The 144,179-nt window shown below is 37.1% G+C and overlaps 3 protein-coding genes and 1 pseudogene across 15 annotated transcripts in view; 1 reads left to right on the forward strand and 3 right to left on the reverse strand.

Moving 5' to 3' along the window:
• Window positions 1-37,998: 37,998 nt before the first annotated feature.
• On the reverse strand, window positions 37,999-48,377 carry LOC117402440 (2-aminomuconic semialdehyde dehydrogenase-like). The gene is made up of 7 exons (XM_034003575.2): window positions 48,086-48,377; window positions 46,792-46,939; window positions 45,473-45,628; window positions 44,524-44,673; window positions 43,609-43,865; window positions 42,301-42,462; window positions 37,999-40,655 (listed from the first exon to the last, which is right to left on the reverse strand). Exons 1-7 carry the CDS (start codon window positions 48,230-48,232, stop codon window positions 40,203-40,205), a joined length of 1,473 nt encoding a protein of 490 aa, XP_033859466.1. The 5' UTR covers window positions 48,233-48,377; the 3' UTR covers window positions 37,999-40,202.
• Window positions 48,378-58,331: 9,954 nt separating this feature from the next.
• On the reverse strand, window positions 58,332-67,165 carry LOC117403169 (HBS1-like protein; annotated as a pseudogene).
• A 583-nt stretch (window positions 67,166-67,748) lies between these two features.
• On the reverse strand, window positions 67,749-115,591 carry LOC117971083 (HBS1-like protein). 8 transcript variants are annotated; one of them, XR_009328702.1, is made up of 6 exons: window positions 115,338-115,582; window positions 114,652-114,717; window positions 112,472-112,621; window positions 110,631-110,825; window positions 88,821-88,926; window positions 67,749-67,833 (listed from the first exon to the last, which is right to left on the reverse strand). XR_009328702.1 is itself a non-coding variant. In XM_059024177.1 (6 exons), the coding sequence occupies exons 1-5, from the start codon at window positions 115,378-115,380 to the stop codon at window positions 88,840-88,842; spliced, it is 537 nt and encodes a 178-aa protein (XP_058880160.1). In that variant the 5' UTR covers window positions 115,381-115,583; the 3' UTR covers window positions 67,749-67,833; window positions 88,821-88,839. The 8 variants fall into 8 exon arrangements, 7 of the variants coding, with proteins under 7 accessions (XP_058880160.1, XP_034774959.1, XP_058880161.1 ...); XM_059024177.1 differs by having other exon boundaries at window positions 88,821-88,922; window positions 115,338-115,583; XM_034919068.2 differs by lacking the exons at window positions 67,749-67,833; window positions 88,821-88,926 and adding an exon at window positions 100,926-101,013 and having other exon boundaries at window positions 115,338-115,581.
• A 17,333-nt stretch (window positions 115,592-132,924) lies between these two features.
• Window positions 132,925-144,179, forward strand: part of LOC117971082 (transcriptional activator Myb-like) — a 12,873-nt gene continuing 1,618 nt past the window's right edge. Inside the window, exons 1-15 of one of the 6 annotated variants that reach the window (XM_034919058.2) lie at window positions 132,925-133,076; window positions 135,234-135,351; window positions 136,049-136,120; window positions 137,014-137,106; window positions 137,349-137,569; window positions 138,004-138,223; window positions 138,648-138,728; window positions 139,068-139,172; window positions 140,519-140,764; window positions 141,196-141,561; window positions 142,171-142,313; window positions 142,829-142,943; window positions 143,132-143,254; window positions 143,340-143,435; window positions 144,036-144,143. In XM_034919058.2, coding sequence (XP_034774949.1) covers window positions 133,054-133,076; window positions 135,234-135,351; window positions 136,049-136,120; window positions 137,014-137,106; window positions 137,349-137,569; window positions 138,004-138,223; window positions 138,648-138,728; window positions 139,068-139,172; window positions 140,519-140,764; window positions 141,196-141,561; window positions 142,171-142,313; window positions 142,829-142,943; window positions 143,132-143,254; window positions 143,340-143,435; window positions 144,036-144,143 — 2,130 coding nt within the window. In that variant the 5' untranslated portion in view covers window positions 132,925-133,053. Of the gene's footprint in view, window positions 133,077-134,996; window positions 135,153-135,233; window positions 135,352-136,048; window positions 136,121-137,013; window positions 137,107-137,348; window positions 137,570-138,003; window positions 138,224-138,647; window positions 138,729-139,067; window positions 139,173-140,518; window positions 140,765-141,195; window positions 141,562-142,170; window positions 142,314-142,828; window positions 142,944-143,131; window positions 143,255-143,339; window positions 143,436-144,035; window positions 144,144-144,179 lie in introns of those variants that run through there. The other 5 variants (XM_034919061.2, XM_034919057.2, XM_034919059.2 and 2 more) reach the window with 5 other exon arrangements.

The raw sequence follows: 144,179 nt of genomic DNA on the forward strand, positions 1-144,179 counted from the left end.
CCAGAGTCTCAACCAGCTCCACATAGTTTTCGGCCTTGTAATTGCCCAGGAAGCCCCGAACCACTGCGACAAAGCTGTTCCAAGCCGCTTTCTCCTTACTAGTGAGCTTCTTGGGGAATTCATTGCACTCCAGGATCTTCTTTATCTGTGGTCCGACGAAGACACCGGCTTTGACCTTTGCCTCAGACAGCTTAGGGAAGAAGTCTTGAAGGTACTTGAAGGCTGCCGACTCCTTATCTAGAGCTCTGACAAATTGTTTCATAAGGCCCAATTTGATGTGCAGTGGTGGCATCAGCACCTTCCGGGGGTCCACTAGTGGCTCCCACTTGACGTTGTTCCTCCCCACAGAGAACTCGGTCCGCTGTGGCCAGTCCCGCCTGTGGTAGTGCGCCTTGGTGTCCCTGCTGTCCCAAAGGCAAAGATAGCAGGGAAACTTGGTAAAACCGCCTTGGAGACCCATCAGGAATGCCACCATTGCAGCCTCTTGATGCCATCTCAGAAAAATGCAGATATGTATCCACTTAGGCAGCTGGAACTAAACTGAACTGGTGGGCTTAAGGCCCCTGTATTTATACTACTATTTATATTACTGGAAAGTTCTAGAAAGTTCTAGAAGTTACTCCAAGTTTACTCAGCACTGAATCTATCTGGAATGTTCTGGAAAATAGGTAAATTTCAAAATATCACTGTCCTGGTCACAAAAGTTTGTGGGGAATAATAGCCATTTTCTATACTTTTGAGGCATAAGCAATTAGGAAATAACACTTACTACCCAGGAACTAAAAAAAATAAATAAATTGTTACACGGTGTAATAATTGTTGAATAACTTTTTCATATTCATTGTTGTGGAATGAATATTTGTTTAATGGATCTCATTTTGGAATCTATGTTGCATTCATTCAAGCCCAACGACAGAATGACCTGCCTAACACTGTTCCCAGTGACAGAATGACCTGGCTAACACTGTTCCCAATGACAGAATGACCTGGCTAACACTTCCCAATGACAGAATGACTTGGCTAACACTGTTCCCAGTGACAGAATGACCTGGCTAACACTGTTCCCAATGACAGAATGACTTGGCTAACACTGTTCCCAGTGACAGAATGACCTGGCTAATACTGTTCCCAGTGACAGAATGACCTGTCTAACACTGTTCCCATTGACAGAATGACCTGGCTAACACTGTTCCCAATAATGCTGTGTTGCTAAGCAGATTGCTAAGCATTGCAGAGCTTCATCTAAGGAAATCAATTTTCTGAATTCAACTGTTCATACGCACCACGAATGTTGATTGAATGATGTGTTTATTTTACTCATGAAGGTGGCTATAAACTACACACTTGCCCCCTTTAGAAGCTCCTCATTTGTTATTGGGTCACCCTCATTCATGAAATAACTACAGTATTCACTGTGCTCTATGACATTTTGAGTTCTACTCTTTTTTTATATACATATTTTTAACCACTTTAAAATGCTTTGAATTGTTTGATCATTCCTTCCTGAAACTGGATTGTTTTTGTTCATTTTCATTCCTGAAGTAGGATGTAAAATGAGGTCAGGAAAAGTTCAATGGAAAGCAAACCTGATACATATGCATTAGGACCAGTTAAGTACAGCAATTGCAAAGGTAACTCTAGGACAGACTAGTATTAACTCGAGACATTTACACGAGGAAAATGTCTCGAGTAAAATGCTTTTTGGGTTTCCATTCGCGCCGATTATTTTACTTGAGTAAACCGGGCTTTTCACCCAACGTCATGCAAATGAATGGGAAAGGTGGGGGGTGATATGTAAATTAGCTATGCGTAAAGTACTCGTGCTGTTTTTGAAGATTACTAGCGACATTTTGTGAAAATGTGTGTGCAGAGAACTGGTACATGAGTGAGTCTATGCTGCTGTAATAAAGCAAAATACCCTGTGCCTCCTTGGTTAATAATGTGTTTTACTGCTCTTGACCAAATTGTTTTTCAAATGTCAGGTGGGTTGGCTTCTCGTTAGTAATGAATCCGGTTTCAATTAATTTATCTGACGGCTCATTAATTAAAATTTAGCTCAGAGGTATAAAATGAATCTGACCAACACAGGTATTGCAGATATACCATGGCTGAAGACCTATACTGTATATTTCTTTCATTCAGGCAATACAGCAGATAGGGGATCAGGTGATGCTGTGTATACTACCCTGGCTTAGAAACCCTACCCGTCCAGACGGCTGACAGTTGCTGAGGAAGTGTAGTGGGCACTTGAAAGGGAGGTGGCAGATACTGATGAAACAGACTGAAGTGCATTAATTCATTCCCAAAATTGCCACTGCCTGCTGCCTGCACAAACTTGGAAACAACAAATTAGGTGTTCAGGAATCAGTGGCTACCTGTGAGACAGACGGGGAAGGTTACAGTCTCACGAGAAAAAAAAAGCGGCACTGCCTTTCACAACAAGCCCAAAACAAGCGCAACCCATGTTAGAGAATGGGTGTTTATGCAAATTACAACCCGCGACTCTAAAAATTTATTATAAGCAGACTTGGCAACTGTGAAGGTTACCTCTGCCTCCAGTTTCAATTGGACAGCAGCGATTTGAGGAAGCTCGTGCTGTCAAAGATGCTCTTCTTTCTTTTAAGTTGTGTTGGATTTACTGCTGTATTAAATGTTAATGATGCAAACAAATAAAACACAATCAATACATTCATTTGCAATTTTATTTGGTCAGTTCTGAGAGGACATCAACAACTTGGATGTTGTTGCGCTGTTTTGGGCAATCGAGCTGGCTTATGACATCCAGTATATTTATTAACGTGGAGGGCAGACGCGCGTTGTCTTTGGACATAGCTGGGATCAAAAAAAGGACGGGAATTAATTCAGTTAAGCAGCTCACTTGCTCTTCGTGTTTAACTTTAGTGTAGTTTTTACAGCAAGGTTATTCTCAAACAGCTGCTTTAATACTATAACAAATGCATAACACAGTTTGTGGTAAGTGGTTTTATACAAAACTGTAAACCCACAAGATATATACAACATGACAGACCAGACACAGCAAAAAACAATAATAAAAAAGGCCGCCCGCATTAGCATTAAGGTGAACTACTCCACTGCTAACCATAAAATCGCCCATCAGCCACTACTTTCTGCCGTCTTGGAATCCACAGTAACAACTGACCTGCTCCCTTGCAATATTTATAGTTAAGGATAAACACGCTCATTAACATTTACACGTGAAATGCGGGTTTCCATGCGAAACTGGGCGTGGTTTTCCCGTGTGTTTCATAGTAACACGAGTAAATGAGATTTACCCTATCCCTCTCTTTGGCCGTTTTTTTCGGCACAAACCTGATTTACCCGAGTAATTCTCCTAAATGTCCCTGCGCATCGCCATTTCACATGTAAATTGACCCACATGGAAACCCATGAATGTTGTATGTCCTTAAAAAACACCCAACACACAATCAGTTTGAAAAACATTAAAATCCATGCTACCTGTTAGACAAGGTACACCTTTCAGGCAAGATGAATCGCCTTATGTGACACATCAAATAGAATAAAGTGTTGATTAGCATGGGAGTTCCTTTCCAAAACTGGCTAGAGCAGGTGGTACTCTTTAAAGCAGCTCTGTTAGCCTGCTTTAAAGTGTTTGTCTTTTTTACTGACTTATCACATACTATTTGTACAAAACACACAGCTATTGAAATAACTATTTTAGCCAGGTCAGACACTATAAAGCCCAGATGTTCAGACCTGTGCTACATGATTTGTACATCACTGCAATTGTAACTGGAACTGCACATTTTTTAAATCTATTAACAGTGTAAACTTCTATGTAAACATGTCTTCTGAAATCCACACAACAAACACAGACAATCAAACTAAATTGTGACTTGCAAATATCTCTTAATCCTTGTTTGAATTAGTAGAATCCCTGACCCTTGCATTCCTTGCGTAGATGTTATTTGCCAGTAATGATTATTTCTCCTCTTTCTTAGATGTCCTGCAAACATAAAATAATCTCTTAATATATGTTTGTAATAGGGGAGGTCTGTACTGACTGTCTGGTGTATCCATGGTTCTGCAGGAAGGGGGCAGCAGTCTTGCAAGATCCGCCTGTCAGTCATGGCGATGACACAGAGAGGTGGGGAAGAGGGTGTGTGGGCTTTCCCTCTCTCTGAGTGGCTGAGAGGCGGGCCTTGGGGGATTGCTCAGCCCATAAGAACTGCGCTTGGTTGTGCATTGGGGTTGCCGTGATTGGGAATACACCGAGAAGTTTAAAGTGCAGATTGTTTCTGTACAGCGGAGCGTGGAAACTGGATACGTTCCGAGCAACCAAAACAGGCAAGCACAGCTGAGGAAGACAGCCAGCCTTATATAAAATATTTATTAAAATCTCTGGTTACGTACCCGAGGGGACGTGTGTAGTGATAGGGCGACCCTAGTGTATAGTGCACAGCGAAGGGTAGGACGGAGACCCAAGCTGACCGGCATAGCGGCAGTGGGGGCATTGCGTAAGCAGCACTTTTGTTTTGTAGTTTTATTACTGTGTTTTATTTTCCTTTCTCATTTCGCCTTTGGTTTTCATTATTATTTTTTGAGCACCTGTGAGTGCGCCTGCGTATACCTGTGTTGGTAACCTGTGGTCCTGATTACTGTTGCCGGTATACAGGCCACAGACAACAGCGCCCTCTGCGGGAAAATAAATACAAAAGAAAAGAAATAAAACTGGGCATCTGTGCGGTGTCTGCAACTACAATCTTCTGTCTCCCATGTCAGTGAATACCCCCACCCTTCCACAATGTTCTAGAAATTAATATGCTTTATTTTAAGATTCTTTTTGAGCTCCAATTAGATTATGGGACACACGTCATATCGTTAGAAATGTTATAAATAGATTTAAATAACATATAAAGACTTTAACAGTATGGATTCACAACTAAATTATTCAATTAGTGTTTTGGAAGATAAACAGCATCCCCTATCCCAAGTACTGTAGATACCCTCTAATCTAACAGCACTTTATTATCTCCAGCGGAGGTGGGATGGGAAGTTAATCATTTAGTGAAAAACAATCCTTCTCCTTGTTTCATTACTTTGCCTTGAGTTGTAAAATGTTAATGTGCAGATAAAGGAGGTGTTCTGAAAAGCCAGTCAGACAGGTTCAGACAAATACAGGGAGTTCCATGTTTACAAGAAACTACAAGAGAACCAAACCAATCCAATAGCTCTGGCGGTTTTGGTCTGGTCTTGCCTGACAGGTTACAAATCACAGCTGTAAACAATCTTGACAGTTTAACTGAACCAAAAATTAGACCAGCTGGATGTGGCACCAACTGGAAATAAATGCACTATGTTAGACTGCAGGAACAGATTGGAAGCTCTACACCTCCTTCTTCATCTTAGTAAACATTGCAAACACTTTAACCTGAAATGTTAATCCTGAGAGCCCACTACATCTGCCACACCAAGGTTTGAGGTAGATAGATTCAATCTTGAATTCTTTAGTAGTAAGTGACCTAAATATATACACTAATTATCTCTTTTAATATCACAATAACAATTGCAGTAACATGTTGTTATATGTCATATAAACTAAAATAATAATCATATAATACAGTATTTTACATAATTTATGTAACCATTTCTGACAGAGAAAGAATTAATCTTGGTTATAAATCTCCCTCCCGACCTGTGAGGGCGCTGTGTAAAGGGAACTTTGTGCCCCGGACTGGATGGTCTGACAATTCATTCCAGGGAAAAGTGGAAGTTGGCCATCTAGAAAGGGGGCGGGGCCATGGTACACCAAGTCATCGCCCCAGAAGGGAAGCGATGTGGCAAATGCTGATTGGAGGAAAAACGTTTGCACTCGCTAACCAAGGAGGCGTGACTGATGGTACAAAAGGGGACGTGGCTAAGCGATCTGTTCCTTTGTTATGGTTGCGAGCGACCGCTAAAGGAGAACCAAAAGCGTACCGTGAGTGTTTAGTGTTTGTTTGTTTTGTCATGTCTAATTATACTTGTTTGTTGTTATTAGACGGCTAACACGTACCGGAAGCTGTCGCTTAAGGCCAGCACCAACCCGGACAACACTTCACCACTGTACACTAATAAATTGTATTGCACCACTTGCACGTTAGCTCTCAATCTGGACTTGTGATCATCTGTGCGTCTTTGTGTGTGTTTATACTATGTTTATTATTTCGGGACTGTAACCCGTTGTTTAAAACAGTGCAATACACATTGCTGCGTGTTGCCTGGGATTATTATTTACAGTCGCAATGACCCGGATTACAAACAAAATAAAGATCTGTTTGGACCGTGAACTTTGTTGTCTGTCTTCTGTCATGTATCACATCACCTCTACATCTGCGCACTGCAATGTGCCACACCATTATATTAACAATGTTCTAGTTACTTCATCATTACATGTAAATAGTGTGGATGTGTAGATACTCTCAATTACAAGTAACTCTCTTGAGCATGGTTTAAGTCAGAACGTAATCATTTAAATGAAAATAAACATGAGAGAAATCATGACAGAATCAATTTTCCTTTTTATTTATTTATTTGTAGATGACACATTATTGAGTACTGATCAATATTGGTATAGTGTGATTTGATACAAACATTCTAATAGCCTGTCATGACGAAGGCCCAGATATTCCAAATGATGTGCAATCCCCTTGAAAAAAAAAGTTGGAAAATAGCAGTTTTTTGCTCAATTCGTAAATGTGTTGGGCCTCTCAAAACCACCTGAACATTCAATACCAATATAGCAGAAATGCACAACAGCTACGCATGAATGCGCAGAATTGGAATACTACATGACAATGGACTGTTAACAATACTTGCCAAGCAGCTATCATAGGTGTACAGTACATACCAATATTCCTCAGACGAGTCTACACTCAGATGTAACCTGCACATGGAATGCAGAATCAAAGCTCAACACACATCGGTAGCATTGGCACCCCAGAAGTTGCATGCCCACCCCCACAAATGATTTCCATTACACGAGAGTAGATGTTAAAACTTCATGCTGATTTGAACTCGGCTCTCGCCAAGATAAACACCAACTAAGACGTAACTTTACAGTAAACTAATGTGATCCATATGTGTCTCCATCCATTTGCGCTTCCTTCCATATGATGTAGATATCCTTCTGTCTGGTGTTGATGGCTGAAGTGTAATGCTGGCTCCAGGGATCAGCTTATTGCCTCCCTAGCGCATCAGCACACACAACGGCTGCGATGCTGGCTCCGGGGTTCAGCCACAGTGCGGTCTCCCCAGCGCATCAGCATGACAACCGTCTGGATTGAGCTAAGTAGGGTACATCTCTGGGGTCTTCAAGTGGGCACCTTCCATCCTCGGTGTTTCGTCGACTATCCCACAACACCTCAAGAGGGCTCGACTGTGTTTCTGGCATCCCAGCATCACCCCCCTCCATCCCCCACTCAACTCAGCCCAGCTTACTTACCTGTACATCAGCTTTCCTTTCTATTGTGCTTGAGATCCCCAGTCAGAATCTTTCCGTCTCAACCACAGCCAGTTGCTGCTCCTCTCTGCTGCTTCAGATAAGTTCTTCACTGTACGACACAACTCTTGGCCACTGAATCCGACGTCTCTGAGAAACCGGGTTGTAGAGTGTGCCACAAATCCTCGACAACCCACCTCCACTGGGTAAACCCGGACTCTCCATCCTCGCTGTTCCGCTTCAGTAGCTAGTTGAGCATACCACAGTTTCTTCCTCTCATACGCATCATCTACAGCATCCTCCCATGGCACTGTTAACTCTACCAGGTGAACAAGGCGTGCTGATCCAGACCACAAGACAATATCTGGTCGAAGGTTAGTGGTGGCAATCTCAGGTGGAAAAATAAGCCGTTGACCAACATCTGCCAGCATTTTCCAGTCTCTAGCAGCTTCAAGTTGTCCTGGGCGAGGATTGGTTTTAACACCTTTTCTTGGTGGTTGCTCTCCTCGGCGGAGGAATATTGTCTTTTGTGTGTAATGTTTTGATGGAACAGGTGGCAACTTATTGGTCATGCTACGCTTGTCTTCCAATGCTAAAGCCAGGCAGAATAACACATCTCCAATCTGATTGGTTTACTATGGAAAGAAGGCAGGGTTTTGTTTCAATGACATTTCTCCAATTGATTGGTTTGCGCATTTAATATTAATTAATATGAGGGAAGCTTAAATAAATGTTTTATTAAATAAAGGTAAAGCTCTGAAAGCTCTTAAAAAATAAAGCTTAAAAATAAGATTACTTAATTAATACTGTAAAAGTATGCATGTGCGTTTTGTTAAAATAGCAAGTCAAACTTTGCAAGTTTAATCAAATGAGCACAAAATATCCCTCATTTTCTACTGATGTTCATTTATAATATAAATGAACAACTCCCTCCAAATCAGTGGCTTCTTTCAACAGTCAAAAGTAAAAAAAAATAACCCTGCCTCCAAATGTAAACCAATCAATTGGAGAAATGTCATTGAAACAAAACCACGCCTTCTTTCCATAGTAAACCAATCAGATTGGAGATGTGTTATTCCCTCTGCGGGGCAGATATGCTCCAAGAACAAAATTAATTGCAAATAACTGAACTGAGCGTTCATTATCTGCCGGCTTGGTCTATGTTACATACCGACGGCATGTACTATGATACCGGGCTGTACTCTTGATTCTGTATTGGGATTCATTCTTTCAGCACCAAGAAAGCATGCCTGGGAAAGTGAGCAGTGTTTTTTATTGGTCTGAAAGAATGATCATGATTGCAGCTTCCCTGTTTATTTTATAAACATGTATTAAAACTAGTAATGCTGCTATCACAATCATTCTTTTGTTTTGTTTTGTTTTTAATTTAGTCGTCGTCAATGGTTTTTACCCCGGTTTTCTCCCCAATTTTGGAATGCCCAATTATTATTTTTACCTCGGTTCACCGCTGCAACCCCCGGTGACTCAGGGAACAAAGGCTGAAACATGCATCCTCGGAAATGTGTTCTTGTCAATCCGTCATTTTTCGCACTGCGGATCCACAGCGAAGCCACCAGACCTATAGTGCCGGAGGACAACACAGGTCTGAATGGTTCCACTGCAGACCCACAAGCGCCCTATCAGCCACAGGGGTCACTGGTGCGCGGTCAACCGTGGATTGCCCTGCCGACCTAAGCCCTCCCTACCCGGGCGGCGCTCAGCCAATTGTTTGCCGCCCCCTAGGAACCCCCGGTCATGGTCAGCAATGACATAGCCGATATTCAAACCTGCGATCTCCAGGCTATAGGGCGCATCCTGCACTCCACGCAGAGCGCCTTTACTGGATGCACCACTCGGGAGCCCCGCCATCACAATTATTCTTTGAATATAATCATTATATAGATGTGGGTGGAACCTTGTATGATCGCTGGGTGTTTTTCATTGCTGTAGTACCTCGGAAAGCACCTGCATTTCACTTTAGTGATTGGATGAGTGAGTGCTGGAGTGATGTGCGCAGAGTTAAGGCTCGCAAAACTGGTTTCACAACCATTTGCGACGAGCATAGCCCTCTGTGTGGTGAGCAAACCTTTCAAATATCAAGAAATATTCAATTTCTCAAAGATCATATATTTAGGATCACTGATTTTTGATAAACACTTTCTATGAAGAAATCCAAAAAAGGTCAGCACTCAAAAATTAGAAATGATGTCCTTTATTTCAAATTAAAAAGGTAATGTAGTCTATTAATTTGTCCATGTGGCCGTGGATATGTTGGCAAAACCCTTAGACCTCTCAAAACCAGATTAAGTTAACATAAACGTGCAGTGAGACGCAATGACCCCACATCCCCGGTAGCCAGGCATTTCAGTGAGTTTGCGCATAATATAAATTCATGGAAATGCATAGGAATAGAATCCGTTTCTGTAAGTAGAAGAGGAGGTGATGGAGGTGATATATTCTCTGGGTTATTAGTATAACTCTTTTTAACCTTTGTTAGCCTAAGTATAATATAGACATATTGTTTGATAAATAGACATTGTATAATATGCCATTAATTTTTTTGTTCATGTAACGAATGACAAGGATTATTTAAATGTAAAACATGTCATGTTATATTGGATATAATATGTTATTTATTGATTGTAAAATGATTAACATCTCTGCTAATTCAGTAATTATACATACTTAAAAGGTCCCAGTATCACAGGCACCTGACAAACTAAGAACTGCTTTTTTTTGATAAACTCTTTTTCAAATCTATGAACCGTCTCTTGTGTGGGGGGTCCAGTAATTCAGAATTCAGTGATTAAAAAGCCAGCCTCTTGAAACACTGCTATAATTCAGTTTGAGTAGTTTTTATTGTGTAGTACTGGTTTAAACTCCATTCCACTGCCACTCTTCCACACTTTCAAATATTATACAGAATTCACTATACTCGCATTCTTCCTATTTTACCTTTTCCCTACCTACAATAAAAATAAACCTCCCCACCCATTTACAATCACATGTGAACAGCTCTTTGTGCAAATCAATTGGCTCTTGCTGGTTTTGTTATTGCTGTCGTTTGTCTGTCATTATACAGAAAAACCTTATGTTATTATTATTTTAACAAACATTATACTTATATTATTTTTCTGTTTTTCAGGTCTATATACAGAAGGAATTGTCTGAGAATAGAGTCGTAGTGTCAAAGCCAGCTGACTGGTACATAACATCCCAATAGCTGTGGACACAGACAATAGAGCCTGGCATCAAGGCTGGAAAAATGTGGACAAAGCATGCTATGTTAATTTTATTGCTTAGAGAAACTGAATACCTGAATTAAATAGCAACTGGGACACTTTTATATATATATTAGTTGTTCCAAAAAGTCATCTTAAATCAACTGAAGCCAAGCTTTTTGCTGTTGTGTGCCTTGGTAATGGAACTCTATTCCGGTATCAATAAGCAGGTTGAAACACTGGATTATTTTCAGTCTGAACTGAAAACATAATGTTTGTAATTGGTTGTACCTGGTGTATTATATATTGAGCTGTTTTGTTGTGTTTTTAACTTTGTACAGCACTCTGTAGCAAGTAGACATGTTGATTTAGATGAACAATTAGATGAACTGGAAGATAGCAACAAAAAAAAAATATCACAAATACCACAAAAAAAGTGCTGTCTATAATTTTAAGTCAGTCGCCCCGACTTAAAATAATGTATTTTTAATGGTTTGTAAACGCCACAGAAAAACCCCTCTCAGACATACCTTGAAAAATTACTGAAATCCGAGACATCATTGTATTTATTTTTATTCCTCCCATCTGTTCTGCTCAAACAGTGTGTCTGCACTGTCAGTGACAGGAAAAAAATAAAAACAAACTCAGTGCCGTCTCAACTCCATTCCCTGGTGTATCTTTTCAATGCCAATGTCCACAATATCAAAAATACAGATGTACTTTCTTTTGCATGTTCCAATAAAATTAATTTACTCAGCTTAACTTGTGTAGTGCAAATTTATAAATGGGACTACTTTATTGGCGTAAGGATATTTAATAAAAAAAAATATATATAATATTTTTTGGTCCTAAACATGATTTATGTTTGACCTGGATTATAAATGCAATAAGGCCTTCAGGGTGTCAGTATACGTCTAAATATACAGACTTCTCAGGGGTTGGAGGCACTGAACTTCATGCCGTACAACGCGCCAAGGAGTCTGTATATTCAACGTATAGAGACAATTTGGGCCTTATTACATACATACATACACACACACACACACACACACACACACACACACACACACACACACACACACACATATATATATTGATGCACAAAAGAAATGCAAAACTCAGGTCTAATGAATTTAATCAATTTTTTTAAACATAGATATTAAACAAAATCACAGAAAATGTAAACAAAAATACAGATCAAAGAATCATAAGTTTTCAGTATGAAATGTGACTGTGACGGGGTACTCCCCAAGCCTGTGCATAATATGTATTATTATGATTAGTTATGTATTTAAAATATGACGGTGAAAAGCCCTTTTGTTTAAATGTATGCGGGCGGACGAAAGTCGTCCGCTATTTAATATTGTGTTGATTCAGCAGGGAAAGGGTTAACTTCCTCTCCCTACCTTGACGTGTGGAGTACAGGTGGTCAGGAGATAAATAATTGCCAATTGTCTCATTAGCTCCTGACCACCTGCTATATAAGATCTCACTCTCAGTGAGTTGGAAAGAGACATGTTGCATGTAAACTGTAAAGGAACAAAACTAATGCTACTCACTTTGAACCATCCTGAAGGTACTCGTATCGTTTGTTTGTTTGTATTTGTTTATTTTGGCCATTGAGCCGTTTGGTTTTGTTATTTAAAAGTATTTTGTTAATTTAGGCCTATCAAATAAATAGACTACTCAGCCACACAGTTTTGCCACGCATTCCTGTGTTTGAGTATTGCTTCCTGGCCTGACGTCATCCACCACTAGCTAACCTGTCCACAGTGACACACTGTCAAAATGAAAACATTACAAAGTTAGTATCGAGTATGAGCATTAACACAATCCTGGCAGACCTCTGCCTTCCAGGACGTGGCCTGTCCCTCACAGAGCTGGTTTCCTGGTTTCTCTGGATTAGTCTGCTGATTGTTGAAGCATAACATCTTCTTTGGGCAATTTCTCTCTGACAGGTCGCTTTCAGTCATGCTGATAGCAACCAGGTGATCTTCATTACTCAAGAGGGGCATGGTCATATCTTTCTCTGTTCTTGTGTTAATTAAAATCATGTCTTTTCGAATGGCTGTTTATAAAGATTCTTAATCAACTCATTTTGGCAATTTTATGCAACTCCAATACCAAACACTGAGCACCTGGCGTTTTTATGAAATCATGACTTGAGCTCAGCATTTTGTTATCCCAAGGAACAATACTACTCAAACAATCAACAAACCTATCTGCTCACTATTTAAAAAGTAGATAACATTATGTATATGCCCAATGAGCTACTGATGGAAAATTTGCGTTTTCATTGTGCATCAGTATATATAAAAAGTATGTGCACCAGGACAAGAAAAGCCTCAAAACTCTGTTGTGTTTATTTTATGAAGAAATTAATTATCACCTTTTTCATTTTATGTGTATGTGTATATTTGTATACTGTGGATAAAGTTTGTTCAGGGGATCTAAATTAATTTTCTGATCATTAAGTTGAAATAATTATTGAATTAGGATTGAAGAAGGACCTGAAGTCACCCTTAATTATTATTATTATTATTATTTATTTCTTAGCAGACGCCCTTATCCAGGGCGACTTACAATTGTTACAAGATATCACATTATACAGATATCACATTAATTTTACATACAATTACCCATTTATACAGTTGGGTTTTTACTGGAGCAATCTAGGTAAAGTACCTTGCTCAAGGGTACAACAGCAGTGTCCCCCACTGGGGATTGAACCCACAACCCTCCGGTCAAGAGTCCAGAGCCCTAACCACTACTCCACACTGCCCACATGTTCCAGATTTTTGTATGTACCAAAGCAACATTTTTTGGTAAATTGACAAGGACCAAGGGATCATTCTGGCTGACTGTGATATAAATGATTATGCTTAATGACAGCAATTGCCAGCGGGCAGGACAAGTGGCACTCTGGGCCACGTTCCCCCACCCCATGTACTGGCTGACTGGATGTAATGTTTATTGAATAATGACAGTTAGCCAGCGGCAGGATCAGTGGCACTCTGGGCCACCTCTCCCTCCCCCCCTCCCATGGGTGGCTGACTGTGATAGAATGATTATGACAGCTATAGCCAGCGGCAGGGCAAGTGGCACTGGGTAACGTTACACCTCCCCCCCCCCTCCTCGTGAACTGGCTGAACTGTGATGTAGTGATTATGACTATAGCCTGCGGACAATGAGAGACACCCTGGACAAAGCATGCTGCAAGGTGAAGACGGGGGAGAGGAGGACCAAACAAAGAAACGACAATGCAGCATAGTCAGAGGGCTCTTTATAGGAACAATTAGATTATGTGTGTGATTAGAGGTGGATCTTCCTTTCAGAAACATAACATAGTTCCCAGAGATATACCAGACTGAACCCATCAGTGGCATTAGTGCATTAATCCATAAATTGAGTTAAAATGCTTGGGTTATCAAATTTACAAAGACATCACATATTGCCCTAGAATACAGTGAAAATACATACCTTGTTGTTTGTGCAAGGCATCGGGTTGTACAAATGCTGTATCATGTTCATTTACGTCTGATTTTAATATGTACACCGTCTGCAGGGCAGTCTAGGTTGTGAACTTTATAAAAACGCTGCTTTCCAATGGTGACTGCTAAATGAGAGTCATTATGTTTGTGTTGGCTGGCAAGCCAGTTTTAATAACGAAATATTAAGGCTGTATAATTTAGCTTGAAGGCATTAAAGAACATAACAGTGTGAGATGACATCATAATTTGCAAAAGTGACAATAGTTTTGTTATTATAAAATAATATGATTTTAATCGCAGTATGCCAGTTATTAGGAACATATGCTAAATAATTAGTTTTTAAAATTAATTCCAGTCTGAGAAGAGACAGTCTGCTCTAAAAACAGGGGCCGATAAACTGAACTCAGCGAAGTAGAAATGAGATGGCGTCCATGGCTGTGGTGTGTATATCTGGGTCTGCGCAAAATCCCAACCTCACTAAGGATATAGTACACATTTAGCGAGAAAAAAGCTGTGTGTGATTTTTTTTTTTTAAATAGATGCTCAGTAATCGGATCCCGCTAAGCAGTGAATGGCAAAATAATGCAGAATACATTTCAGTGTAGTTCTCAAATTTAACGGACCGATAATAAAAAATAAAAAATAAACGTTTGCACAGTGGACTGGTTCAGCGTGAATGGAAATACCCAAATGGCAATGAACAGTGAGTAAGCAAGATTCGCAAGAACCGGACTTTAGCTGTCCGGTCAGTGGTTCTGACCGTACGCGGTAGAAATTCCCTTAAAACTGGATGTCTGGTCCAAAACCAGACAGTTGGCAACCCTAGACCACAGACAGGCAACAACTGAGACTAATAGCAGTCAAATAGGTAAACAATAGGTAAAACTGAATAAAATAATAAAACAAAAATAAATATAATTGCTATTTAAAATACTATAATTTTAAAAGACAGACAATATTAAAAGTTGTAAATCAAACAGCTTACAAACAGGCCAGTGTACTCTCACATCCGGTTCCAATGGGCCTGCAGAGGCCGCTACATAATTATGAAGGAACACCATTCAAAGAGGGGAAAGTGTGAGCTGCATTTCTCTATTTAGTTTGGGCAAATTGAGAGTAAGTAGTGTTGCACTTCCTTATCTGAAAGTAAGCTTTGTGCTCCATTCACGCCTCCCATTAGCTTGTAAGCAGGGATTTGAAGATAAGCACTGCCAAATGAATCAGTTTATAGGTCTCTGTACTTATGTTTACTGACTGTGGGAAAGTGAAGACTGGGAAGGTCTGATTAGGTCAGGTGACATGAGAGCACAAGTGCAACAGAAGCTATTATTTCTCTGTTTGCAGCGAGTTATGGTGGACTTCCACATACCCCCACACCCCCCAAATAAAAGTCAGTTAGTGTTGTGCCTGTTTAGCATGCCCGCCCTTTTTTTCAACACAGCTGTATTCAGAGCAATACAGATAATAAAGCTTTTGTTACAGATCTGGAATTCTCTGGTTCTGCGTTTTAAAAGAAAACATTAACTGTAGAAAACAATCATCACATTGAGGGCTACTGATATTGATTTATTGTTGCAAAACAGCTGCCCCTCGTTCTTTAAACTTTAACAAAAACGTCCTGTTACTACTGATATATCAGTAGTATAATATGTAATGGATATTTACATTCATGTATCATTAATAACTGCATGTGAATCGAAAACCACTGACAAAGAGTAACATAATGCACAGTCAGTTACAGTTTTAAAGAAAAGCATTTACAAGAAAGAAGCAAATGGACATGAATAATCCATTATTAGCGTTCCATTTGTCAAAACCATTTTTGTGAACAGTGCATTTTAGCTACAGTACCATGTATCTCTGTGCAGTGATGTGTTCTCCCTTGATAATTTTAAGGCAAATATATGGCTCTATATCAGTAACTGAATTATGGGTTGTTCAGGCTTAAACTTAATGTAATGTTTGTAAAGTACAATTAGTGAGTTAAAGTTTGTAAAAGTGCTTCAAAATCAGTTAAACTAATATTTTAGTTTTGTAATAATTATGCCAAGTGTTGTGTAGTGATGGCTTTCTGCATGAGGTATTAATTATGTTATTAATTATAAGTTTTACATTATGTGTATATGTGTGTCTTTTATAGTTAAGTTGTTTTTAATCATTATAATTAAATTGTATGTGAATGTGTTTTTATAGTAATTTTAATGTGATATGCTTTTATGTTAAGTTTCTATACAGTATTGTGTAAGTTTCGAGTTCTTTCATTTCCCATCGGCAAAACCAGCTACGTGCAGTTTTGCATAGCCTAACACGACTGGAAGTCACAGATAAGTGTCGGAGCTAAACGCCAAAAGGCAGGAGATTAGCAGAGATAGTGTGAGATAGGGGGAGGGGAACTGAAAGACAAGATGGATGCGCCCTGCTAGGTACAACGTGGTATGCAACCCCCCCCCCCTGCAGCGGGAATGTGCAATGATAGGGTGGAAACCCCTATCATTGGACAGAAGTAAGACAAATGGGAGTGGAGTCAGCAATTGTTTACAAAGGTATAAATTTAAAACATTGTAAAATATATTTATAAGACTTTTCATCTCTTTCAAACTGACTCCATGGATATCCGTGCTTTCTAATACAAACATATGCACTGAGCTGTTCTGAGGCCTTGTGCAAAGTTAGTTTTTTTACTACAGTTGTTGATGGTTGTGGTTTTTTTAATCAAATTTTTCAAGGTTATTTTTATTAGAAAAATTGTTATTTTCTATGAGTTTAAAATACAATTAGAAATTTAAAAAGGCATTACATTTTAAACAAATATGCCAGTTTAAAATGTAATTCCACAACCGGACAGAATGGACTATTATTTTACAGAAAAACTAACTTTATTGATAGGGTTTTATGCTTAGATACTGTATACAGTGTTATATCTGGATATTGCAAGTTAAAGAAACATGTTTTTGCATGTTATTTATTTGCCTTCAACCTCTATGGGACCTTCAAGGCAGAATTACACTGCTGGAAAACATCAAGAAAAGGTAATACGCTGCATACAAAAACAAATCAAGATTGCCAATAAATACATGCCTTTAGGGAAGTAGTAGTGTACTTGACTTTCATGAAACAACTGATGATCCCAGTCTTATATAAGACCTAGCAGTAGAAATATCAGACTATATTAAGTCATCCATAACCATACTTAATTTTCATTTCAAAACTTACAGTCACAGTTCATAGATATTCACCCCACATTCAACTGAGATTCTGATCTATAAAGTTTACAGTCTTAATATGAAATTTTATTGAACCTGTTTCTGTTTGCACAGGAAGGACATCTAAAAACACATCCCCAAGGCAGATGTTAATTGAGACAGTGCTGCTGCAGCTATTGTGCTAGTGCCAGCTAGTGTCCTTATAATGTCTGTCCCTCATCCGGTGTGACTCAAAAGGAGCTGGTTTGAAGTGTAATGGAAATCAACTGTAGTTCCATGGAAAGGCTGAGCACAGTTCTATTTTTGTATGCATAATAGCTCTCAGCTATTAAAGCTGATTGTGTGTATTGTGTGTCTTTCCCATTTGGTTTCTTCCAGCTAATCACTGATAACATACCGTTGTGCTACGGTTGTTCCAAACCATTGCATTTTCATTGCCATCAACGGCATTTGGTAAAGGCCTGTACCTGTTTATACTTGGTCTGAGGAATGAGTGGAAAATACCGTATTACTTCAATTTGGCACCGCGGCGTTTATTTTAAATTGATCAAATGACTGCGGCCCTTAAACGAGGGCGGCCTTTATTAATAATACTGTTAATAATACAAACGCTGCAATATTTTATTAAATGATTTAAGGCATTTTAGAAGCGGCGCCATGAGAGGCTCCAATCTGCAGCAATATACTCTTGTGTGTTTTTGGGGCTTGAATACAGTACATTTACTGACAGTTAACAAGAGCCTATTAGGTGGGAGTTGGGAGGTCAGGGGAGTACTCTACCAGCGAATCAGGAGTGTGTATTGGTTGCTATGGGGCAGTACAAGAAGAGGAGAGAGAACGGTAGTTGAGTGTGATGCAGTTGTTTTTCTTAACGAAAAATATTACATCTGAATATTGGTTTTATATCTGTTAAAACTAAAATATATCCTACTCTATTTTTTTTCTCACTGTAATTTACCTGCTTGTTTGTAATTTCTCTAAGAGAAACCAAAACTAAATCTTCTCATAGATACTAGGCATATATATATATATATATATATATATATATATATATATATAATTGTACAGGACTGAGTAAAATTCCAATTGTATAAAAAACAAAACTAAACCCCCTACAAGAAGATATCTTGAGCCAGCTTTCGGATAGTGCTTAGAGTGACCGGCAAAGCTCTAAGTTCCTCTGAGTTTATGTTTTCCCCATCCAAGCTGACAACGTGGTAAACAGACAGCCCTTGTTTTATCCCCTGCTGTGTTGGCACTGAACTCTGCTGGAAAAAAAGGGACGTGAAGGACTGCTGTGCTGTAAGTAGTTCATCTTGGGTTGTCTGTCGGGACTGTACTATAAAATAACATTTGCTTACTAAGGTGGGTGTACATTAGTTTGTATTACATGCTGGATTGAGGTTGCAGTCTCTTCGGGGGTGTCATGTACATAGGCAGAGTTGTGCGTTTCTTTCTTTATTTTTTGAGCAGGGGTAAAAGAAATACCTTTACGTTTCTTTATTGAGAGCGGCGTTTATTTGAGGGCAGCCTCTATTAAAAAGCTGATATCTGAGTGAGGCATTAATTCGAGGGCAGTGTTAATTTGAAGTAATACGGTAATATAGGTTTAGAGGATGGTGAATGCCCATGTATGTGGGTAATATTGGTAGGAGTAAAAACTGTACAAGTAGAACTCTTTTAATTGCTGTTTTATTATTAATATACAAGTTAAAAATGCATGTTACCTTTTTTAATTGACTTTGCAGTTGAATGGAATTAAAGGAGGTGCTTCAGGTATGTTTTAAAGTAAACCTTCAAACAATTTTTATGAAAAAAATAAATTTAGAGAGACAGTTACCAAAAATGTAGTATGTCATAATAACAAATCAATGGGTAATTTCTACTCCTATGTTAACCCAAGCAAGGGCCGTCAACCTTTCATCACATTACCTTGAAGCAGTTTTTTGTAAATAATATTGTTTACTGTATTGATTCAAACCATAGTGTCATAATCGTAGCTACAAAGGCCTTGCGTGCTAGAGTGACCTCGTAGACAAGCAAGGCAGTGTTTGAGTTGAAAAGGCCTGTTGTGTTGTATTTTTCCACTTGGGCCCACAGAAAAGCTTAAAAAAAAGACTCTGTGGTAACACTCAGACGTTGTGCAAAAATTTCTATTTTGTCCTTTGTTGTTTATTTTTTGTCATCTTTTTATTTTTTTTAATACAATTACCAATAACAATATTTAAGTTTCCAAGGTAAGTTTCCATACGGATATGTGTTGTTTTACAAACTATACCAATATCAGGATCATTACTTACTGTATTTAGAAACATTGCTTTTTTAAAACCTTTAACAATGGTTGTTTGTAGATATACTGTGTTTTTGTTGAACTGCAGATTCATAGTTTGAGTGTAGTATTATTTTGGGGATATTTCAGGAACTACCAAAGGTTTCCATGGATCACAAAGCTGGCAAACTCTGAGGAATAACATTTAGCAAACAATTAAAAGTACTGATATGAGAAATAAACAACTGTATTTATCATTTAAAAGATCTTACATTTCACTATATAAAAGACAAACACTGCGGTAAACATGTATTAGATTTTTTATGACATTTTTTATGCACTATGAATGAAGTTGTGGGAGGGTAGTGGGTGGAGCTTTAGGGAAGGACCAGAAATGACAGAACACAGGAGCTGGAAGTGTCGTTTAGTCCTTGGAGCCCTGTACCATCAATGGTAACAGGCAGGATTTTATTTTAACAAACAAAAATAGAACAGTCCAGCATTGCAGAAAATAAACATGAAAACCACCTGGAATACCAGCAATGGTAAACTCAGGTTTCAAATAAAAAGAATAAACAAAAATGTCTCGTTACAAAACAACAATAAAGGAAGCACTGGGTTTCTCCGTGCTACTGCAGTGGGTTTCCTCTCACCGCCTCTTGGCTCCCTTCCACAGATTACTGGCTTGTCCTGGGCTTTCTTCACTGCGGCAATCCACCAAAGTTTCAAGCTTCTGTGAATTACAGCAGTTTGATAAAAACAAAACAACAAAGCACAACGCGTGTTTTCAGTTCAGGACAGAGAGCCAAATGGCAAAACCATACTGCTTAAATACTGCCAAGTCCCACCCCTGCAATCAGCATGCTGCCTCACGTCAGCCAATCAACGAGAACAGCACAGCTGATTGCAATGATGGGACCTGACGGCCGCATGGTTCCACCTTGGTCCAAGATGGCCGTCTGACCCGGAACTTCCTGTATGGTCAGAGTTCAGCCTCCTAACCCAATCACGGTCAACCCTACACAGCGCTGCCGGTGGTCGGGAGGGCGAATTACGACAGGGACTCCTTTCAATCCTGTCACAGAAGTACATTTACAGATTGTTCCCTCAAGATATTTCAATGCTGTACCCGCTTTATACTTCAAGAGGTTACGTGAAGGAATGGAGAGAGATTAAAAACCTGTTATTAGAAAAGCTAATGAGGAGCTAGATTGCTTCTGGAACTTTTACAATAACTCAAACTCCCAGAGCTCTCATACTTTGGCTCTCGTTCTCAGTGCACTCCTTTTACAATGACGCGCGCGTTTTAAATCTCTCTGTGATCCTCATGTGACCTCTTCAAGTAGAATGCAGAGATGAGGCAGAAGTGAAGCATTGAAACATCTGAAAGGAGCGTTCTGTAAGTTGAGTTACCATTACTTGATAAATGGCTAAACAAACATATTTTCATATGGGCCTCGTCGCAGCAAGTACTATTAAATATTTTTGTAACCCCTTATTCAAGCCTAGTCCCAGCCCTGACTCTTAAACCACCAGCCTTAAAGTGGTAAAGGATTAAATGTACTGCTTTAAAAGTGTAAGTTATTCTTGGTAACTAAAAATAAACTTCCGGGTAAATACAATGGAATTTTGCAAAGTTAATTTTCGTTTAGATATACTTAATATAGGCCTATGGGTCGTGGTTAGCTGGTGCTGTCGTTGTTATTATATGGACATTTCAAAACAATTGTTTTGGTGAATGGACATGTTTTATAGGAGGTACTGCATGTTTGATAGGCAGATGACCATGAGGACGCCTTCAGGTTTTTGTAACAGGAAATCTCATTCAGGCAGTGTGGTTAGCTGCAAAACTGGGAGTAACAGGTAGTGTGTCAGCCAGTAGACAATCCAAAAATAGGACAGGACTATCCCCCTGTAAAGCATAAAAGAGGACTGTATTTGCCAAGAGCTTGGCAGCACTGTACTGTCACGTATCCGAAAAACTAGACTGTGAAAAAAGAAAAAAACAGTTTGTAGACTTCTCATATAAAAGTATTAAAGATTGTAAATAAATAATAATAAAATCTAATATCAGCTATAGCTGTCATTAATATAACACTCTTCTTGGATTCTGTACATGAAAAAGTGAAATAGCTCAGCGCTAGGTCACATTGGATTGCATCCCCACCTTCTCTTCTCAGAACCATCCGTAGCACTCTAATTTCATGCTCCACAACCCTCGGCTCATTTTAACAAACCACATGACCAATTGTACAGCATATTCCTTAGCTGTACAATGTAATCTTCAGATCTACAAATTATCGATCGCCCCAGAGTTTTGTGTTCAGCTAAACAAACCCTGCTTTGCCCTGAATCCTTTCTACTAAATTAAAAGTTAACTTCTGGGATAGGCATTTATCTTGTGAGTGCATTCCTACACTGCAAAGTAGCTGAAAGTGTTCAGAGTCAGAAAATAAAAGGTTTTCGTTTCTACAGCTTTCTCCTTCCGATGAGTCATATAAAGTAGGAGAGGACCACAAAATATTCAGATTGGAGATCTCTATGAGGAAACTGGAAATGTTTTCTGGTATGCTTTTGGTTGTCGTACAAGAAGCATTCCACTGTAGACCGGCATATTAAATTCACAAAAGGGAAGACCCATATTAAGCCCTTTCAAATGTAGTTTGCCTGTGTTACTTTACATCCTGGCATCCACTGGACCCAAGAGTTAAAAAATGAACACTTCCCTAACATCTTCCCATCTCTCTTGTTTATGTGGCATACCTTGAGTTTCAACATCCCCTCCATCCCTCCCCTGAGACCACTTGTTATGTCTTTGGTCTCAAGTAAAGTCTTTTCAAGTGGCTTCTGGATAAAAAAAAAAAATCCTTTAACAGTCTCCTAATGTGACCCAAGAGTGCAGTACAGTGTGAAAACAGCAGCAGTCTCCTGGCTGGATTTAGACCAGATCACAGAGGTGAAGGCCAGTGACATTTACACTGACCCTCCATGCACTTACAAATGTTCACAGACCCTCGATTGTGTCTGAATTACTTTTTTTTTGGCTCTGCTGTGTTGTGATTGGTTACGAGTGACGTCTTTATTTGTCTTGATCTTCCTTAAAGTTTAATTTTAACATCATTTTTGCTGTGGCAGTATGCGTCCGAAGATTGCAAACAAAATGTCTACAATTTGTTTGAGGGCTAGTCAGATTAATGTAGTTATTACTAATGTTAGATACTATTTTAACTGTATTTACTGATGGTATTGTAATTAATGTCTACATACTCCCACTTCTTTTTAAAAGTGCATCTAGTTAGGTTTGAGACATCTTATAGCCATCTCGGGGTACATGATCAGTTGAGCCCACCCTTGAGGTCTATAATATAACTTGCCTTTTTTGCAAATCAATATCAATAATCTGCTAGTCAACAGACTTGGTCTTACATGCTCATAGTCTAAGCCTATCCTTGTTTTAAACCATATGATCAGTCTCTATTGTTTTCAATGCGTTACCTTTCTTGAACATGACATGTGCCTTTTTTATATAGTAGGAATTGTTTTAACCACAAGGAGCTCTTGTGTAAAGCAGGGCAGTTATTACATTCCTGAATTGCTGTGCATGAGCCGTAAAATAGATGCACTGTATTTCAGTTTGCCATTGTCACCCATGGCACATACAGATGATGCAGAGGCATTTTGAAACACTGTATTGTAGAAAAATAAACGCTATCTGTGGGCTTCCTTTGTCACTGTCACCCTTGACCAGGCTCTCACAAAGCTGTTTCCAGTTTGTGGTATGGACCTTTTGTCATTCCAAATGTAGTTTAGTGGCACTGCATCAAATTTTTTCCATTTAACATAACCAACTAACTCGTTAATCTGGAACGCATAACAGACAGAACTATTTACAAAGCTTTATGTCAGTTTTTTTTAAAGTCTGCTTTTACAAAAAAAAAAAAAACTAACAACAGAAGTAATCAAGATCTGTTCTTCCTAAGAAATCATTGGTTTCTGTTGTATTCTGAATATGTATTGTATTTCTGTTAGCATACCATAATAGTCTTACTGACACTATCTAAAGCCCCTTTCACAATGGCATGATCTACCCGGGTCAGAACCTACCCAGGCAGGACCCGGTGTCATGCGGGTCGGGTACGCAATTTCATACTGCTTTGCAGCTTGTAACTGACGCTTCCATCCAAGCTTCTCTGGATTGAACCGTCGTCCACATTTTTAATTAGAGCAAATGTTTCTGCATCCCTGCTGCAATCTGGCTCAATAAACAGAAACATTCCTTGAGGTCCGACCCAGGTACGTGGTTTCACACTACGCGGGACTGTGACCGGGTTAGCCAGGACCCGGGTCTGGACCCGAGTAGGACTGCCAGTGTGAAAGGGGCTTAAGTTACTGTATTTACTAATTTTGTAGTTTATAGTTTGTAGTACTATGCTGGTAAGTTCATAAGAAAATCCTTAAAACAAAGGTGGCCCCAATTTTGGCATAGAGACTTCCTTTTACACACTAGGGTTGAAAGTGCTGTAAGTCCTAAATACAATACTTTTACAACCATCTACTTCCTCCTATTCATGAGGGGGTTCTCTTTTTACATCAGCAAGTCATTTATTAAGCACTATAATGTCAATGTTTGAACAGATGATAGTCTGCAACTGGAAGATCTATTTTGGCAGTAAATGTGCCCCTGCCAGAAATGTTATTGTGGAGAACATGGTGCAAAGTTCAGTAAATCCGTCCCTTGGCATATTAGGCTACGGGAGAGGGTAGTGGGTGAACAGTTGGTTATTAAGTACTGGGTTACAGGAATATTGGCAGATCAAAAGTGGTTACAGTGTAACAGTTCAGGCTGCTGTAACTCAAACTGCAACCTCACTGCTTATAATGAGTCCGTGAGACGTCTAACTACTGCAGCCAGGGTAACAATCCGTGTGATTGGCCCCAGCTAATGTATTGCGTTTCCAATGCCTCAGGCAACTCGTGAGTTGCTCTTTCTCAAAGAACCCGTTACTTTATACATGTTTAATTCGAATACACTAAATTGTAGCACAGTTAGGTTCTGATACTTCTGAAGAGATAGCTGCGGATAAATGTGTCTAATGGGACCACATACTGTACTATACAGCGACACAGTACGTACATAAGAAGATTTAAGTGAAATCTAAATATACAGAAAATTACTCTGTATAGAGTATCCCCAAATTCTGATAATAAACAAGCTGATAATGTCTTTGCCAATTTTCATCAAAATTGGATAAGTGGCTTTCTTTATGTGACAAACTACAAGAGTGACTTACATCTGCACCAAGTAAAAAAGGGGATTTTTCTGCTTTCTTCACTCCCTAATTGTTTATACAACTCTCTAGAATGCCCAAGACATTAGCTTGTGTTCTCTTTCACTCTCTGTCCTTCTGAATTCTCTGAGCTTGTGCTGACACAAATGCTCAGAAAATGAGCAGACAACACCACTTACGTTTTGTAGGCATCAAACACAAAATGAACATATGGGGTTTTCGTATTTCCAAAGAGGAAAAGTTGACCTTGTTCATATACATATACAATGGGTGACACAGTTGACCACTCAGCAGGTGTTAGGTGGAACAGAACTTAACCAAATCCCCACATGTGGGTACTGTGCTTCAGACCTGTATCCTTTGCAGCTAAAGGACAAAATCTTTTTTTTAATTGAGCCACTCATTTTTTTTTTCTGCTACTGTTCCAGCTATCACTGCCAAATAAAAAGCAGTGCTATATTGCAATAATTGACATTAGGTAAAACCCAGCAACAAAAGGAACATATTCAATATTAAAGATACCTGTTCTGTCCTGCCTGCCCATGATAGCTCTACACCCACCAAACCCTACACCCACTGTGTTATGCCTCTACACTGCACCTCTCAATTAATTCTCTCCATTGTACCCACCACAGAGACAAGTCAGACACTAATAAGGTGTGGCATTCTCGACTAAATGCTGCTGTGGAACACGACAGCAGAGCAGAGCAGAGCGTTGGTGAAGAAATGCTTAGAACATTAGCATGTGTACAGGACAGCAATTAAACATGTTGCCTTCAGCTAAGCTTCTTTTAATTATACTTAATGAGACTTGTTATTGCAGTCACACGGCACGCACAAAAGCAATTCAGAAATTTTTAGTAATTAACCTCTCTTCATGCAGATGCAGAAGCTTTAACATGATTTTAGAACACAACCTCACTTTATGGAGTGAACCAATACTCAGAGCCGTACCGATCACTGAGGACGCCCTGTGTGAAATACCGCCCCGGAACATGCAGTCAGTGAATAAAAAATAAATTAATTAATAAAGGGTTCAAAATCTTTGTAAAATGTCCAGTGGAATGCATCAATGGAAATGAAACCTACAGCCTACAAATGTACTTTTCTTGCCTTCAGTGATGCAAAGTCACATGGTCCTAGTTCAGAGAGTTGGCCAGTGCAAATTCAATGGATATAATGGCTAGATTGGACAAGCGTGCTTGGACCATGGAGGTTCAGAGATCATTTTTAATCAATTTCAGCTTTCTGAAAGTACGTTGGATTGTAGGGAACTTGCAAATAAATGACCTACCTGAATGAAAACGTTATTTGGATGGGAAAATGTTTATTTGCTTGTAAAGAATTATATTATGTGAAGATTGATTATGGGAAGTTTTAGATTACCAGTAATCTGCATAATAATCAGAATTAATAGTAGAAGATACTGAACTTGAAAATTCTATCAATCTCTCTCTCTTTCTCTAGATGGTTCCCAGCCCAGAATAAAGAAAAGCAGACTCTCACTCTCTAAACTAGGAGGCCTATCCTTGCCTGTTCTTGAGAAATATTTGGCTGCAAGTCTATATTCGGTGCAATACTGGATTTTCAAAAATGTTAATGCCGGATGTACCCACATGAAACCATTTGGAAAACAATCTGACTATTCACTCCTAACTGCCCCCCCCCCCTCCCCCCAAAAAAGCTATCTTACATAAACTAAATGTCTGTTTTAAAAATGTTTAGGATTAGACCATGGTTATTTAAAAGTGGAGGATATTCAACCCACAAAATACTAAAAGCTTGGTATCAACACAGCAGAACCACTTTTTTTTATTTGGCCTTATTATTCATCAGCCAATCTGCGCCCTCCTCATGTAATAATAAAATAATAAAGCGCTTTCATTTCGTAATTTTTGTTTTGAGTCGTTATTGCACACATTTGTTTTACTTATTATTCATCAGCCAATCAATCTGCGCCCCCTCAGGTCGGTGTCCTGTGCAGCCGCACTGCTCGCACCCACCTTGGTACGGCCCTGCAAATACTGTATATTAGATTACTACAACTACAGACAATTAGAACAAAGCATAAAAAAAAGCAAAGAAAAGTAATACTAGAGTCTAGTGTTAAAAATTGTTGTTGTTTTTTCATCAGTGAACCCCACTACAATTGAATTGTGTTATAGGTCAACAGGAAGCTTTAGTTTAAATATTATGTAAATTACAGATTCAATTACTCTATTTCTAAATGATCAGTTTTCAAATGTTCATTAAAATAACTATTGCTTTCTACATAATTAAGAATTGAGGACTGCAGAGTTACATGTTTCAAAACAATAAAATACAAATAAATAAATAAACAAAGAAATGGCACCAATTGTTTTGCATACAGATGGCATTTTGAAGCACTTGAACAGTGGTTACTGTTTCTTTGAGTAGCATGTGTTTCAGTAGAGCCCTGTGTCATTGTGTGTCTGTCAGTGGAAATGTTTTATTTTTTACTGGGGCCATGGTGCTATTGAAAAACTGTAGCACAACCAGAGAAAACTGGTTCAAAGTGGTGTTCCCTGAAAACAACTGCTTCAGGAAAACACATCCATTTTCCTATATATCTTTTCCACCCACCAGCAGTTTGTATAGGCCTCTGAAATCACATTCTAGTTGAAAAGTGTTCAATTCTTCTTAAATGTCTTTTTGTAAAGCCAATGTGGCAATGAAAGGTCTTATATAACAACTACAACAGACTACATTGATATGGCATGGAAAAACTCTGCTTGGTCAGGAAAAGTCATAAGAGAAACTTGATTCTTGTGCACAAACTCTCTGTGCTTGATTTCCTGTGGAGTGTGTATTTAATTCAATCAGAGTCTTAAAGCAATGTCATTTATAGATGTATTTGTCCCATATAAGGTTGCTTTAACCCATAATGATCTGATACATAAGTATGTATGTTCCCAGGAATTAATAAAAGTAATTGCACAAGAGACACAGAACAGCGGTACTTGTACTGCTCACTCACTATAATAGGGAGTATCTGGTCACTAATTTCTGCAGCATAGTAAAAGCATGGTAAAGAATAGGTAAGCATTGTAAAGAAAAATTAGGTATAAAAAATACCATGCAAAAATACAGTGGTCATTGTTTATAATGTTCTATTTAAAAAAAACTGTGCACATTGTAAAAGCAACAGGCATAGTTATCACTAACTGGCTCCTTAACTAATTAATTGTTGATTCCACACTTGTTCATAAACAGCCCTGCTTGTGTAACTGTATGTTGGAATGTAAGGCTGGCAGGGATGGGGTTAATTCTGTCCCTGCCAACAATCACAAGTGTGGCCATTCCCCAATTAGGTAATTGAGTGCTAATAGGAGAATGGCCACCTGTATAAAATGGCGTAAATAGCCTTTGTCTGGGGAGAGGGTTAGGTACCTGTACCTGGGATTGAAAACAGTATAGTGAAAGTGAATGCCCAGCCTGTTTTGTTTGTTGTGAAACATTTCTTTTGGCCCCTGTGTCAGTTGATTGATTCCTGTGTTTGTTTTGCTTATTTTGTTAATAAACGTGCACAACAGTGCTTATTGCAGCTTCTGTCTCTGAGTCTCTAATTCCTGCCAGGAACATCTTGGACCACAGCACTATCCTGTGACAGTTTAGTTTGTGAAGTGGGTTATTTTCAAGAGATAGGACATAAATCAATGAGAGTGAGGTCAATCATGGAATCAGTTGTTGACTTCTAAAGCCAAAAACTGTGTAAGCTTATGATTACTTGTTAGGTATTACAGGGATGTTTTTACAAAACATCCAACTGAACACATTAGACAATATGTGGCTGATGTCTTTTTTTGTCAAATATTAAAAGGACCTACTATAACCTTTTGTAAATAGTACCAGAAAAGATACTTGCAAAGAACAGATGGAGAAATAAATAAAACAAAAAACAAAACAAAACAATAATATATGCACAATTCACTGCAATATCCTAAACTAAAGAGAACCTGGTTACAATTGCCTAGCTTTATCAACAATATACTATTTTTGTATCCCAACATGGTTCTTTATTCATAAATGTTAAATAAAAAAAAAAAAAATGTCGAAGACATTATTTTATCTAAATCCTAAGTTTATTGTTTCATTCCATGGTCGGCACTCAGGAAGCACAGTACCCACATGTGGGGATTTGGTTAAGTTCTGTTTCATCTTGCACCTGCTGAGTGGTGCATTATGTCACCCATTGCATATGTATATGAACAAGGCCAACTTTACAGTAATTTGAAAGTAACACAATTGTAGTTTAGAAGCCAACGTTGTCATCAGTCCCTCTCTGCTTCACAGAGTTTGCTGACAGTGCTGGGTACTGCTGACACAAATGGTCTCGTATTACAAACACATGACCAGGCTAAAGAGTCAGAAATTTCCTGTTACATAGAGAAGCTGTCTGCCAATGTTATACTTTGCCTTTAGATATTTTTGTCTGTTTAACCCTTCAAGTGAATAATAATAATTCACACACCACTAATAACACTTCAGTAATTTTGAACGTAGGACAACTGCAAAAAAAGTAGTATTTACTCAAACAGTTACGTAAGAACCTTCCTTGTGTTACAATTATAGACGCAAATAGGTCTTTACATCACCTACCAGATGACCCATCTATCTTTATAAAAGAGCAACAGCATAAATGTAATGAACAGGCTCAACTTAAGCTATCACAGTAGCTTCAGGTTTCCAGTCTTTTGCATATGTGGGAGAAGGAGTGTGGTCTTCGTTTGTACTAGTTGGAGTACTAGACTGATGGAGTACTAGACTGCTTATGTAAGTGCTAGACCTTGTGGTTATTTCAGCAGACTTCTCAACAGGGTTTGATAGTTGCACTAGTCTTAAGAGGTCATTGAAGGCCTATTTGTAACTTAAAACCCAGACAGCATCTGGGGTTATTCTATTTCCTGCTTTTTGACAGCTTATATTAATTACTTTATAGGTTATTTTAGAGTCTGTAATGTAAGAGATTGCAATATACTTTAAAGAAGTGCTAACCAATGTTTTGAAATACATTCTCTTTACTCTTGTTAGCTATATTTACTCTTACTGGTCACTCTTTTATTGAACTAAGAATATTATCAGGTAGTAATGCATCCTGGTACCTTTGCTGTAGGTTGCATGGTTTAGGTGGAGTGAGTTTTAACAACAACACAAGATGTGATTAGGTACTAGGAAGCAGCAGCAATCTTTCAGTTGTATTTTAAAAATCTGCATATCCCTAATTAAAGATATATAAAAAAACAAAAGAATCAAAATATAAAGGTGGATTTTAAAGCTGTAATTATGACTTCTTTAATTGTTATTAATCCATGTTAATGTGTTTTAAACCTGGTTGGGATATGGGGGAATTAGAGGCAAGGTAACCACCAAACTTTTAATCATTTATTATTATTGTTTTTTGTAATTAGACCTTTTATCTCCACAGAATCTTATCAGCTTTCTCGAAAAACAGAGTTACCTGTCTCTACTTACAATCTGTCCAATAAGTGTACTGTCTTGTCTTGATTTACAGTAGCTGTCTATAGTCTAATATTGTATATAGTTTTCATTGTATAGAATCTGTGCCTATAAAAAGTATTGAGGCCAGTACGAGACTGCCCCCTGTAGTGTAAAAGAGGTAAAGGTAAAACTCTAAGATGCTTTAGAATTCCGAATGAGCATTTGGAAATTATGGAAGAGATAAAGGAGGCAAAGCACTTAAGGAAACATTATCAGCATCTGTAAGTGCCTGCACATGCATGGCTAGGAAAGCAGTTTGTGGACGACGTTTCACAAATATGTGCACCCTCTTCTGATTATCTCTCAAACTCCAGTTATGTTTAGATTAATGATCACGCCCTGCAATAAATGCTAATTGTGTTAGTTTTTTCATAAAAGACCTGGAGACAGTCATGCCTACATAATGTAGTTACTGGCTGGACTGAAATTAAACTACATTAACTGAAATGTAAATGGCACCATTTTTCGCTGCCACTGCCCTGAGCCACCCTGTATGGAGCTTTACTGAATTAAACTTAGCAGACAGGTCTGTAATAAGTGATGCATGTGATGATAAGTTTGGTGTTACAATAGCACCCCCTTGTGTTTTTGTCATTGCCTTTGTTGCCATTAATAACTTGCTTTAGTATGCATACACCTATAGCCAAAGCTTTTGCATCACCCTATAGAATGAACTAATTTTGCTTCACAAAGTTGAATGAAACCTGCTGAATAATGTTACGTTAACATATTGAATTACATATTGTTTTGTAGTTTTCCATATAAATGCAAAACTGACAGAAATTGAAAAACGTGACATTTTGAAATCCAATATGAAATGCTGTACTACTATTATGGCTTCCGGTAGACCATTTTGCACTTCTATTAACTACATACTGTACAGCAAACATGTATTTTAATTTTAAACAGACATCTGGTACTACACTAGGTTAAAGAACATTCTCAGTGGTCTTACCTTGCTTTCCAAAAAGTCTGTCATTTCACCCCAGCACTGGGTCATAGCATGTTACTGGCTAAAAGGAGCGCAAGAGTCTAAAAGCATGACAGAGATGTATTTAACTTAAATATGTACCACATAACATATTTTAAAATGAAAATACATGTTTGCTAAAATAAGTGAGACTTGCATGGCAGAGGACAAGCATGGAACTAGTTTGCTAGCTACTAGTACTTTAATTTGTCAAGCAGTTATATAGCAATTAAACAAATGGTGGTTTTCCGATGTAACACTCTTGTTTACTGTAGTTTAACAGCAGATTTTCAAGCTCATTAGAATAATAATGAAAACAAAATCTCAATTTAGGATCCCAGGCATATATTGGCAAGGTCAAGTCTCATATGTCGAAGCAGGAAGGAAAGTGGAACAGCAATCGACAATAATAAGAGACTTCTGTTCTAGCGTGGGCGTATCATGCTCATGCCAAAATGAGATTGCTCAAGGCCCTGGCACACTGAATAAGTGCAGTACAGATACGTGGTTTACTCATTACAGGAACTATCAGCTGAATCTAACACTAACCCTAACGCTAATAAAGCCCTGTGTATGAGTAAAAATCTGTTCAACATCCGCTCGGTAGCAGGCACTTTAATATCAGGGGGCACTGGCACTGCATGCTACAGTGGGTGACATGCTCAAGGAAGTACGGGTTAGGGTTGAGAGAAAGGGACACATTACTATTATTAAAGCTTTTGCTTCTTTGAAAAGTTGGAACTTTATTGGAATTAAACAGAAAACATTTACCGTAATGGTTCGGAAGTAGAAAACTTTAGGGACCCCAAAGGTTGCCTTTAATAGTTTGTTTGATCCCTTTTAAAAAAGGATCTTACCCCAAAAATCATATTCTTTTGTAATTTTGTAGCCAAAACAAGAAAGAATTGATGTCAATAAGGCTTGGATGTTTTATAAAACCTTACAATTCTGCTCAAAAAGGTCACAAGGGTAGAAAATACACCTTAAACTTCACTCTGCTAACTAAGTATAGTTATGACTTCTGCTTTCCAGTTTTTATTTTTCCCATTTCTTAAAGTTTATTTTTAGACATTGTCAGGCTTTTGTACAGTTTTGTGTTTCGATTTTTTTTTTTTTTTATGCAGCCCAAAATCTCAATTTACTGGTCCATTCTGGTATTGCCCAAAATACTCTGCTGGGATTTCGATGTGTGAGGCATCCTGAGAACTGCTCAAATCTAATAGCAGGACACATGGGAATCACAGTGAGCTCTCTACCTCTTGCAGCAAATACAGTAAACAGCACCATGAACATGGTTCTTTCACTGGTTTTTATTCATGGTTGTTTTACCTGTGTTTTATTAGTTATAACCTATAGTCAAAAGCCCTACTGACAGTTCATCTAATTGAAATATTTAGACTTTTCAATAGGTTAAGGGTAACCACCAGGCTTGATTGAACTCAAATCCAGAAAGAATTTACTTCGAAGAGAAGTCCGCTCTTCTGCTCCAATAGCTTAAAAGCGACATTACAATAGCTTTTTCAATCTTGATCTCTCTTCCTCTGCCCCTCCGCCTCTTTTCTGTTTCCGTTTCCATGAGGAGGGTGGTTCTTTTTGATGAGGGCCGCTCCTTTCGAGGCTAAGTGAAAGGTGAAAGGCTGCTAGGCCACAGCTGTTCTATTAATGATTTAGATTTATTTCACAAATAATGCTGTTGTCATGTATCTTACATTTTCTGGATAATAATAGTGTTGTGTTCTTACTCATAAAAGCATTCTGACTTTGTGTATCATGGTTTTTATCTCCACAAGCTGAGTAGGCAGATAGTTTGCAACTATTTATCATCAAGAGGAAGATGACTGGATCAGTCTGACAATACAGTGATAGTGGTTCAAGGATATACGGGAAGATGCTCCTGTAAAACATGATTAGAAGTCATTAGTTATCTTTTGCCAAGAGTTCAATTTAGCTTGAACTACAATGAAAGTTTAGTTAAGAAAAGAATAGCAAGCCTGCTATCAAACAGGAAGGGCCTGTAAAGATAATAGACATATCTTGTAGGCTTTTTTTGTATTGATTTCAACTAGTCAAAGTCCTTTGCAAGTGGTTAATGATGGTTACCTCTGAAATCGGCACAGAATAAACCACCATACAGATAGAACTACAGCACTTATAAAAAAGTTTCACTTTTTGACATAATTACAGGCTCTTTTAACACTCCTTACAAAAAACACACCACCAATAATACTTCAGTAATTTTGCACGTACGACAACTGCAAAATACCCATAATAATACTGTAATGCAGTAAGTTACTCTATCATAAATTATACCTTATCCTGCAATAAACCTCTTGCAGTATATTTTGTAAGGGTATAACTTAAGAACAAAAAATGTACTGAAAGCAGTTTGGTATCATTGTTTATTTATTGCAGTATATCACAGTATATATTACCATTCCTGTCAATTTTGGAAAATACAAAAATCAGTATTTTTTTTTTTGGAAGGTGGTGGGGGTGGGGGGGTGATGACTTGATCCTTTGACATATAAAAGAGCTTTCTTCGTGTAGATTTCCACTACAAAGGTTTCAAAACGTGTAATTAAAATGAAATAAATATGTAAATGAAAATAAAGGGTAGCTAGTTTTTGCGTAAGAGTTTTTTGCAGGACAAGTCTGCATCTTATTCGCACTGTAAAGAGGCTACAACCATAACGTACGTTTTCGCAGTGTCATGCGCGGGTCGAAACGGCTACAAGGGGGCTGCGGTGGAGGGGTGTTAGGATCTCATGAAGTGAGCCCCAAAAAGTAAGACAGATTCTTTTTAGGCTGATCCTCCTGGCACCAAGACACCAAAGCAATGTTCCAGACCATGTCTTGGGTGGATCACGCTAATAGGAGCTACGTGACACCCAGGCTTATCTTCCAGGCCAGACTAACAAAACAATCATTTCCACTAGGAATTCCCGTACACGTACAGAATAACAGAATATGATTTTATCATGGCTATAACTCAGTTCTGACGCTTAAACCAGCATGCCTGAATTCTGACCTTTTTGGCAGTTCAAGATTTATGAAAGCACTCAGGTCTTGCAAGTCAACACAAAATTGTACAATCCACATGCCCGGACATAACCTTTTTCTGAGCATATTAAAAATTAACTAAATATGGAACTGGATTTCAATGACAGTTCATGTCAATTCAACAACGCATGTACAAAAAAAACAGCCACAGCCTCAAAATTAGAATATATTAGTTTATTTTACAGTCTCAAATGAAGGTATTGGCACCCTACACTTAAGATAAGATAATTCAAGAAAAGACCAAAATACACTATTTCTGGTAGTTTAACAATCTTTATATAAAAAAAAATAATAATAATATTTGTTTGTAACTAAGCTGCATTATAAAGTCAATAGTCAGAAAAAGAAGTTAGCGTTTCCAACTGTTGAAGAAGAATGTTTTGGCAACACAGCAGATGATGGTCAAGACAGAAAAGTTGGATTCACCTTTTTAGAAAATCACTCATGGCAAACTACAACAAAGGAAATGGCTACAGAACAGTATCAAAGAAATTTGAATACCAAAATACACAATCAGAGCAATAATCAAGAAGTACCACAGAACAAATTCAACTGAAACGCTTGGGCGTCCACAGAAAATTACAGGTAATGTAGCCAAGCATTGTTTATCAAATCTGTCTGAGGTGAAGGAAATATGCAAGACAGAACAGGCTCAAATTGCACCAACAAGATGTAACACACTGGTTAAGAATTATCATAAACATCATGATAAAAACAAAAGGAGGACACTCAAAATACGAAAGCAGGGGTGCCAATACTTTTGTCATGAATGAATACTTTAAATTAAATATGTTTGTTTGTTGTTTGATAAAGATTATTTGTAAAATTACTATAAGCTGTGTATTTTGTGTTTTTTTTTTTTTTTTTTTAAATGGTTAAAGTTTACTAAATGCGTGTCCTTAATCTGTTACCTTGAATTATGGTATAATAAACGTAGGGTGCCAATACTTTTGTCTGCAACCATATATTCTTGCTTCTGAGGAATTAGTAAGTCAATTAGCTAAACTCTGTGAACAAAGTTTTTGTTTGTAAATTGTAAAGAAAAGGCTGTTTAGTCACGTCATAGCCTTTTTATTATAGACAAAAAGCTTGTATAATAACAGTAGTTTACTTTCTTGGCTTTTTTTGTGGATAGTTTTAAAAGCTTTTCCTAGGTGTACACAGATCAGCAAACATGTTGATGTATATACTATATCCTGTGTTATCACAACACAGATATGACATTTTCAGCAGTATTACAGTAGTCTGGTATAAGACAACACTCCTTGGGAAGCAAGCAAAGTGTACTCTTAGCCAAAGTGTTCTATAAGACAGAGTTGACCACCAGATACAATATGCCAAGGCCAATCATGATATAAATCAACAAATAAAAATCTATTTATTACTTATGTCATGACGCACGAGCATCAACATATGAAATAAACAAAATAAGAGAAAAGCAATAGGCAAGCGTATGTTAATAAACTATGATAATAAACTAACTTTAATAAACAAACTGACAAACTAAATGAAGAATGCTCCCTACATACTGTAAAAATGCAGCAGATGCTCTAACAGGTTTATGAATACAAGAGAACTACTCAAAACAAGCATGAATTTTAACACAATGGTTATTAACACAGCCCACATGTTAAGAAAATACAGCAGCTGCTCTAGATTACTCTCGCGATGACAAGTCAGTTTTGAACAGATTGAATAAACCATTTGAATTTGAGTTTGATGATGAGTTATCAGGTTGCAATACAGTTCTGTATCAGTTTTGAATCGGTTAGCAACTAATTGCTATCTGTGCCAAAAAGGTGTTCTTTTAAGAGAAGTTCCTTGAGGCAGAGCATTGTTCCCTAAGCCGAAGTGTTATTTTAGGAGATGTTCCTATACACGGAGACTACTGTATTCACGTTGGTGGCACAGACGTGATGCCACAGATTGTTTGATTAGGTGAGAGAAAGTGGTATGCACAAGTGGAGGCCAATCCATGCTTAAATGAAACTCACAACAACCTTACGCCCACCACAAGTGCCAAGGTTTGGCCAACATGGTTTACAGAAAAACACACAGTAACAACAAGGTTATTGTCCAGGTTGGAAGACTGTTTTGAGAACAATGTCGGAAGCATTACAAGAATAGGAACAGCACATCCTAGAACATGATATGCTACAAAGCAATGGATCTGTACAGTATAACTAACAATAAGCAGGGAATTAACTGTTCTGAGTGTCATTGGCATGGAAAACTGCAGATTATTTCGACACTTTGACCCTGGTTAGCACTACTGTTTGAGCTACCTAATGTTACCTTTAGTGCTAATCGGGGTCTGTGAAACCATTTGTTCAGATGATACTAATTCAAAGCGTTATCAAACAGTTTCTTCTGTGAGCTTTATTTTATTTGTATGTTGCATTTGCTTTTATGGAAAGGGATTAACAAGTAAATGATCATTTAAGGGGAATTTCATCTCACATCTCTAATATAATCATAGTTTTCAGATGTGTCAGTTCTAAGTTTTAATATTAATGAGGCACACTCTTATAACATGCTTTTAAAGGATGTTATAAAAAATATTCAACATTTATTAATAACAAATTGCAACATAAGCAGAGCTAAGCATTGTATAAAAAAAAGTTAAAGTAAAATCCCATAGCTTTTGTCATGTTAAACAATGGTTAACTATGCTAAATACATAGTATAGCCCCTGGAACAGCATGGGAAAAGTGCAAAATTACTGTGCAAATGTATTGTGGTGAACTCTTAAAAGAGACACACTTATAGGTGTTTTATTTATTTTATTTGTTTTTTAATCTTAAAAGGAGTTGACCAAAGTTAACCCCAATCAAAGCTTTACGCGCAGGAGAGAAATTAGGGACAGGTAAGAGGACAGCTGGAGATGTACCAGAATTAGGACAGAGGGTAGGAGACACTCCTTTGCAGTGCTGAGGGTATGGAATGGGTTACTAGTTGTTAATGCTGAATCACTGGGACCCGACTTGACAAAGTTTTGAACCAGAGAAGCACAGATGGGCTGACTGGCTTTCTCTCGTTTGCAAAATGTTTTACGTTGTTATAAATGGATCCTTAAACTAATGAGTGACCCAATTCTCTTGTGGTAAGCCAGTGATTTGTTTTAAGTAAAGATTTGGTTTGAATTGGTCTTTCTTGACTGTTATAAACACTGCACCTTACTTAGAACACCGGCTTCATCACATTCACACCTCTGTAAAAACTGGGAAATTGTATGCTATGGGTTCGTGGACTGTTGTTTCTTTGTGTCTAGTTTTCAGTTCACTTGGATAACTAATAAATCATAGATATATATTTTTAATACTGTATTTCCAATGAGAATCATGGGATTTGTGGTGAATGGTAATTATAATTCTGGTGTCATTTGCTGCATTGTATCTCCCCGCTGTTAAAAGTTTACTTCACTATATCATTGTAAAAGCATACATGATTTTTTTTTTTTTTTAGTGGTCCCTTAGTTTTACATAATAAAAACACATGTTTCATAGATAGAGAAATGTTATGACTTTTGAATATTCTTTATTGGTATTCAGTATTTCATACAGATTTGAACCATAGACATGCTTTAATTTGGTAAAGGTGTAATATTAACCTGATTTGAGATTTAGTCTCATACCCACATTTCATTCATGTTAATTGTTTTCTGATTTGGATCAAAAGTTCATTAAGAAGCCTTAGTTCATTCATGTCTCAAGGCCTTTTTGTGTCATCAATGTGAGACTAAGTGTGAGACAGGGAGACTCATTTGATTATTAGCCTCACATTCATCACCTGTTATAACTTTCTAACTTTTATCCTCACAATGATGCAAAAATCACTTGTGGGTCTTTACTCTCTAGGCTTAATGTTTGAGGATGCTTAATGTTTGACTATGCTTTCCTAAATTCGTTTTCCATACTGTGGTGTGTTTGTAAAGGATCAGGCTTTTTTTTTTTTTTTCATGTTTGCTCATGGGGATCATCAGTGCAATGAAACTGTACTACGACTAGTGGAAAGCGCAGAGGCAGAGTGCACCACGCAGGCGTAAATTACGCCGTCGTTACTACTTTCAACTTAAACCCGACTTAAAAATTAATTCCACGCCAAGTGCAGCAAAGCAAAATCACCCCTGGTGTATAATGACGGAAATAGCCAATTAATTAATTCTATTAAAACGACAGTAATATTTAGTCAGAAGGCGGCAGCATTACTTTGGTTCATATACTGAAGGTCATCCCGTATTTAATCTATAAAACGAAGGCGGTTTTATTTTGGTAATCGATAGCGCCGATAGAGCTCAAGATCAAACATATCCAATGGATTAAATCTGTCCCATATGATTCTTTCTCGAAGCATGCACATCGGTACTGTAAATCAGTGGTTTTAAACCTTCTTTTTGAAACTGTACCCTTTCTGTCAGGAGGTTTCAGCTAAAGTACCCTTTACAATTTTCGATCACTGAATGGTACCACAGTTGCAATACAAGGCAGAATAATCTGGTTAACACATTTCTTTTTTCTCCCGTCTGCACTGTAAATGTTTATCACGTCACTATTTACTTCCCACCTCAGCATAATTGTGTGCCGTTTAAAATGTTTACAGTATCAAAAACATTAACCTCAAGATAAAACTATAGTTACTAAATAAAAATGATCCAAATGGACTCTGTATAACTTTATGTCGCTTTGCACTTTCTGACGTTTGTGTTTTCCTTCGTTTTTCTATTGCAAGTAAGAAATGTATCAAACACCGAACACATATTCAACCAGCCGCTATTGCTGTTAATAAAATCCAGCCGCGGTAATAAACAAAAACCGCCAAAGTATGAGTATTGTGATGACTATTTATGTTTACCGGAGCATTTATACTTCTAAACAATGCAGAAACACTGCTTCACTGATACAAATTGAAAACAGCAAACATCACGAGCAACACAGAGCACTCTCCAGGCACACTCGCCAGACGCCTGCTTCACCTATCAGAGTGGAAATCCACGCAATCGAAATCGCGCATGTGTACAAGTGGAAAATGTGGACGCGATAGATCCTGTTTTTATTATTATTATTATTATTATTAGGAGGTTAACTTTGAGCTGCTAAACAAATATTAAATAAGTATACATCGTGGTTTACAGACCATAATAACGTTAAAAAAAATCAAGATCATTATTTTCTCTTACTTTCATTTTTATTTGTGCATGTCGTCCTGCGTAACCCCTATGACCCTTAGAAGTACACGTACCCCCTGTTGAAAACCCCTGTTCTAAATCATCCAACCAATGTACTATTCCACCCATCTTTGGCTTTTGCTAAACTAAATGTTATTTTACAATATTCAAAGCTGATTTGCTTTTATATTTAACTGTCTGCCGCTATCCCCTATGTTATTTGACTGTCTACGCCAGCCTTCACCTACCCCCTAGCAGGCGTACAGTTACGACCCCTTTATGACCTGAAAAAGTCTTACGCCTGCTTGGTGCACTCCACCCCAGGAGAATAGTAAATAAAAGTAGCTTTCGAGTTAAGGTGAGTCAGGGGTGCAGGAATAATGGGCAAGTATTCAATGTTCTTCTAGTGGAAGAAACCAGTATCACTTGACCACGCCTTTAAAAACTGCTACAACAAACAGAAGCCTCTTTACAGCAGACCCCATTAATAGTCATTGCTCTCTATCCAGCTAAATCAACATAATTACAGGGGATTCATATTTTCTTCATTATGAATGTCAGTGTTTAATTGTGATGGTCTTGACCTCAGTAAAGAACTCAAAGGAATCCTTGCCTCCTTCCCGGCCCACCCCAGAAAACTTCATGCCACCGAACGGCAGACTGAGGTCTCGGATTAGCCAGCAGTTGGTCCACACCATCCCAGCCTGCAGTTTCTTGGCCACGCGGTGGACTCGGCCCACGTCTCTCGACCACACTGTGGCTCCCAGACCATACTTGACGTTATTGGCCCTCTGGATGACCTCCTCCTCATTCTCAAATGGGACCACACAAGTCACAGGGCCAAAGATCTCCTCCTGCATGCAGCGCGACTCATCCGCCACCCCTGTAATCACCGTGGGCAACATGAAGTAGCCAGTCTGGTTCTTGACTGGGAGGTCCAGGGAACTCACTCCTTCACCACACAGCACTTTGCCTCCCTCTGTCTGAGCTATCGTCACATAACCCTTTACCTGGGGAAATACAATTGAGCCAGACTGAGATAAGAGCTTTGTATATTCAGGGTGGTCATGAGCACATTGCAGAGGGTACTCCATTAAATGTAGGCAAGTTTGTTCAGCATATTTGCCCAGAAACCTCTTTACAGCAGATCAGCGATGGAACATGATAACTTCAACATCTACTCAGTGGAAAACACTTAAAGTTGCCAATAAGTGGAGCTAGGAAATTTAAAATTAGGAGTATATTAAATCACCATATTACACTACAAAAGGTATACATATTTTTTTATGTCAACCCCTCAAAATGAAGAGAAAGCTGACTATAACGTCGTTATCATACTACTGTAACATTTAATTTTTGCAATTTAATGAGATACTTGGAAGTTCAGAGCAGCCATTTATTTGGTTTAATTTACACAGGGCTCTATTCACAAAATGTGAATGTAGGTTATTTAAAAAAAAAAAAAATGATATCATAAAAAAAATGGATAATCAAGAATGTTTTCTTGACTAATGCTGCACTCACACCGGGTTTGTTTAGTTTGAAATAATGTATCGGTGTGCTTGCTGTTCACACTTATCTGCGAGCAAAGGGACCGAGTTTGTTTGGATGCGAGCTAAGGGTTTTTTTTGTTGTTGTCTTTTTTAATTTTTTTCAGGACCAGTTCATTTGTGTTCACAATGCAGTTTGCAAGTGCACTCGCCTCTTATATATATATATGGTATGTGAACCAGATGTTTACAATATCCTGAAAGTATCTTGAAAGATGGCAGCTATTGAAGTATTGCTCCAGTTTTTAATAGCATATGTTAGATTCTTACATATTGCTGTGGATGAAAGCAGGGGAACAGGGCCGCACTTCACTAATTGAATTCATGCATGTGTTGATTGCCTGCTGTTCTCCTACTGTAGGCACTAAACAAAGTAATTTGAGAAAAAAACAGAATATATTTAACTATTTTTGTGACCAAACTGTAGTTTCTTGCACTACAGTCCATTTAGTTTAGGGTTACCAGATTTGCAGTGAAAAACTTTTTTTTCTTCAATTCACTGACATCTTAGCAACTCTAAAGATGTTAAAATAATAGTATATAATAACAGAATAATAGTTTAAAAATGAAACATCGGGTGTATTCATGGTAGATGATAACTCATTATTTTCTTTATATTGGCATCTCAAAACATGTTAAAATTTACAAAAAGAAAGAAATAGATGAGCTAGTACTATAACCATTTAAACATGATAAACACATATCAGAATGATTAAACAAACAATCCATAAGATTGTTTATTTTATTTTTGAATGGCCCTAACACAACTTAATACATTACTCTGCTATTAACTTGTTGAGCACGCTGATACAATTTTGTACCGTACCATACCGAGTGCGGACCGAACCCTCTAAATAGACCCAGTGTGTACACAGCCTAAGCCAATAACAGTTTCATCAATAACTAACTGGATATCAAAATTAATAAAAACAGAAGAGCTTTGTGCATAGAGCCCCTACTCTGCTACACAGTGAGTTTATGCTTTACTTATGTGCAGAAAGATGCTTGTGCCACTTCCATATGCAGTATATACTAACCCTGAAGAAAACCTCACAGCTTGTTCTGTGCCAGTGTGGACTATGCCAGCCCTGTATATACACAATACCTTTTCTAGGTGCTCCTTGCTAATAAGAGCTCCCATGTTGGCTGTGGCATCCAAGGGAACTCCAGTTTTCCACTTCCGGGCAGCTTCTACAAACCTCTGCAAGAACTCATTGAAGATACCCTTCTGAACAAAGATCCTGCTGGTGCATAGACAGATCTCCCCCTGTACAATCAGGTAACATGTGATTAATTGAATCTACACTCAAGAATAATATACAAACTCCAAAAACAATCCAAAGGATTTGACTGCAAATTTGGTTGTACTCATACCCCCCAATCAGATATTTGCATCAAAACTGAAGATATTTCATTTGCAAAATCTGTAGGTACTACATATCTATTTAGTGTGCAAAGAGTTCCCTCTTGTGGTCATTTGAACTATTACAGCCTGACCTATTTTCTTTGAACTTCACAGTATATTACTACATAACCAGCCATTTATTCGTAAAATATTGGCAAAAGTCTTCTGTTGATGAAACATAGACTTTTCAAAATTATAATTATCTACAAATAACCTAAGGAAATATATATACAACTCAATTTGTCTCTAAAGGGTACATCTGTATTGGATGATAAGTGACCCAATCGTGTATTCAGGGGATGCTTAAACCTGTACATTTTTTAAATGGTATTGTGGATCAGTTCCCAAACCGTCTGTATGAAAACAGAGAAAGGATGGCTTGCATTCATTATATTTATAACATGTGTAACTCTCCTGACTACAGTGACTACAGGAAAGTCTACTCTGGTGGTATTAATAAAAGCCTGCACACAATAAGATCCAACTAGGAGTAATGCCATTCCACTCCATCTGCATTACAGCATATGCCTGAGCTCTCTGACTGGAGCTTTCAGGATGGCTGTTTGTTTGGCTATGATAATAGATACAGGGCAAGCTTCTCCTTTATGTATGTGCATTCTGTACCATGCTTGTCAATGCCCCTGTATTTGCTTGAGTTTCTTTTTGTACCTTGTGTGTATTTTTAAACAAAATGTTCCAGATGATATTCTAACTTTTTACATTCAAGTATCACATTTATTGTAGCGCTTTTAGATATCTTAAATATATCAAACTGAATAACTGGGTCAAATCTATTTGATAATGGAATAAGTGTTTTTTTTTATTATTATTGTTACCAACGTTACCTTAGGTTTCTTTGAATCGGTTTAATAGAGCACGAGCCACCTTGTGGATAAACTTATTTTCTTTTATCAAAGATATTGAAGGAAAATTCAAGTCAGACAATAACTCTGCTGTGCTGTGAAAACTATCTGGCCAGAAAACAGGTCAAGAAAAATAGCCGTCTACCTGGTTAGAGAAGCTGGAACTGACAGTAGTGGGGATGCACTCATCCAGGTTGGCATCTTCGAAGACAATGGCAGGGTTCTTGCCCCCCAGCTCCATGGACAGCCTCTTGCAGTAGGGGGCACTCTGCTGGGTGATACGCTGTGCAGTGGCTGTGCTCCCGGTGAAGGAGATCAGGGGAACGTCGGGGTGAGAAACAAGAGCCTCCCCGGCCTTGGGGCCCGTCCCAAACACGACATTCACCACCCCCGCCGGGACCCCTGCAGAAGCCAGTCCTCAGGTTAGGCAATCAGAAACTGCCATTACAGACATATCAGTAACACCTACAGTTATCACTCTGCATGACTGCTCAGTGGTCTGAAGTATGTAAATAGGGAAACCTCTTCTATAACAAATTAGACTTAAGGTTTCTAGGTAATCTGTATTTAGTCGTGTTTCATGCATTCAATCATACAACATTGCATACAACATAATAATATACAGTATTACTTTTTCTAACATGCTGCAGCAAAAGCTTGAATAAAGATCACGCACATAAGCCTGTATGATTATTCTGCTGTATAGAAAACAAGCGATTCCTGTATTTGCTATGGGCTTAAAATTTGTCAGCTTTTTCAGAAAAACTAAAGAAGTCACAGATTTTAAAGACAACTTTTTTTTTTAACTCTCTTCCAGTATTTTCAACTATTTATAGAAACCACAATTTGCTAACCTCCCACCATACAGATCTCTGAAAAATGATAATGCAAAAACACACAGACGTCAGCTACAGCGGCCTGTGTTGCGGTTGATCAAAAAGGTAGTTGATGCCATCTTTTGGTTCCTGATGGGCAGGATGAATTTCATAGCTCTGAAAGGAATGACTTGGCAGAGCACAACCCTGCATATACCCCATTGGCAGCTGCCGTGATAAACAACCTGCTTCATCTAAGAGCTTGCACATCATCCAGGCAGTGACTGAGGTCATCTCGCTAGGCTTGGCCACCACTGTGTTACCCATTGCGATAGCCGGGGCAATCTTCCATGTCAGCAAATACAAGGGAAAATTCCAGGGGCTAATGAGACCAGCTGCCATGAGAGAAAAAAAAGAGCATACAAACTTACTTTTTTTAAAAAAACATTTTTATATAGCTTGAACTATTCCTGCAAAACAACTGTAGCCACCAGAGATGTCAATTTTGTCACAGTTCATTTTACTTTTGGTTGAGAAAAAGGATCCTCCAATGTTAGCAGAGCACCAGCAAGTTATTTTTTCTCATATGTTTAAAACTTTGAATGACAAATGGTACAGAAAGACAGCACCACAATGTAAAAATATGTTTTTATTTGTTACTGCATTCCCCCAGATTGCAACTATGTGCACAATTCATTCAAATACAATAGAAACAATACAACAAATGTATCTTCTGTAATTATTATTATAATAAATCATATATTTTGACATCGCAAGAATACAACCATAAATAGAAAAAAAGATCATCAATATGCAGTAATAAAACTCATCATTATAAATTAATAAAACATAATTCATTAAAAGCTCCAAGCCCAGCTTATTCCAAGGGGTTGATGAACAAAAAAAAGCATCCCCCAGGAGAATATAGTAGAATTGAATATTACTGAGGTAATAATAGAATACAGCTGTGCACCAATTTTAAAGACGCTATCTTATTAATGTGTGTGGTCTCGTTTGTATCACATGGATTAAAATGTTCCATGACCACAACATTGTTGCATTCTTCAGTCACAATGTTATGTTTCCTTCACACTGAATATATGCAGTCGGCATCTCAAATGGTTTATGAGATATTAACAGTCATAGTAGCGACGGGTTTACAAAATACGTTTTTTCATTGAACTGTAGTCTTACCTACTCCCACTGGAGTGCGCACTGTATAGTGCATACAGCCCATGTGGTCCATCTGAGTGCATTCGGTTGTATGGTGGAGGATAGAGGATGCAAAGAATCTGAAGTTATAAGAAGATCGGGGAATATCTACAGTTCGGGCATAAGTAAGTGTTTTCCCTGTAATATATATAAAAAAAAATATGTATGTTCAGTTACATCGCCTAACACAAGAATTGTCTCTCTCACATTTCCTATACACACAAGAGATACAATTAAGACAGATCAATCAAGTAAACAGTATACCATAAGAGACAGTTGGGTCTCAAATACCAAACAGTGAATTATGGGTTGGAGACATGTACTACATCCTACCTAAGCAGAGGCAGACCTGGCTGCAACAGCGTTACAGCACAGCCTGTTTCAATTAGATCTGGAGCTCAACACGTTTTTGAAATGAGCAAAAAATGTACATCTTGTCCCTTATTGACATGCTCTGAGGTTTTTTTTTAATTTTATTGTAAAACAGGTTCAATTTCCACTGCTACAGCTGTCATCTCTGTATGCTTCTGCTTTTTACAGTGATGTAAAAAAGAACATGACTGGCTACTGAAAAGCACACATCACAGACACTGGGTATGCACCGGGAAGTACCTTGTATTGTGACTGGATCAAATTAAAAACAACATTCATACTGCAATGATGTTAGTAGAGGTTTGTGTTGAACCTTGGATCTGTTGAATAACCTGAACCCCCTGAGCCTGAGATCAATCACTGCTGTGATACTTCATAGTACAACACCCCTGACCACTAAATATTATTGAGTCAAGTTCTACAATGTGTCTTAAAAAAATGCACAAGTTAACTGTTCGCACATTTTAGTTTTACAGGTATTAAGGTATAAATACAGTACTGTACATACAACACAAATAACCTCCATTTAACATACATTGTTACCATATGTAAGAGGTTTCTGTTTGTATTGATACTGATACTGAGCACTTAAAATTAATGCAGAATGAGAACTGATAAGTATCTTTTGTCAAATGCCCCACTCTTTATTTACTATTTGTGATATTTCTCTATTTTACCCAAAGTGAAGATATGAAAATAAGTCTGACAAGCCGGTGCAACTCATTATCTTCTGGGAAAGGGCTGTTTTATCTGACATTTTTCATTCAGTTAATCAGTTTATTTCTAATTTCTATTTGGTTTATCATAAAAATGTAAAAAGCAATCCACCATTATTGTCCACTATTATAATTCACAAAGGACTAGCATGCCAGTAAATAGATAGTACTGCAGTGCCCCTGGTACACTAGTGCTTAATCTAGCGTTTCGACCTTGGTCTTTAGACTCTGCTTGTGCAAACTCTTCCCGGTGGGCGTCGATGAGATCAGCAAGTTTATTCAGCACCTGAGACCTCTCTTGGGGGCTCTTGCAGGACCAGGCAGGAAAAGCCTCCTTGGCTGCCTTCACTGCTGCATCAACCTTTGAGAAAATGAGTTTATTCATGAATGTTAAAAAAAACTAAAAGTACCAAAATATAAGTATTGGATTGTGTGAGAGGATCACTGTTGTGCTGGCAAATGCGTGTCACATGCTGATCAGTCACAACATTAGTGTGAAATACTGTACGTCTGTCCAAGAAAGGGTCAGGGACATCACTTTTCACCACTTTAATACACAATACAGGCCAGCCTCGATCTTCATTAAGTTTGGTCACCAAGATAAAGAAAGTTATATCTGTGTTACCCAGGTGCCAAACCCTCAATACTGCCAAACAGATGGAATTTGCTTTTTCAAGTAGAACACCTGATCACACTGTTTATCAGAAGTGCACTTGGATTGGATGCAGTTGAGAGACTTGCATAACTCTCTTTTGGGATTTTGCTATGTTTAGTTTGGTGAAGGTACAAATAAATTATTAACATTGAAGCTGTTTAAATATTACCTACATTCAGTGCACAGTACCAAAGGTTGCCTGTGAATCATCAAAAAATAATTTTCAATGATTAGCATACATGTACCTAAATCAAAAATACTGTTTATAGTTTAATATCATATTATGATTTGAATTACTGTATATTTTACAAAGGCAGATTTCAAAGGGCCAATACAAATTAGAGATTATATTCCACATTTTAAGATGCTGACCTACGTTTTGGTGTTTTTAAAGACATTCATAACAGGCTTATTAAAAAAAAAAAAAAAAAAAAAAAAAAAACTGTACTACTGTATGCGTTACCATCAAAACTGTATATGCCTTTTCTGGCATATTGTTTACTTAGTTATTTAAAAAAAAAAAAAAAAAAACAGCCCGCTTTTAAGGCAGGACTTCTAAACCTGCCACAACGCAGACTGGAAACATAATACATACATTTTGCGTGCATAAGGCAACCACATTTCTGATAGTAACTCGATATGTCATCATCACGAGATAAAAGATCTCAGACAAGACAGTGTACTAGTCTTCACCTACAGACTAGTGAGTTCTCTACTACGAATCCTGCAGTAGAAACGTGACATGAAACGTGATAACAGCTCTGTCATTTACAGTCTCTAACTAAAGTATAATGCTTGTCATTTTATGCAACACAATGATTTCAATATTAAAATAACACATTCTGGTCTCACCTCCTCTTTGTCACTGTCAGGCACTTTGCAGTACACCTCTCCAACTGAAGGGTCATATGCATCTACATATTTTGTGCAAGGCAAAAATTTGCCTCCAATGTAGTTTTCCAGCATTAAGTGTGTCCTCTGATCTGCTATGTTGGGCATGATTGTTGTTTTAGTTTTTTTCTTTCTTTCTTCTATTTACCTACTAATAGAAATATGTAGCACAGCAAAATATATTAACTGCCTTCTAACACACAGGTACTATTGAACATGTTTGCTTTTATGCTGGCTGCCACACACTGGCCCCTCCCCTCAATTCCATAATTTCTTACTTGGATGGGAGTAGAAACCTTGGCCAATCGTCGTTGAATGTGGCTTTGTCAATTCTTCAAACCAATCGTACCACAGAAGGGGAGGGTAATTTAACTTGCTAACAGTCTAAGAAAACAATGACGTTTGCCCTATTTTTCTAAAGAATAGGCTGAAGGACGGATATGGGGATTTTCACAGGAATTTAGGTTGTATACTGGTAATTATATATTTTATTTATGTAGGTAACTCGTTTGAAATGTAAAAGAAAAGCATGTGTCTTACTTTGAAATTGATAAAACTGACTACATTTACTCATAATCCACTTAACAAGTTGTGGAAACCAGGCCCTATGTCCCACCTGTCTGTGTAAACTGTTGGAAATTCCAGAAACTGCTGGTGTGAGCATCTAAGAGTAGGGTATTTGAACAAATATGTAAAAGCCTCTTGCTGGGCGGGCATCCAGCAATTAGTGAGTAGAAAACAGTTGACTTTAGCAATGTTCAGTAAAACGTTAATGGACATATTTGTCTTGGACCAGTTTAACCAGCTCCACAACCAGCACCAAGTCTTCTCAAACAACTAACAAACCATATGCTCTGACTGGCATGTACTATAGAGCTGGTGAATGCTGGAATTTCCATCATTGTAACCACAGGTTCATAAATCTGCCCCCACCTCACCCCACCGCCTCTTTTGTCGTACAGCTGCTACAAATGTAATTCGTGGAAGGCCTTTTATGCAACCAAGATGCTTCTTTGAGTTTTGAAAACCACACGCAAACAAATTATTCTACTTGTTTATTATTTTTTTCTTTCTGATTTTATTGGTATCACTTTGTATAACGTTTGCAGATTCTTAAAGAAGCAACTATCTTTGGTATACAAAACAACATTACATGTTTTGCAGGTTAGTTTAAATAAAACTACAACGGCCCCTTTTCTTCAGGAATGGTGATTAATTGCATATTGTCAGAAATTATTTGATTCAGTAGTTACAAAGTGCGGTGCAGATTTTGAAGCTGTGGTGCAAAAGCACTACCCTTTCAGCTGGGTTATTTTCCATTTTTTAGGTATCAAATGAAATGTATTTAGTCTCCCAAGTTAGGTCCCAGTACTCAACACAATTAGCCCTGCACACCTTTATGGGCATGAGGATGGAACAGCTCCCTCACTCCTAAAGAGAGTGGCCCCTTCCATGACTGGCTAATAAGGAATACTCAAAGGGCAATGTAGGGAAGCTCACAGTATCACTGATCCCTGATAAATGCATACAGCTTCAGCTGTGTTTGTAATGAGGTAGTGCACAGGCTGGCTATATGTCAGGTCTGAAAATGCTCTGCCTGTGCATTGGGTTGCCACACTTCTCCGTTAGGAACTCTTCTCATGCTTAATAAGGCTCCACACATTTTTGTATATCAAAATGAGGCGTGATGATTTGCTCTAAAAGACACTGCAGAATTGCTTGCAGTCTCCTCAACATTTCTTGAACGAGAGTTAACAAAACCACATGTTGTTTAACGATTTTAACAAAAACAATCTTGGTTCCTCTACCCAACAGCTGTCTACTCTCAGTTTAACCCCTTAAGGACCAGTCATTTGGGACCTGTCATTATTACTCAAGACACAAGTGGGGTTTTTTGTTCAAAGAAGAGCTTATCATTCCATCTTTACAACTGATGATAGATGTACAACCTTTTTAAAATGAATTTACTCATCCTTTCAAAGGAACTATATGCTTTTCATGAGCACACAGTTAACACCACTGATCTACAGTTACTTTCTGTCCCTATAACTATTTTATAACCATTGCATTGTTGAAAGACAGTTAAATATCACTAACTTCTCCTGTAGTATTTAACAGCCCCACAGTCCATTGACTTGGGAAATCAGGAACATTGTTCTGCACAAGATTATGCTTACTAAAGTTAATCTTTTTTTTTTCACTCAAAGTATACCGTTCTATTTCCTCTGTTCTCAAAAACACATTCAGGTGCTAGAGGTTGGTTAAGCTGATATTTAATATAGAAACCTGATATATAAAAACAAATGTTTGCAAGTCTTTGCTTTTACACACTGAAACCTTGTACAGAACAAGCTGGGAAGATAGTGGGCCCACTTTAAACATGATTAACACAGCAGTAAATGCATAGAACTATAATTACTGACATGGTAATGCTTTTTGATAAAGCGAAGAATATAAAGTATTTACTGCTTCTGAATGTGTACACAATTCATCCCCCAAATAGAGCTGTGGGGATTTATGTGAACAAGTTGGGTCTACACTGAGCCCTAAAAGCCTCCAAAATGGCTAATATATGCACTTAAGTAATGGGAGTGCATGGGCTTTTATGCAAGACTACTTTAGAAACGAGTTGAAGAGAAAGTGAAAATGTATTAGAAATCCAAGGTTTAAATGTGTTCCTTTATCAATGTTACTGTCACAACCATGTTGATGTATAGGAATGCATACACATCTCTGCCCCATGCCGTGTATGTACACTTCTTTTCAATCACAGTGCTTATACTGCACATTTTCTCAAAACCAGTGCAAAACAGTGCGTACCCAAGTATAAGTCCAGGTGCCTTTATGCATGATTAGCACCTAGCACGAACACTAATAAATAAGACTCAGGTGTCTTACACTGAAATACCACAAGATGGCAGCATAACAAAGTAAAATGAGACAACAAGAATAGCCAGCTTTTTACTTTTTACCTTGTAATACACAGTCCTCATTTGCGTTTAAAAAAAAACAAAAAACAAAAAAAAAACATAATTGATGATGCCTGAGCAGAGTTGCAATACTGGATCTATATATATAAAAAAAATAAAAAAAAGAGCATACTTTTCTTTGGCAATGAATTGATTCAGATTTCTGCAGACAATCACAAGCTACAGCAGCACAGTCTTACTGCTTTTATTTTGGTTGTTTCAGACCGTCATCATATGCAAATGAATAATAAATTTGATATTTTTATTTAGTAACTTTCAGTACCGTTTTTGCTTAACAGAAGACAGAGAAAGTTATACTGTATTGATAAATGACAAACGAGTCTTCCAAAAGTGCTATAGTAACTGCCTGGAAGCCACACACTGCAGGTGTTTGAAACTCTTTCACCTTCTATACTGGTTTCCTTCCTAACAAATTCAAATACAGTAAAGTCCTAATATCTTAAGTTGGTTGAGACAAAAGCTGAATTGAATGCATTTAAAATCTAGCGCCTGCCACAACAGTAAATACAAAATTAGAGCCAATATCATGAAAAAGTAAATCCCCAGGATCGACATCCACAGTATGCACATGTTAAATAATTGTGCAACACATAGAAGAAACCTCCATATCAACCCACAATCCGATCTTCTCATGTTCTAAAGAATGTCCTTACCAAGTTTCATCACAATTGGATAAGCACTTGTCTAAAACAGAATGTTAAAATGTAAGTGTGACATACAGGCGACAGGCACACAAACAGGCCATTTCTTGTGATGGCCTTGGCAAGTATCATCTCAATTGGAAAGGCAGTTTTCTAAAAAATAAGTAAAAATGTGTGACACTAAGACAATAGGAGTGCTTCCATATACCACCAGATTCAGATAAACTCAATAAATCGTGCTAAAGAATGCCTTTAGCAAGTTTTATCATAATTGGATAAGAACCGCTAGATCAATGTAAAACCCTAATGTGATACGTACCTACGAAAGCTTCCACTACATCTCCACCACCGGGATAATGCATCCCCAGAAGATGTTTGTCAAACTGCATATACTACACACACATAGAGCACTACCTGGACAAATAAACAAACTGAAAAAAGATAAGTGTTTATTTGTTTGTGTATCAATACCAGCCTGCACAACAGGTTTATGAACAGTGGTACTTCTTCAACAAAGCTGCTTCAAAAAAAGGATGCCGATTGATGTGCATACAGCCAGATGGGCTGTTCTGACATCAAGAAACAGGTTTCATGCTTGAGAAGGTCGTGGCAGATTCATTTTATTAAATACTGTGTTAGCGCACAGGGGAGGTGAGGTGAGGTGAGATGATGTGCTTGCTGAATTTCCCCTTGTGTTTTTTTTTTTAACATACAGACCACTTTTTATTATTTTATTTGGGTAGAACTTGACGGCCAGGGTTGAAAACTCCTTTAGTAAACCCTATCATTGATATTGCAAAGTTGTGGAATTGAGAAATCTTAACCCAATTATCAAATGGCTATTCTGGACCCATACTGATCTATGTTACCATTTTTTTGTACTTCAGATAATAAATACACTAGCTCATTGCAAAATCTTCCTGTCATAACAGATGACTGTTTGATACACGGGCCCCCGCACACCCCAAGAGCAAACTGAAGTGTTGGTGCTCTGATTTTTAGCAGTTTTCCATTACAATCTTCTCTTTCATTTCTTACATAGCTGAGGGGAGGAGGTGTGCTTTCCCCATTACTCTATTGAAACAAATGGTTTGTGAACATCTTCTTTTCCTCATCTTATGATTTTGGAGAATTATATATATATATATATATGTTAAAACTACAAATCTGTAAAAGGGGAAGCTGGCTTGTCATGTGATCGGAGGACGCCCACTGAGCAGTGGTCAGGGGAATAATGATTGGGCATTCTAAATATGGGAGAAAATCGGGGGTAAAATAATTGGGCACACTACATTTATATATATATAAAAAAAATACAACTAGAAGTCTTTTTTTGTCAACGAAAACAAAGCACCCCAATGCACATGTTGGGTCAATTGCAGTATACCAGTAATTGAATCCACATCAAGTGGACTAAAATGCAGACTAGAAAATCCTGCAAATCTGTACTAACTTAATCCTGATTGCAGCGTACCAAACAGATGATCCCACTAATTGGTTTAACTGATCGGAACAAGTGGAACAAGTTAGAACGATAGTGGAGACTAACCTAAAGCTATGGCCAAAAGTTTTGCATCACCCTATTGAATTAATACATTTTGCTTCATAAAGTTGAATGAAACCATCTAAATTATGCTACGTTAATATATTAAATTACATAAAGCGTTGTAGTTTTCCATATACTTAAAAAACTGACAAATTGAAAAATGTGACATTTTGAAATCTAACATTACATTATTAATTTCTTAGCAGACGCCCTTATCCAGGGCGACTTACAATTGTTACAAGATATCACATTATTTTTACATACAATTACATTATTTTTTTTATTATTATTTTTTTTTACACATTATTTTTACATACAAGTACCCATTTATACAGTTGGGTTTTCACTGGAGCAATCTAGGTAAAGTACCTTGCTCAAGGGAACAGCAGCAGTGTCCCCGACCTGGGATTGAACCCACGACCCTCCGGTCAAGAGTCCAGAGCCCTAACCACTACTCCACACTGCTGCCCTGAAACACTGTATGACTATTATGGCTTCTGGTAAACTTTTGCAATATCATCATGTACTTACTTTGATTACATGATTTTAAATAAAAGATTTAAATTATGTTCATATAGTTTTGTCTTTTTTGTGATGTCTCAATCCTAAAATTCTAGGTGATGCAAAACATTTGGCCATATAAACCCTTATTTACAAATCTGATATGTGGATATCAGTGGTCAGATAAATATATAAAGGGAGCCCTGTACAAAAAGAAAGACACATTTTTATTATATCAAACATATTTAAGTAAAAATAAATGCCATGTCTTTTCCATGCACATTTCAAACTGGCAGATCATACTTCCATTGAAGCTGCTGACACTGCTGCATAGGCACAGAAAAGTTTAATTGCATGATAATGGGCCATTAGTTGTTATAGTTAAAGCATATAAACTGAAATAGTATTGTGTTGAACTAAAAATGGTATCAAAAGGTACATGATTAAAAAGTTTATTTTAAATTTAGGCCCTATATATATATATATATATATATATATATATATATATATATATATATATATATACACATATGTACATATGTACATACTTTTGCAAGGCACTGTATATACATATACAGTGCCTTGCAAAAGTATTCAGACCCTTGACCAATTCTCTCATATTACGGAATTACAAATGGTACATTGAAATTTCGTTCTGTTTGATATTTTATTTTAAAACACTGAAACTCAAAATCAATTATTGTAAGGTGACATTGGTTTTATGTTGGGAAATATTTTTAAGAAAAATAAAAAACTGAAATATCTTGCTTGCATAAGTATTCAACCCCTGTGCTGTGGAAGCTCCCAGTTTACACCGATGAAAGAAATTGCCCTAACGAGGACACAATTACCTTACCATTGGCCTCCACCTGTGAACCATTAAAGTTGCTGTCACATTTTCTGGATAAAACCCCACTGTTGAAGGATCATTGGTCAGGCTGTGAATCTGAAGGAAAATGAAGACCAAAGAGCATTCTACAGAAGTTAGAGATAAAGTAATACAAATGCATAGATTAGGGAAAGGGTACAAAATAATATCCAAGTGTTTGGATATCCCAGTGAGCACAGTTGGATCAATAATCAGGAAGTGGAAGCTGCATCACACCACCCAGGCCCTGCAAAGAAAAGGCCGTCCCTCAAAACTCAGCGCTCAAACAAGGAGGAGGCTTGTGAGATAAGCCACAGAGAGGCCAACAATCACTTTGAAGGAGCTACAGAGTTCAGTGGCTGGGAGTGGAGTAATGGTGCACCAGTCAACCATATCAAGAGCTCTGCATAACACTGGCCTGTATGGCAGGGTGGCAAGAAAGAAGCCGTTACTCAAAAAGTACCATCTGAAAGCACGTCTGGAGTTTGCCAGAAAGCATGAGAGTGACCCAGCTGCGATGTGGGAAAAGGTTTTGTGGTCAGATGAGACCAAGATAGACCTTTTTGGCCAAAACTCAAAGCGCTATGTGTGGCACAAACCTAACACTGTCCATGCCTCAAGACACACCATCCCTACAGTGAAGTATGGTGGTGGCAGCATCATGCTGTGGGGATGCTTCTCATCAGCAGGGACTGGGCATCTTGTTAAAATTGAAGGAAGAATGGATGGAGCAAAATACAGGGAAATACTGCAAGAGAACCTGCTTCAGTCCGCTAAAAAACGGAAGCTTGGGAGGAAATTCACCTTTCAGCAGGACAATAATCCCAAGCACAAGGCCAAAGCAACATTGGAGTGGCTCAAGAACTAAAAGGTGAATGTCCTACAGTGGCCTAGTCAAAGTCCTGATCTCAATCCCACTGAGAATCTGTGGCACTATTTGAAAATTGCGGTCCACAAGCGTCGTCCAACCAACCTGAACAACTTGGAGCAAATCTGCCAAGAAGAATGGGCCAAAATCACTCCGACACTGTGCAAAGCTGGTACATACTTACCCCAAAAAACTTAAAGCTGTTATTGCAGCGAAAGGTGGCTCTACCAAATATTAATGTTTGGGGGTTGAATACTTATGCAAGGAAGATATTTCAGTTTTTTATTTTACTTAAAAATATTTCCCAACATAAAACCAATGTCACCTTACACTAATTGATTTTGAGTTTCAGTGTTTTAAAATAAAATATCAAACAGAACGAAACTTCAATGTACCATTTGTAATTCAGTAATATGAGAGAATTGGTCAGGGGTCTTTTGCACAATATATATATTGTGGAAGACTTTATTCTTACAGATCTACAGATCTAACTGCCCAAACGTGATGGACATAAGAAATTTACGGAATAAAGTTTTCAGATGTACAAGTCATTTCAGAGGAAAAATGCAGCTCTGTCTGCAAAAAAATGTAAGCAGTAATTAATGCTTAGGACAAGCAAGCATACTAAATTAAACCAGCTGAACAGGATCATCAAAAATCTGATTTGGTACGTTGCAATCAGGATCTTCTTTCGTCTGATTTACCAGATGATCCACCTGTGATGATTAACTTCTGATACTCTGCAATCTGAATTTGAAGGTGTACTAACTTTAGTCCAATCAAGTGGACTAAAACTGCTTAATCCACTAGGTGTGCACATCAAGTGCACCAAATTTGGTATGCTGCAATTGAACAGACAATTGCAAACATCTACTGGCAATCAAGTTTCCTTTTGCATTGCTGTCAAAATACAGTAGCTGTTCTGGATGGCGCTAGCTCACACAACTGTGCTTTTACTTTGCTGATTTAGCCCGAGTTACATACTGTTTATGGAGACAGATAATCTGGCAATTTAAGAGCTGCTCCTGAAATCAGGTCAAAGATAAAGTAAAAGACAGTATTTGAGTAACAGTAACAAGCACCGCTCAGAAGGTTTGCCAACACCAGAATAGGTAAGAGGGCATGTTAAAAGTGAAAATGTAATTTGGAGCTTCTCATTCTTTTAGATTTGGTTCTTGGTTACCAAATAACATGAGCACTCTCCCACTAGATGACTTCTTCTCTATCTTTATTAAGGTCACTACTCATATAATTTAGTGTAATTTGCATATGGGGCCCAAACTACATTCCTTGTAAAGAGGGGAGCTCCCTTGTTCTAGATGACAATCACCGTATCACCTATTTTTCATTATTGTACCAAGATTACTGAGATAATGAACATTCACATTAAAATGGAAATCAAACAAGAACATTTAAAACAGGCAATATTCCTCTGTGGAGATGCAGGTGAGCGCACTGTTGGAAATCAGTGTAGCATATGATCTCCGGGTGAAACCAGAAACTGCTCATATCACGTTTCCCTGGAACAATCTTTATTAAACACTACAAAAAAATAGATTATGATTGATTTAAACCAGGGCTGTCCAACTGATGACTCACTGAGCTCACCAAAGCAACTCTTATGATTGAAAAGACTACAGGGGAATCAAACAGTGTTTTGTATAAGCAAGCACAGTTAAAATGCAGAAAAATGATGCTTTGTTTAAAGCCAACAGGGAGAAAAAGGCAAAAGGTAATAGCCAAAAGATTAATCTACTTGACAGTTTCTTAATAGTTTTAACTTAGAATTCTGATTGGGTGTTTTGTACATTAAGCTTCTTAAAGGCTTATTTAAATGAAGCATGTTTTGCAGGTGTTCAAAGTGTTCTATGGTAGACTGAAACTAGTTGATGCACTGTACATGTTTTTTTCTGTTTTTAACTAAGTGCTCTCAGAACTATTTTGAGAATGGCTTTATGAGTGATGTGTTTCAACACCTTCATATATCCATTGTGTGGTAAGATCTCAGCTATGTCTCCTCAACATTTTCTTCTTGTTTTTAATCTTTTATCGTTCATTTAGTCTGATTTCCAAAACTCAATCACATTAAATACGTATAAATAAGTCCTTCCTGGGATTGAAACTGAAACTACAGTGCTACTTGCTGAAAATGACTTACCTAAGAAAATATACCCTGAATGCAGCCTGAAAGTTAAACTACACATTGCACAATGTTTAAAATACCCTTCACGCTAGATAAAATGTTACATCAAAGGATTAGCAACCATGAGTCATGTACTGTTTTAATGTGCAATCCTAGGGAAAGGTGAATTGGCTCCATGTACATCATTCACATACTCTGTATGATTAAGAATGCAAACAGATAAGTTAAACTATCAAAGGCAGCATAATGCAAGCATAGTGGAAGCTAGGTTCTGCTGCTTGAGGGCGTGATTCTTGAAGGCCAATATTCCATTTGCAGCACCCTGTAGTTTTTATATGGTATAAAATATGTAGGACTAAGCTGAAAATCATGTATTATAATTACAGGAATGCTTGGGATGGCTTCTGAACAATTGATCCCTTTCATTTAAATACTGAATGTTATATAAACAGGGCAGACATTCCAGTCACGTGTAAAAACCAATAAATTTACTATGTAATTCTAGAATCAATCATGAATCAAAATTCTGAGGTAGATAATACCTTAGCCATTAAAAAACCAGCAGGTTCTTACTGGGAAGTAAACAAGGCATTTCATGTTATTAGCAAGGTAACCAAAAAAAGAGGCAGGTTTATGCTTACACCAGGGTATATTTTTATTATTATTATTATTATTATTATTATTATTATTATTATTTATTCATTATCATTTTTCCATATTTATAGCATTAGAGTTTTTAACATCTTCCCCCAAAGTATATGTGTACTTGCCACTTCCATTTTTGGCTCCTGTATACACTGCATACACTTCCCTCAGTTTCGTACTTTAGAAATGACCTTGGAAGTACAGAAAGATTACCAGTTAAATATATATTAATAATCTATATTATGCAACCTTGAGAAATACCTGGATTCAGGTAGTAATTTTCTACTCAAATCGGGGACACTGTCTCTCAGAGGTTAGTGTTCAGACAATTACTTAGTTGATACATTGTTGCACAATTTCCCATTGCAGTCCTGTTTCTGTGTTTAAGGGATCCTTGCAAACAATTGTTTTGCTTTTCTAGTGCAGAGTTTTGCCAGAGAGAGCGTTGAACACTTCCGCATTGAGGTCACACTGGTTTTAATATGCAGTCAGTTGCAAATCCATAGAGGATCGATGAGAGATAATATCATAATGGACCAAATTCACATTCACTTGAAGTCCATTTTGAAGAAATTTGAACAATTGCACTTTTGTTTTGCTGACTGGAGCTCATCGATGATTAAAGCTGAGAGGTTCCCTCTCACGGAGTTGGGCTGATAAAAGTCACATCATTCTTTGATCTAGGGGAATAAAATGGGTTCTTAGTCATTTCAGTTAAAGAAGGGTTAAAAATACTGCACAGTACTTTTGCTTTTTTGCAAACACACTCACTCAATAGTAGGAGATCCATACTCAGTTACAGTTAAAAAGTCCCTTTACCATAATCAAGCATTTTCATGTTGAGATACAGTAGGTTAGTAATACATAGCTTTTTTAATTATTAAAATGTGTTGCTTTTTACCGCTGTTGAAATTTCTCACTTTCCAAAGATTCTGTATACATTTTTGAAAATCCATCATGTTTATCCATTCACTTCTCTTTTGACAGTTCTATACTGCAAATGTCATTTGTTTAGGGACTCAAACAAAAAGCTATAGTGCAATGTCATTCAAAGCTAGGCAAAGGAACACAAATTAGTTTATATTTTTGCCAAATAAAACTTCCTCACTTCATAGAAAATACAATAAAACAACGAACAAGCTTTGTACACCACAGCATATCAGCAAGTATTTTTATTTTTTTATTAGTTTAACATTTTTAAGCAAGTTCTATTCAAATGATTTGTACCTTCACTATCAAAGCGGTTTTTACACCGGTTTTAGACTAATTTTGTTCAACTCTGAAGAATTTGCTTACAGGGCATTCCATGTTGATTAATGTTTGCTATTTATTATAACTGATAAAATTCACCTTTGTTCACCAAAAGGATCACAATTTAAGCATACAGAAACGGCAACCATGGAACCTGAAAGACATTACCTCTGTGACAACACCTGTAGCTATAGTGGAGCCGGCATACGCACCATAAAGCGTTCTAGCTCTTTGAAGTCTTTGTTGAGTTTGAGAGAAACCGATCTCTGGGCCTATAGTTCCACCAATGCATGCTGACCTTTAGTCAAGCACCTAGAATTCACAAGGTACTCTTATTACCTTTCAAAAAATGTACATCCATGCAAGACATGACACATTTAAAAGGGCAATACATAAACAATCATTTTGGTTTATACATGACCCTTAAGTAACTGAATATTAATTTTAAAAAACATATACTAAGCAGTAAAATGTGCAACTAATGATGGTTACACACAGCTCTTGAGGGAACTTAAGTTTATTTTTTCAATTCAGTCAGAAATAAAAATGCAACAGTAGGCTACATATATAGTTAATGTTTGTTACGGCCACATGACTTACTAAGGCTGCTTCTTCGCACTTCTCTACTACTTTTGTGCAGAACACTTACTAGCTTTCTAATAGTGGCAGGTTTGCTGACAGTTTGGTAATGCAACAGCACCCAAAATTGGTTTATTAAAATAGAAAAATAAAGGTTTAGCTTCAGGTTACACATTTTTGGTAACATAAATAATTAAAAAAAACAAATACATGGAAATATGTTGAGTATTTAATCCCAAACTTACAGGAAATCCTTGTGTTACTGGAACTTAAAAATTGAAGAGGAGGATCCTGGCCCGGAATCGCGTGCTCGCTTTAATTGGTTACTTTGGATTGCTAAACACACACCCAATACTGAAAACAGAAAAGGGATGTATTAGTTTGAAACGAAAAGCTCTTTATTGGATTAACTGGTAACATATTACTTCACTGGAATCAGATAATGGTTTAATTTAGTTAATATTTAGACAGGGTATTTGATAAAAGTTGGAAAGTGAAATTTCTAAGGGAGAATCTGACATCAATGTCAATTTGCTTTTTGTTCAGCCAACACAGCATTATCTTTCATTTTCATATTTCCTTTAGGGAAAGATCAGTGATACTCAGACGATTTAAAAATAGGTTATCAAATAACAAAATGCTCAAGAGCAAAAGACAAACAGAATACCAGGGAGGGACAACCTGGAGGTGGAAATGAAGACTTCAAGGTGTTAAGATAAGACATTTATTTCAGGATATGCAATGTCATGCCATTCTTGACAACAAGTAACTAGGTCTGATGAAATGAGTGTGCACCAGCTTGATTTTGATGATATCCATTCCAGTCACTGTGAGACTAACGTGATCTCCGGCTGCTGCCCAGTCGATTGGCTCGTCATGCAACGTGATACCTGGAAATGAGTCAAAACAAGAACTGCTTGGTCACCAAATTCAGTTTTCAGGTAAAGATAGTAGCAGTTGTATACCTGCCTGAGCTTGCTCTGACTCATAACATTTCACTATGAACAGGCAGAAACTAAAAACATGCAGCCAACATATTATGCAAAACTGCGCCCTTAAATTACCAAAAGAGGGCACACTATTGTACAGTAACAGCAGTTACTAAAATAACTGAAGAGAAGCGCACTGTCGAAAAATGAAGAGTGTATAACTATACAAAATCTATTACACAGCACTGACTGGGTGAGTTGTACATTCATTAAAAGTTATTCAGGTAGGTAGCAATCTAGTTTTACAACCAGTAACTTACATCATGGTATACAGGGCACGTTATAAAAACACATTAAGTCATTAGACATTTAAATTTAATCCATTCAGTTAAAACTCCAGTTCCATCACACAATTAAAGTCAAGGAATCAAGAGCTTGTCTGTTGAAAGGGAATAGAGAACAATACAAATGTAACCAATTAATTTACTCAAGTAACACAAGGGAACGAATAGAATTTCAAATTTAACAGGGGTACTTTTTATAGTACAGGTTTCATTCTGAGGCATTGCTAATACCCGGTCCCTGTCTGTACACAACCTGCTTCCATCTTCTCAGTCACACAGAACCCTGTTCCTTGATCTGTAAAGAAACTGACAAGTTTGTCACAGTGGAAGGTACCTAAACAAGTACTATAATACCCAATATCCTGAAAGAGGAGAGTGTTGCACCCCCTTTTGCCCTCAGAACAGCCTCAATTCGTCAGAGCATGGACTCTACAAGGTGAAAGTGTTCCACAGGGATGCTGGCCCATGTTGACTCCAATGTTTCCCACAGTTGTGTCAAATTGGCTGGCAGTGGATCTCTACTCCGAATAGCTCGTTCCATCTCATCCCACAGATGCTCAATTGGATTGAGATCTGGTGACTGGGCAGGCCACTGCAGTAAGCTGAATTCACTGTCATGTTTGTGGAACCATTCCTGGACAAATCTAGCCTTGTGGCATGGGGCATTATCCTGCTGAAAAAATCCATTAGCAGATGGATACACTGCTGCCATGAAGGGATGCACCTGATTGGCAATGATGTTCAGATATCCTGTGGCATTCAAACGTTGCTCCACTTTTCTCAAAGGGCCCAATGTGTGCCATGAAAACACACCCCACACCATCACACCACCACCACCAGCCTGCAATGTTGACATGCGGCATGATGGATGCATGTACTCATGTGGTTTTCTCCATACCCTAGTCCTCCCATCAGCGTGAAACAGCAGGAACCGGTGCATTGTTAATTATTGTAATGATCCATAATGATCATGTCCATTTCTAATTAGAATAGGTAAACAGTGAAATGGAAAGGAGGAACAGTAAAATAGAGCACAGAATATGTTTCTATGCTGTGGATCTTACCTTGAACCCACTGCTTCAAAAACTGACCACGTTTAGTGGAAATTTCCTTAAACCTGTCCTGTTGCCAGTTTACTTGTGAACCACACATGTTATTAACCCTGGGAAAATACACAGTAGTGGGCAAATGGTGTACATTTTCTCACAAGCGATAGGAAGTTGTGGCGCACCCTACAGTGCAGAGATAAGCCTTCAGGTTACCTGATCCATTTTGTTGCCAGCAACTGCCAGCTGGGTGATGCCGAGAGACCGAACCAGCAGCCAGTGTTCCCTCGTCTGCCCGCCTGCGTCGAAACATGCCTCGAACTCCCCCGCGGCTGGCATCGACCACAAGTCCTGCCACATCAGCCTGTCGGAGAAAAAAAACACCCTGACAGCACGTGCAGAGGGCATCCTCAAACACCTGCCAATGATGCAGAGGGAACCACAACTGTTGGCTAGGAGGGCACCATCTTTTCATATGAAGATTCACATTTCATAATTAAAACATACTGCATAGTTCAATGAGTCATATATAATTGTGTGTGGCAATATATTTGGAAAAAAAATTGTGGAATCCACTCCTCATGCAACAGTTCTTATTTAAAGGCTCAAAACATTAATTAATCTGTATGAATTTATTACCATAATTCATAGAAATTAAGAAACATGCGTAGTATAAATGCCTAGAGTGATACACCCTTATGGTTATGTATTAGTAACTTAAGATTGTGGTTACATGTTTACGCTTGTGGTGTGTTTGTGTACGTGACCATTAAGATGTCGCCATGTCGTTGAAAACAATTAATCCTCCTACCACAAAAGAAATCCCCTAGTGTGTCATCCACCATGTTCAAATACTATCTTATGAACCGACCGCAGGAAATCTGGTGTACCTGACCAGTTGCACCCATTAATGTGATTACTTTTGTCTTGGTCTCAAACTTGGTCATTCCAACATCCATAGTCACACCCCTATGATAACAAAACAAGAAATTAACAATGCATACAAAATGCAATTACATAGTAATGTTTTGGGGCTATGTTCAACAAATACAAAGCTGCAATGTTCACCAATGTTAAATGCATGTTCAGTTTAATGATCAACAATTTTTGCACTGGTTATTTGGTGTATGGTGGACCAAATACCTGTCTCTTTCTTCCCCAGTCTCATCCAGTACCTGTCTGCAAAGGAAGCCTTTCCAGCCTCCTTGGATTCTTGTTCATACTTGTGCATTGTCCTTTTGTTAACATTACCCAGCAAGTAAAGAAGATGGCTTTTACCTGCATCTACATGACCTGCAATTGGATTAAAAATATATCAGGTAACCATAAATGATTTATGCTGCGACACAAAATAAGGTAAATACCTGTATGTACAAAATAAGTGCTCACTGGGGTGCGGCTGGGAACAAAACAGAGTGACTAAATCAGCAGTATGAGCGGGGGGTGTCCCTGCTTGTAGCACTGACAGAGATATATACATATCTCCATCAATTTAGCATATTTTAAATATAGATATGTTTCATAATAAACATGCATATATAAGCAATATTACACGACATACTGTATTTGCTTCACATTACTCACTTCTAGAATAGCAAATTACCAGTATTTAAAAAAAAAAAAATAAAGTGTCTGCAAAAAGCAGCATTTTCTACACAATGTAATGTCAGTTGTTTAAGTGTCCCTTTTGTTCTGGTTATGCATAGCACACTTTAAAAATATTGTTTCAAAACAGTTCCTATGACTTACTGAGGAAAGTAGATGCTGTACATTATTGCCAGCGTTTATATAAATGTACAGGTATACTAAAGTAAATCCCATGGTAAGCATTGGAAAAATACATTGTTAGTTAGGAACAAGAACATGGTGACCATGAATTAATGTATTAATACTGAATACTATACACTCAAAGAGACAGGCAGACATAAAAACATTACCTATAACAACAAGGTTCAGCAGTGGCTTTCCTCGTTGTCTCTTCTCCGGTTCTGCTTTGATGCTGATGTGCTGCTTGGCTTTGCTGGACGTTCTGACAGGGGTTGGCACAGCTGGAGGCTCCTCTTCTGGCTGAGGGGGGGAGGTGAAAATGGGAGTGCTGGTGTGGAAATTGCTTCAGAAACTTGACCCCTGTGGGAAGCGCTGTCCAGTATCCCATTTTCTTTGTAACATAAAAATCACTTTTTTTTTTTTTTTTTTTTTTTTTTAATGACAAAATGTCCGACAACATGTATTTATAAACATTATTTAAATTGTAACACTACCACCAAGAAGCAACACTGAAAATGCTGAACATATAAAGGGTACATATTTATCTGAGGTGTTTATGCAAATCAATTTAAACCATATTTTGTAAAAGTAAACAAAAAAAAATAGTATGTTACAAAACAAGTAAACTATTCAGAAGGTTAATTACATGACTCAAAAGTGTTTGTTTTTTACTAGTTAAGTAACATTAAGAGTTATTTTCCTTTCACAAAAAAAGAATATGCAAATTACATTTTGGTGTAAAGATCTAGATAAATTTGGCCTAGTCTTTATCAGTGTATTTATAACATTATACAATTATGAAGAAGAGATTGCAAAAGTCAGTTACATTTTAAATCTTATATAGCAGGTTGTGAAACAATATACATTAATACTGTATGTAATATTCAATTAATATTTTGCAAAATAATGTGTGCAAAAAACAAATGCATACAAGTGTTTCTAAATTCCTCTAGCTCGCTATATTATAAATAAAAGGCTTTTGTAATCTACACTCAATGATACATATTTCTGTTCAATAGTTAATTACTTATTAATGTAAGATACTGAAAAACAAAACTTTTAATGCATTAGTTTTCCTAGGGTAGGCTTTCTTTAAAGTTACTTGGTGCTGTAAAATGTACAGTTCTATTAATATCATTTTCTAGTTTTGTGTCAACAATATAGAATATAAACTGTAAATGCCCGCCTAAGCAAGTAAAAGTTTAGGAAAAAAAGTACATTGTAGAAAAGCAACTGAATCAATGCTTTATCATTTCCGATGATTTACTTCCTTGCAGCCTTTATATACTGTAGGTGACATTTGAGGCCCCAGAGACCAAAGTATCTTAAACAAAAAGGTCAGACTTCTTAACCACTGCTTCCCACACCACTTGAGCAAGAACAAAAGTGAAAACAGTACTAGAATCACTGAAACCACGGCCAGTTTATTACCTATAATCCATTTTAAGTCCTTTGCACGCAAAAATGCCCCTACCATACTGAACCTTTAAACAGTGTTTAAATCCTTCTCATTTTCCAAATTCCACCTATACATGCTAATGTTAAAAAAAGAGATTCAGTTTCTCTAAATGATTAGACCAATAATTTTTTCCCCCCATGATGTAATGTATCCAGCTGCTTATCTGCACTGTGTAGCCTGTTGCTGACCAAATGGAGGCAACTATTTCAATTAGTTACACTTCAGGCTTGAACTTTTCGTTTTCTATTTTCCAAACCTCTACCTCCCTTTAAATGTTAATTAGAAGTTGTTAAGCTGTCTCTGCATCCCAATAAAGACAAAACTAGTAATTAAAGACTGGGTTTAAAATTGTTTTGTTCTTTGCTACAAATCAAGGAGATTTTAAATTATGGACTTGCTATCAGTGTACACTCCGTACTGGGTATTTTATGCTGAAAAGAAAATCTGTCACGACAACTCTGTTAAAACGAGTGAAAATAACAAAAGCACAACGATAAACTAAGCGACTGCAAGAACAAAATGCAATTAGGATCAGCGATGAGTAATTAAAGTAAAGTAATTTGCCACGTCTGTTTGAAACAAAAATTAAGCTAAACAGAATCAGGCTCAGTCAAGATATGAAGATAAAAACAAGTGACACTGTTTTTTTGATTAACAGCTTTTCTGAGTTTAATTAGGAAATAGAATCGCTCAAAATAACTTTCAAACGGACGTCATGTGATCAAAAATAAAAAACGAAAACTTCAAGCCCTAATTATACTTGACTCGGTTACATACATGGTGAATATGTCTAGTTCAAGTTCAACTGGGGACAAATTCAGCTTAAACAGTATGTGGAAAACAGCTTAAACCACAATATCTTCCTTTTCCTTCCACCAAGGGGCGATATCTGGTTATTAATTTATACTCTGGATAGAGCAGTAGAATTGATAAGATTAATCTGATGAAACAAAGGAAATACACCTTGTGTTACATTTCTGTACACACATTTCTCAGCTGTACTATCTAATTTTCCAGGTTTGATTATTAGATTTATAATTATAAATCTAAAAAGATATATAGGACTGAACTGCATCCATATACGACTGAAAGATACTACACTTTACTACATAACAGACTGTAACCAAACATCATGACATTTGAGACAGCTGGTTACTTTCTTTTATAAATCGTTAGATTTAAAATACTTAAATATGTTTTTATTGAACCCTCACATATACATAAATTGAAGTTCAAATCTTTTTTTTTGTTTTTTTTATCAAATTCCCTCTGTAGCCTACGTCCATACAATTCTATTTCCAATCTCTGATATCCAACAAGCTATGAAGATTGTGCCTTGTAATACTTGGAGAAACCTGGAATGATAATCATGTTCTGTAGGAGGTGGCTTAGCTATAGGGGCTCAGTAAGGCATCCTACTTATTAAATGTTAACCAAGGTCAAGTGTACCTGCAATGTGGACATGGTAATTGCTAACTTCCAAGCACTGCCTACATTGACATATGAACTTCCAAAAATATAAAATAAAACTACTATTTTAATAAGATTTAAGTAGCAATTCATGTACCTGATGGAGGAAGTATATAGAAGCCTGGGGAATCCCCAGCCCCAAACAGCTCACTGAACAGTTCTTTACTGTCAAGTAGTCGTTTAAAGAAATGTCTTTCTATTTTCACCAGAACATTTACAGGGTTAATGCTGCTTCCTGTGTGTGCAAATTGAACCAAAACAAAACAAAGTGCAAGGATCTCAGTGCACAGACTACTCCGGAGAAAGAAAAGTTAGACTAGCAAAATTCATATTCCACCTAGCTTTCATACGAAACATGGAAAGGTTTCTTTCAAAATAACTGTGGCAATAAATGACATCTGCTATGTAAAGGTTCTGTAAGCATCTGTTTCTTTTTCAGAAGCTTCTGTTTTCCTTATGGAAAGCGTTTGCAAAGCAATGGGATAAAAACTTTAGTTTTAGTTTAGGACTGGAACTATAACGTAATTAATATAAAAAGCGAAACGTGTTTACCTTGGAACATCAAATCCCATTGTCTGCTTTTTTTCCCCAGACAGTCATTCAGGCAACTTTAGGCACGATTTCTGAGTCGATTTTAGTTACCGGTGGATCTTCTGCTCTTCCTATAAAATAAGTGACAAAGATTATCACTGAATCATCCAACAAAAAGACTTTTGGGAGTAATTGGTTGTTTCTGATTAAATGATTTAAAATTGGGATGCAAACATCAAGGTTTTTGGTCCATTAGCAGAGATGTCCCTGAATACAATCTACCATAAAAAGATGGCAGTCTTCAGGTATTGAGCAGTTGAAACTGATCTGTTGAGAAAAATGGTAAGACATCGCCAGCACTGGACAATCTATGAAGAGATGTCTAGAAGCTAAAATAAATGCAAGGAGGTCAGACAAAAAAAATGTATTAAATACACTCTTTTGATCAAGATTATGTTGGACAAAATGTTAACGAAAATTGTATTGCTGTTGAAAGTTTTGCCAATGAAAGTGAATTAAGTATTTTAACTTGGAGACAATTAATAGTTGATGATCTGAAACCACAGGGTGTCAGTACACATGGGCACATACAGTAAGATTTTCCCCTTAGAAACAGCTGCAAGATATACTTCTCCTTACACTTGTCATCACAGATGCATATCAAGAAGCTTCAGAAGCCGCCTTTGCAAACTGCTTTGCACAGCCATCGTCATAATGGCACCTTGACTCATAGTTTGTTAAAAGGTGTTGCTATCTGATCCAAAAGGTAGTCTACAGAGGAAAGGGTTAAATTTGCAACATGTACTGACTGTTACTCTTCTATAATATACAAGAAAATGAAAACTACAGTAATCGGTATACAGGTTTGTCAGAAAATGTATTTTGACTTGCCTGCAAAAACATACTGCGAGCCTATGAAATGACTAATTATTTCCTTTGGTCTTTTTTAGCTATTCAGTTATAAAAAGTATATTATGAATGTCCTAACAATGACTGTTTATTAGTAGCATACATTCCATATCATCACTATTATAAAAAAAAGTAGATGCCCATGACTTTTGATTCAGGGTTTTCAAAATAAGCCGACGATCAGCACAATCAACCACCTAATACTAGATTTGCGCCGGCAACTTTATTAAAAATATATTAAGATTATTTTCTGGAATTATCATTGTTAATTTTGTGTCATATTATTGTACTGTAAGGCGATAAATTGTACGTAACAGCTATATATAGGCACCAAAAAAAAAAGCGTATTCCTTTTGTTGTGATATCATAAAAATATGTACCCGGGTGCTAGTCAGAGATATTGGGGGTTCAGGTAAAGAGGCTGTACGCCTTTAAGAAAGAAAGAATAAGGTAATCCCAGTTTCTTGCAACAGTTGTGATGCTGACCAAATGTGTGAGTACTGTTGTGTAAAACAATTGCCTAAAATGAACAGTTGAAGAAATTCAAGAGATTTAGAACAGCGAAAAACTAAAATAAAAATGGTGCTAAGTTGTGTGTTGCAGATGTGCCATTAACAAAACGCCCTGAAAACATAAAGAAAATTATTTAAATGAAGGGAATGTAGCAAAAAGCTCAATAATAAAACAAAAAAGTAAATAGGTTACCGTACCAGGCTGATTTTTTTTTTGTGAACTCCAATAAACCTACGTTATCTTTCACCTGTCATATCGTAGAGTGACTACATACAGTTTTGAGTCCCACAAACAGATTTTTTTCGTCTGTTGCATCTTCTACAGCAGCCGCAACTATTATTATTATTATTATTATTATTATTTATTTCTTAGCAGACGCCCTTATCCAGGGCGACTTACAATCGTAAACAAATACATTTCAAGTGTTACAATACAAGTAATACAATAAGAGCAAGAAATACAATAACTTTTGTTCAAGCAAAGTACAAGTGTGACAAACCACAATTCAATAATACAGCAGATAATAGTGATAGTTACATCAGGATATGATTAAATAGTGATAGTTACATCAGGATATGATTAAATACAAAGTACTACAGGTTAAACACTTGGCAGATTACAGTATTCTGAAGTACAGGATTAAATGCAGTAAAATAGGGGGCAGATAAGAGCAAAATAAAGCACATTTACATGAAGGGTGATAGTGTCCCAGGATACAAACAGAGGAGTTCTACAGGTGCTGTTTGAAGAGGTGAGTCTTAAGGAGGCGCCGGAATGTGGCCAGGGACTGGGCAGTCCTGACATCTGTAGGAAGGTCATTCCACCACTGCGGAGCAAGGGTGGAGAAGGAGCGGGCTCTGGAGGCAGGGGAGCGTAGCGGAGGTAGATTATTATTATTATTATTATTTATTTCTTAGCAGACGCCCTTATCCAGGGCAACTTACAATCGTAAGCAAATACATTTCAAGTGTTACAATACAGTTAATACAATAAGAAGTAGAGCTAGTCTTCTAGTGCAGGCGGAGCGGAGAGGTCGAGTGGGGGTGTAGGGAGAGATGAGGATCTGGAGGTAGCTGGGTGCAGTCTGGTCAAGGCATCTGTAGGCTAGTACAAGAGTCTTGAACTGGATGCGAGCGGTGATCGGGAGCCAGTGGAGCGAGCGGAGTAGTGGAGTAGTGTGGGCGAAGCGAGGCAGAGAGAACACCAGGCGGGCAGCAGAGTTCTGGATGAGCTGGAGCGGACGGGTGGCGGACGCAGGGAGGCCAGCCAGGAGGGAGTTGCAGTAGTCTAGGCGGGAGAGTACCAGGGCCTGGACCAGGAGCTGGGTAGCATAGTTGGTGAGGAAGGGTCGGATTCTTCGGATGTTGCTCAGGAAGAATCGGCAAGTGCGTGCCAGAGTGGAGATGTGCTGGGAATAAGAGAGGCAGGGGTCCAGGGTGACTCCAAGGTTCTTAGCGGAGGAAGAGGGAGAGAGTGTGGTAGATTCCAGAGGAACAGAGATAGAGAGATCAGAGGAGGGGGAGGAGGAGGGAAAGAAAAGGAGGTCAGATTTAGAGAGGTTGAGTTTGAGGTGATGCGAGTGCATCCAGGAGGAAATAGCAGACAGACAGGTAGAGATACAGGAGGAGATGGTGGAGTCAGAGGTGGGGAAGGAGAGGAAAATCTGAGCATCATCAGCATAGAAATGGTATGAGAAACCATAGGATGCGATGAGGGGGCCCAGGGAGCGGGTGTAGAGAGAGAACAGGAGAGGACCCAAGACTGACCCTTGGGGGACTCCAGTTAAGAGAGGGTGAGGTGTGGAGGTTGCTCCATGCCAGGTTACCTGGTAAGTGCGGTTGGAGAGGTAGGAGGAGAACCAGGCCAGAGCAGTGTCAGAGATCCCCAGGTCAGCAAGAGATGATAGTAGAATAGTAGAATAGAGTGATCAACAGTGTCAAAGGCAGCAGAGAGGTTGAGGAGAATTAGGACAGAGGAGAGAGAGGCAGCTCGGGCACACTTAAGTGAGTTGGTGACAGACAGGAGGGTGGTTTCAGTGGAGTGGGCAGAGCGGAAGCCAGATTGGAGAGGGTCAAGCAGAGAGTGGTTGGACAGGAAAGCAGAGCTGGCGGTGTACAGTCCGCTCGAGGGTTTTGGAGAGGAAGGGTAGGAGGGAGACAGGACGGTAGCTTTGGAGGGAGGTGGGGTCGAGGGTAGGTTTTTTGAGGAGGGGAGTGACAGAGGCTTTTTTGAAGGCAGAGGGAAAGATGCCAGAAAGTAGAGAGGTGTTGAGGAGGGAGGAGATGAAGGGGAGTAGAGCAGGAGCAGCAGCTTGAAAGAGGTGAGTGGGGAGGGGGTCCAAGGCACACGTGGTGGGTTTGTGACCCTGGAGCAGGGAGGAGAGGTCAGAGTCCGAGAGGGGCAAGAAGGTGGAGAAGGAGGGCGAGTTAGTAGGGGATGTAGTGGGTGTAGGGGTTGGAGCAGGAGGGGGTGCGGGGGAGGGAGAGGTGTTAAAGAGTTTGCGGATATCTGAGATTTTAGAAGAGAAGAAGGAGGCAAAGTCATCAGGGGAGATAGAGGAGGGAGGAGGAGGGGGGGAGGGTTTAGGAGGGAGCAGAAGGTAGAGAATAGTTTACGTGGGTTGTTAGTGGAGGCTTGGATTACAGATTGGAAATAAGCACATTTAGCAGAGGAGAGAGTAGAGGAGAAGGAGGAGAGAAGAGTGCGGTAAAGGTCTAGGGCAGCAGGGAGTTTGGTTCTCTTCCATTTCTTTTCAGCAGATCGCAGTGTGATTCTTGCCGAGCGGACAGCAGAGGAGAGCCAGGGATGGGGAGGGGAGGGGCGAGCAGGTCAGGAGGTGAGGGGACAGAGGGAGTCGAGGGACGAGGTGAGTGAGGAGAAGAGGGTGGAGGTAGCAGAGTCTACGGAGAGTTGTGAGAAGGAGTCGATAGGAGGGAGGTGAGAGAGAGCAGTGGAGGCAAGGACAGAGGGGGAGAGAGAGCGGAGGTTACGGTGAGAGGTGATAGTGGGGGTAGGAGGAGCAGGGAGAGGGGGGAGAGACACAGAAAAAGAGATGAAATAGTGATCAGAGAGGTCCAGGGGGGTGACAGAGAGGGTGGAGGGGCAGCAGGCCCTGGAGAAGGTGAGGTCCAGTTGACGGCCAGCTTTGTGGGTAGGAGGGGACGGAGAGAGACAGAAGTCGAAGGAGTGAAGGAGAGGGAGAAATCCAGCAGAGTGGCTGGGGTTGGAGAGATGGATGTTGAAGTCACCCAACAGGACAGTCGGGGTAGACAGAGAGGGGAGGGAGGAGAGTAGATAGTCGAGTTCATCCAGAAAGTGAGTGAGAGGCCCAGTGGGGCGGTACAAAACAATGAGCAGGAGTTGACAGGGAGAGGTTAGTTGGACTGCATGAAATTCAAAGGTATTGACAGAGAGTGAGGTGAGATCGGAGGGGACAGAAAAGAGTAAGGAGGGAGAGAGGAGAAGACCCGTCCCACCTCCCCATCCAGTGAGACGCGGGGTATGGGACAGGACATAGAGAGAGAGTACAGGGCAGCAGGAGTAACAGTGTTATCAGGGGACAGCCAGGTTTCAGTGAGAGCAAGGAAATCGAGTGAGAGGTGGGAGGCAAAGGCAGAGATGAAATCAGCTTTGTTAGCAGAAGGGTTGCCACCTTTTCCTCAGACCAAACCCGGACATATTTGTCAGTCAGCGTAGATCAGTGGTACTCAACTCTGGCCCTCGAGATCCATTCCAGTCCTAAATGAGTTAATTGCCACTTAGCAGCTTCAATTAACTAATTTAGGACCAGGTTGGAATAAAGACCAGGACTGGAATCGATCTCGAGGGCCAGAGTTGAGTATCACTGACCTAGGTCTATCAAAACTGCAGTATGCTGCAATACAGTTTAACACAATACCACCAGATCTGTACGAATCAATAATCATGCAGTATACACACGGAAGATTTTTGCAGGGGGGTAATAATTTATAAAAATGTTTCTGTAAGTAAAAAATAACTACACTCCAAACTTGCAATGAACTCAAAATCGCCCTATTAAGAACCATGATGTTTCATCTCACAGTCACATTTAGAACCACTACTACGCAGTTATCAAACATACAAATTAAATAACAGAAAGAATAACCTACCTTACCTGATGTTTAGATCCCCAAGTCCGTCGTCCTGTTTTTCATTGCAAACTTGTCGAGTACTTCTAGGTCTTGGTTTTACAACAGCCATTTAAAGCATGATTCACACGGGACTAAAAACCAGAGTCCTCAGAGCTGGTCAAAAGCAGAGGACGTCTAGTATCCTCCCAGACATGGATTAGTTTTCATCAAGATAAATCGGTAAATTCTAAATGAAATGCGATGTTGTGGCCAGAGAAGGAGCTTTTGTGCCAGATTTGTAAACAATAAACCGGGTTCATATATCTAATTTCGTTGTACCTTCTTTTCCAAAGGCTACAATAACCATTTCATCCTTTGAGTGATGTGTATTCCCATACATATCTTCAAATGCACCGTTAAAAGAATTACTTTTTTTTTTTTTTTTAAGAGTCGCCAATTATGTTTTGTATTTTCGCCTGTCCCCAATTTGGTTATGGCCAATCGTTGTGTTTTAATGAACTGTAGAATATCTGGACAGATCGTACCAATTTTAATATTATATTATGGTTTATTGCGAAGGCTGGTATTGCTTTAAGGTGAATACCACGGAAATGCAATTGTAACATGACACTGACATGGTTGATTCACACAGGAGTAAAAAGACACAGGACGTCTGAGTTTGACGTTTTACAGAAGGTCCCGATGTCCTGTAAAATAATCAGAGGACCTTTGAGAAAATTATCTGGCATAAAAAGAAATGGACAGTTTGCGCAGGACTAAATTTTACAGACGCGGGTGCAAAATATGACATACAGCATAGTCGGATGCTACCAGGATGCATTTTCTGACGTTACACGGGCAGTGAAGCAAACAGCACACGGGTCCGAGCTTACATTGGTTGGGACAGCGGGCCGGGGGGTTTACAGTGTCGCAGGTGGCTGACATTTTTTTCTCTCCCATGTTGTTGAATAATGAATAATTAAAACCCTTAAAAGCACCCCCTAGCTATGCCACTGACACATGTATATACATGGTTTAATTGCCATTATATATTGTAATTAAATCATATTTGATGTATTTTTGTATTTACTGAAAATGCTATGTATCATGCAGATCAATGTCATGTAAAGCATCCAGAGATGATTAATAACAAAAGTAATACAAGTACATTACCATTAAATACCAATAAAAACCACAAAAATATATATTTTGGTTTTCTGTTAACTCAGTCACAAAACGGAATTGTCACGTTACTCAAGCACAGCATATTCACTTAGATTTTCAAGCTCATGGTGAAGGATCCTCAGACCTAACATCCTGCGAGTCCTGAATCTAACATCAGCTCCATACTGTATTGGATTGTTTACATCACGTGGATATGTTTCTTGTCCCCAGAATGGAGACAAAGTAGAATGTACAGATCAGTACATTTCTAATAAGATAGTAGAAATAAGGTGTTTCTTGTGCGTTTCACTTAAAACCGGACATTAAGGTGTCTGGGCTTGCAACATTGTTTACTGTCCGAAGTTTAAAGATGATTTAATCTCGTAGCAGATTCCCTAGTTAGATAACTAGCTGATAACATCTCTTTAGTCAAAGAAGCAAGCACGATAATTTGAGACGTTACCATAATAAAAAACTGTAATGTAGCATGAGTCAGATGTTGCAGTGAAAACTAAGTTTATTTCTCAAACTGACCAGAAAGGTGAAAAGAGAACGCATAGAAATACTTGGGGCTGTGTGACAAGAAAGAATGAATCTTGGTTATAAATCTCCTTTCCAACCTGTAAGGACGCTGTGTAAAGGTAACAGTGAGCCCTGGACTGGACATTCTGACAATTCATTCCAAGGAAAGGTGGAAGTTGGCCATCTAGACAGGGGGCAAAGCCACGGTACCCCAAGTAATCGCCCCAGACAGGACGCGACTTGGCAACCGCGGATTGGAGAAAAGCGGTTGCACTCGCTAACCAAGGGGGCGTGACTGACGGTACAAAAGAGGATGTGGCTAAGCGATCTGTTCCTTTTTTATGATTGAGAGAGAACCGCTGAAGGAAAATAAAAAGTAATCGTGATTGTTTAGTGTTTGTTTGTTGTGTCGTGTCTAATTGTGCTCGTTTGTTCTTATTAGACGGCTAACACATACCAGGAGCTATCGCTTAAGGCTAGCACCAACCCGGACAACACTTCACCACTTGCATGTTAGCACTCACTCTGGACTTGTGATCATGTTTGTGTCTTGGTGTGTGTTTATACTATGTTTATTATTTTGGGACTGTAACCCGTGGTTTAAAACAGTGTAATACACATTGCTGTGTATTGTCTGGGATTATTATTTACAGTCGCCACAACCTGGTTTAAAAACGGAACCAATAAAATAATTGTTTGGACCGTGAGCTTTGTTGTCTGTCATCTGTTACACATTGCATCACTTCTACACCTGCGCACTGCAAACCACTTTGCCACAGGCTGTAATTAGGAACTGCTGAGATGAAAACTAAATATTTAGACAATTAAATTTATTGCAGCTTACTTGACTGCAGTATAATAGACGGCCATTCACTAAATTCAGCTCTCAGATTGTGCTAATGAAAATATATGGCAATGTGCTTGCTGTGGTGTATTTAATATTTAAAAAAAGCAGAACGAACACACTGCAATTTAAACTTGTTTTTACTGGAAAATAAATGGTAACATGTAATCATAAGAGCTGTCTGTGTTAGAGTACATGCTGTCAGATCTGGACTTGACTAACGCTGAGCATTGGAGCTGCAGCATACTGTTTCCAATATTACAACTGGACACAATTAAAAGGCATGCTCACCAATTCTACACACAATTTCAGCCTGTATTGCAGGGGCCTTGATGCCCAAAAAGTAAATTTTTCTTTTATTATTATCAGTTTATTTAGCAGACGCCTTTATCCAAGGCGACTTACAGAGACTAGGCTGTGTGAACTATGCATCAGCTGCAAAGTCACTTCCAATGTCTCGCCCGAAAGAAGGAGCACAAGGAAGTTAAGGTACTCGCTCAAGATCACACAGTGAGTGAGACGGGATTTGAACCAAGGACCTCCTGGTTACAAGCCCTTTTCTTTAACCACCGGAACACACACTCTCCATCTTGTTGATCTTGCCTTGCTGTGAGCGGTGCTGAAATAAAACATTCATTGCACTAGTGGAGTACTTTGTCAGACACTACAAGCAGACCACTACTAGTCTAGCACATGCTTAAAACATCCAAAATTGTGCCAGAATGCACCATTTTAATCCCCCACTTGTCACCTGGGATATATATCTCTAATATACAGTGTAAAGTGTAAACATTATGGTCAGCAAAGTGATTAGAGAGGACTTCTGGCTCTAGTGCTTATGTATCGAGCTGTAACTATCAACATACCTACCAAAATTTAAATAAAAAGAGTTTGAATAGTGCAAGTGAAACTGCTTAGTCAAAAAGTGAAGAAAAATTGTCAAAAAAAATTACTTGTGTTTTGACTCCATATGTCAGCGCATGACTCAGGTACTCAAAGTTGGCTTCAAGCACCTTAAACTACTGAGGACAGCAAACTGCTCTACATTGCATTACAATCATCACATTGACACAAAGGAAATGACTCAGAACCCCCCTGGGACACCTAAGCAATATGTAACCATGAAAGTTTAAGAATTTTGATGATTCACTGCATTTGGGCTTCCATGCTTTGTAACAAACTCTGCCAAATTAGCATTTAATTTAAAAAAGTAGTATCACAAAATAATGGGTTATAATAATGGATGAATTAAATATCATCACTCTTGATATTGTTAGTAATAATTGTATTATATGGTTTCAGGACAGTGTGGTGTCAATATATATATATATATATATATATATATATATATATATATATATATATATATATATATATTTTTTTTTTCAAAGATGAGATCTAGAACTGCATTAACAATACATCATATCTCACTAGGCAAAACATGCTAGTGTAAGAATTTACAGTATACCAATAAATAGCTTGCATTTCTGACTGCACTGTACCCAATGAAATGTTTATTTAATCTAAGCTTTACTGAAAACCAAGAGTACTGGAAAGAAAACAAAACTCCTTACATTCTTAGTTGTGTGTGTATGTACATATTTGTCAGCATTGGGAAATTCCAGGGAACAAAAAGTGACATCAATTTAAGGGAGTTTCCATAGGGAAGTTCCAGGGAAAGGGACCTTGGTGTATATGTTACGGTAAACATCTGAATATTGGTAGATCTCAAGACTTACTGGTAAATGTCAACATTTACCAAGTAAAGCTGTAAAAAACCTGTAATAAATATGATAACACTTCTGAAATTTACTGGTAAATCAAGAATAACCAAGTGCCTTTACCGATAAGCTTTTGGTAAAAGGTCTGAAAAGCAATATAATTCCAGACACTTACCACCTTACTAGGTAAATATTAACAGATACTGGTAAAACTTAAGATTGACCAGATTTAGACTTTCTGGAGGGACTAAATAAAGCATTAAAAAACTACTTAAGAGAACAATATATATAGTAGTTTTAGTTGGAGGCTAATGGTATTTTCTGTTTGCTACAAAACAGAAATATCTACATAAAACACAATATACTGAAAATACAGTCCATTGGTATTGAAATTCTCTCCGAAGCATGACTTCTTCTCGTGTTTTAGTGGCTTGACTAGAACAAAATTAAATAAATGACAAGATGAAAAATATTACAACAAATAATATGGTTTCCTCTAAAATCAACAGTCAGCAGCAGTATGTCTATTTAAACTACAAGAAGAGGTGTGTAGAATACAGCCCAAACAAGACAAGACAAGACAGCAGTAACCATAATCTAGGATTTTAACTAAAAAGGTCTAAAAGTTCAGAGACAAACGACACACCTTAAAACCACAAGATAAACCCAATGCCCAGGTTGGGCTTGTGGTCAGACTTGCAAAAGATACGCTTCATGATGGGGGAAATAGAATACCGCAACTAATTGCAGTTCCTCTACACCTCGAGTGCAGAAAGCAAGGACAAGCTCAGTTCATCTTACTGTCTTTCCTGTTTTTGATTATAACTAGACCCTTTTTTAATCCATAAAGTATAAACTATAGCAATAGTTAACTTGAAAGAGACTTAAAATATAGAATAATTAAGGTACTTTGGGTCTAGAAGAGATAGCATCCCACTCATTTCAACATTGTTTTTTTTTTTAAATCTTTAAGAAAACAACCCTCCAAAAAATCTAACCAGTCTTAGTATTTTCACAGCTCAAAAACTACACCCAAATATAGCCCACAGGGAGACTAAGTGGTAGTCTACACTTCCACCTGCTCTTAGAAAGTCTCCTCAAATATCTCGTCCCTTGATCTAACATGTACTTAAATGAAAGTTATCACTGATCGAAAATCTTTTTTTTTTCTGTTGTCTTGTCTTCTTTCTATTGCTTAATGATATTATCTTCAAGTATTACTCATCCTTGTTAGACAGCTTTTTGGGTCTTCCAGTCCTGGGTTTATCAATTACAGATGATGTTTCTCTGTACTTGTTGATTATGCTTCAGATACCACACATTGAAAATCGAGTGATGCGAGCTATTTCACTCAATGTTTTTCCTTCTTTATGCAAGTCAAGGTTGTTATAAAAATAGAAAACACTAGTGGATGCTTTGAGTAAATTATTAATGCTCATAATGCATCAGAGTAGAAAAATGCAGAGGCCTTTTGACTTTTGCACAGCAGTGTGTGTGTGTGTGTGTGTGTATATATATATATATATATATATATATATATATATATATATATATATATATATATATATATATATATATATATATGCGCCGCTTTCCTGCTTACACACACACACACACGGTCCATAGACCAGTGGTGTAACAGTATAAATCCCGGGTTGTTACAATATATACAGTACAATAGAAACTGCTATTCCACCAGTTTAACGTTTACACCACTCATTTAAATTGTATATTTTTTATAATAAATGTTGTAAACTGTAAATAAATAACACAGAATCCAAGGACGTTTATACACACTTGTATTGTTTCGTACTTGTTTTGTAACATTAACAGACAGTTTTGTTTCAACTTAAATGGGTTTAAATACGGTAATGTAAAACAACAACAACAAAAAGAAAAAGTTTGAGAGCCAAACTGAATTATGGGGGAAATGGAAGCCACAACCTTACCATGTTATAACTGATTCTGCACTATAACGGGTCACGTTATAATGGGGTAGCACTATCTATCTATCTATCTATATATATATATATATATATATATATATATATATATATATATATATATATATATATATATATATATATATATATACCTATACATACACTACCGGTCAAAAGTCTTAGAACACCCCCATTTTTCCAGTTTTTATTGAAATTTAAGCAGTTCAAGTCCAGTGAATAACCTGAAATGGTACAAAGGTAAGCGGTAAACTGCCAGAGGTTAAAAAAAAAAGTTTAGGTTACCAAAAACTGAAAAATAATGTACATTTCAGAGTTATACAAAAAGGCCTTTTTCAGGGAACAAGTAATGGGTTAACAACTTATGGAAGTAAATTAAGCCTTGAAAGTAGATGCTAACAATTCCTACAGGTGTCCCAACTTTTGTTGATTACTTACAAACCCTCTGTCTGTATAAAAGCAGTGTTGGAACAGTCTGTGTTACTACACCCTCTTAAGCATTATTTGGACAGTATTGTGCTGCAGGAAGTAGTATATTGCTCTCATAATGGCGAGAAAAAGGCAATTAACAAAGGAAGACAGACAGACCATTATAACCCTTAAAAGTGTAGGTCTTTCCTTTAGAGAAATTGCAAAGAAAGCTAAGGTGTCAGTGAGTACAGTTTCCTACACCATCAAAAGGCACTTGGAAACTGGAGGAAACTCTGACAGGAAGAGGTCTGGCAGACCCAAAGCCACAACTGAATCAGAAGACAAGTTTCTGAGAGTCAACAGCTTGCGTGATAGGCAGCTCACAGGACAACAGCTTCAAGCACAGCTTAACACTGGTCGAAGTAAGCAAGCCTCAGTTTCAACTGTGAAGAAAAGACTTTGAGCTGCAGGTTTGACAGGTCGAGTGGCAGTAAGAAAGCCATTGCTAAGATGGCAAAATAAGAATAAGAGGCTTGCCTGGGCCATGAAGCACCGCCAGTGGACTACTGAAGACTGGAAGAAGGTCTTATGGACCGATGAATCAAAATTTGAAATCTTCGGTTCATCACACAGTGTTTTTGTACGCCGTCGAGTAGGCGAAAGGATGGTTCCTCGGTGTGTGACACCAACTGTCAAACATGGAGGAGGAAGCGTGATGGTCTGGGGCTCTTTTGCTGGATCCAGAGTCGGCGACTTGCACAGAGTGAGTGGCACCCTGAACCAAAACTGCTACCACAGCATTTTGCAGCTCCATGCAATACCCTCTGGTATACGCCTAGTTGGTCAGGGGTTCATCCTATAGCAAGATAATGACCCAAAACATACCTCCAGGCTATGTCAGAACTACCTTAGAAGAAAAGAACAAGACGGTAGGCTCCAAATCATGGCATGGCCAGCACAGTCTCCAGACTTAAACCCCATCGAGCTGTTTTGGGATGAACTGGACAGAAGGGTGAAAGCAAAGCAACCTACAAGTGCAACACATTTGTGGGAACTTCTGCAACAGTGTTGGGAAGAACTTTCCGAACAATATTTGATTTCCATTGTAGAAAGAATGCCACGAGTGTGTTCGGCTGTTATATCTGCAAAAGGTGGCTACTTTGATGAGTCAAAAATTTTGATTAAATTTTGTTAAACAAAACATTCCATGATTTCTTTTTTATCTCCAATTGTTTATTTGTTCTATGCTTTAATTTCAGAGTACATTGAGACATTAAACTGCATAAATTTCAATAAAAACTGGAAAAATTGAGGTGTTCTAAAACTTTTGACCGGTAGTGTATATATATATAGGTATTTCAAAATTACCTTACTAATATATCACAGATTGTTAAACATGCGAATATGATGTAAAATCCTGTTTTGTTAAATAAGGGTGTTCCTCAAGGATCTATTCTTGGCCCGTTATTGTTTATTCTTTATATTAATAACATCGGTGATAACATTAAACACTGTAAGTACCATCTTTATGATACTATTTTATACTCATGTAATCCATCCCCTTCATTGGCAATCAATTGCAGGCTGATTTTGATTCCATTCAACAAGCCTTAATTAATCTAAAGCTTCTTTTAAATTCTAGTAAGACAAAAGCTATGGTATTTTCTTCTACAAGGACACATGCTACTAAAGAATTATCTTTAGTTACTTTAGATAGCAAAGTTATTGAGATAGTTGATAACTATAAGTATCTGGGTATCTGGTTGGATTGTAATCTCGATTTTAAGGTCCATATTGATAATCTTGCAAAAAAATTAAAATTCATGATAGGTTTCTTTTATAGACTCCGATCTTGTTTTTCTGTAGTTGCAAAAAAAAAGGCTAATTGCTTGTATAATCTTACCACAAATTGATTATGGGGACACAGTCTATAGGTTTGCGGTTCCTAAAGTGCGTACAGAGGCTGCTAAAAGATCATTTCCCTATTTTGCTCCTTGGTCTTGGAATGATTTGCAATCTAAAACTTAAGTTACAGCCCCGAAGAATCTTTAGTACAATTTAAGAGTAAGTTGCACGATTATCTACTTGAGAGTTGTACATGTTTCGCTTTTTTTTTTTTTTTTTTTTTAAATGTAGTAATCGCCAATAATTTTATTCTTTTTTCCCAATTTGGCATATCCAATTATTTTTAGGCTCAGCCTACCGCTACCACCCCCGCGCTGACTTGGGAGCGGCGAAGACGAACACATGCTGTCCTCCGAAGCGTGTGTCATCAGCCGACCTCTTTTTTTCACACTGCAGACTCACAGTGCAGCCACCTCAGAGATACAGCGTCGGAGGGCAGCTTACAGGCAAGCCTGCAGGCACCCGGCCAGACTACAGTGGTCGCTGGTGCGCGGTGAGCCGAGGACACGCTGGCCAACCTAGATAGATAGATCGATAGATAGACACATAGATAGATATAAAAATTATAAAAACCACAGACATCTAATTTAAGAAGCAGTCGGTGGAGTCCGGATATAAGATTTTGACTGCATACCTGGACTACAAACTTTTGCATAAATAATTTTTTAAAAAAGGTGATTTCCTAGCTAACAAACCACAAAATCGGGGATTTCCGAGGTAAACATATTTTTTCTCAGCTTAGTGCCAAAGTTTCACTTTTTTTACATGTACCAAACAAAGCTCTCTCATAAAAAACAACATGCATCAAGCTACTAAGTTTCTAAAGTACTGATCTGGTGCAGGGTCTTAACATCACCATCCACTGTCATCTGGAAATTAGGAATCAAATTCATTTGTTTACTGTTAAACTCGATTTTATTAACAAAAACAAAGCTTCCTGGTATCAAATAGTGCAAGGGAATGGACATCTGATAAAATGGCAAATACAGTAAAATACATGTGGGAATATTAGTAGCTTAGTTGCTGTAGACTCTTTCTGGTGGGAGGTCAAAACAAAAGTAAACAGAAAAAAAGACAATTTAACAGCGTATGGTGTCTATCATTGGTGGCCAGAGGTTAAAAAAATGTGGCAGTGAAAAGCTGCAATGAAACATGGTGTATCAAATAGGCGATCACAAAAACTGTTCTCAGTATAGCAGCCATATTGGATCAAAGGCCTGTCTATAATGCCAGCAATGCGTTCCCTACCAATGTAAACTCTGTACATCAAACGGTCTCTGAGATATGAGGTCAACAGTCCAGCGGTAAGGTCATGCAGGATTACCCCACAACTTTGCAATCTGAACCTAAGTCTAAACGGAAGAGTTTGGTTCCCTTATGATAATTGGACAGAACTGGGTAGTGGTTTGGAACTGGGGACTAAGTGTGAAAGCCAATACCACAATACTGATTACATATAATGTAGAGCAAAGATATCAATGTATTTAACCAAATAATGTAAAAGTGATTAAATGAAACAAGACTCCCGCCACCCCCCACCCCCCACCCCACCCCACCCCACCCCACACACATTTTTTTTTAAATTTCCTAATGAAATAAAAATGGAGGGCCAAGTTTGTCCAATTGTGTTGCCTACATCTTTACAGGGCCGACCCTTTTTTGTATACAACTTTGCCACTTTCATAGAAACAGCATCACATCTTTATATGGCTTTATTAACTTGGACATCTTTGTAAACGTGAAATGTTTTTGGCCAGATTTTTTTAAAACCTTTAGCAACAAGTGAATGCTTATCTTTTTCATTGAAGTAAACTGTATTACCAGAAGAGGGAGTATGTGGCACTTGTATATGAGGTTTGGGGTTTGTTTTTTTTTCCTTAGTGGCCCCTCCAAATGATGTTTTACGTCTTTACAAGAGTATGGTAAGACCTATTTTAGAGTACAACTGTTTTGTCTGGGATCCATATAAAAAAAAAAAAAAAAACAAGTAGCTTGAGTCTGTGCAAAAATGTGCTTGCAGGATTGTATTGAATGACTGGATTTTGGATTCAAACCTTCTTCTCTTAAACCATTAAGCGGCAAAAGGTCCTATTTTATTCTTGTTCATTTCTATAAGGTTCTGCATTCACGGTGTTCTACCTCTGTCAGTCTGTGCTCGTAAAAGACCTGGGCTGAGAGGTCTCCACAGAGCTGCTTTTTGCCTTCAGTTGTGTCGTTATTCTTTCTTTGGTACAGCCTTGAGGTTATGGAATGCCCAGATTCCATTGTGTCATTGTCAAGCCTCTCTGGGTTTAAAACTGCTGTTCAGTGTCAGCTGTGTTTGCGGTGAACTTGTTTTAGTTGAAATGTAATTGAAATATAAATATCTGTATCTTTTAATATATTTGTGTATTGTATGTATACTAGTGTATATGTGTGTTTTTCTTGATATTGCTTGGATGTATAACTGTTGTATTGTTTATTATCAAGTGTGATCTACTTAGGTCTCTCTTTGTATTAGTACTGCACTATTAAGATGTACCTGTGCTGGCCTTGTGGGCACAAAGTGAATAAACTAAACTATGCAGTCTGTTCAACATGTTAGCTTCCCAGTTGTCCTTAAATTCAACATCAACCACTTTACTGAATCAATATGAACCTTTTATTGTGATCAAATGATCTCTCTATTTGTGTGCATCTCCTTTAAGTGAGCCCTGATTCTACAATCCAACAATTTTCTGTCAAATTATTCCTTGATAAACAAATTCTCCTTATAAAAACTATGCACTGAGACCGATCATGGGATAACAGCCTGCATCTACGTAAACAAAAGGTTGTGCCTACAATGAGGAACTTTATTCATCAACGTTTTACAGTTTATACCAGCTTCATGCTGCTGTACAGAAAACATCTGACTGTTTAATATTTGTCTTATGTGTACATTGTTTCTCATTACTGAATCAATCTGAGAAGTAAAAACAGATTACTAGACTCACAGCTTATCTGAATAAACTGTGTCAAATGAGATCACATTATCTATGCACATGTATCAAATAATTTTTGTGTTTGTTACAAATGTTTGCTTTTGCCCTACTGTACTAGCTTACCACTCAAATCAGTAAAACTGTTTACAGTTGGTTGAGTTTACTATTGTTCTATGGAATGATGTTCCAGCAGTCTTTCGCTACATGGGTACCTATAACTGAACTGCCTGTCCACAATTTATATATAAATGAAATCCATGTGAAATGTGTTCAAATCTGTTGCAAGAATTGCAAAATAAGACATTGATATTAACATGGTTAAAACCTCTAAAAAAAAAAAAAAATGTAGGCAACACTATTTTTTTTTTCTTTGAAAACACTACACTGACCTAAATACTGTAGCTATAAAGTTACAGGTGCAAAAAAGTAGCACAAGAAAACATTGCAATGGTAAATCACATAAAATGTCATGCTCATTACGAAATGTAGGTCTGTCTGAACTGCAGATGGTAAAGTTCAACAGGATTCTAACCTTTCAAAAATCAAAACACAAAAGAGACTTACAATGTTAATATAAATGTAAAAATAGCACTGCCTATACCATGGTCATAGTCTTTCCAATGCATGAACAGTTTACAATATAAACTAGATACTGTATAAAGTGTTGTTTGTAAACAAGTAGCATAATGTTGTATCAGAACATTGCAGCTTATCCGAATGCCACTTTATAAGGGTGGGGTTTAACATCCATATTAAATATTAAAATCCAAGGATCTAATGAAGCTTTATGTTATGAGATTTACTCAACAAAAGTAAAAAAAAAACGCTTTGAAAATAAGGCCCAGAGTATTCTGTCATATAGAAACCAAACAAGTGTGACTGTCATATTAGGTCTGAGGTCAAAATGAAGATCACTGTCAAATCCCACCCCAAGAAATGTACATAACACTACTGTATCATGGGGAGATTATTACAGTCAATAGACATTGGAGGTTTCCATGCAGTTTAGGAATTCCAAATTTTCTCTCCATTGTCCTGAGAATGTGATGTTGCATGCACATATCTCGCACATTCCTTTACACTGTGTAAATCGCAAAAAAGCAGCGCAAACTGACCAAACACAACTTTTTTTTTTTTCCTTTAAATGAAACAAGTCCAAAAGCCATACTGTTTGTGACGTCACCTCATGCAACTTTCTTCTATAACTAAAGGCCGTGCCAAGCAATTCTTTATTAACAACTGAGATCTGCTGGATGTAGCCCTGGCAAAATTTTTTGACCAAATAGGAAAAAATAAGCATACAGTACAAGAACAAAAACATGAAAAAGATACAAAAAAAACACCTGCTGGTTCCAAGAACTTGTTCAAAAAGACAAATACAGGGTTTAATATTGGCTTGCTGCAACTTGCTGTGGAAGGGTGGTGGGCAATTCACTGACACACACGGGAGACAGAAGTTTTATTTGCAACACCGCACTGGTGCCCAGGTTTATTATTTTCTTTTGGCTTTATTTTCTTTTAATTATCTATGCACATGTATCAAATAACCAATACCGACAACGGTAGTCAGGTCCACAGTAATACCAATACAGGTACTGGCAGGCGCTCTCACAGGTGCTCAGAAATAATAATGAAAACCAAAGGCGAAACAAAAAAAGGGAAAATAAAACACAGAAATAAAACTACAAAACAAAAGTGCCGCTAAGCCAGTCAGTACGGGTCCTACGTTCAGCTATTTTCTATACACTGGGGTGGCTAGAGTTCCCCGTATAATAGTTAATTTTAAGGCAGGCTGTCTCCCTCAGCCATGCTTGCCTGGTCTTTGTTTACACTGGCGTCTTCCGCCAGCGTCACAGGGTATCCTCTCTCCGGCCACCTGAATGCATAACCAAGCGCAGTACTTATGGGCCAAGCAATCCCCCAAGGCCCGCCTCTCACCCACTCAGAGAGAGGGAAAGCCAACACACCCTCTCCCCCACCTCTCCGTGTCATCGCCATGACTGACAGGCGGATCTTACGGGGCTGCCGCCCCCTTCCTGCAGAACCACGCAAGCACCAGATAGTCAGCAGACCTCCCCCCCCTGTTACACTTGCATATCGAAGTTCCAAAAATTTACAAAAATGCGTGGGTTGATTAGCATCTACTGACTAAGAAATCTGTTGAACTCGTATGGACTACCGCTATATGTTATTGGGATCCTGAATAAAAAAAAAATTCTAGGGCTATTCACGAGACAGGAACAGGTTCGTCAAATTGCATTCACATACTGTATGTTTTTTTTTTCTGTTAAGAGAAACCGTTTGACAATGTGTGAATACTATATAAATCACACATTAAATGTCACTCGCATGCAAAATTTGATCTTTTGATTTGTACAGTGCATATTATGTAAACATAAGTTGTTGTATTAAAATGCACTATTATACGTAGCAACTGTATATGGTGCCGCTGCCATGTATGGAGCAGGGTATAGTATGCCAAAGCACTGGGGGTTAAATGCCTAAACGACCAAAAAAAAAAGTTGAATGCAAACTGTGCAAGCGACTGTTGATGTATCATGGAGGCACAACCAATCTCCGGGGTCACTTGACAAGCATAAGCTCATATTATTATTCTTATTAGTAGCAGTTGTAGTAGTAAAATGTGACACTGACTGAAAACCTGTTTGGAACGGTGACTGTTAAATAAAGCTTTTTTTTTTACTAAGTCCGCAGCAGTTCTTTTAATTGGCCGCAATGTGCTGCTGCAGCAAGCTTACTGTATATATCGTAAGCAGCATCAATTACGTGTACATAAACATTTATTTTCCTTTAAATTCTAAAAGCATGATTACTGTTCTATATGATGTATTTTTAAACCACATGTGAATGTTATAGTCCATTTATATGGACTACCTGAAAAATAATAGGATTTTCAATCCAATATAAACAAGTAGCTATGGTGACGTCACCACTAAATTATGCAAAGTAGTACCATCGAAGGTTCGAACCTTCCTTTGGTAATGTGTTCCGAACCTTCAAAGGTCAAAATGTACCCTTCATTGCAGCCATATAGGCTCTGGACTCTTGACCGGAGAGTCGTGGGTTCAATCCCAGGTGGGGGACATTGCTGCTGTACCCTTGAGCAAGGTACTTTACCTAGCTTGCTCCAATAAAAACCCAACTGTATAACTGGGTAATTGTATGTAAAAATAATGTGATATCGTGTAACAATTGAAAGTCGCCCTGGATAAGGGCGTCGGCTAAGAAATAAATAATAATTATATATATATATATATATATATATATATTTCCCAACATAAAACCAATGTCACCTTACAATAACTGATTTTGAGTTTCAGTGTTTTAAAATAAAATATCAAACAGAACGAAATTTCAAATGTTTCAATTAATTAGTAATTATTAAATGAAACGTAATACAAGAAAGAATGGCAACCTGAAACAAAAGATTATAAAAATAATTGTAATTATTAATTAATAACAATTATTTTTATAATATTTTCTTTCTTGTATTATGTTATATTTAATCAGTTAATAAACTTCCAGCCATTTATTATTTTCTGTTGTCACAGTCAGCTCTGGAATATATTTCCTGTGCTATAAGAAACTAGATCCTTTTACATGGAAGACATCTGTAGCTTTGATATCCGGTTCTTCATTAGGCTCAGATTCAGATTTATCTACAGATGATTGAAATTAAAAGATTGGCTGGAAACCTAGTGATATGAAAAATAGGGAGTTCTGACCCACACCTGTGTTCTGGATGGAAGGGATTCCTCTTAAAGTTATCCTTTTTTGAGCAATGTGAAATGCATAAAGGGAATAGTTATCAATCCAGAACTATTGTGGCTGGTGAAAGAATGACTCTGAATAGAGAAGCTAGAGGTAGGCCCCTGGTAAATTGTGGATGTGACAAATAATAAACCCTGCCCTGCCTGTAGTCACATGGTTAAACACTGTCGAATGCTATTCCAATGTGATGGCCCTGTAGGTGTGAAACTGATCATACAGTAAGATGGGCACATTTGGGTAAGCTGGAATATAAAGAAGGTATCCCTGCTAGACGTGTCCAGATATCTTGCAGGTATCAAGTAAAGGCCATTGTCCCCCATACCTGTGATATGAAGAGATGGCTAGCTCATCCTGTTGTGGCTTTCACAGAACCACTCAGAGCTGAACCAGAAAGGGAAGTTGAATCCTGCTGGAAAACGGTCGACTTGCTTGACATAAATGGGAGAATATGAATGAATTGTTGAAATACACTACTTACAAAAGTATTATGATATACTATTTTATTAGTTTACAGTAATATAGTAGGATTCTGTATCATTGTTGTTTAAATATTCTTTGTAATCAATGAAAAATATTACTAGAGGGACTGTATAGAGACTGTGTAGAGGGTTCATTACTAAAAAATAATGCTAGCATGCAGGTCTGCAGGTCTCAAGCTCCCTTTATGAGGAGGAAGGATCTCTTTGAACTACACATGGAGTCTCCTTAACATTCCGATACCAGTCTGTGTCAGGTATATAGTAGGATCCATAGAGAAGGAAATTAGTTTTTGGTAGCATTGTCTTTACTTGCTTGGAACAGAATGGTACCAGGCGTGGGTAACTGGAGAAAATAACTCTTGGCAATTGAAGCTAGATCTACTGGTCAGCAGTTTTACATCAAAGGTTTCTATGATGGCTGATCTTTTTAAGAAACACCTTCTGGTACATGAAAGGGAGTATATGGTGAACTGTCTATGGCTTCATTAAATCATGGAAATGAATGAAGACCTGGTAAAACAAGTGAGAGGGAGCAATAGCATAGGACCATATTTAGATATAGTAAGAATGCCATATGTCTGGGAAAATGCTTACAGAAGAATCTTCTATTAATGATGAATGACCTTGGCAGAAAAACAGGTGATCTGAAACTTGCCTGAACAGGATTTGTGTGAAAACAGAGAGAGGTTTAGTTTAAAGCATTAAATAGCTAAAATGGGACTGTTATATTTTGACTATATTCTTGATAGACTGGATTTAAGTGAAAATAATTGGATCTATAATTATAAACTTAGAAGTCTGCTAAGAACCTTCTACCAGCCTCTATCCAATATGTTTTAGTTAATTGTTAAACCACATTTATACATGTAATAAAGCCAACCTACTAAGGATGTATTTTGATGTTAAAATGGAAATACATTTTTTAGCCAGGTTGGAATAATAAAACCAAAATGGGTGTAATATATTAAAACACATCTTTCTATATGTATTATTCTATATTTGCACTGTATTCACTTGCATGCTGTATTCAGGAACTCCCTGGTACCAAAAGAGAATAACACAAGTTCAAAAGTTCACCTCACATATTATGGAAATGCAAGGCATATTAATGTTTAAGATTTAATTATGACGTCTGACGTAAAAAGCGAAACAAAAGCTCTATAAAAACAGAGGTAAAATCCTAGTCAAGGGTCGTTCAACTTGCTAACTACAAGCTGATGTGATCCATGCTCTGAAGATCTCTGATCGAGCTGATTGCTGTTGGTGTCGTATTTAGAAGTCTTTGCCTTTGAAGACAGTTCCTGTCCTTACATTATATTCTACACTTCCATATATATTTTGGAAGGTAAGCATATATTTTGAATTTATATCTCTTTAATATTGATGCATTGCTATAAGGTATATGATTTATGATTTAGTCTAAAAGGGTGATATATTGGATGCTCTAGAATTTAGCGGTGGGCATTTTTAGCTTTATGCATGCATAGCTTAAGGGCAAAACATGTTATAACCATAAATTCACGGGGTGGAACTAGGCCATCTGCTGTGATGACATACGAAAGAGGGGTCACCATCTCTGAGATGACCCGACAAACAAAGAGGCTCGCGAACCAGAAAGAAAATCATTGATTAGTATTATTAACATGAAAAATGGTTCCGGCTCTTCAATGGCCCAACATATGCAGTAGGGGGGGGTTCCGTCGCTGAGGAGACCCGACAAAAAGGAGGGGGGCCACCGTCTGAGGTGACCCGACATACAAAGAGGGGCACCGTCTTTGAGGTTACCCGACATACGAAGAGGCTCACGAACCGGAAAGAAAACAAGTTAGTAGATGTTAGAACATATAGAGCCGGGTGTTCCGCCTCTTTCAAAAGCCCAACATAATAGAAGGGGGGTTCCACCGCTTGGGGCCCTCACATAAATAGAGGCATCAGTACCTGAAAGAGAAAAAGACAAGCAATCATGTATGCTAAAGGAGGGGTTTGGCCGGGGGTCCCCTCTGACTCACGGAGAACCCTCCTCTATGAGGTAAATGAAGCGATGCTTAACAAAGGGTTGGAGAAAGTGGAATCACTAACCCCCCAGAGGAGACCGATGCAAAGGCGGTTTGAGATTCTAGAGGAGGAGGAGGGAGGAGGAGGAAACGAAAAAACACAAGACAACTAGAAGGAAGTGACTGAGGTTTAAATAGAATAGATTTAATTAGTGGAAGAAGATGATAGGGCACATGGGCCTAGTACCTCCCCCTGAACCACACCTAAAGGTTAACATCGTATTAAAGTATTAATGCTATCATACCTGTTAAGGCACTGGACCTCCCAGATTGCCTGTCAGTTGGGATTCGACATAGTCTCTAACTACTCAATCCATTTTTAAGCATTTAATAAATCGAAGGAGTACTGATACTACTCTGATTCGTTAAAACTTCAAATCGAATAAGTCTGTGTGATTTTCTTGATTATTAAGTCATCTGGATACGTTGTAAGCCCAGTGCACGAACTATCCACTTACAGGAGTCTGAAACATCTTTATGTCCTCCTGAACGTCTCCCCTGAGTTTAAGAGTGTGCTTAGAGTATATATATATATATATATATATATATATATATATATATATATATATATATATATATATATAGTATGTGCTAATCTGACACTATTATGCAGCATTATCAACCCTAGAGAGTTAGGGATTCAAAAGAGCTTAAGAGAAAATTTCAGGTAGTTGAAACAAAAAGAGCTATTTGTCAAATTGTGTGTGCTTTTCCTCTATTTAAAAATGGTTTCTGTGAAATGGTATTGTTTATATATCGGTTATGCTGCTTTAGTAGTGACTTCAATATAATGCATACTGTATGTTTTGTAGGTTTGAAAGTGCTGTTGAAAAAAGTTATTGAAGTTTTATCATAGTTTTTATCGTAGTTTTAATCAGGAACCTTTTTGTGACTTTAGCATTAAAACATTTTTTGACATCCATTTTTTGATGTCATCCAGGCAACTAGTCAGTGCACCTACAGCTGAGTTGTCCCCTGGGTTATAGCCCAATCCTTTGAATTTGGAAGGATTACATATTTTAATAACAATCCTTTAGACAAAGTACGTACAAAAAAACAAATATATATATAAAAATTACTTTTAAAATGACATAAATTGCTTAATAAAAAACAACAAACATGTATTGTGATACGTATCGTATCTTGTGTATCGTCTCACCCCTAGTACTAAATATTTCGACTACATTTTTATATCATTACCTAAAGTGCTGGATTTTAGCTCCTTATGGTTGACTACCATGTAATGGGATAAAATGGCTGCTGACTAAAAGACTACCCAGAAGGCCATAGTCAAAAGGGCCAAAGTTAATGGTGTAACAGGACACAGGTGTGTCTTCTTAGGGCGGGGTCTTGGTTGTATAAAGCCAGCCTCCAACCTAGTTCAGGGGGGTGACTACCAGGGAGATGGTTGTAGAGTGAGAGATGGTGTTTATGAAAGATTACTGCGAGTACTCAAGAAGAACTGTTACTGTGTGTAATAGTTGTGCTGTTTGTAAAATTACCAATTGTTTCTGTACAGGAGACAACTTAGCTGTCCTGTCCTAGATAGGGACTTGTGGTTAGTTAGCACTCATTGTTGGAGTAGGTTTTTGTTTGTTTATTTTTGTTTTGCCAGCCAACGACTGAAAATAATAAATGTATGCTATGGCTTTTCACTGCAGCTCCTGTGTTTTGTGTATTTCCAACCGTGGTTTGCCTTGGCCATCGGTCACTCTACCACAGTAAGTTTATATTACATAAATATTTAGCAAATACTACATGTATAGAATGCAGTGCTTTCTTATGGAAAGTTTGCTTTTTTGTATTTGTGTAACGCTACATCTGGGTTTTTGTTTTGTTTCCCTTGCTTTTTCTATAATATGTTTGGTGAGGCAGGCTTACTTCCACACAACCTAAAAACTTAGAGGAAACCCAGTTTGCATTTTTAATCTGCATTTGGAAGGAGGATGTCTCTCTTTAAAAAAATAAATAAATATATAATTAACCGAAAGGTACTACCAAAATATCGTGAGAAAAAGGTGAGACTTAGTAATTTTTCCATGGAAACACCACCATTGAGACCTATAAACCATAACAGGAAATTGTGCATGCTCACTGCTAAGCTTTTGATACTATCTATTTCAAGTTAAGCTATATCAGTTGAACAATATTTAACCAAATATAATATTGTTGTCCAACAGGAATATTCATCTTATAATGGAGCAGCTTCATAACTCAGCAGTTATTTCTCTTTCTTTCATTTGCAGGGTAACTCACCCACATTTTAGAATTCTTCCATTTCCAGTATTTTGTTTATGGTAGCACAACCTCTTACATTATGGCTGCTGGCATTTTTGGTTTATGGTAATAGTCTACAAAGTAGAGATGCTGCAATTACTCATTTAAAGGCAGCAGACAAAACCAGTTATGAAACACATCTCAGTTCAGCAATTGTTACAACATGTTTTAGCAATCCACAGGTGCAGGGGTGCTCAGATTGCTTACTGCACAGAATCAGAAAGATTATCACTGATGAGCAAAGATTTAAAAGGTTATAAAGTTAGGTTAAACACAAAAGAAATACCAGTAAAATGACCTATAGAATTGTTACTGCTTCTGTTCAATTAAATACATCTGAACCTAGTGGTGCAATCAGCAATCCAATTTCTTAAAATCGGTTATCATATATGCATTTATTGACAAGATTTTAAAGAAGAAACATTAGGACTTTATCAGAAGATCCAATAACTAAAAACACTGTTGTGCATAAAAGTTAAAACAGCAAGGCACAACTTACATTCAAATAAAAACATGACTTATCCGTGATTCCAGAGGCCGAAAGGTGTGTATTCTAGCAATGCATTGATGTTGGCTACCTACCATACTAGCATTAATATAAGTGCATAACTACATAATCAATGTTTTAATGCAAACTGGCAACGGGAGACTTCAGACTGGGCAGTAATTTGATGTGTCTTGTCACCAATATGTAATCAAAGCTCAGGAAATTTAAGGATGGATGATCAATAATCGATGCATCGATTAATTGTTGCATCTCTTATCTGAAACCTGAGTAATCTAAAATAATATTACAGATTAAACCACATAGGCTATTTAAGGTGCCACTAAATACAAGTGTGGAATTTGTATGAAGTTGATCAAAATTCGTTGTTAATCAAATCACATCGCCCCTTCAACCAATAAAAAGGCAGGGGTCCCTCTAAATATAAGAATGTAATGGTAATATGACTAGGCATATTGCCCAGAAAAGCAATACATGGGTACATTGTGAATAACTTCTCAGAGTCTCGAAGATGCACTCAGGGCAGGTCAATTTAGAGAGGGATGACAATCAGTGTGCGAAGAATATGGTGAGCAAAGACGAAGCAATACCACTTTCAAATGACACGGTTAGAAGGAGAATTTATAATCTTTCAAATGATATAAAATGTCAACTGACTGAAAGGCTATGTACATGTGATCAGTGTGTAATTCAGCTTGATGAGACAACTTATTTTATTATTACTTTATTTTTGTTATGTTTGGCTGAGGGAAATTATGGAAGATTGTCTTTTCTGCCAGGAGTTACCAACACTGACATCAGGTGAGGAAATATTCAAATTACTGGATAACTGCATGAAATCTGAATCGCTCAAGAGGGAGAAGTGTGTTGCTGTTTGCACAGACGGTGCTGCCGCTATGACAGGCACCAGGAGTGCTGTTGTAGCAAAAATAAGAGTCATAAACCCACAAGTAATCCTAACACTTTGTATGTTGCATCGGCAGGCCCCTCCATTAAAGAGAATGGAACCCGATTTATACACTGGCCTTTGAATTCACGTCTATTTGCAAAGCTGTATTTAGAAATAGGTGCAGAACATGAAAAATTATTGTTTCATATAGAAGTACGTTGATTATCTCACGGCAGAATCCTGGAAAGAGTTTTTGAGCTTCACAAAGACCTGCTGACACTTCTTTCTGTGCACAATCCCACATCAAAAAACTTTTCTGACCAGTTCTGGATAACGAAGCTTGCATACCTCATACACATTTTGAACCTGTTAAACTATCCACACAAGGAGGCAATACAACCATACTCGAGGTGAGTGACAAGATTACAACACTTAGGAAGAAAAACAAAATTTGGAAAACTAGACTGAGGAATGGAATCTCAGCTATGTTCCTGCTGCTGCCAGAATTTCTGGATACAAACACCATGACAGTTGAGTGTGTGAAAGAGAGGCTCATTGCTCACCTTTCAACGTTGGTAGAGTACTTTTTAGTGTTAACTTTGAACATATAAACACAGATGAATATGATTGTGTTCGGGATCCATTTTCAAATTTTACATCATCGTATGGCTTGAGTGGAAATGCAGAAGAGGAGCTGGTCGAATTGTCCTGTGACAGCTCGCTGACAAATAACTGTTGTGTACCCAGCCTTAGTAACAGAAGCAATGAAAGTGTTGCTACCTTTCCCAACAACATATACTTGTGAAATATTATTTTCTGCTATGGCAGCTATGAGGACAAAGCTTAGGTCCTGACTGGAGTATCTGGAGAACATATATGGAGAATGATTTACGAGTTTGCTTGTCAACCATCACACCAAGGACAGACATTCTTCAGTAAATACCTTTTTCTTTAAAAAATCACTAAGAACATGTCTTAATATGAACTACACTGATATCATTATATTATTGACATTTAGTTGGGGAGGGGGGATCATGATTATTATTTCATTTGAAAAGGGTTCTGTCAACAAAAATAGTTTCAAAAACTCTAATTTACAAGACAAGTTGAATTGCCCTTTATAAATTGTTCAGAAATTCTTTGGCTGTGAACAGGGTGACGAGCTGAAAAATCCACATGAAATATAGAAAAGTGTCAGAAACTTTTTTTCATTATTTGAGCATACTCTTTCAATCTTATTTATTATATGTTGTCAGATCAATGTAACAACATTGTTTGTTGAAATAACATACACAGCAACATTTTTTCTTTAAGCCCCTGTGTCGTATATATTGATTTTGACACTAATGGTAAAAAAAAGATTATTACCAGGTTTTACAAAGTGGTTCTCTAGATGTAAGAACAAATGAGGTCAATCCCCCGATTTGGACACTTGTTAAACAACATAGGCTTACTGTGGCAAGACGACGAGTGGTGTGACGACAGGCAGGCCAGGAAGTAAATAAAGGCAAGACAGCAAAGGTAGGTACGGGGAAAGAGACGCGATTGCACTCTGCTTTTAATAATAAATGAAATAATACACAAAACAAAAGGGCTTGTGGCCAAAACAAACCAACTAACAAATACTGTGTGGTACAGCGGTAGCAGTTGCTTCTCTTGCATTCTCCAGTTCAACACAGTACTCCTGTCTCTGACTCAAAAAATGCCTTGATCAGCCTGGAGTGGGATCTTTTAAGCTGTGGCTGGAGCCTTAATTAATTATCAATAAAAACAAATACCTTGTTGAGGCTCCAGCCACAGTCTCAGGTTTTAATTAAAAACAAGGGACACTGGTACGTATAGGCTGCTTGATTTTGGTGATCAAATAGAAAATCTAAAACACTGCTGGCTTGAAATATGATGCTTCTGCTAAACTATGAACTTTTGCTCTGTTTAGAGTGTCTTGCAGTGTTGTGGCAAGATGCCTTCAGTTTCAAAGTTCAGGACTAGATACCAACAGAGGGTCATCCTGGTCAATACACATTTGAAATATATTTGTAATAGAGGGTCTATTTCGATCAATCAAGAAATTAAACAAAAATCAACCAAGTAGATATGATCAACTCTTTGAATGCACTAGCACAGTGCTTTTGCAAAAATTGTAACATAGATGTTTTTAAATTAGTAATTTAACTTTTTACTATGCACAAGCTATCAATTAAATGGGAACTGTCTTCAAGAACCCTTTTTATTTATAAACCTATATGCAATAAAAAATACAATCAGATATTTTAGAACAGTTTAGACATTTCAGACTAAATACGTTATAACATATTTTACAGTGCCTTGCATAAGTATTCACCCCCCTTGGACATTTGCACATTTTGTAGTGTTACAACCTGGAATTAAAATGGATTTAATTAGGATTTTTTGTCACTGATCTACACAAAATAGTCCATAATGTTGAAGTGGGGAAAAACATCTACATCTTTTTCAAAATTATTTACAAATAAAAAACTGAAAAGTCTTGATTGCATAAGTATTCACCCCTTTACTGTGACACCCCTAAATAAGCTCTGGTGCAACCAATTGCCTTCAGAAGTCACATAATTAGTTGAATAGAGTCCACCTGTGTGCAATTAAAGTGTCACATGATCTCAGATTAAATACACCTGTTTCTGGAAGGCCCCAGAGTTTGTTAGAGAGCATATCTAAACAAACAGCATCATGAAGACCAAGGAGCTATCAAAACAAGTCTGGGATAAAGTTCTGGAGAAGCACCAATCAGGGTTGGGATATAAAAAAATATCCCAAACTTTGAACACTGGAGCACTGTTAAATCCATTATTAAAAAATGGAAAGAATATGGCACAACCGCGACTCTGCCTAGAGAAGGCCGTCCACCAAAACTCAGTGACCAGGTAAGGAGGGCATTAGTCAGAGAAGCAACCAAGAGGCCAATGGTAACTCTGAAGGAGCTGGAGAGATCCACAGCTGAGATGGGAGAAACCGTCCATGGGACAACTATAACCCGGACGCTCCACAAAGCTGGGCTTTATGGAAGAGTGGCGAGAAGAAAGCCATTGCTGAAAAAAAAACATATCAAATCCTGTTTGGATTTTGCCAAAAGGCATGTGGGAGACACAGCAAACATGTGGAAAAAGGTTCTCTGGTCTGATTAGACCAAAATTGAACTTTTTGGCCTTAGCGCAAAACGCTATGTGTGGTACAAAGCCAACACTGCTCATCACTCTGAGAACACCATCCCCACGGTGAAGCATGGTGGTGGCAGCATCATGTTATGGGGGTGCTTTTCATCGGCAGGGACTGGGAAACTGGTCAGGATTGAGGGCAAGATGGATGGAGCCAAACACCGGGAAATTCTAAGAGGAAAACCTGTTTCAGTCTGCAAGAGACCTGGGACGGGCGGAGGTTCACCTTCCAGCAGGACAATGACCCTAAACACACAGCCAAAGCTACACTGGAGTGGTTTAAAAACAAGAACCTGAATGTCTTAGAATGGCCCAGTCAAAGCCCAGACCTCAGTCCGATTGAGAATCTGTGGCAAGACTTGAAAATTGCTGTTTACCAACGGTCCCCATCCAACTTGACAGACCTTGAGCAATTTTGCTAAGAATGGGCAAAAATTGCAGGATTCAGATGTGCAAAGCTGGTAGAGACTTACCCAAAAAGACTCACAGCTGTAATTGCTGCCAAAGGTGACTCATGGGGGTGAATACTTATGCAACCAACAAATGTCTTTTTTTTTGTTTAATTAACTTTTGTGTCACAACAAAACTTTTGCACCTTCAAAGTGTTAAGTATGTTGTGTAAATCAAATGCTAAAAATCCTCATTAAATCCATTTTAATTCCAGGTTGTAACACTACAAAATGTGGAAAAGTCCAAAGGGGGGTGAATACTTATGCAAGGCACTTGGTCGTACTTTGTCATATACTTGTACTTGCTAGAACCGAAGTCATTGTATTTTATCTTGCTCTTAATTGTATTAATATTTGTACCGTGGTTCTTGAAATGTATTTTTTTTTTACGACTAAGTCTCCCTGGATAAGGACGTCTGCTAAGAAATAAATAATAATAATAATAATAATAAGGATAAAACAAACACAATGGGGAAATATGGTGCAAGTAAGTGTTTGATTTGGTTGTCACAGAAGAGCAAAACCATGGGGTGGTTCACTTTTTCCAATGTAGGTGGAGAAAAAAAAATTGGGTGGTGTACAAAACACTTTGTATCGCTGACATACTTTTTCTGTGAACTAAACCACTTCCTGCAAAAAGCCCACACAGCTCTTTCTTCATGCAGAGATTCAATTAGCCATGTTGACTTTCGGATCTGCATAATTATCAAAACAGGAATTCTCAGCAAAAGTTTCAGGGTTCAGTGTGAAAAAATTTAAACTAAATAAATAAAAATAAAAAATAAAAACAAAACATGAAGAACCCAGTCCCCCTTACCCCTCCCCCCCCCCCCCAAGCTGAAGAACACAAATCTATACTTTGGTCTGGGAACACTGAAAACAAATGTACAATACAGAGCAAAATCTTGAATTTCTGTAGGGCGGCATCGAAGGGTACACTTTGACCTTCGAAGGTTTGGAACACCGAAGGCAGGTTCGAACCGTCTATGGTACTAATTTGCATAATTTAGTGGTGACATCACCATTGCTACTTGTTTATATTTGATTGAAAATCTTATTTTACAGGTAGTCCATATAAATGGAATAAAACATTCACATGTGGTTTTAAAATACATCATATAGAACAGTAATCATGTTTTTTTATAGAATTTAAATGAAAATAAAGGTTTATGGACACGTAATTGATGCTGCTTACGATATATACAGCAAGCTTGCTGCAGCAGCACCTTATTGCTGCCAATTAAAAGAACTGCAGCTGACAGGCAAAACAAAGCTTTATTTAACAGTCATTGTTCCAAGCAGGCTATCAGTCAGTGTCACATTTTACTACTACTAAAAATAATAATAATAATAATATGAGCTTATTGACCCCAGAGATTGGTTGTGCCTTGATGATACATCAACAGTCCCTTGCACTTTGCATTCAACTTTTTTTTTGGTCGTCGGGCTATACAACGTTTTGCTGTTGAGATGGTGAATGAAGAAATTAAAGTTCTGTCTCTGGATAACACGAGCTGAAGGGGGAGGGGCGGATGGTGCTCAGTTTTCAAAATTAAAATTATTAGTGTTGGCGTACATTTTGTATGTTTCAAACATATTCTACCATCGCACTTCTCTTACACTGTCTTGTACACTAGGTATTCAGTACATATTTTACTGAAGCACTACAACCGCTATAGGTACCCCCCAGACTTGTAGTCGAGTCCGAGTCATCAGGGTCCCAGTGACTATCATTCGAGTCACAAGTCCTTGAAACAGACTCAAATTAATTTTCATTAAACTAGTGGTAGTAGTGGTGGAACAGTTTACCTAATGGACATCTCTCTCAGGGAAAAAGATAATAAAAAAATAAAATACAAAAAAAACATATTGATTTATTTTTTCTAGCTAGATTATTCTATTTGCATGCCTTTTTCAACTTGCCTGTCACTAACTTTTTTTTTGGAATTGGAATGCTATTTGAATGTACCTGAAGTTTATAGATAAACTTCAAGTTCAAGTTTGTGGATGCTGTTTTTCACTTTGATAGAAGCCGTGATCTGGACTATAGAGCCGGTACGGCACGGTATTGCGTACTGGTAAAACATTGTCAAAGTAATTTTATATTTCAACTTATCAAAACGATTGTTTAGGCTCATAGTTTTCTTTTTGTATTGCAAGTTATTTCCCGTCTCCCAGCTACTTCTTGGTTGTCCGGTTACTATTGATCAGGTCCTGTTCACGTGAATTAGGATGACAGAGGGGTGATCGCCATGGTAACTGTCACTCTTGCAGCAAGCAACGCTGACTGCGAAAGGCGGTTCAGTAAACCTGTCAACATTGAGTTTTCAAAATAAGGGAGCTTTTGTAAACTGAAATCTTAGTGTTCTGAATTGAAGTGAATACCTACATAAGACAAAGGCATACAATTATTCCACTTCATCACTTGGTAGAATGATAGACTGATATGCTGCTCCTTCTTATTGCTTTTAAAAAATGAAATATCAAAACAGAAAAAACAACCACGAGATGCTTCACACTCAAAACTAGCTATACAAGGTAACACCACTCGGAAGTAAACATTTCACACATAGTTTATTTCAGGGGGAGGAGACTGAACAATAATGCAGTACCGGTGTAGTGTTAGAAAGTGGTACCGTACCTCTTCAGAATGTGGTACCAAACTTGACCCCTGTAATGTCAGAAAATGGTACACTGTCAGATTTTGGTACACGTGCAATCAATTACGATCTGATGGGTGTTTTCTTATTGTCAAAAAGAGGTACATTTACCATTAATTATACATTATTTTTTTGCAAACTTAAACTGGAAACAGACAATCAATTTCTCTAAAAAGGAAAAACAATTCACGAGCTGTCCACAGCAAAGTTGCACAAGTAAAAAAATAAAAATACAAAACCCAATGTAAAGCATATGATAAATGTTTGCATACTATTTCTAATGGTGGAAAAACAGGATAAATGACATTATAAAAACAGTCTGTAATACAATGATGCATTTACGAGATTGTGCTTCAGTTCATTTGATTAGAGATCATGTATTGTTCCTATTTTACACAAAAACATTATATTTATGTATTTCCCCTTTGTGTAGGTTCAAAATGTAATAAAAATATGAAGTTCACACCGACAGAGATTTCTAGATTGACGCTGCACAGGGTATTGTTAATGTGTTTTTCCCGCATCCATTATAAATTATTTTCATTTTGGTAAATTAAATGGTATTAAGTTATTCCGTCGTTCTTTTTTTGCTATCAAGCAGTCCTCCTGTCACATCAGTCTGCTGTATCTGTCTGTTTGACGATTTTCGATTTGAGACTTTGGTGCCTAGTTTTACATTGAATTTGCCAGGTAAATTAATTGACGTTGCTTGCAAACAGTGATGGCATGTGCTGGGAATGAATGGAGATTAGAAGCAAAGCACAGAATATTTAATCACACTGACTTTCTGATATGAATTAAGCTATAAAAGTATGATTATAACATTATTTTTTCACTCATTTTTGTTTTCAGTAATCTCTTATTAATTATTAAGGTGACCAATGCTCAGCAAAATCAAAGTAAGTATTTTTCAAGAATGCAGTTTTAGAAATGTATCTCTTAAAAAACTTAGAACACAGTTTAAAGTAGTAAAGAGAAAGGCTCGTTAAAAGCCAAATAATTACTTACTTGTTTACCACGCTGACTTTTTTTTTTCATTGTTGTACAAGGAATAAATAAAGTCTGCGATGGTTGCAGTTGGATTTGTAGCTGAACTTGGAGTGTGTTTACACTACAACCTAACTCACTTCCAATTTCTATGGCTGCAATGATTGGATGTTTTGTTGGGTGGGTTTTTATTGTGCAGTTTCCTAGTAACTGAAAACAAAATGCTTGGATATACAGTGAAAAGTGTTGAATTTAAATCAAGGGAAGAAATGTTAAAACTTTACAATGCATTAGTAAGACCTAATCTAGAATATTGTGGTCAGTTCTGGTCACCTTGCTACAAAAGGGATATTGCTGCTATAGAAAGAGTGCAAAGAGCGACCAGAATTATTCTGGGTTTAAAAGGCATGTCATATGCAGACAGGCTAAAAAATTGTATCTATTCAGTCTTGAACAAAGAAGACTACGTGGTGATCTGATTCAAGCATTCAAAATTCTAAAAGGTACTGACAATGTCGACCCAGGGGACTTTTTCAACCTGAAAAAGGAAACAAGGACAGGGGTCACAAATGGAGATTAGATAAAGGGGCATTCATTACAGAAAATACGAGGCACTTTTTTACACACAGAATTGTGGGAGTCTGGAACCAACTCCCCAGTAATGATGTTGAAGCTGACACCCTGGGATCCTTCAAGAAGCTGCTTGATGAGATCAATAAGTTACTAACAACCAAACGAGCAAGATGGGCAGAATGGCCTCCTCTTGTTTGTAACCTATCTTATGTTCTTATGTATTCCAAGGGATCTAGTTGTTGTTGGAAGTTTTAGGGGAAGCGGGACTGGAAAGATTGAATTTTGCAAACATTATACACATCAAAAGACCGAATTTTGCATAGGAGATAGAATTCACACAGTCTCAAACGGTTTCTGTTAAGAGAAAAAAAAACAAAAAAAACATAGTGCGTGAATGCCACCTGACGAACCTTCGAAGGTTTAGAACTAACTTTGAATACCTGGCTAACGAACAAACCTTCGAACCTCCAAACCTTTGAACACAGCTCTAAATTTCTGCAATAAGATTTCTTCTTTAGCCCAACGCCAACTTGAAACCTCTCCTACATTTAGTTTGTTAATATACAAAAGGAAAACAGGATATTGTCATACACAGCTGCATTACTTGAACAATTTGTATCTTCAAAACATTTTGAAATTTGTACTTTCAAGAAAATAGCCTAGTCACATTTTTGGAACAGGCTTGAAGGCTGGTGCCACTGGTGAGGACAATTTGAATTGTATAGAGCAGAATTATCCTGATAAGACTGTCCTTCCTCTAACAAGGTAATAGTGCAGCTTACTTTTATTTTATGAAAAGTATTGGATTGAAGTATGCTTTTTCAACGTAAATTTGTTTTTTTTGGAACCCATTTACCAAAACTGTAGCACAATTTAAACATTCTTTGTAATTTTCAGATCAGTGATTGTGTGTGAATGAGCCATTAGTGTGTTCAGTTAAGGTGTGCTGTTCTGAGGCTCATTCACAGATTGTAGGAGCAGGAAATCAGTACCTTATTCTAAATGGCTAGGCATATCCAGGGATCAAAACTGAGCACACATGATGTCATTTTCTGGACCAGACAAATGTGTGTCTAATACCCAGTTTTCCACTGCTGGCCTCATCAGCCCTGGACGGCCGCGGCCGCATTTTCTGGTCTGGTTTGCTGTATTGTACCCGATTGTGGAACAGGGAGGCGTGTGCTGGATATGAAGCCGACAGAAGAACAGAGCTACACATTTCAAGCTTATTTCACTACTACAATGGCTGTCGAGAAAGGTTTGGCCAAAAAAAATAGAAAAAAATAAATAAACATAGTGGCGTGTGATAGAAAAATGCAACTAAAATTAATTTAACAATCTGGGCTAACTCTGAAATCCAGAAACAGTTAATAGGCGCTGTGCGGAATATACATGTGTTTGACGAACGTTCTTTCAATTGCAGCACCCATTGCTCAGGCAGTTGTTTTTGTTTTTTGTTTTTTTTTTTTCTCAACGTAGTACTGCTACAAGTTTTTTTAAAACACAGCACAATACTGTTTTCTCTTTACAATTTTTATATAAAGTACTGGATGGCCTTAAAAGGTAAAAACGAGTTCAGTGAAAGACTGTCACCTAACACCTTCATGAGTGTGGGATGGGGAGCCACAATACACACCTTCACACATTTACCACACAGCACAAGTCTGAAATGAAATTTTATTGAAATATTTTACATAAACTGTAAGCATAACAACACATTCTAAATCTGTAGAACCAGACATTGGTACTATTCCCTGTACAGCAGTACTTGTTTTAAACTAATTCATACAATAAAAAAAGGACACAGATACTATACTGTTAAGTGTTCATACAGAAAAAAATACTCAAAAAGGAAAAACATAATTAAAATGGAATGGAACACCACAAACAAATCACTTTAGCCTTCAAATATCATAAGGAAACTGAAATATTGTGTCTGTTCAGTTTTAAAAATACTTTAATGGATTTAATTTTATGGTTACCTTAATGCTAGTTTCTATCAAAGCTGTAGTCACCTGGTGAAACACAAACCCTAAATGCAGAATATATAAAAACAGAACTACTGTTTCATTAGATGCAGTATTTACATTAAATTATAATCTCATAAAAAAAATCTACACCTATTTAGAAACCAGTAAAACTAAACAGATTTAGGTTTAAATTCTGCATGCATGAGAAACTCCAGGTGTCCCCATACCCATGAAAGCCTTAATGTTTTAGCTCAGAGTGGTAAACCAAAAGATGACATCAACTGTTCATTATTTCCAATGAATTTACACCTGTGAAAAGCCTTTGTTTCTTTTAAAACATCTAACTGTGGTTTGCAGTTTGTTCAGCTCCTCTAATGTTTCCAACCACTATTCATTAGTTTATTTAAACATCTAAAGCTCATGCATATGCTTTTACCATCTATGGAGCACCGATGAAACATCTTGCTTAAGCTACATTTATGTCAGCTATTTTAAGTTGTATTAAAGAATGTACGACTGGAGATATAATAGGAAGACATATCTCAAAATCTATACATAGATTTAATTGGCAGTGATAGTGCAGCAATGGGTCAACACAAGAAAGGGAAGATTAAGAATTAAAAATAGAATATCACACAGGGTTAAATTAATTTGCTTCAGTGCCTTAAAACAAGATAGATGTATCATGAGAACAGTAATATTACACACCACATTAAAAATCCAAACACTCCAAAGAGTATTTTGTGTGTCAGGAATGTCGTTTTTAAAATGTAACATTCTCATTTTGGATTTATTCAGAAAATACTGCTGGTACAAATATTAACAAAATGTTCTCAACATTTTTTTTTGGCAAACCACATGCAAAGGGCAGCTGATTATTCCCATCTGTTCATATTTATGAACTTTCAGCTTTACCGTAAATTGCTCATTGCCTACTGCATGATTTTTATTCCAAGGGAAAATAAGATGCTGCCTGTAATTTACATCTTATTTTAAAATTCCTGAAGTTTAACCATGTAGGCCTAGTTATTTCATGAACCATGATTGATGAAAATCTAATCTAAAGAACTGTAAAATCAATTACAAAATATTTTGGGTTATATGTTTCTTCAGAAAAAATATATTAAAAAGAGAGTCAAGTAACAAATGCATGTATTTTCTTCTAAGTTTTTATCTCCTTTATTGCACTAAGAACTTTTTGGTTCTTGACTTTATGTTAATTCAGGATATGCAAATCTACATAAAATGCTACAAAACTATTTTTAAAGAAACTGCTGCAACCTGGTACCTTGCAGCTTGGCCATTGGATTGAGTGTGAACTACAACACATGAAGTGATTAGGCACCAGGAAGCAGCAGCACATTTTAATATCTATCAATAACTGCAAATATCTGTATAAAGAACCAAATATTCTTTCACACAAAAAAGAAACAAACCTTAGAAGCACTTCTTTAAAGTGGAGAAACTAATCAATTGTGATACAGTTACACACAAATTTAAGTGAATGTGTGAGTACTGCATTTATAGAACTACTATCATTAAGGTTTGTCATCAATGAAGGATTAAGGTCTTACACTTTTAATTTGGTTAAAAACAGCAAAAATGCTGGCACTGTACCTTGTTTAAAAAAAAAAAAAAAAAAAAATTAAGAAAAATTTTAAGATAAAAATGACAGCCCCCTGAAGAAATTAGTATAAAAATGCAAGACAAAAGTAAAATATCATTTAGGTAACAAAATTGAACTAAAAATCATTAAGATAACCATCATACTTTTTATCTGGTAAAAGCCTTCTTTTGTTTAGCTTTTATAATATCATCTGGAGAAGGTGTCTGAAAGTCAAATGGTGCGATTTTAAACAGAGGTCCCTGGTCTTTTCTTTTTACCACTTGCATCTGCTTGCTGTACAAGAATGCTTTATGAATACCAAGCACTTGTTTCCTGAAGCCCCTGGGAGGATATTGAACTGACAAAGCCAAGGCAAATACTGAGGGTTTAGCACTTAGTTCTTTCGACCAAGAGACAGTCATGGTTCGCCTTTTAGACACGTGCCCTGTTTTGCACTTGCACAATGATTGATTGTTAGCAGAATGGCTTATATTTTGATCTTTTGACTTTGACAATAAGATCTTTGTCATTTCTGCTTCAGGTGGTTTCTGGATAAGCATACTCAAATCTACATTCAAATCCAATCCCACAGAGGGCTGCGAGTCTAGGACATCATGCTTATTATTCATTAACCAAGTCTTCGGGGCACTCTCAACACTGTCTGCAATCAAGCTGGACAGACACACATTTTCTTGCTCCTTGGCTTTGGTAGTTACAGGAGTCAGTAATGAAGACAAAGTTCCTGTTAGTGGAAGAGAACCAGTTTTGGCCTCGTGTTCAGAAGCTAACTGTGACAATGATAGAGACGCAAAAGACAAAGGTACACTGACTTCTCCTGCCACTGGCTTGACCTGGCTGTCACACATGGTATCGTACGGACTCAGACTAGTTTTTGTATGTTCCTGGATGAGGTCTGCCAGGGATGGGCTTCCAACATGCTGTGTTTTATAGCTGTTATTTCTGCTAGTAATATCTAAGGGTGTGCTCTGAAAAACTGAGTGGAGACTGCCAAATGCCTCAGGTTTTTGCTGTGGATCTTGCATGCTTGTCTGAGTCAAAGTGCCCAGAGAGGAAGGCAAGCAGTTGGTATTGGGAAAGGGGGTATTAAAATCAGTCAGGCTACCCAGGGCAGCGGTATACTTGGGGTCCATTTCTGCACTAGTAGCTGAAAGCGACACTTTTTGTGGCAATGACGGATCTGACATTTCTGATTTACTCTTGGGCACTGCAGTAGCACAGCCTGCAAAAGCCAGAGGAGTAAAATTAACGCCTTTTTGACTGTCACGCTCATGGTTCGAAATCAATTGTGCGAGACTGGTTTTCCCCAGTGAGTTACTTTTTGTGCTCTCATGTTCTGTTTTTTTAAATGATGCATTATTCAGTTCAGACAGTGAAAGATTCAAGAAATTGTTTTGGCAAGTCTTTGATCCTCCCTCATCAGAACAGAGCATCTTAAGGTTTGCAGAGGAAAGTCTGTCGCTTAAAACAACTGCTGGTAACTCAAGTTGTGCTAAAAGACAGCTAAGATCCAAAGAAGATGATGTTTCTGTATTATGCAATGCCCTTGGTGTTTTAAATGACCCATCATGCTTAGAAATTCCAAACTTTGATGAAGAAACTAGGTCTCCTTACCTTACGATAGCCAACAATATTCAGGTTTGATTATGAAAAAGGACCAGGGTTCCATAAGAAGATTGCGATGGCCACAGATGATTTAGCAAAACATGTTGAAAAAAAACAAAAAAATGAAAAAAAGGCATTTTATTACTAAATGTTACTTCAAATATTTAATTACATGAATTAAAGTGCCACCTCAACAAAATGATAATGGGATCTATTTTAATGAATTAAAAAGGGCAGATATTAATACATCGTCCAAAACGTGTAGTCCTGCTCGATAGCAGACACCTTGACACTGTATTTTTATTGTATTTAGTAATGCTAATAAGGAAATAAAAAATTTGTTGGATAAATAAGAGTAAAAAGGTTGACAATATTTACATCTTTAAATTAGACCCCACTGTCTGTTTGATGGTCTTGATTAGAAAGGTCAGTGATGTGTTCTATCCAAAAGCTGTTCACTCATGGTATTACTGCCAGGCCTGGGGTCAATTACAATTGTAATTGTGTAATGTGTAAATAATTGCAATTACAGTGTAATTGTAGTTGAATGTTGGCAACCCTGTGTAATTGTATTTAATTGTTGTGTTTTACATTGAGCGAACATTCTTCTCGTATTTTTAACCACTTTTAGTTACCCCATTTGTTTGAAAAAACATTATATAGTATGTTTCTGTATTTGTACCTGTGATTACTGCTTGGTAAAATAAACAGAGTAAACATGCTAATGTGTGTAGCTATTTATTTTAGCTTTTAATGTAACTAATTATAACTGGAATTACTGCAGCATAATTGTAACTGATTGTAATTGAACAAAACAGCATTGTAATTGAAATTTCAGCAAACAGTTATGCTGTATTTGTAACTATAATTGACCTCAGGTCTGGTTCCTGTTTTCTAGCAGATGAGGTGCCAGCTCAAAATAAAATGTAAAGTAACAGATAAACAAATGAGAATCGCTGCAATCAACAAATCCAGAAACAATGTAAACAGATGCATTGACTGATCATTAACTGTCAAATATGGGATACTCCTATAAATCCCCATGACTTTCTTTGATTAAATGGGTTCACCTCCATTTTTTACACTATATTCCATTGCTAAACATACAGGAAGCAGTAACATCTGGGTGAATGGGGGGGTCAAGTTTCAGTTTGCTTCAGTACCCAGTAGGTCATTATTTTGCTACAACCACTTTAAATATATTTAGGGGAGGGGGATAAATAAATAACATTAGGGGTGCACTGATAAGATATTCTTGGCCGATATCGATAGCCGATGGATACCGATAATAAATACAGTGCAGGTAAACTACTACAAGACATAGTGCCTATATTTAAACGGTTTTATAATTATATAAATGTTAAACAATCAACAGATATCGTTTACTTGTTGTATTTATGACAAAAACGAACAGGTATTGTTTACGTGTTGCATTTACTTCAGAAAATGAATACAAAGAATAACGTAGTATTATATTGTGTGGTTGTCAGCAATTTATACATTTGTTTTACAACACAGTCACACAAAAATAACACTTAGCATTTGTACTAGTAAAAACACTTCCACAGAAAAAATGTGACATTTTTTATAGCCACTTGCTGTCAAACATTGCGTATTATAACTACGACCTATACTGTACAGTAGAAAAATAATTAGCCTACGTAATGTCAACTACAACAATGTTCGTAAAATTCTTATTTTAAGCAGACACTGCTTAAAAATGCAGCCCAACTTAAATTGTTCACTTAAATCAAAAACAAAAAGATGTCATGAAAATATCCGGTTACAAAATTCAGTCAAACTTCAATCTGTTACTAAACAAGACGGCATAGTAATCAATTACAGCTTCAAAATGCTGCCTAATACATCCGCAACCAATGCAGATTAAGATAAACAAACAAAGCAAGATAAACAAAAATTACAAAAGGTAATTCCCATTTATCGTTTAGAGAGCCCACAACTCCTTGGAAGTTAGGAAGATTGTTGTCGTTGCTGCTGTATCAAATCCTTGAAACTGTTTACGTTCAAGGATTTGATCAAGTGAGTTACAGAGCAGGACCTCAGGTGATGCCAAGCTGCCAGAGAGAGAGACGGAGCTGAGGCAGTTTTGTAACTACGCATCAATGCTGCACTTGAACAATAATTTGCCTGGTTAATATATATATATATATATATATATATATATATATATATATATATATATATATATATATATATATATACACACATATATACACACACAAGTATATAAAGTATAATATAAAGTATATACGCTTTTATACTTATACTTTGTACTCTAAACTATGAATAATAATAATAATAATAACTTAAACTATCAATGTTATTTAGGATTCTACTTTTTTTTTTTTTTAAAGCATCAGAATAATATTCTACTCGCAGTTCATTGTTGGATTTAATGTAGCATCAAGTCTGTTCTGCACACAACTCGCTATCTTATTGTTGTCTTCAGATATTTAAAAAAAAAATCCAAACACTGCTATTTTGAGATGTATTTACAGCATTTTGGTCGCACGTTACACAGCACTGGGAAAATGAGTGTCTCAGTGTTCTTGCACCATTAGTAAGCGCGCCTGACCAAACATTAAATTCTGTGCTGGAAGAAATTCAAGCATGAATATCGGCGTACGTTATCGGCTAAAATAACAAACTGCCGATAGCCGATTGTGTTTTTTTTCCCTTATATCGGTGCACCCCTAAATAACATTTTAACAAATTACTCCACTTTTATTCTTTCACTATGCATGTGGATATAAAAGGCAAATCCACCACAGTTTCTGATATGTAATAAGAGCAAAAGCAAATATTCCCTGTGAAGTTAGGACTCTCTAAAGGAAGAAGAAAAACATACCTTTGACAGCTTTCCCTGTAGAGATCTCATTCTGGTTGCTTGTACTTGATGTCTTCTTGCCGCCTTCAGATAATATGAGATCCAGGGCCTTCTGTAAATCAAACCGGCACTTAAGAACCGCTTTCACCAGAATAGGATCTGGGACAGAGTCGCCAAGGACCTGTCGCATCTGATCAAGGCATGAATACAACCGAGCTAAAGGGAGTGAAAAAAAAAAAAGATTAGTCTGCATTGATACATTTTCAGCTGCTACTGTACATAAATTAACCCTTTGCGGTCCATTGTCGGACTGGGTCCGACATTGCAATTATTCCTCACAGGTCCTTTGTCGGACTGGGTCCGACATCATTATAGCAACGCAATAAACGGGTGTTTAGTCGTTTTTTCTCCGGAAAAAAGGAGGAGCCGAGACAAGTCGGGGGAAAAAAAAAAAAAAAAAAAAAAAGGCGTATTTCATGAATAGTCATACATGGTATCAGGTATCAGATAATGGGCGTCCATAATAAACAAGCTGGCTAAGTGCGTCAGCACACTGAGACTATCATGGACATTTGCAGAGCTTTTTTCAGATGTTATAGTAATAAAATAATGACTTGGATCGCATTATTGAGGAGTTTGGTGATAAAACGAGTGATCTGGAGATGATCGATCGGTATGTACGACTATTATTATTATTATTATTATTTATTTCTTACACAGCTGAACGCTATAGCAAACAAAAGGCTGGGGAGGGGCTGGAGATGCCTAGTGTGTGCTTTGTTGATATGCAGGGCCATTTAAACCCGTTTGACTGTGAAAAAAAATACTTTTAAACAGCGCGTATAAAATTAACTGCGCGTGTGAAAATTAATTAGACCTGGCGTGCCTGGCGCGCGATTAATAAATGGACCGCAAAGGGTTAAGCATAACAAATAAAATGAAGCATCAACACAGTGCAGGCAATTTTGGGGTGAGTGCAATGCGTTATGAAACAAGTAAATAGACACAGGAAATACCAGCTTAGTCGCTGACCTCCTTGCTGCCAAGCTATGAAAGCAGGACCCCAGCGGCAACGAGGCATTTAAAATTCTAACTAATTTCTTATCTTTCCCATCTAAATGTACATTTACCGTGTGTTGTGTAATGAACCACGCATACTGTTTGTGGAGAAATGTTTGTGGCCTTCATCCATAATTTGGTGTGTGCAACAAATTTTATGTCAGGGTGTGAATTAACGAAAGCAAGAAACCTGGGAGACATTTCTTAGTAGCCAAGGTAAATTTTTTATACACTATAGTTGGATGCACATAGATTTTGGTGAGTTACTCTTTATAACCAACTAAATCCAAACATTTTGGTTTCTCAAGAGTGATCCTTTTGGGGTTAGCAAGGCTACTGCAATGAAGAAAACATGTAGTTTAGACAATATAACTGCCACATGCTCCTGTTTAAGCTAATGCAACTGTTTTTAAATTAGTGTACCTGCAATTATGTATTGTGTGGATGTGTAATCAGTTTGTTGTGTTGCACTGATAGCATTTCATGATTTTACTTTGTACTGTTGGTCAAGTCTTCCTTAGACATTTTAGTGTGATTATGTCCTGCTTGTTTGCTCTAGGTATCTCATTGGTCTTATCTTGACGATGCACTTTCTAAGAAATAATTTTTATGGAGTGAACCACTGCAAATATGAATCGGTCTTGTTGTCCTCCTATGATAACTGTCTACGACAGATGCCTGGTGCAGCTGCCGTGGGCAAACGGATATCACATAAGACAATCTAATTTATGGAAAATGTAGGTTTCACTTTGTGTGTATTGGTTTACATTTAAAAACATTCAAATCAGGGTTTCTTACAGTACCTTGATCTACTTCACTAAGTTTTTCATGATTCATGCTGGGTGAAAAAGCGGGTACCTCCTGCTCCTCAACCCCACACTCCTCCTCCTCCTCCTCAAGGGGCTCTCTGAAGATAGAGGGCTTGTCGTGCTTGGAACTGATGAACTCGGCAGCTGGAAAAAATAAACAGGAAACTTTACCAGAGGCAACTGCAAACCTACCAGGTGAAGATACTGCACACTAAAATGAATATCTAGGCATTTCAACCTGCACCCTCCCCAAGAATGCCTGCCTGCAACAACAGATTGCTACTGCACATTATTGTGTACTGAGCAACTTCGATCACGGTTATCTTAGAAAAATAAAAAGGATAAACACATTAAAAGCATAATTATGCCACATAGCAGTTTGTGAGCCAGGCCTGATGCTGCTTCCATGCTTTCTCTAGGCTAGAACTAAAGCTCATGGAATTTTAAAAATACAAAATAGACAGAGAACACCCTCAGCAAAGGTAATTATACGTTGAATTGTTGCAGAAAAGCAAGACCATATCAGATCCTATTCTGAGCAGATGTGTACTAGTCTCTAGCACTGGTGCTCAGGAACCACCCTATTTTACACAATATACTGCTTATATATTGTACATTTTATACCACATCTAATCATATTGGTAGTGCTACTTTTAACATACTGCAATTTTAACAACTGGCTGTGGCAAAAGCAATACCGTGGGTATGTTAATTTATGATTAGGTGCCACCACTTTTGGACATTTCAAGAGGACAACTCCTGGAAATCCAATCAGTACAGTAGGGCTGTTTTAGAAGGTTTGAAGGTTTGTTCGCTAGCCAGGATTTCGAAGATTGTTCGTCAGGCACCATTCACACAGTATGCTTTTCCCTCTGTTAATAGAAACTGTTTGACAATATGTGAATACTATAAATCACACATTAAATGTCACTTGCATCTAAAATTGGATCTTTTGATTTGTATAATGCATATTACTTAAACACGTTGTATTACAATCCACTACCAAATCGTTATATGTAGCAACTCTATATGGTGCCGCTGCCATGTATGGAGCAGGGTATATTATCCAAAGCACTGAGGGGGTACCTATAGCAGTTGTAGTGCTTCAGTAAAATATGTACTAAATACCTAGTGTACAAGACAGTGTAAGAGAAGTGCTGTGGTAGAATATGTTTGAAACATACAAAATATATGCTAACACTAATAATTTCAATTTAAAAAACTGAGAACTGTCTGCCCCTCCCCCCTACACCTTGTGTTATCCAGAGGCAAACCTTTAATTTCTTAAGTCACCATCTCAACAGTAAAGTGCTGTATAGCGTAAGCCGTATTTAAAGAAATGTCTTGAAACCCCTCTGCTGTTTGGGATTTTTTTGTTAAATGCCCAGCTGACCAAAAAAAAGTTGAATGCAAACCAATCTCTGGGATCACTTGACAAGTGTAAGCTCATATTATTATTATTATTATTATTATTATTATTATTATTATTATTATTATTATTATTATTGTAGTAGTAGTCGTTATTGTGTAATCAGTACACCTAACCTTTATCTACATTTTGATACCCACTTGTACAAGTTTAGGTGATGTTTAAAGAAGCGTGACAGATACCTGAATTTGTATACTAGACACTCTATTAATGGCAGTCCATATGACATATAATTGACTGTATGTGTGTAGACTGTATTATTGAAGATTCAAGTCCAAAACTAGGTCCAAGTGTTTGCAATATTTTATCACACTTCAATAAATGCTGACTTAAAAGAAAAGCTTAAAACTAAAAATCTGTAATATTATTGTTGATTTACAAATACAGCAACCAACAATTGCATGTTGGTTGCTGTATTTGTAAAGTGCTTTGACATAGTTTCTATGTGCTACTGGAGCTACATGTAAGGGCTCCAATAGCTTTTGAATTATTATCACGGTTACTGCACCTTAAGATTAGTTTTGTATTTTGTTTATTCAAATGCAACAATAAATAAATATTTGCATACATTTAGTCTAAAAATAGGGGTCAAACTTTTTAAAACACTTGATAGAGATGTTTGACTAAACTTACTTGTACTGGGCAAAACCTTTAGTTTTCACGTCCTCTGGTTTTATGACTCAAAGCTGTGCCCTAAAATGTCACAACTCCCACCTGCCTCTCCTTAGTATAAAAGTACACAAACCTGTAGCCGGTGAAATAAAGTAGTCATCAACAGTAGACTGTCCACATATATCATTGTCGTCAAAATCTGTATTTAAAAAAAAAAAAAAAAAAAAAAAAAGTCAGAAGTGTATTTTGTGTCTGATAATAATACTTTTATTGTGGAGATTTATTAAAATAAGGTTTTGGTAAACATGTATTAAAGCTAAGGTTTTGGTAAACAATAAGTCGCTTTACTTAATTGTTTACGAAAAAACGTAAACACTAAAAACGTTTACATTATTGATTAAAATAAAGTCATGCGACTTCAAAACTCCAGAAAGTATGTATCTTCAGTTTCAAACTTCTATTAAACTCTAACAGAAAAAAAACATATATGTGACGAAAACACATTAAGAGGCGACATGATAATAACAGTCAGGACCGAAGTTTTCAGGACAGCTGTACAATAATTTACATCCAGGTGGATTTCTACGTGTGCGTTAATGGGTCTGTTTGGTTTCTTAACAGATAATATTTTACATTGCAAAGCTCACTGTTCACTGATGAAGAAGACAAACGTAAACGGCAACATATTTTGTTATTCTTCACAAAAGTGAAACTCTACAACACACAGGCCTACAGCATTGCAGTGATGTAATGTAATGGTTTGTAGTTTATACATCAGTCATGGCATCAGACTTAAGCGTTAAATTTCAGTGTCTCTACCTTCATCGCAGTTATAACCCCGGACATTTCTGTGTCGAGACATCTTTCTGTCTTGCACCTGTCTCGGTGATGTATAATCAAATCACACTGTTGTGTACAATAACTTTTATACAGCAGTGGAGGCCTCACTCTCCTATCGCCATGTTTGTTTTCACTCAAGTCCTACTGCGCAGCCGCAAGGTCCAATAAGGAGCACTGTGAAGTCCAGGCGTTGTGTACACTGAATCTGCAATGTGTGCGATGTAACAAGGCACTAGTTCAGCTATCTACAGCATCACGCATTTAAAAAAAAAAAAAAAAAACAGATCAATTTTACCCTACTGACTGCCTAAAACACACTGCCTCACAATCAAATCTATCTTCTCAATGGAAAGCACCTTACAATTTCTTGGAATTAAGAATAGCATGATTTGGTACCACATTAAGATTTAAAAATAATAGTTATTGCTTCAATGCAAATAAATCACTTAGGTATGTGCGGGAGCACATATCAGTGTGAGCAGCAGCTTATCTTTAGTTTTTCAACAACAGTAGTTTGCACTTCCTGAGTAAATCTAGACATTTGTATGATAAGTGTTTATACTTTTTTGTGATTTCCATATGTACTGCACAGTAGTTAAAATCAATCAATAAAATACATAATGTTGGTTATACGTTTAAAAACATGAAAAGGGGTTTTCTTTTACTATTTAAAAAGTAAGTAGTTTCAAATTATTTAGAAATAAAGTTATCCTTATCTTTTTTTTATGTTTGTGAGAAAGTGGCATATCACTAGATGACACTCTATTTTTATAAAGGTACTTTGGCTGGTTTATATCAGGCACCTACAATTGTGTAGCACTTCAAAAAAAAAATAACCAGTAAATGCAATAACAGCCACTCAGAATAATTGCAAACAAAGTACTGTGCAAGAAAAATATAAATCTTTCCACAGGGCAGCAAAGCCTGGTCACACAGGTGACTGTTGACGGCAATGTTTTTAATACCAGCCAATCATATTTGATTGCAGTGTCACATGATAATAAATGGCGATGTGGACGCCTGATTTGGAAGTGAAGCTATTCAATTATTTTGCTTTTTTTATTGCTTTGAAAAATAATTACATATTATTATTATTATTATTATTATTATTATTATTATTATTATTATTATTATTACAATAAAAACAAGACAACAAAAAATGTTAGTTTTTGCTCACGAGATAAAACATGAAAAGGTTGTAATGGTTGTGTTTTTATAACAGTTTACAAAAAAATGACTACTTGTTCACCACATTTTAAAAAATAAGTTTAAAAACAAGTGATACAGTATTATTTCTTCACGTCTCATAACCCAGGGCCGAACCCCAAACTCTTTTGTTCTACTCTCCTCCTCTTCCTCATCTAACATTGCTATTAAAACGGCAGCAGCAGCCTTCCTTCGCAGCATGTTTACGTCTCGTTACAGAAACGTGCACTAGTTGCCAGCTTGTTAACCGCATGCTTGTCTCTCGTGTGACCACTACAAAATGCAAGGCCACACGCAGGCAACAAATGTGTACTTGTTGCCATCAACAAAAGTCAAAAATGTTAAATTCACCCTCTTGTCTGAAAATGCATTAAGGGTGATTTTTAAAGTTTTGAAAGTGACTTATTTTTTTCTTTTACAAATACCATTTGGATCTGGAGGAATACAAGGATATACTTATAATTCTTCTATGATTTAATTAAAACTGGTGTAAAATAAAAAAAAAACATGTAAATAAACCTTACACAAATATTCCATTTAGAAATGATTACAAGGAACTGGCAAAAAATGACGATGCATGCTCCCTATTTGCAAACTGTATTGCTCATCTTAGATGAGCCTCAGTCTACATGGGATAGCCCAAAGTTTTGCAAATTGCAACACCTAAAATTTTAGGATTCTGGCATAATTTAAAAAAAATAAATCTGTATGAACATAATTTATATATTTTATTTAACATTGTATAATCAAAGAAACTACAAAATTATTTTGCAGAAGTCTACCGGAAGACTGAACTAGTATTTCATGTTAGATTTTGACATGATTATGACATTTTTCAATATTTGTCAGTTTTTCATTAAGTATATGGAAAACTGCAAAGCAGTATGTAATTCAGCATGTTATGTAACATTATTCAGCAGGTTTAATTCAACTTTATGAAGCAACATTTGTTAATTCTATAGGTTGATGCTAAACTTTTGGCCATAGCTGTAGGTAGCAAAAATATTTAAAATAATGCTGGTTTAATCTTAAACCAATGAGTCAATTCAGTGTTACAGTTGCTGATCAGAAACTGAGAAAACACAGACTTGTGCTTGGAGACAGGATGAGCATCCATTGATGACCATTCTCCTACTGCTGTTAATGCTGGGTTTGAATGATGCAATCAACCTGGTGCCTGGAAATGATCTACTTTTTTAGCCATATCACAGGTCCTTGCAGAGTTTCAACCACCCACTCTTTCTCAGCAGCAAAACTGAATGTAGCATTTCAGAGATGTGACCTGCAGTCTAACTGGCAGTTCCATATTCACCAAGAGATTTGAAGCACATCTCTGTCAAGACACTGGGCCAGACATTTTTGCACCAGTGCCAAGTTAACACAAGTAACAATAATGAAATTAGCATTTTTTAATCCTTTAAGGTACAAGGGACATGTGTCCAACCAAAAACATATGCTACATTTCTTATTTTTAGCAATGAGGTGTACAAAACAGGGTGAGGTATTTTGAAAATAGCTTTGAAACAGACTTTAAAGTGTAAAAAGTTAGCAATGAAAAGAACAATTGCAGGTATGTTATTTAAACAGTTGTAGCAACACGTGGGGACGTGTAACGCTGTATGTTTCAGAACCCCGCTACTTACTCTTTAAGGTACATAAGGATTTGAGTACCTTAGTGGCCCAGTGTCTTGACACAGACGTGCTTACTCTTTAAGGGGGTAGAATTGCTTAAAAAAATGTGGTTGTTTTTCTTGTGTTTTTAAATTTATCAGACAAGTATGCTGTGTTTGAGATATAAAGAAGGTAGATGGAAAATATCTAAAATACAAAGGAACTACAGGTATCAAAAAAAAAATCTTCACTAACATTATTTGTTGCTTACATGTGATTCAACCTCTGACCATAAAGGTCAAAACCTTTGATGCATTTATTTGAAGCATGATGCATACAACATGCAGAATGACATCAGTTTTTCCATCACCATTAGTTAAGCATTGTTTAAAAACAAAAACAAGAGTTATTTAAAGCATATCTAAACCAACCCACCCTTGTCAGGGGGTCTAAGAAGTACAATGTAAATCATCTTCCCACAAAGCACATATTGTTCTGCAGGTCTGATTTACTTGATACAATTAGACATATGCATAACAATGTAGATCATGTCGATTCTTAATAACAACCAGCTATACCTGGCTGAATAGTGGTTGCTAAAAAACACAAATCTAATTAGCACATTAGTTCACCATGCTTTTGCCGTACTTATACTATGCATCTACTGAGATTCATCATGTTGAATCACGTTTTTTTTTTTTTTTTAAGCATGCTTTACCAGGCTGTTCCTTACAATGCTTGCCTGTGCTTTAACAAGCTTTCACTCTACTTCACAAAATTAAACTATGCCTTAAACATGGTAAGAGACATTTTATGGTTTCCTGGTAAAACAATTTTAAATTTGTTGCCAAAAAACTTCACTCAGACTACTTTCTCACTAAATACCTTGGTATCCCTGAATAGAAAGGCATCTCCTCTTACAAGCGGTTATAATGAACAGGCTCTCCCACAAGTGCTGTGGTCCCCAAATATGATCCACTTACCAGAAATATGTAATGACTGGGTATGCCATTCGCTTTGATACGCAAAGAGTATAATAAAATAATTTACTGTAAATAGTGTCAGCATTTATTTCCATCATTGTTTAGATCATTTAAAAATAGCTCAATATCTGCCATCTGGACTCAGAAAGCTATTTTCTGATGCATAAAAATTCAACCTATGAAATAAAACTAAGGGTGCTGTAGCACGACAGAAGCTCTGCCGGTGTAAATAGGGCTAAGTTTGGTAGGGATTGGGTCAGTTCTGTCCCTGCCAACAATCACAGGATAATTAAGTGCTAATTTTGGAATGGCCACCTGTATATAAGGGAGAGAAAACCTTTTGTTTGGGAGATGAGGAGTTAGATGTGTGTAACTGTGTTGTGTTAGGGAACTTTATAGTGAAGGTGAATGCCCAGCCTGTATTGTATTGTATTGTATTGCATTGTGTTGTGTTTAACCTTTAGTTTTGGCCAGTGTGCCTTTTTCTTTTTTTCTGTTTGTCTATTAAACGTGCTTCACTGCAGCTTCTGTCTCAGAGTCTCTTATTACTGCCAGTTATAGCTTGAGTCCTGAAGCTATCCTGTCACAGGTACATGTACTGTACTGTATATGCTATCCTATCACAGATGCACAAACTGTACTGTATATCCTATGCTATCCTGTCACAGGTGCACAAACTGTACTGTATATCCTATGCTGTCTTGTCACAGGTGCACGTACTGTACTGTATATCCTATGTTATCCTGTCACAGGTGCACATTCTATTTTTTTCAAAAACTGTTATTGGACTACCATGAAATTATGTGAACCACTTGCCTTCTTTCAGACACGTAATGTAATGGAAAGGTGCTACTGTGTTCCTTTTTTTACGTAGGAGTAATCTTTCTGTGGTCAGCAACTGAAATATGGAAAATATGGTAAAAAGGACATTGATGTCCTCCTACATTGACCTTGTTTGGCACACAATGGGTGCGTGTGCTGTTGACTTTATATGGCATGCATACCTCCAGCCTAAATGTTCTTTTAAATATATATACTGCTGAAAGTAATTTTAACTGTGAAGCAGTCACTTCTACTAAACATTACATGAGCATTTCTAGGCCCTAGGATTGACCTTATAGGTCATTAAAGGTCCAAAAAGCCATGACCTAGATCACTAGGCATTGTGCACCCACAATTTGTGTTATTTCCTATATTGGTTCTTGCCATTATCTGATGTGTTAACCACACCTTATAAAAGTGAATTACAGTTGCAAGTTACTCACTGTGCTCACTCATGTAATATAGCATCCCAAGACAATATCTCTGTCAGTTAATGGACTTCTTAGATGGATTTAATAGTCAAGTATCACAAGGCAATTATATATGGAATATGTAGATTAAACCTACATACTTTTCCTGATGGTTAATGTTTCTTTGATAACTGGCAAATTAAATCATGTATGCTAGGTGATTTCTTTGCAGTGTACACACTGGTGTCTATTCAGTTGATCTAAACATTAGCAGATCTAAACACCACCACTGTTTAGCTTGTTTTTTTTTTTTTTTTTTTTTTTTTTTTTAATTTAGTCGTCGCCAATTATTTTTACCCCGGTTTTCACCCCAATTTAGCATGCCCAATTATTATCTGTATCCCCGGCTCACCGCCCGCAACCCCCCCGCTGACTCAGGAAACGGAGGCTGGAACACGCGTCCTCCGAAACGTGCTCCTTCCAAGCTGTCATTTTTCGCACTGCAGATCCACAGCAATGCTACCAGACCTATAATGCCGGAGGACAACACAGATCTGGCGGCTCTGCTGCAGAGCCACAGGCGCCCTATCGGCCACAGGGGTCGCTGATGCGCGGTGAGCCATGGATTCCCCTGCCGACCTAAGCCCTCCCTACCCGGGCAGCGCTCAGCCAATTGTGCGCCGCCCCCTAGGAACTCTCGGTCACGGTCAGCTGTGACATAGCCTGGATTCGAACCTGCGATCTCCAGGCTATAGGGCACATCCTGCGAGGAGCGCCTTTACTGGATGCGCCACTCGGGAGCCCCTACTGTTTAGCTTGTTAAAATAAGGTAATGAAAATTAAACAGCAAACAGCTTATGTGAAATCTCCAGTCCTACTTAGATCAGCTGAATAGAAACTTCATGTAGATTTGTACACGTATTGATTGAAGGAGATATAATCTGACATACTGAAACAGTACATTTTCCTGACTTTGCTTTGCAATGTTTTCACCATTCATTGCTATAGATTCGCCTTCCTACTGTGTCCTTTACAATGTTTTTGCTTATAAAAGTTTACCATGGTATTTTTCCACAGTATTTTTGCAGTTTTACCATGCTTTCCCCATGGTTATACTATGAATTTACCATAGTTTACTATGGTGTGCCATGTATATTAATATGCGTTACCTTATTCTTTAAAATGCTTACTTACAGTAAGTACACTTTACCATGCTTTCACTATTCTTAAATACACTTTTCTATGCTTTTACTATAGTAAACATTTACAGTACTACAATCAGTTTGTAGCAATTTTCTGTGGTTAAAGCTATTAATAAATTGTTGTCCAGTTTCTGGCCACATGGGATCAGTTGCAATTTATCAAATTTTGTCCACTTGATGTGTCAAACTAATGGATTAAGCAGGTTTAGTCCCCTTGATTGAACTAAAGTTAGTATCGATTGCAGCGAACCAGAAGTTAATCATCACAGGTAGATAATCTGCTAAATCAAACAAACAAGATCCCAGTTGCAGCGTACCAAATCAGATTTGTGATGATCGTGTTCAAGTGGATTAACTTAGTACTGTGAAGGATAGACTAACTTGGTCAGCAGTACAGTTGGGTTTTTTTAAACATAGTTTTTCAGTGCTGTACAGACGTTCTATGTTGTTATCCGTTAGTGCTTCAGCTTGTGCCTTTACCTTATTTTAATTTCCCGTTCCTCTCCAGTTTCTCTGAGATACAAATGTACCAGCTTTACATCATTTTTTAAAGTATTCTCATTTTGTTGATCATTAATGAACATTTCTGTACTGTGGGTGTTGTCAAGTGATATTTTGTGTTTGAATTGAAAGTAATGGTTTCGAGGAGTCGAATGGGTCAAAGTTCAAGTATATTTTCCTCTAGAGGAATTATCACTTTTTGACGTCACTACTGTGGTATTATGCCTTTTTTTAATGGCTCACTTTAACGCAATACAATTTTAGTTAATATGCTTTAACTATAAACATGGTTAATATGCTTTAACTATAAACTATGGTCCATTATCACGCAATTAAACTTATCTGTGCTGTTCACGAAAAAGAGTTGACATTTATTTTTACTTAAATAATAAAAATGTGAAAAATGTGTCTTTCTTTTTGTACAGGGATCCCTTTATATATTTATCTGACACTGAATTCCACATATCGGATTAGTAAAGGGTTTATACAGCTATGGCCAAATGGTTTGCATCACCTAGAATTTTAGGATTGAGACATAATTAAAATAAAACTATGTGAACATAATTTAGATCTTTTATTTAACATCATGTAATCAATGAAACTACAAAATGATATCGCAGGTGTCTACTGGAAGCCATAATAGTAATACAGTATTTCATGATAGATTTCGAAATGTCACATTTTTCAATTTGTCAGTTTTTTGTCAAGTATATGGAAAACTACAAAGCAGTATGTCATTTACTATATTAACATAACATTATTTAGCAGGTTTCATTTGACTTTATGAAGCAAAATGTGTTAATTCTATAGGGTGATGCACATTTTTTGGCCATAGCTGCCCTTATAAAAGTTTACCATAGTAAAAGCATAGCAAAGCATAATAAAGCATAGTGAAAGCATGGCAAAGTATAGGAAAGCAATGTAAAGAACAGTGAGGTAAGGGGGCTCCCGAGTGGCACATCCAGTAAAAGCGCTCTGCGTGGAGTGCAGGATGCGCCCTATAGCCTGGACGTCGCCGGTTCGAGTCCAGGCTATTCCAATGCTGACCGTGGATGGGAGCTCCCAGGGGGTGGTGCACAATTGGCCAAGCGTCGCATGGTGGGGGACGGTTTAGGTCGGCCAGGGTGTCCTCGGCTAACCGCGCACCAGTGACCCCTGTAGTCTGGCTGGGCACCTGCGGGCTTACCTGTAAGCTGCCCAAGAGCTGCATTGTCCTCCGAAAAAAGTGTGAAAAAAAGCTGTCTGACGGCACACGCTTCGGAGGACAGCGGGTGTTCGTCTTTGCCCTCCCGAGTCAGCGCTGAGCCTAAAAACAATTAGACATATCAAATTGGAAGAAAATAATTAAAATAATTGGCAACGACTAAATAATAAAAAAAAAGAACAGTGAGGTATGGTAAAGCATATGAATGGTAAAGCATATGAATAAACATAGTAAACCATGGAAAAGCATGGTAAGAGTGCAAAAATACCATGGTAAACTTGTATAAGGGTGTAGGTTTGTCCCCATTATCGGTCTAACTTGTTCCAATCAGTTAAACCAATTAGTGGGATCATCTGTTTGGTGCGCTGCAATCAGGATTAAGTTAGTACAGATTTGCAGGATTTTCTAGTCCACATTTTAGTCCACTTGATGTGGACTAAGGCCCTGTCCATACTATGCCTTTAAACCGTATTTGTTGCCTTTAAACCGGCTTAAATGTGCTAAATACGGTTAGCATCTAGACTACGCAGTGTTTAATATCGTACTCAAAAACCAGTTCTAAATTAGATCGCATCAGACAGTGCAGTTTGTCAGAAGTGTGGATGCTGTAATACCGAACTACATTTTTTGTGTATCCCACGCGCCCAAACACATCAGAAAGCATTCTCCAATATCCCAAAATGCTTTCTGATATGTTTTGACACGTGGACATTACAAAGACAAGTACTCAGAACAGGCGCCTGAAGGAGTTGAGAACAACTATCAATACTGCTGTACCGTATACAATTCCTGAGGCTTGTTGTAAAATGGTGGATCATGAAGCGACATGATCAGATGCCGAAATCAAGACACATTGATATCTGGAGCGATGAAATCGGTCAAGGAGAATTAAAAACAAAACTCACACATAATGATAAAATGTGCCTTGTGTTTTTAAGAAACAAAGCCATAACATTCATGTTAAGAAGCGCTATGCCTTCTGTCGGCACGGGCCATATTTGCCACGTTGTAAAGCTAAAATACAGTGCATGCTGGGATCATCTCATATACATCCCACAGTCCACTGCGCTGCTAGGAACTGTAACCGGACTGTTTTAATAATGTTTGTACGCATTAAGCCTGACAAAACATGAAATGTTACTTTAGTGTGGACGCTTTGAGCTGGATTAATTAAAACATTTCTTGAGATCAGGTATGTAGTGTGGTCAGGGCCTTTATCACTGGTATGCTGCTTGAAATTTGTTTTTAACAATTGACATAAAAATACTTTAACAAAAAAAAAATATTTAGGTTAGGAATAAAAGGTCCAAAACAGCAGCATTCACACACAAATGTTTATGCAAGTGCTGATAGCGTAGAGGTGAACATGATACTGTAGATGGATTCATTCACAAAGCATTTATGATCATGCTTTATACATCTGATTGCCCAATTTCTTTTCTAAAATGTTAGATCTCTTAAATTTAGTTTTGGATTTTTAAACATCAAAGTTTTGTTTTCATTTTAAAAACAAAAACAAAAAAAATGCTTTGGGAACATGGGCTTGAGTGTTGGAGATGGTTATAAACATAGCAAGATATTTCAAGTTTCATAATCATATCTAGAGTACTGTATTCCAAATATGCATGACTATTCTCTGCATAAGTAAAACAGGAAAGTATGTATTATAGCGGGTAAAAGGTCAGATTATAGGTGTCTGCATTTTACTGAATTTACTCATGCAATTAATTTGAACTTCATACACTTCTAAATATAACTCTGTAGACTAGCACAATAGTTACACTTACCCTAACCCCCTAAAGACTGATGCATTTTAATTATCTTTATAGTGAACTTAACAGTAGCAGAGTTAGATTTTGTTTTCTTTTACCATGGAAGCTCTCCAACAAACTCATTCTTTCATGGGGACTACATTACTAGTGCACACCTCTATTGCCACATCAGTGGTCATTGTATACTTGCCTCAATGCTTTCTTCTTATGCAGAAATATCACAAACTGCATCATGGTAAAACATGCCTAATATCCCTTTGTCCAGAAAAATTAATCATTGATGATTAGAAAAGCCTATCATGGGATAAAAAAACAGCATCATAATTAGCATGCAAAAGTATTATTAAGTTTAAAGCAATACAGATTCCGTCATATGGCTAGTGGCATTATTTTGTCTGTAGCATGTACAAATCTAAATATTTTGGAATTATATACAGTAAGTTAAACTTTGTAATAGTAAGAGCCTTATTTAAAATACAACAAAGGTATAATGTGCCTGAAAAAGCAGCCAGTAGGACAAGAGTCCTGTGCAGATTTCTATGAGTAAACTGAGTACAATATAATACCTATAAGGCGCTGCACTGAACTTTCTTTTGAATCCGATTATCTGATTTTTAAAATTCATTTAGAGATCCTAAGACAGAACAGCTCAGTAAATGGATGATGCATGTCATAACATCAGACCTTTTTTTATAAACTTCTTACAATTATACAATTCTGTAGCAAGGGCACAAGAACATAATGAAACCGTAACACATTATGACACTCATAGTCGACCATTAACACAGCTGAACTTGCATCACTCTAAAAACAAAATGGTTGGCAATACTTAGTCAAATTATTAAGTATCCTACACCACCTAAAAGATAAGCAAGATTAAATTTGGTTTGTAGGTGGATGGGTGACCTCCATGAAAAACCAGGTGCTGCAGGAAATTTTGGTGCCCCAGTAGGGGGCACACTTCCCTTACAATGAGAGTTGATCCTATGTAGTGGTGTTAGGTGGCACTGGGCTTGATTTTCATAATTTATTAAACTGTGTTAAAAAAAAAAAAAAAATTAAATTTAAGAGACATAATTATAAAAAGTGGCACTAAGGGATGGTTCACACATGAATGCGATACGTCAGGCGCTGGCAGCTATGGAAACTGTGCAGCTTCACTCAGACCATGCAGCAAATGTTGAAATTTTTCAACATTATTCCACCCTATGCAATTTCAGGTTGCAGACGCAATAGAAAACGCTGTACCCAACAGATTTGATTATCGGGAGGTAATGTAGTCTCATGGTTGGAGTTGAGTGAGGACTAAGAGCCAGAAGAAGCTCGGTTTGAATACCAGCTCACCAACTGACTCACTTGAGCTACTTGTGTTTGAGCCCATCACAGATAATGGGGATAAAGAAAACTCCAACGCAAACCAATGTTCCACTTGAATCCTTTCAAAATTAGAAATGAAGTAAATGTATCACACATGTTTTTTCATTTATTTCTGTTGTTTCAATGATATCTTAAGGCCTATTCACACCAGACGATTTGTCCGACGATAATATTATACTTTTGCTGCAACACGACCTTTCACACCAGTGGTGACAGGCATGTGTGATGTGATAGGCGACTCTCCTCTGATTGTGCATAGGTGTATAAATGTGTAATTGTATGTAAAAATAATGTGATATCTTGTAACAATTGTAAGTCACCCTGGATAAGGGCACCTGCTAAGAAATAAATAATAATAATAAAATAATAATGAATGATTTGTATCAAAATTACATTTTTTTGTTGTGGCATGGTGTGTCATACTACACATTCGCTTGTTGCCTCGCGTTTCGTGTGAATAGGCCTTAAAACTGAAAACATATCATCTGCTACAAGGAAAAAAAATACTTCTCTTGGTATGGACACTAGCCCACTATCACTGTTATTATTGTTATTGTCTATTAAGAACATTTTAATTGAAAGGGAATTGTTTACAGTTTTCTGTAAGGTAGTTTTATTTATTTAAGTTTGAGTGTTTGATTACTTTACCGCAAGGACATATAGCTACATATTTAATTTTAATTGTTTTTTTTCTACCTCTCTAATATCTAAATCTCTAATATATAAATATTTAAATGTAATGGATTTTTAATATCTTTTTTCAGGATTGCTCTGTAATTGGCTTCCATTTTTCTCACAGGACTGTGTTGTTTTGCCATGTTTTTGATTCTTGATTGACAAAATCATGTGCTGTCTTGACCTTTCAACTCTGTTCAAGCTGCTTTGCGGTTTGGTATAGAAGTATGTGGCACTAACAGAGTTGAAAGATTACAGTATTTGTTATATAACTCATGTTAAGTAAAAATGTAGTTTATAAAGTTTATAAATGCATCTTGCTGGAAATTACAGCAGCTCCTGTCTTGCTAGTGACCTGCAATAGTTACCAGTTTCTTAAAGTTTCCCAGATGATTAAAATCAGAACAGGTGTTCAGCAACTAAATGTATTAAATAAATATAAGAGGCAATTGACTTTGAAATTCAACACTGAAAGTGACTCACATGCTTTTCTTGTTTTAAACTAGAATAACCAGCTTTGGAACCTGCATAACCACTTCCCTGGACCCACTCAACCAGCTTTAACAATTGGAGAGAGCTGACCACCTGTATGCTGCATATATAGATATACACACATCATATCAAAGACATTTGTTTTAATGGACATTTGGCCAGCATGTCTTCACAGAGGCTTGCATTCTGCCCCGTGGGGATAAGGTAGATAAAGGCAAACAAAAGAATAGGCCCCTATCCTAAACCTTGCAGGAATTCAGATAATATTTTACAAGGGATTTGCCCTTTGGCAACATCCATGCTTAAGACTAAGGACCTGCCCTGTCGATCTAGCCCAGCCCTGCTCCTGTGCAGACAGTGTGGACAAACTGAGGCCTGAATCTCAAAGGTCATAGACTTATTCAGATATTTTCATGGATCCTGATCAGCAGTATTCTCGGGCTGCCTTATCTTTTTTTTATTAAGCATCTAAATCCCTCTTATCTCTTTGTTTTTTAGGGTTTCATTTTTTCATATCTGGTTTTAGTTGCACTGGGTGTATGTACATTTTCCTAAAAAAACTCAATAATTTCACTTTTTTCGTTCTATTATTTTGCTCCCAAACCCCTAGTTACAGGGCCCAGTATGTCTTTGAGTCAGCTGCAGCTACCCTTTAAATGTCCAGACAGGATGGATAAGCCTTTGTTCCTATGTGCTTTTATTTTTCTTGATATCTAGTCTTTGTCCGCGCTTATTTTATGTATTTTACTACCCTATTGATAAACTCGATGTCTTTGACTGATACTTGAACCTTGGAATCTCAGGGCTGTCCCCACAGAGCCAACTCCTGTACACATTAGCCTGAATTTCCCGCTTCAGAAGTACATGCACCTAGTGTTATATAAAATGTGATCATTAATAGCATACCTGGCCTCTATTGATGTCACCAGTGGTTCCTTTGGGGTCTGTGGCGCCTTAGAAGATAACATCTAGAGAAGACACACCTATATGGGTAGCAGAGCTTTTGAATATGTAAAGTGTCTGTAAAAGCTGTAAGGGGGTAATGGGATAATGTTATTTGTTAGATTTTCCCGTAACTTGTTTTCTCAGGTCCTATGAGATTGCTATCAGTTGTTGTATATTCTCCACTTTACAATGTACGTTATTGTGTGTGTTCTGCATACTTTTGTAAATTACTTATTTTGATTAACATGTATAAATTGTAGAACATATATAATCCATATATACAGTTGCATGTAGAGTACTACATGAATTACCTAATATTAATAAAACATGCAAAAAATATGGTTGGTTTTAATATGTAACTTGAACTCATTTTATGTAGGTACAATTATAAAATTACCAGCTGGCTTACTTTTTTTAGTCCTTCACTTGTTGACTCTTGTCTTCAAACATCACGTAAATAAATTCATACACAAACATACAAAGAAATGTAACCTTAATAATACATAAAACACATTTCTCTCCGAATCTGTAAATACTAATTTGACTAATCTGACTATAGTCCCAATTAATAATATAGGGCGTACCAGGGGTTATATGTATAGAGACAAATAAATAATCTTTGATGTACAGTGTAGCCTATAATGCTGCTGCCGAAAAAACAAAATTACTATTTTAAAACGTATATTAATCAATAAAATAGCAGTTGTTTTTTCCAGTCTCTATTTACCCTTTATATGATTAAAATACGTCGACACCTTGTATTCGAACGTTCTTTTAGAATGTACGCACGGTATTTGAAATTATTTAGTAACACAAGTCGTTTAAAAAGTTCTCGCAGTTTGGAAGTCGAAATGAATAATTCCCAAGATTGTTTCTTTTGGTAAGTTTGTGCAATATTTTATATCATCTTAAATTTAATCATCGCTGCCGATGTATTATGTAACTGGTTGTTGATAGGTTTGCAAAGGTCACGAACAACATTCATAATACTAGATTTTGATGGTCATCATTGCGGGGGTTCAAAACAAAAAATTATTTAAGACAAACAACTATTGTGTTCTGATGCCAAACGCAAAAACACAAATATTTAGGCTACTTATTTTAAGTGAAACCCTACCTTTTCGGTGTCTTGAAAGTAGTATATGTTATCGAAGTGGAACTATGTGTTAATGGGAACCAACTTTAATTGTATATGTACAACGTAATGAAAATAACAGCTTTTTTTCTCATACAACAAAGTTAATGTATTGTTAGCGAAGTGTTGTTTGAAAATCTACCATAAACAGGGCTGGAAATCCTTGCTAATATAACCACCAGAAATGGAAAAAGAGTAGTATGTTGATACCAGAAATGTAAACAAAAATACAACAGTCAAATTAGAAATGTCATAGCAAGAGGTGTTTAAACCTAGCAGTACATTAACCTAGCACAACTGGAAAATTCCATCAGAAATTATCAACATAACCGAACCGTGGATTAATAAAACCAGTAGGCCTTCATTATCGAACCGTGAAATACCCGAGGAAACACAGTACACTGTATACTATGGTTGAAGCCCATTTCCGCCACCAAAAAAAAACCCAAAATAAAAACCAAATACATTTTAAATGTCCATTATAAGGTTGACATACTATCTCATTAGTTTGACTTAGATATCGTTATTTCGACTTATTATCTCGTTATTTCGATTAGTATCTCGTTATTTCGACTTATTATCTCGTTATTTCGATTAGTATCTCATTGTTTCGACTTAGTAAGTCGAAATAACGAGATACTAATCGAAATAACGAGATAATAAGTCGAAATAACGAGATAGTAAGTCGAAATAACGAGATGAGAAATAATGAGGCGGAAATGGGCTTCCATAGGCATATGTATATAGACCTTTAAGTAAAAAAAAAAAATGTTGCAGTACTTTAGGGGCTGACTCTGTTATGTACATTTATAATTTACAATGTCCAACAGGAATTGTTTGGCTGGACAGCTGTATGCAGTAACTTTTACTGTACAGTTCAGTTATAGTTTTCTTCTTTAAAGCCAAGTATAAGATGTAGGCCTACCATAATTAAAATGTAGGGCCTAATTTTAAAAAAAATAAATAAAAAAATACTCAACATTACTTGCCAAGAGTATTTTTTGAAGAGGAATTTTAAACATTCTCTTGGGTTAAACAGTGCTTTGAAACATCTGAATAAACGAATCACTCTCCAAAACAGTTGGCACAGGAACTGCAAACTTGATTTAATTAATCAGAATGGGCATAAATAAAAATAAATAAATTAGAAAAAACCCTGCGATGTACAGTTTTAGCAAATTCTGAAATTATTAAAGCTTAATATCTCAACTGGTTAAAATTTACGAATGAAGATATCAGAGAAAATGGTCAAAAACACCAAGATGTATTGCAGGTCCAATCCAGCTGCTTTGCTTTCATTGAAAACATGATGATGAAAGGCCATTAATCACAAACAATTTAGGCCTATATCTGACAAATAATTTTGCATTCTGAACCAACGTTTGTGATCAGCAGACAGCCACTGCTAGTAGCAGTAGTATGGATACAAATTAAGTAGTATATCGAAAAGGAAATGTTACTTAAAGAAAGTGATTAAAAGAACTCAGGATACCTAGCATCTACTGTAAATCATTTACATTGCTTGGAAAAATGTTCAGAAAGGTGGACATTATATTTAAATTAATTGTGTTTTGACCAAAAGACGGTTACCTGTTATTTCATAATGCTGTAATTACAGTATGTTTGATGAGAAGGAAAGAGTACAATTGCTAGAAAATAATATATATATATATATATATATATATATATATATATATATATATATATATATATATATATATATATATATATATATTAGAGAATTTTACATGTTATCAAGTACTAATTAATAATGCTAATATCTATGGCATCTATGGTATTACATGGATTAAAAAAAATCGAGAAATGTGATATGCTGTTTCCACAGCAGCCTGTGCAGTAGGTAAAACATTGCTTTTGAAACGCGTGCCATGAGTGTGCACGGGCGGCGTTGGACTTTGGAGTTCTGTAAAGCTTTGCTTGCTTTATCACATTGTTTGGCAAAGACTAGACTTTTCTACCATACAGTGGTTTACTTGGGAAGTCAAGCTTCTTGGGGGGAGCTTCCAAATAATGTATTTACATCAGAGACGAGTATGAAACTCCCATTACATGAGCCCTGACAGAATTGACATGCTACATAAGCTTTTGTTTTAGCGACGTTGTAATGATCTACGCCCTCTAGCTGGTGTTGTCATTTGGTACACGTGTATTAAAGTTTGTTTACTGAACGTAGATGTATTGTAAATCAAGGTTGTTTTTTTGTATCCCTTATTCAATGCAATTTGCAGGTCGATGTTTCAAGAATACTGACAGTGAGTAGTGACACTTCACAATCTGTACTAGTGCAGCAAATGCTTAAAGAAATATGTGCTAGTGGTCACACAGTAAGTTTAAAGTAGTAAGCTACAGCAAAAATACTTTTTTTAAGGCAACTTGATTCAAACTTTACGGTGTCCAAATAACAAAATGGTCAGGCAAAAGTATATTGCAATCACTACTGTAGCCTGTGGTATATTTTCAAAATGATACATATTCATGTTATTGTGTACAACGTTCCTTAAACAGCGATTACGCATACAAAAATACTCCAGGACACATGCACTAGCAGTTCTGTTTTTCAACACGGAAGCATCAAATGCAGCGTTTGGATTAGTGGTCTAATTTAATGCCCGTAGTAAAATATTATTCCAATAAATACATTGAAATAACAATAGTTGCTACCGATTGTGTGTGTGTGTATAATTATTATTTTTTTTTTATTACTACGAGTCTGAAAAACAAAAACAATACATATTTAAACCGTAATGTTGTTATTTAATTTAGCCATTGTAAATGTGTGATGCTGCAGCATTAGCATGACTATAGCAATTCACGTTCATTTTTATTAATATTATCGAGAGAATTGGAATACACTGACTGCGTTGTGCTTTTCAGTAGCAAGGTACGGGTAGAAGCTGAATGCAACACTGTTCAGTGGCACTTTGCTACATTCAGTGTATGTGTGAAACACAGCCTTCACCCACTGAAACATGCTGGTACCTACGAGCAGTCCGGCTACTCACGCCAAGTTTATTGAGTAATGGTTTACAGTGTTCCGTGTAACAATAAAAATCCGCTTGAAACAAATGTATGCATGTAATTTAATAATTAAGTTTAGCGGGGATTGGGCAAGAAAAGGCGCCTTTGCTCTGCAAACTCACTGAAAACTAATTTGACGCGTGCGCATAGGCCAGCGGCGCCAAATTTAGCGGGGAGGGAGGGACCAAGAGACTTTTGTTTGATGGAATCTGTTTACAGTCACTCTGTCTACTCTTTAATCGTAACCTGCTTCCTGCTTTCCTGAGATACACGCTTGTCTTCAGTACTTGCAACAGCAGACACTCCTTCAGTACATTGATAATGGCTAGGCGGCCAAGGCACAGGTGCAGTTATAGATTTCTATGCTTACTTTAATGCTTTGCTGGAAACTTTTCATGTATTTTTCTTTACTGCTCGTGTTCTAACGTTATAGTCAATGTTTTTGTATTTTTACTAGCCTTATTAATTTTGTACTTTTGTGTGTATAGCATAAGCGATATACTAGTGTGTGGAAAGGTAGCGCGTAAGTGAATGGCAATACGTATTCTCAGAGTAGTAATTAGTAACCTGTTTGAGTTTCAGAGCTAGTATACAGGTGAATTGTACTTGGTGAGGTGAGAAGATGACATATGCGGTTAAATTCAAACTTTGTTTTGTGGCTGCAGGTTGTTCATTTAAATTTCATTCATTCTTTGTGGTGGCTGCATGGGTGTCACAGGTGGCAGGTGGGCAAGAAGAATGTATATATGAACTGACAGTTAACAGTGAAAGGCATTAAGGATTTAAACAAATACAAAATATTGACATGTTTATCATATGATCATTAATAAACAATGCAGTTATCAAAACGTCATTAGCTGTGCTACTGACACGTATGCATGTGACCATTTGTTCACTCAAATCTGATATTCATTTAGATATGTGTATATTGTTTGTGGCTCTACTTGGAGTTTCTTGCGTGCTTTTTTTTTTTTTTCTAGGATCTAGGATTTCACTCACAGCAGGTCATTATTAAAAAATACTTCCTATTGTGCTTACGGTGTACGTGAATTGTTTTCATTCATGCAGTAATTGTTCAATACCACTTCTGTACAGTGCAGCGCTGCATTGCTTTTGTTCGTTTGATGTTTTAAATATTTTTTCATGGTTTATTAAGCATTCTATACTAGTACATATCGGTGGTTATCATCTAGCCGTAAAGACAGTGCTCTAGTCTAAATGACTGTGTCAGACTTAGTTGGAGGACTAGAAATAAATTAATAAATAGGCTACAAGTACAGTGTCAGTAGTGCTTTGTATGTAAACAAGATAAAGAATAAATAAAGTTCTGCTGGTAGCCTACTTGTATTCAATGTAACTACTTACTGAATATTTATTATTCGGTCACTGAAATTGAATGGGACACACAATTTGACAGTTTTATGTCTAAAATAATATAAAAATATAAATTATACTGGCTAGTCAATTTGAGATCAAACGTAAACGTGTCGTTAGGCTACAGTCAGTGCAAAAGCTAGCGTAAAGCCGCAACCTACAAACTGGGAGTATAAAAGCATGCTTTTAAATGAATAAGTAATTCTGCATATATTTGTAGTTTTGGTATGCGTTCTACATTAGTGGGTTTAGTAGAACATTTCCTCGTTTTCAGCTCTGATGCTACAGGTTACGCTTAACCCTTTTGTTGCTGGGAAAAGTTTTTATATTATCCCGGAAAATAGCGAGTTCCACATAAACTATACTTTTCAATACGGCCATCTACATTTCTTACTTGATTTTATTTGTTGAAGTGTCCGTTTGTTTGGTTTCCTTCTGGCTAAAATCGTATTTATCGGTGAGTTCGATAAACTGGATTGCATTTTCAGTACAATTTATTCTGTGTAGTTAATGGTAATTTAGATTTAAAGCCCAAACTTACTTTTTGTGTAAAGTAGCAGTAACTTAATCTGCAGATAAAGGCAAATTATACCATTAATATAATATATTGCAACAGTGTATTAAAATTTTATTGAAAAACAGCATTAGCAAAAGGTACAAAACCAAAATGTTAATACAGTATTAAACTTCCCTGAACCACAGTAAAACGTATAGGCTTATATTATTTAATGCAATACGAGAACACTAAGGGTTAACCACACAGTACATAGACTGAGTACATACTATAAAGGACGTATCTCCGGCTAGAGTTTAGTATCCAAAACATTTAACTGTGTTTTAAACCATGATTGGTTGAATGTTTGCCAAATGTATAACTAACCTGTTTTCTGACAATACAAATACAGGTCCCAACATGTACTAGTCATGAACAAAATAATTCACGTTGCCAATCCCCTTAGATGTATCTGTGGAAACCAAAAACATTAGAACCCGTTTTTCGAATTATGTGTAACTTGGTCCCACACCTGGATCTGCAAGATATACAGGTTGTGTTATTGTACAGTGTTAACTTATGCATTTGATATAATATTATATTTATTGGCTAAATCATACAATATTTTTTGTAGTGTTTACAGCAGTGATGAGGATGAAGAAGAAATTGAAATGTATGACCATGATTATGACGGACCATTGCCAAAGTCTGGGAAGCGACATCTAGGTAAAACTAGATGGACCCGTGAAGAAGTAAGTAAAAATTAAGATAATACAGTAAAACCTGTCGAATTCTGCATCGTTTGGGACAGACAAATTGTGCCAGATTATACAGTATGCTGGATTACAGAGGTCTGTAATACTTTACCTGAAAAAAATGAAATGACAAATTATTTAAAAAAAAAACTATTACAGTACATACATTAAAAGTAGTGTCCAGGTACAACCTGTAGCTCAAGACTTGTATCAATTTTAATTTACTTTCTCCATTATATAAGCAAGGATTTTACTGTAGATTTACCATACCTGCGGGACATGTATGTGTTTACACAACATACTTGATTGTAAATTTAGACAAGAAAAAAAAAAAAACATGATTTGGTGCCAGACTGCCAGATTCCAGAATAGACAGGTTCCGGATTGTAGAAGGCATTGCACCATTATTTTAATAGGGATTTGGTCTGGACCCGAAAATGATGTCAAATTATACAGAATACTGGTTTGTTGAGGGGCTGGATTGGACAGGTTTTCCTGTACCATACAGCTATTGCAGTGTGGTCCTTTATTTTTTTTTATCAACGCCAGCATTACATGTTGTTTACTAATGCTTATGAATCTATGTTCTTAATTACAAAAGAGACAGTTACAAAATGCCATAAACATGCTAAGTTTATAGCAAAATAACAAAGTATTTGCTTGTTTCTGAATGTTGGATTTTTTCTTCCCACAGGATGAAAAACTGAAGAAACTAGTTGAACACCATGGAACTGAAGACTGGAAAGTTATTGCCAGTTTCCTTCCTGTAAGTATTACCTTTTATTTAATTGTGATATATTATCTCTGGCATCTCATACACACTAGTTTTATCTTTTACTCCACATTGATAAGGGGGGGGATTATATTAAACATGCTGGTTTGAACAATGATTCCTTTCTGTTGTTTTAAAGGAGAAGTTGCACATGTTGTATATTGACAGGGAAGCATCTTTGTGCCACCTGCACAGCCACAGAAGTAGTATTTGAATATAAGTAATCCACTGGAGGCTTTAAGGACTTGTGGTGATACTAACCTGGGTAACTCAAGAAAAGAAACAGTCAATAGGCATTATGTCAAACTCTTCAAATTCAAAATTCATGAAAAGATGTAGATCCAGAGATAGACTTAAATTGTGCAATAATATTTAACTCCAGTTCTGGTCTTATCAACACCCTCTCCAGGCTATACATTTAAGAGGGGCTACAAGAACAATGGGAGTAGCATTTCTTTATTTCTCTTTTGAAACACAAAATCATCAAGTTGGTCTTTCTGATCTTCAAAACCACACTGCACTTGTGTCTTGGCATGGATGGTAGAAATACATATTCAATTTCCCCAAATAAAACTTTGAATACATTTATACATTCAGAATCGGAAACAAAAAATGTTTAATTTGTAATGCACATTGTGGGCACCAGGTATTCAGTAGCACCAACAGCAATACAGTACTGTATTAAGTGCAAGGCACATCATAGTCTTGAATAATTCTCTGGAGCAGCAACAGCAGAACTTGAAACAAACATGGAGGTGATCATTACTGGATGGGAAAAGTACTGATGAGGATTGCAACGTGTTGTCTCTGTTTCTATTGTTCTCAGATACCATGAACTCACAGAAATGAATAATTAAACAATTTTGTGAATTTATTCCATTTAATAGAATCGAACAGATGTGCAGTGCCAGCACCGATGGCAAAAGGTGTTGAATCCTGAGCTCATCAAGGGGCCTTGGACTAAAGAAGAGGATCAGCGGGTAATGACATTTTATTTATTTGTTTTTTTTTAAACAAAAGGAATATGAAATAGATGTCAGTGTTTTGTAGAATATTTATCAATAGCTTCAAACACTTTATCATAGTAAAACAGAAATTTGTCTACTGTCCTAAAGTTACTTTAGTTTGATTGTGATTGCTGAACAATGCTACTGAATTTGATTTTTTTGTAAAAAAATGCGACAATAGCATAGCAAGATAAACTAATGTATTCTTCATGCAGGTGATCGAACTTGTGCTGAAGTATGGCCCCAAACGCTGGTCTGTCATTGCAAAGCACTTAAAGGGGAGAATTGGCAAACAGTGCAGGGAACGGTGGCATAATCATTTGAACCCAGAGGTGAAGAAAACCTCCTGGACAGAGGAAGAAGACAGAATTATATTCCAAGCACATAAAAGACTGGGAAATAGATGGGCTGAAATTGCTAAACTCCTTCCTGGAAGGTAATTTAACAGCATAGTAAATTTTTCTAGTCAGTATTTAATAAAAAAAAAAAAATCATTGGATAACTTGATAGTACCCCACTTGTATCTCACTCAGATGACTGAGCATATCATGCTATATCATGTTTTGTCCCTTTTCTTCCTACTTGGGAACTTCCACAGCTGAACCAGGTGTCAGGTGTTGCATGCTTCCAGCTTAGATCCATTTGTTTGGGCCCCAGGAAGATAGCTTTTTAAATGAATACTGAGTTCACTTTGTTTTGCCAACTTTAGCTTACTTTAATACCACAGTGGCGTGTAAACAGTTCCACGATAAACCAGTTCACATGATAAGCACATTTTCAGTACAGCTTAATCCTATGTTGCCATTTTTGATACAGGGGATAAAAGACTTGTTTTTATGAACACATATACATTTTTTTATTCTTGTGCAGGACTGATAATGCTATCAAAAACCACTGGAATTCCACGATGCGACGAAAGGTTGAACAGGAAGGTTATCTCCAGCTTTCTCCCAAAACAGGCCTACCAGTATTGGCTGCAAATTACAATAAGAACAACCACATAATGGGTTTCGCCCATTCGTCTCCACCCGCTCAGATACCCACAATGAATGCCGATTATCAATATTACCACATCCAAGAAACACACAGTGTAAGCCACGTTTGCAATGAATGGTTTCAGATACAAGGAAATAAAAAAATAAAATAAAATAAATAATAATGAATGTAGCCTACTGGTTAACAGTGTATTTTTTTTAAAGACTGCTAATTCTAGTTCAACCATTAGCATGTCATTGTTTTAAATGCCCTTTGTAAATTACATCATTTTTTGGGCTAGTGTTTTCTGACTGCTCTTGTAACAAAGGAAACTTTAAATGTCATTGTTCAATTTGATCTTGTGACAAAAATGATTGAATATGATAAATACTAACTTTTGCTGGGGCTTCTAAAACATAAAAACGATTTAATGTACAACACATCAACAAGACTGGACATGCTATTTATTTTGTATCCTGAAAGATGTAATATGTAAGTTATATTGACTGACCCTATCATCTTTCCTTTTTCTTGTTTAGATTCCTGGTCCGGTTCCCTTTCCGGTAGCTTTGCATGTGAATATACTCAACATTCCCCAACCCGCTGCTGTAGCAATTCAGGTAAGTCTTTTAAAATAACAGTCAAATAGGGATTACTAAAACACATAGAAAAAACAGTGTGGGGTTCCTTTGTAAAGTATTGTTTTTTGCACTTCTAAGGGGGAGGGGAGGCGAGACACTTCTGAACTGAAAGATCAGATCAGTTCAAATATTAAGCAGTGAAACTGGGGTTATCTGATTTGCAGACACAGTTCTAGAGTTGTATATTGTTTACACAGCAGAATAGAAACCATTTTTTTTCTCCTTTACGGTTGGCTTGGCCTCAGCTGTGAGGTATATTAAAGCCCAAGTGTCATGCATACACTTTATCTGTTCTTTTCCCTTAACTCTTAATTTCAGAGACACTATAGTGATGAAGATCCAGAGAAAGAGAAAAGAATAAAGGAATTAGAGTTGCTACTTATGTCGACTGAGAATGAACTGAGAGGGCAGCAAGCATTACCAGTAAGAATGTTACTGAGTGGCTTGGATGAAGGGATAGCAGCTTCACCCCAATGCTTTTCTTTCCTCTTTAAATCCTCCAAAACTGTGGTGAGGCTCACCATTGATATTCACTTGATAATTTCTTTCAGCCAAGTCTTTTAAAAGTTAACAGATTCCACAAAATTATACTGAAGAAACTCAACCACACAAGATAAGTAACATTTGTCATTAGTAACCATACATCTACAAAGTAATCATAGATACTGATAATGATTACATCAATTCCATTTTAAAACTGTAAATTCATTTTAAGACAGAAAATTAAAAGAAAGAGCCTCCCCACAGTTTTGGCTTGCATGCTTGTAGACTTTCAATCATTGTTTTGTTTTTCAAAAACTTCAAATTTTACCGGTGTGCAGTCCATCCTTTTATTTTCAATTCATTTTGCTTTGTTTAATTATACCTTTTTGCTTAAAGGTTTGTGCATTCCCTTGTCTGTAAACAACTCATTACCATGACAGGATCACAAAAATAACAACACACTATAATAACACAATCTCCCAGATGGCAAATGATGGACTTTTGATTTATTGGAGATTTTCAAATCTGTGGTTTGTTTGTGTTATTGATTTAATGTGCATGTTCTTAATACTAATGGGTTTCATTTAGATTTTTTTTTCTTCTCCATAGTAAAAACTTATACCTATCAATTAGGTCTTCTGTGTTCTTGATTTAAATATGATTTACCCACATCTTTGCTGCGTTGGTGTGAGCTGCAGCGTTAGGAAGGTTAGAGATAGAAGAGGAAAAAAATACATAAACCAAGGAAAGCAACTGTAACTCTTAAAGTCAATAAGGAACATGTTGCCTAAAAAATGTGCTCTCCCCCCAAGCATGTGAAAGCTGCATTAAAGATTAGTGTCATTCAGATTTTAGCTAAACTATGTGTTGGCAATACTTGTGTGATAGTCTGGATACTGTTTTGTCACTGGGTTCCAAACGTAACAATTTGTTGCATAATTTTAAGGACAAAACTCATTCTACATTAAGAAAGCATGCAATAAAAATACGTTAATGGGGAAATGTACTATAAAATGATTTAACATAGTGCTAGACCCAACACTGTACAGTGGTACAATGGTTGGAACAGTTCAGTTCATCCTGCCTAAGATTTTAAACCAATGGCTCAATTCTCCTGTAGTTCCTATATTGCTTGGGTATTTAATGCAAGGAAACATCTGGGTGTCTATTTCACATGCAAACTGCTCAAGTGATGCAATCTCTTTTATCTTGCCTTCAGCAGTGTCTGTTTGACACCTTATGCAACTTCACTGCTAAGTTCCTTTTCTCTGCCCTCTTTCGTGCAGAGCCAGGTGCCAAACTACTCAAGATGGAATGCCACAGTGATGGCTGACAACTCAGGATCTCATGGTGACAATGTTACCATTTCCTGTTTGGGAGAACAGCAGCAACGGACTGCTCCCCCTCCTCCCCTGGACCACAGCTGTCATCCTGAAGAGAGAGCCTCCCCAGCACGCAGCATGGCAGTCAACCAAAATAACGGCATGTCGCCTCTCCCTGAGTTTACAGAAACACTCCAGCTAATAGATTCGGTAAGTCAGTACTGCGCAACGACAGTCATAAAACAGCTTATCGGATGGGGAACTTTTCTAGGATCCTTAAAATGAAAATGTATAGTAATATTGTTGGTGGCCTGGCTAGGCATTTTTAACACAAGTGCGTGTATCTTGACTCTTTGTTCCTACTACTTTTTAATGCTTTAAAACATATACAAAATGCCAGGGGTACATATTTAAAACTCACCTTACCTTGGGTACATATTTGAGATTTAATTATGTATTTTATTTGGGAATTGAAGTACAGTAGGCTCCTCAAGTCAAACAGAAAACAAACAAACAAAAACAAAATAAAAACAAAGACGTAATCTTTACTTCCAGAAAGTATTGGAAATTAGGACATTTTGATCATCATAGGAATTTAATTGAATACGGTGGCACCAAACTGTCTTTCGTGCCTCCCCCAGTCTTTTCAGGATCCTTCCACATGGACCGATCTCAGCAGTTTTGAACTCCTTGAAGGTGCAGATGCTTGCAAAATGCCATCCAACAGATGCACAGAGCTTCAGCAAAAAGAGGGCAATGTGTGTGAAAGTACTGAACACACTAACTCAAGCTTAAACAAAAGCATGCTGTGTCAGGGCTCTCCTGCTTCGCTCAGGTCACTTTCTGCCTCAGAGTTTGCCACCTCTCCTGCAGTCAGCCTTCGTAAACGGAAAGAGATTGCCAACCATTCGGACAGTGGTGAGGGTAGCACCTTCACACTAGCAGACTTCAGCTGCTCCACTCCCAAGCGTTCCCCGGTCAAAAGCCTGCCCTTCTCACCCTCGCAGGTAGTTGAACTGCAGCACCCGCTCCTAATTTTCATCAGTCAAAAATGGGTTAACAATTTAGAAACTAATCATTTGGACCAAATGACTAATCAGTTTTGCACTTGTTGATTTCCTTAGGTATTTTAACATACTCATTGCTGTCACTTTCTGACCATTTTTTCTGCATCAGCAAAAAACTAACTTGTGATTTATTCTTCTTCATAGCACCTAAGCTGCAAGTTTTCTGCCTTAATTCCTGGAAGAAGTTTAGATCTACGTTTCTTTATAACCCTTTTGCAAAAGCAAAGTACAAGCTGTTTTTCAGAGAGAATGTGCTAGCTCTCAATGGTTCGGCACATTCTACCGTTACTGGTACAATAATCATCTTGTTATTTACCATACATCATTTGGTTTTATTTTAAAAGTTACACCACTTGTTAAACAATGTGCAAACAAATCTAATGATTAAAGTTTAAATTTCACCTGAAACCCAGCTTGTGTGTCTTTAAATGAATGCCTGCATTTTAATCAGCCATTTGCAGAAATCAAATGGAGCTTCTTCAATTCTTTGATTTTGGGGGTTTTAGTGTCCTTATTTAAATCTATAACTTTGTTCACCTTTATTTACAGTTTTTCAACACCTCAACAAATCAAGTAAATCTAGAGATTGACAATCCATCATTAACATCAACTCCTGTTTGTACTCAGAAATCCATGATTACAACTCCACTGCACCGGGACCACATAACTAAACCTCAGAAAGAGAATGATGTGTAAGTTTTTCAGTATTCGTTAAAAGAGGTGTTTACCTACTGAATATAAATATATATATATATATATATATATATATATATATATATATATATATATATATATATATATATATATATATATATATATATTGAAATGATGTAGATGTAATATGCCATTTCATTGATATAATGCTCATTTCACTAGCAGGGGAAAACTGGGGTCAACACTATAATAATAATTATAATAATAGTAACAATTTACAGAAGCCATTTTATTGCCTTAATCTTTCAACACAACATTAATTAACAATTACCATAGTTACATATTAATTACTGTACATTATTTCATGTAATTATTTAATTCAGTGACATGATAAATATTTTGTTTCAGTAACAGGAATAACTTTTCACAATTCTTTGCGTTTTTACATTTTCTTTACAAACTCAGCATTGCGATCAACCCTTTTTAAGGCCATGTAAGGAAGACATATCATGTGGTTTGTAAGTTCATTGACAGATTTTTTTTTCCCCATCAGTTTCAGAACTCCAAATATCCGTCAATCAATAATGGAGACATTTCCAAGAACTCCTACTCCTTTCAAAACTGCACTGGCTCTACAGGAAATCAAATATGGCCCTTTAAAGATGCTGGTAAAAAAGACTAATAAATTCAGTAACATTTGTCCATGTAGATAAATATATGTATTGTACATTAAAATATATTTGGACTTGATTTAATGCATAATGAAAATGGGAAATCTGTATCAGTATGTGGAACACTTCTCATTATAACTTTCTATTTATTACATTTAACATGGAATGTTTTTGATCTGTTTCAGCCCCAAACTCCCCATCTCGAACAAGACTTGGAAGATGTCATCAAACAGGAAGATGGCGAGTCTGGAATTGCAACAGGGTTGCATGAAGATGAGCAACCTCCCTTAAAGAAAATTAAACAAGAGGTATTTTCTAGCAACTTGTATACATTCTGTAAATATTTACCAAATGTTAAATGCACAGCCATTTTGATTTCTAAATCTATTTTAGGTGGAATGCCCCTGTGAGAGAATAAGAAATTTTCTTCAGTGGGAAGGAGAAAACACTCAGCTCTTAACACAAGGCAATTCTTCGGAAGATGCACCGGTATGTATATTAGATTTGCAGGCTTTAAATAGATAACAATAAGAAAGTAAACACATTATTCAAAAGTTATTTTGTGTGTTTAGGAATGTGTTATTTGGTTATTTGGGTTGCTTATAATCAAGTTGCTAATAAATATAACAAATGACCAAAATAGTTTTATTTGGTTGCCCTCAAAATAAGTTGAAGGTTTCTGAAACGTGTAACAGTTTTCTAAAATGGGCACAAAGCCCTTTCCATTCAATGAGTCAGGTTCACATAGCAACTTTATCAGATTTGTTTAAACATAAACATAAATATATTGATAAGATATTTTTTTACGAGTGTTTGTTCCTATGTCATAAATCATCATAGTGTGTGTTTGGTTATTTAACATTTCAGTTTTATTTATTTATTTAGTTATCTTTTTAAAAATGTATTTATATAAATGTAAACATAAAAACATTAAATGATTGAAGCATCAGAGAAATGTAGTAATAGACAGATTGTATATACCTGCAATTGAACATATTTTTTTTGTATTACTTTATGGCACTCAATAGTGCAATACATAGTTGATTCATTTATACAGTTTAATAAAATATAATTTTTGCTTGTTTGCAGAATCTTCTTACAAGTTCAGTGTTAATGATGCCTGTGTCTGATAAAAATGAAGACAACCTTATTAAAACGTTTAATGTGCCACGAAGACCACTTGGAAGTCCATTACAGGTAATTGTTAGGATAGTAGCAAAGTACGTTGAGTAT

The sequence above is a fragment of the Acipenser ruthenus genome, chromosome 5 (assembly GCF_902713425.1).
Source record: "Acipenser ruthenus chromosome 5, fAciRut3.2 maternal haplotype, whole genome shotgun sequence".
Classification (NCBI taxonomy): Eukaryota; Metazoa; Chordata; class Actinopteri; order Acipenseriformes; family Acipenseridae; genus Acipenser; species Acipenser ruthenus.

Bases quoted from the DNA above. Each gene is read 5' to 3' on its own strand.
- LOC117402440 (XM_034003575.2), bottom strand. From the start codon at position 48,232: ATGCCCAACATAGCAGATCAGAGGACACACTTAATGCTGGAAAACTAC. The intron at 42,463-43,608 runs GTAGACGGCTAT...CTGATTGTACAG, and splicing joins GTTCCAGCTTCTCTAACCAG to GGGGAGATCTGTCTATGCAC. The intron at 40,656-42,300 runs GTATTGTGTATA...GTATTTCCCCAG, and splicing joins GCAAGGAGCACCTAGAAAAG to GTAAAGGGTTATGTGACGAT.
- LOC117971083 (XM_034004481.3), bottom strand. From the start codon at position 115,380: ATGTCTCGACACAGAAATGTCCGGGGTTATAACTGCGATGAAG. The intron at 112,622-114,651 runs GTTTGTGTACTT...TATTTTTTCCAG, and splicing joins CTTTATTTCACCGGCTACAG to CTGCCGAGTTCATCAGTTCC. The intron at 110,826-112,471 runs GTACTGTAAGAA...CACTCCCTTTAG, and splicing joins ACTTAGTGAAGTAGATCAAG to CTCGGTTGTATTCATGCCTT.